This window comes from Thalassophryne amazonica, chromosome 23 (assembly GCF_902500255.1).
Source record: "Thalassophryne amazonica chromosome 23, fThaAma1.1, whole genome shotgun sequence".
Taxonomy (NCBI): domain Eukaryota; kingdom Metazoa; phylum Chordata; class Actinopteri; order Batrachoidiformes; family Batrachoididae; genus Thalassophryne; species Thalassophryne amazonica.
In genome coordinates, this window is record NC_047125.1 from 31751805 (window position 1) to 31895983 (window position 144179).

General features: G+C 41.7%; 3 protein-coding genes and 2 long non-coding RNA genes across 7 annotated transcripts in view; 1 reads left to right on the forward strand and 4 right to left on the reverse strand.

Moving 5' to 3' along the window:
• Positions 1-11991: 11991 nt before the first annotated feature.
• LOC117504735 lies at positions 11992-13388 on the forward strand. Its single transcript, XR_004558892.1, has 2 exons — positions 11992-12191; positions 12254-13388. It is a non-coding gene; the product is annotated as an uncharacterized LOC117504735 (long non-coding RNA).
• On the reverse strand, positions 13168-28759 carry LOC117504736. The gene is made up of 3 exons (XR_004558893.1): positions 28746-28759; positions 20558-20563; positions 13168-13574 (listed from the first exon to the last, which is right to left on the reverse strand). It is a non-coding gene; the product is annotated as an uncharacterized LOC117504736 (long non-coding RNA).
• znf219 (zinc finger protein 219) lies at positions 23210-48078 on the reverse strand. Of its 3 annotated transcripts, none has more exons than XM_034164231.1 (5): positions 47730-48078; positions 29403-29469; positions 26398-28720; positions 26117-26263; positions 23210-24847 (listed from the first exon to the last, which is right to left on the reverse strand). In XM_034164231.1, exons 3-5 carry the CDS (start codon positions 28715-28717, stop codon positions 23652-23654), a joined length of 3663 nt encoding a protein of 1220 aa, XP_034020122.1. In that variant the 5' UTR covers positions 28718-28720; positions 29403-29469; positions 47730-48078; the 3' UTR covers positions 23210-23651. The 3 variants fall into 3 exon arrangements, with proteins under 3 accessions (XP_034020122.1, XP_034020123.1, XP_034020121.1); XM_034164232.1 differs by having other exon boundaries at positions 23210-24808; positions 29403-29472; XM_034164230.1 differs by having other exon boundaries at positions 29403-29472; positions 47730-48077.
• A 10684-nt stretch (positions 48079-58762) lies between these two features.
• On the reverse strand, positions 58763-114711 carry arhgef40 (Rho guanine nucleotide exchange factor (GEF) 40). Its single transcript, XM_034164194.1, has 27 exons — positions 114355-114711; positions 104695-104784; positions 99326-99433; positions 95276-95561; positions 92516-93740; positions 91665-91903; positions 91232-91420; positions 90953-91067; positions 90566-90659; positions 90381-90467; positions 89264-89380; positions 88115-88213; positions 87658-87809; positions 85820-85958; positions 85469-85588; positions 84087-84278; positions 83323-83835; positions 82870-83243; positions 81907-82156; positions 78750-78839; positions 75945-76151; positions 67833-68012; positions 66924-67104; positions 66157-66267; positions 63774-63883; positions 63002-63046; positions 58763-61752 (listed from the first exon to the last, which is right to left on the reverse strand). The coding sequence occupies exons 1-26, from the start codon at positions 114355-114357 to the stop codon at positions 63020-63022; spliced, it is 5298 nt and encodes a 1765-aa protein (XP_034020085.1). The 5' UTR covers positions 114358-114711; the 3' UTR covers positions 58763-61752; positions 63002-63019.
• A 19583-nt stretch (positions 114712-134294) lies between these two features.
• Positions 134295-144179, reverse strand: part of LOC117504810 (uncharacterized protein YBL113C-like) — a 14304-nt gene continuing 4419 nt past the window's right edge. Inside the window, exons 2-6 of the mRNA XM_034164331.1 lie at positions 136467-137377; positions 135049-135237; positions 134828-134926; positions 134551-134683; positions 134295-134434 (exon numbers count right to left, since the gene is read on the reverse strand). Coding sequence (XP_034020222.1) covers positions 134621-134683; positions 134828-134926; positions 135049-135237; positions 136467-137375 — 1260 coding nt within the window. The 5' untranslated portion in view covers positions 137376-137377 and the 3' untranslated portion in view covers positions 134295-134434; positions 134551-134620. The remainder of the gene's footprint in view (positions 134435-134550; positions 134684-134827; positions 134927-135048; positions 135238-136466; positions 137378-144179) is intronic.

Genomic DNA, 144179 nt, shown 5'->3' on the forward strand with positions numbered 1-144179 from the left:
AAATGACATATTTATTCAAATAATCTAAAATAAATAAAAATATGAGGTGACCACAGTCCAACTGTGGCCACTCATCATTCAGGATTATTTGATGATCAAATCTTATTTTAAAGTTATAATTCACAGTAGCCAAAGTGTTGGATATGCAGTGTCCACTAGAGTGCGCCATTGTGTCATATTCATATTCATTGTCTCACAATGTTTTCTTGGTTTTGTTCGTTCTGTAAGATATGTAGGGAATACAGCAAGGCTCTGGGTTTTGGAGGGTTCCGCATACAGGATCATCCCAGAAAATTAGAATAGCATGAAAAGTTTAATGTTTTATGTGAATTATTTCAAAAAATTCTACATATTTTAGACTCATTACAAACAAACTCAAATGTTTCAATGTATCTGTAATGTCATGTATGCCACCGATGCAGTCACACAAAAGGAGTTCCAACCAAGTATTGAGTGCATAAAACTTTTCAGAATTTTTACATTTCTGTGTTCTCAATCCTGTTTTTGGATTCATTTTATGCAATATTAGAATATTTTGAGATACTTTTTTTTGTTGTTGGCTGTAATTATCAAATTAAAAAAAGTTTGAGACGTTTTAGTTTATATGTAATGAGTCCAGAATATATAACATTTTCAGTTTCTTGGAAAACAAACAACAAAAAAAAACTTATTCACAATATATATATATATTTTTTTTAGATGCACCTGTATGGGACCACTGTCATTACAGAGAAGTCAAATATTCAAAAGCTTTTTGTCTTTGGTTCAGGTCTGAAGATATGGACCCATATTGTAGTGTTAGCAGTTTGCTAACTGCTGCTAAAGCCTTCTCAAGTGTCTTTGACAACAACAGATTCTGATTGATTAATCTAAAGTTCACTAGTCAAGTTTGACACCATTTGAAGTGATCCTCAAAGCTGTTTGAAATGTTCATCGCTTCCTGCAATTCTACTGAAAATCAGACGAGGGTTCCCCTTTCTAATTCTTAAAACATTTCCCACCTTAAACATGCTACAACTCCAATTCCAGTGAAGTTGGGATGTTGTGTGAAATGTAAATAAACAGAATACAATAAATCCTCTTCAACCTATATTCAATTTAATACACCACAAAGACAAGATATTTAATGTTCAAACTGTTCAACATTTTTTTGTTTTTGTGCAAATATTTGCACATTTTGAAATGGATGCCTGCAACATGTTTAAAAAAGCTGGGACAGGGTCAACAAAAGAACTGGGAAAGTTGATGAATCTCAAGAACACCTGTTTGGAACATTCCACAGGTGAACAAGTTAATTGGAAACAGTGAGTGTCATGATTGGGTATAAAAGGAACATCCCCTAAAGGCTCAGCTGTTCACAAGCAAAGATGGGGTGAGGATCACCACTTTGTGAACCAATGTTTCTCAATGTCAGTTGCAAGGAATTTAGGGGATTCCATCATCTACAGTCCGTAATATAATCAGAAAATTCAGAGAATCTGGAGAACTTTCTAAATGTATGCGGCAAGGCTGAAAACCAACGTGAATGCCCGTGACCTTCGATCCCTCAGGCGGCACTGCATTAAAAACCAACATCATTGTGTAAAGGATCTTACCGCGTGTGCTCAGGAACATTTCATAAAACCATTGTCAGTTAACACAGTTTGTCGCTACATCTGCAAGTGTAAGTTAAAACTCTACCATGCAAAGTGAAAGCCAAGCATCAACAACATCCAGAAATGCCGCCACCTTCTCTGGGCTCGAGCTCATTTGAAATGGACAGACGCAAGTGGAAAAGGTGCTGTGGTCTGATGAGTCCACATTGCAAATTGTTTTTGGAATTCATGGACATCATGTCCTCTGGACAAAAGAGGAAAAAGGCCATCCAAATTGTTACCAGCGCAAAGTTCAAAAGCCAGCATCTGTGACGGTATGGGGGTGTGTTAGTGCCCATGACATGGGTAACTTACACATCTATGATGGCACCATCATGCTGAAAGGTACATCCAAATTTGGCACAGCACATGCCGCCATCCAAGCAACGTCTTTTTCAGGGACGTCCCTGCTTATTTCAGCAAGACAATGCCAAGCCACATTCTGCATGTGTTACAACAGCGTGGCTTCATAGTAAAAGAGTGCGGGTACTAGACTGGCCTGCCTGCAGTCCAGACCTGTCGCCCATTGAAAATGTGTGGCGCATTATGAAGCACAAAATAGGACAGTGGAGACTCTGGACTGTTGAACAACTGAAGTCATACATCAAGCAAGAATGGAAAGAATTCCACCTACAAAGCTTCAACAATTAGTTTCCTCAGTTCCCATACGCTTATTGAGTGTTGTTAGAAGGAAGGGTGATGTAACACAGCGGTAAACATACCACTGTCCCAGCTTTTTTGAAACATGTTGCAGGCACCCATTTCAAAATAAGCAAATATTTGCACAAAAACAATAAAGTTTATCAGTTTGAACATTAAATATCTTGTCTTTATGGTGTAGTCAATTGAATATAGGTTGAAGAGGATTCGCAAATCATTGAATTCTGTTTTTATTTACATTTTACGCAATGTCCCAACTTCATTGGAATTGGGGTTGTCGATGAGAAATAGAGATCAAGGCTGTCAAGGAGTCAGAGCTGCGTGTCGTCAGAGCGAGCTGCAAAAGTTTGTACCTGAGTTTTCAGAGGTGGTGTTTGTAGTTGCCATCTGCCACGCCGGTGTTTGCCAATCCGGACAGTGGGAATACCACCTCAACCGGCAACTTAGCCCCGCGACTGGACAGCAACAACGTCCGAGGCCCGCCCAACGTGGTGAATTCACTGAGGCCGCGCGCTGCGTCATTAAAGCCGCGCGTCATGAGTGCCGCTTCCCCGAGGCCTCGTGCAGCCACCGCGGATCCATCAGCGCGGAAACACCGAGGCCGCGCGGCACCAGCGCAGTGCAGATCCATCCCGGCGACACACAACGCAGGCTGTTAACATCGGCGATCGACAAGCTGCTCATAAGCCGACCATGGGGCCTAAGAAGGTTCTGACAGCGGAGGAAGGTGACGATATTAAAAAATCTCTGGACTTTCTATCAGAGGAGATTTCTGTTGTGAAGCAGCAACAGAAATCAATCATGGATCTGGTGGAGGAGGTAAAGGCATTACGGCTCCAGAATGCCGAGAAAGACCGGCATCTGGTGCAGCTGGAAAATAGAGTGGCTGAATTGGAGCAGTACACCAGAATTAACGACGTCATCATCACAGGTCTTCATATCAAACCACGGTCCTACGCACGGGCGGTAACAGATGAGAGCGGAGGGGAGCCCAGTGAACAGGAGGTAAGCTCGGTGGAAAAACAGGTTGCTGATTTCCTCCTATCTAAAGGTATAGAAATGGATTTAAATAACATTGAAGCGTGCCACCCTCTGCCCCGGAGAAATGACGGTGATAAACGAACCGTCATCATGAGATTCATCAACAGAAAACACAAAACAGCACTGTTAAAACAAGGAAGAAAACTGAAAGGGACAAACGTATTCATCAATGAACATCTCACCAAACGGAATGCCGACATCGCCAGGAAAGCACGCTTCTTGAAGAAACAGGGAAAAATCCAGCACACATGGACTTCAAACTGTAAAATATTCATCAAACTGAACGGATCACCAGAACAAGCAAAAGTCATGGCAATAAGGAACAGCGAGGATCTGGACAAATATGACCAATAAGGTATGAGGACACAAACACATCACAACACCATGACACAGACCAGAGGAACCTATTCATCTACTACCTATTCATCTACATCTGGAGACAAGAAGGATATAACTCAAAGGATTGCTGATCCTTTGGCTGTTCCGCTTCCTGTGATTGGATTTGGAGGGCTCTCTGTTGGGACTGTGTACACAGAGACTGCTATCTGCTGCTTTGGACTTGAACTAACAGTCTTTTTCAAGACTTTTTTTACTTTTTTACTTTTTAATTTTTTTTTAACTTTTTGCTGTGCTCCAACGCCTAAGGAAGACCTCTAACGGTCGAAACATCGCGACGGAGCACTTTTATCAGCTAACTTTCATTAGCGTTGGCAGGCTAACTAGCTTGCTAATGCTTTCATTTTTATTTATTTTTTTTTTTTATTTATTTTAGCACCGTTGTCGTGCGTTGCCTGTGCTGCTTCATGGCCTGTTTGGTGCCTTGATTGGGGCACTCCTTCTGCTGAATCACCTCTGGATTATTTGCACATTATTCACTTTGTGTGTTTTTGGGAATCCGCTAGCTTAGCGTAGCTACTAGCTCTTAGCCGATTTAGCATGGCGGCTTCTCCTGTCTCTCCCGCACTTTTCTGCTCTGGGTGTGAAATGTTTAGTTATTCCTCGGCCTCCTTTAGCAGTAAAGGTACTTGTAATAAGTGCAGCTTATTCGTAGCTTTGGAGGCCAGGCTGGGCGAAGTGGAGGCTCGGCTCCGCACCGTGGAAAATTCTACAGCTAGCCAGGCCCCTGTAGTCGGTGCGGACCAAGGTAGCTTAGCCGCCGTTAGTTCCCCCCTGGCAGATCCCGTGCAGTCGGGAAAGCAGGCTGACTGGGTGACTGTGAGGAGGAAGCGTAGCCCTAAACAGAAGCCCCGTGTACACCGTCAACCCGTTCACATCTCTAACCGTTTTTCCCCACTCGACGACACACCCGCCGAGGATCAAACTCTGGTTATTGGCGACTCTGTTTTGAGAAATGTGAAGTTAGCGACACAGCAACCATTGTCAATTGTCTTCCGGGGGCCAGAGCAGGCGACATCGAAGGACATTTGAAATTGCTGGCTAAGGCTAAGCGTAAATTTGGTAAGATTGTAATTCACGTCGGCAGTAATGACACTTGGTTACGCCAATCGGAGGTCACTAAAATTAACATTGAATCGGTGTGCAACTTTGCAAAAACAATGTCGGACTCTGTTGTTTTCTCTGGGCCCCTCCCCAATCAGACCGGGAGTGACATGTTTAGCCGCATGTTCTCCTTGAATTGCTGGCTGTCTGAGTGGTGTCCAAAAAATGAGGTGGGCTTCATTGATCATTGGCAAAGCTTCTGGGGAAAACCTGGTCTTGTTAGGAGAGACGGCATCCATCCCACTTTAGAGGGAGCAGCTCTCATTTCTAGAAATCTGGCCAATTTTTTTGGATCCTCCAAACTGTGACTGTCTAGCGTTGGGACCAGGAGGCAGAGCTGTGGTCTTATACACCTCTCTGCAGCTTCTCTCCCCCTGCCATCCCCTTATTACCCCATCCCCGTAGAGACGGTGCCTGCTTCCAGACCACCAATAACTAGCAAAAATCTATTTAAGCATAAAAATTCAAAAAGAAAAAATAATATAGCACCTTCAATTGCACCACAGACTAAAACAGTTAAATGTGGTCTATTAAACATTAGGTCTCTTTCTTCTAAGTCCCTGTTGGTAAATGATATAATAATTGATCAACGTATTGATTTATTCTGCCTAACAGAAACTTGGTTACAGCAGGATGAATATGTTAGTTTAAATGAGTCAACACCCCCGAGTCACACTAACTGTCAGAATGCTCGTAGCACGGGCCGGGGCGGAGGATTAGCAGCAATCTTCCATTCCAGCTTATTAATTAATCAAAAACCTAGACAGAGCTTTAATTCATTTGAAAGCTTGTCTCTTAGTCTTGTCCATCCAAATTGGAAGTCCCAAAAACCAGTTTTATTTGTTATTATCTATCGTCCACCTGGTCGTTACTGTGAGTTTCTCTGTGAATTTTCAGACCTTTTATCTGACTTAGTGCTTAGCTCAGATAAGATAATTATAGTGGGCGATTTTAACATCCACACAGATGCTGAGAATGACAGCCTCAACACTGCGTTTAATCTATTATTAGACTCTATCGGCTTTGCTCAAAAAGTAAATGAGTCCACCCACCACTTTAATCATATTTTAGATCCTGTTCTGACTTATGGTATGGAAATAGAAGACTTAACAGTATTCCCTGAAAACTCCCTTCTGTCTGATCATTTTTTAATAACATTTACATTTACCCTGATGGACTACCCTGCAGTGGGGAATAAGTTTCATTACACTAGAAGTCTTTCAGAAAGCGCTGTAACTAGGTTTAAGGATATGATTCCTTCTTTATGTTCTCTAATGTCATATACCAACACAGAGCAGAGTAGCTACCTAAACTCTGTAAGGGAGCTAGAGTATCTCGTCAATAGTTTTACATCCTCATTGAAGACAACTTTGGATGCTGTAGCTCCTCTGAAAAAGAGAGCTTTAAATCAGAAGTGTCTGACTCCGTGGTATAACTCACAAACTCGTAGATTAAAGCAGATAACCCGTAAGTTGGAGAGGAAATGGCGTCTCACTAATTTAGAAGATCTTCACTTAGCCTGGAAAAAGAGTTTGTTGCTCTATAAGAAAGCCCTCCGTGAAGCTAGGACATCTTTCTACTCATCACTAATTGAAGAAAATAAGAACAACCCCAGGTTTCTTTTCAGCACTGTAGCCAGGCTGACAGAGTCAGAGCTCTATTGAGCTGAGTATTCCATTAACTTTAACTAGTGATGACTTTATGACTTTCTTTGCTAACAAAATTTTGACTATTAGAGAAAAAATTACTCATAACCATCCCAAAGATGTATCGTTATCTTTGGCTGCTTTCAGTGATGCCGGTATTTGGTTAGACTCTTTCTCTCCGATTGTTCTGTCTGAGTTATTTTCATTAGTTACTTCATCCAAACCATCAACATGTTTATTAGACCCCATTCCTGCCAGGCTGCTCAAGGAAGTCCTACCATTATTTAATGCTTCAATCTTAAATATGATCAATCTATCTTTGTTAGTTGGTTATGTACCACAGGCCTTTAAGGTGGCAGTAATTAAACCATTACTTAAAAAGCCATCACTTGACCCAGCTATCTTAGCTAATTATAGGCCAATCTCAACCTTCCTTTTCTCTCAAAGATTCTTGAGAGGGTAGTTGTAAAACAGCTAACTGATCACCTGCAGAGGAATGGTCTATTTGAAGAGTTTCAGTCAGGTTTTAGAATTCATCATAGTACAGAAACAGCATTAGTGAAGGTTACAAATGATCTTCTTATGGCTTCGGACAGTGGACTTATCTCTGTGCTTGTTCTGTTGGACCTCAGTGCTGCTTTTGATACTGTTGACCATAAAATTTTATTACAGAGATTAGAGCATGTCATAGGTATTAAAGGCACTGCGCTGCGGTGGTTTGAATCATATTTGTCTAATAGATTACAGTTTGTTCATGTAAATGGGGAATCTTCTTCACAGACTAAAGTTAATTATGGAGTTCCACAAGGTTCTGTGCTAGGACCAATTTTATTCACTTTATACATGCTTCCCTTGGGCAGTATTATTAGACGGTATTGCTTAAATTTTCATTGCTACGCAGATGATACCCAGCTTTATCTATCCATGAAGCCAGAGGATACACACCAATTAGCTAAACTGCAGGATTGTCTTACAGACATAAAGACATGGATGACCTCTAATTTCCTGCTTTTAAACTCAGATGAAACTGAAGTTATTGTACTTGGCCCCACAAATCTTAGAAGCATGGTGTCTTACCAGATCGTTACTCTGGATGGCATTTCCCTGATCTCTAGTAATACTGTGAGAAATCTTGGAGTTATTTTTGATCAGGATATGTCATTCAAAGTGCATATTAAACAAATATGTAGGACTGCCTTTTTGCATTTACGCAATATCTCTAAAATCAGAAAGGTCTTGTCTCAGAGTGATGCTGAAAAACTAATTCATGCATTTATTTCCTCTAGGCTGGACTATTGTAATTCATTATTATCAGGTTGTCCTAAAAGTTCCCTAAAAAGCCTTCAGTTGGTTCAGAATGCTGCAGCTAGAGTACTGACGGGGACTAGCAGGAGAGAGCATATCTCACCTGTGTTGGCCTCTCTTCATTGGCTTCCTGTTAATTCTAGAATAGAATTTAAAATTCTTCTTCTTACTTATAAGGTTTTGAATAATCAGGTCCCATCTTATCTTAGGGACCTCGTAGTACCATATTACCCCATTAGAGCGCTTCGCTCTCATACTGCGGGCTTACTTGTAGTTCCTAGGGTTTGTAAGAGTAGAATGGGAGGCAGAGCCTTCAGCTTTCAGGCTCCTCTCCTGTGGAACCAGCTCCCAATTCAGATCAGGGAGACAGATACCCTCTCTACTTTTAAGATTAGGCTTAAAACTTTCCTTTTCGCTAAGGCTTATAGTTAGGGCTGGATCGGGTGACCCTGGACCATCCCTTGGTTATGTTGCTTTAGACGTAGACTGTGGGGGGGTTCCCATGATGCACTGTTTCTTTCTTTTTTTGCTCCGTGTGCATCACTCTGCATTTAATCATTAGTGATCGATCTCTGCCCCCCTTCTCGGCATGTCTTTCTCCTGGTTCTTTCCCTCAGCCCCAACCAGTCTCAGCAGAAGACTGCCCCTCCCTGAGCCTGGTTCTGCTGGAGGTTTCTTCCTGTTAAAAGGGAGTTTTTCCTTCCCACTGTGGCCAGGTGCTTGCTCATAGGGGGTCGTTTTGACCGTTGGGGTTTTTCATGGTTATTGTATGGCCTTGCCTTGCAATATGGAGCGCCTTGGGGCAACTTTTTGTTGTGATTTGGCGCTATATAAGAAAAAAGTTGATTGATTGATTGATTGATCATGGAAAAGTAGAACTGAGAACATTTAAATACACAGACCACAATGTACTGGACTTGGAGCACGATATAGACCCGGACAATAATTTCTTCTCAAATATCAATGACAGTTGTTGCTATTATACAGATGAACAGTTTAATCGGATCATTAAAACGGATAACAAATTATCAATAATCCATTTCAACAGCAGAAGTCTATATGCAAACTTTAACAACATTAAAGAATATTTAAGTCAGTTTTAAAAAATATTTAACATAATTGCTATATCAGAAACATGGATCAATGAAGATAAAGGAATGGATTTTGAACTGGATGGATATGAATTTAATTGTGTAAACAGAAAAAATAAGAGTGGAGGAGTGGCTGTGTATGTGGATAAGAACATGGATTATAAAATAGTAGACAATATGACAACTGTGATTGATAACTTATTAGAATGTATAACTATTGAAATATGTGAAGAAAAAAGCAAAAATGTATTAGTCAGCTGTATATATAGAGCTCCAGGATCTAGTATTGAAACATTCACTGATTGTATGGGAAAAATGTTCTCAAAAACTAATCAAAAAACTGTGTTCATTTGTGGTGACTTAAATATTGATCTGCTCAATCCAAATAAGCATAAAATAACAGATGAATTTATCAGTATAATGTACATTATGAGTTTATATCCAAAAATCACCAGGCCAAGCAGAATTACATCCCATAGTGCCACCTTAATTGATAATATATTCAGCAATGATATTGAGAATAACACTGTGAGTGGATTATTAATCAATGACATTAGTGATCATCTACCAGTTTTCATCGTTTATAATAGAAACCATCGGCGGAATCAGCCAGAGGAGAAAATAAAATACAGGCGAGTGCGGACAGAGGAAAACATGAACACACTAAAGAAGGATTTACAGGAGCAAAACTGGGAAAAGGTATACAGTGAAAGTGATGTTGATAGTGCATATGAAACTTTTTTACAAATATTTACATCATTATATGATAAAAATTGTCCAATTAAACAAGACTACAGAAAACAAAAAATCCAAGCTCGACCATGGATGACGAAAGGGTTCCGAAATGCATGTAATAAGAAAAATACACTGTATAGAGAATTCATAAAACTAAAGACTAAAGAGGCAGAAAATAGATATAAGAAATACAAAAATAGATTAACTAATATTATACGGGTATGTAGGAAGGAATATTATAGTAACATATAATAACAAAAACAATATTAAAGGAATATGGGATATATTAAATAGCATTATCAAAAATGGTAATAAAAAACAGTTACCCTCAGTATTTCATTGATAATAATGTCAAGAAGGAAAATAAGGATGAGGTAGTCAACGGTTTTAATAATTTTTTTGTAAATATTGGACCAAGCTTGGCAGAAAAAATTCCCGATTCCCAACCTGAGGATTGGGATAATAATCTCATAGAAAGAAATCCCTGTTCAATGTTCCTCACAGCAGTGGATGGAAATGAAATTATAGACATTGTGAATAATTGTAAATATAAAACATCTACCGATTTAAATGAAATTGATATGGTGGTGGTAAAACAGGTCATTGAATGGATTGTAGAACCATTAACATACATCTGTAACTTATCATTTCAAACCGGTAAATTTCCCAATCAAATGAAAATAGCTAAGGTTGTGCCGCTGTATAAGACTGGGGATAGACACCACTTCACAAATTATAGACCTGTTTCTTTGCTTCCACAATTTTCCAAATTATTAGAAAAGTTATTCAATAATAGATTAGACAAATTCATAAATAAACATAAATTACTTACTGATAGTCAATATGGATTCAGAGCACATAGTTCAACATCACTTGCATTAATAGAATCAGTTGAGGAGATTACAAACGCCATAGACCACAAATTACATTCAGTTGGAATATTTATAGACCTTAAAAAGGCTTTTGATACAATTAATCATGACATATTAATCAATAAACTTGAACAGTATGGGATTAGGGGGTTGGTGTTGCACTGGGTGAGAAGCTACTTAAGTAACAGAAAACAGTTTGTGAAGTTGGGGGAATATACATCATCATGTTTGGATAATGCTTGTGGCGTCCCACAGGGGTCAGTATTGGGTCCAAAACTGTTTCTAATTTATATAAATGATATTGTCAATGTTTCCAAAATATTAAAATTAGTATTATTTGCAGATGACACAAGCATTTTTTGTTCAGGGGGGGATTTGCAGGAGTTACTGAGGAGAATCAGTATAGAAATGGGAAAATTGAAAATATGGTTTGACAGAAACAAATTATCATTAAACTTAAGTAAAACAAAATACATGTTATTTGGCTATTGTAATACAGACATACAGGTTCAGTTACAAGTCGAGGGGGTAGATATTGAAAGGGTACATGAAAATAAGTTTCTGGGGGTGATAATAGATGATAAGATAAACTGGAAGACTCATATAAAACATATACAAAGTAAACTGTCAAGAAGCATTTCAGTTCTAAACAAAGCGAAACATATTCTGGACCACAACTCACTCCGCATTCTTTACTGCTCACTGGTTTTACCATATTTACAGTACTGTGCAGAGGTATGGGGTAATACTTATAAAGGTACAACACAATCACTATCAGTAATGCAGAAAAGAGCTATAAGAATTATTCATAATACTGGCTATAGAGATCATACAAATCCACTATTTTACAATCCAAATTCTTAAAATTCACAGACTTGGTTCATTTTCAAACAGTACAAATTGTGTATAAAGCAATAAACAATTTACGTCCAGCAAATATTAAAAATATGTTTTTTAACAAATCAGGGGAATACAGTCTGAGGGGGAAATTTAATTGAAAGCATCAGTGGGCACGAACAACATTAAAAGGTTTCTGTATTTCTGTCTGTGGGGTGAGGATGTGGAACAGATTGGGAGTGGGGCTCAAGCAATGTCCAAGCATGAACCAGTTCAAACAGCGGTACAAAAATATGTTTTTTTCTGGGTATAGGGAGGAGGAAGGGTAATGAGGGTTAGGGTGTTTTTGTTTTTTGCTTCGGCTTGTAAATATATAGTATTTTGTATGTAAGTAGGTATGTGTAGGTGTATATTTATGTTTGTGTATATATATGTGTATATATGTATATGTGTATGTATGTTGATGTGTGTATGTATATATTTATGTGTATATATATATATATATATATATATATATATATTCACCCTACCCCTTTTCGGACATGTTGGGTACACAGTAGGAACTTTTTGTTGTTGTCTTTACTGATCTATCTTGTAATTGTTGTATCAAATGTTCGAAATAAACAGTTTTCATTCATTCATTCAGTCACAAGATAAAATGTCTACAAAAGGAAATTCATCTATATATAAAATATAACACAAAGACAAAGTTGATTTGTTTGCATTTATTTTGAATGTATTTTATTTTTTTAATCTGTCCACAAAGTCATATTAGTCACTACTATGTTAGATCAGTTTTCCCTCACTGCAATGGCAGTCAACTACACAAGAGCCCAAACCCAGCGTGGCCCCCTCAGCTCTTACAGATTTGTCATTTTATAGAATTAGACATCTTATTGACAGATGTAAATGTAGGATGTGCTCACCTGCAGTTACTTTATTACCAGAGATATTTCTACATGTGTTTTTAAACATAAAAAGGAGCCAAATCATGTTTGAAAAGATGGTTTTAATCTGGAAGGGGGCTAAGTAACCCTGACAGCTGACTTTGTGAAAAATTTTCAAGTCAGTTGGAAGCATTTTACTGGTGAGTCAACATGTCGGAAACAAGTCTAACATCTTGTAGTGTTTTCTTAAAAAAGAAATAAAGTCTGATTCAAGTCTAGACTCATAGCTGGCTGATCTTGAAGAATGTCCCCACAGTAACTTCCTACTTTTTGTGAAAAATTCTAATTAATTAGAAATGTCTGGCCTGAAATGGCTGCCAATATGACAAAAATGGGCATATGTCTCAGTAAAAAAACAATTGACATTTTTTTCCCAATAATCCAAAATCACCATTCAGATCTCTACAGCTACAATTACACAAGAATCACAAAAATCCACATACAATTATGATAATTATTGAAGAATATGCAAGTCCCTTCGACTGTTCTCTTGTTTGTGCTCGGGGTTGCCAAAGGAAATCCAAGGTGGATCTGCATGTTGATTTGGCACAGCTTTTATGCCGGATGTCCTTTCTGACACAACTCCACATTACAACAAGAAATGTGGCAGGGGTGGGGTTTGAACTGGGGACCTTTTGCACTGAAACCAAGCACACTAACCACTTGGGCACCACCAGAAGAATATGAACCTTAGTTAAATTGTGTTTCTTTAAAAAATAAACCAGCCATTCCATTAAGAAAGGAAGTATTTTGGCTCAGTTGTAAACACGTAGTTTCAGGCAGGATTTGATATTTTAAATAAATAAATAAATAAATACAATTAAGGATGGAGTCACAGCTACACTGTAAAGTATTCTTTAAATGAGCATGCTGCTTCACAGCAAAAGGGTCTGTTTTTAAAATCTGTCATCAACAAAGTAATTTGTCATTGGACGACAAAAATGATTGGCATTTTGCTTTATTCCCATCTGCTAGAGGGAGGAGTAGAAAGGACCATCGCTCGGGTTTGTGCTCTCATTAAAAACAAAAGACCACAACATTTCTAGTGCTATCTGTACAACATTCAACAACACGTTTCTCTTTTTTTTTTTACCATAATGCCAAAGCAATAATAATAATATTATTATGAGACGAGCATTTTTCCATCTCAGTAGCATTGAACAAACACCACACAAACTGAAATAAATGTCTAATAAAGGCCTCAATACCAGATAGTACACGTCACCTTCAAGTGGTGCTAGAGATTGACAGTTAGCGGACGAAAGAGGAAGAGAGATGGAGAAAGATAAAGTGTGACAGAGAAAGACTGTGTTGAAAGAATGAGAAAGATGAGACAAAGGAACACGTGGAAAAAAATGTCAATTGTTGATTTATACTTTAGTGTCACCACAGACATGTTTTGGCACCTCAGGGCATTAAATATAATTTGTCTTAGGGGTTGGTCACACTAGCATTTTGGCACAGGATTTCTGGGTGTATTTTATTGTAATTTGGCATGATCTATGAACAGTGGTGGGCACAGTTTCGCTAACTGCTAATTAGTGAAGCTAACTTTTTTTTGCGGATTAGCTTTTCAGCTAACTGTGAAAACCATTAGTGGACCATTTAGCTTCCGCTAAATTTGGTTCTGCTAACTTTCAGTCCGCTAACATTTTTTTTTTTTTTTTGCTGGCATAGTGAATAAAGCTTAACAGTCAGAAACATCTGTAAAACCTAAAATCCTACATGTTAATTCCTGTCATATGTTTTGCAATAAACAGACCGCTGTGAGAAACTCAGTCCTCTCCCAGTAGAAGGGGGCAGACCGGCTGCCAGCTGCTATTGCAAAGAAAAAAAAAGTCATTTACTTTCAACATGATACTCAGAATGGGCAGGAGACATGTTGCTCAAAGCACCTTTCAATCAAGGTTTTATTTAAAACCAACTAATTCTGGACAATTTATTAAAATTAACGGCAACTCTATCATTTTTACAAAGTGAAAATATGACATTACACATTTTTTAAAATAATGCACTAATTCCTGAAGGTTTGAGCCTTAAACAGACATGTGCCAAAAGACATTATGGGACAATTCAAATGATCTGCTCTCATCACCCCCCCAAATGCAGAGAACACTGCCATCTACTGGATGGGAGTGTGAATAGACCAGTTGTAATTTGTGTGGTACTGAAGTTTCACGTCTTGAAAATTTCAGAGAGTTCGCATTGAGACTGTCTGATGATCAGGTTGCAATTTAACCGCTGCACTGCACACGAATAACAGCATTAACATCCCAACATAAAACTCTTTGTATATTGTGCCTAAAACTCTCATCTTGATAAACTGTCCAGAATTAGTTGGTTTTAAATGAAACCATGAGTGAAAGGTGCTTTGCGCTTCATGTCTCCTGCCCACTGTCTGAGTCGGTGCATGTTGAAAGTAATGATACTTCTTTTTTTTCATAGCAGCGGGCCAGGTGCACAAAGACAGAAGCTCTGTTTTTTTGTTTGTTTTTGGTTTTATGATCGCCTTTGAATTTACCCAACAGCATTTGCAGTGCTTATCTCGAAACTGGCTTAGCTGACTGCGTAGAGTCAATACTAAAAGTTAGCGGTTAGTGTTTAGCTGTAACTTCTGCTATTTTATTATTTTTTTTAATCAGTTTAGCGTTATGAAAGTTAAGGTTTCACTTACCGGATTAGCAGTTATCGAAGCTAACTTTTTTCTTAGCTGTGCCGACCACTGTCTATGAATTTGAACAGATCCACCAAATAAATATTTGCTAAGCTAAATATTTGTGAATTTGCTTTCAGCTTTTCCAGTTCTATTGGAGTATGAACATCCAAAAACAGCTCGCTTGTTTGTAATTGAACTGTAAAGTAAGAATAAATATTTCTTATTTATCCAGTTTGCAACAGTACTAGCTAGCTAGCTACCTTACTGCAGTCTGCACTGGCCTGCCAATCCTACAGGCAGTTAGTTTGCATGTAGGAGGATCAAACACCAGCTTATTTGTGAGTAGTTGATTATAATGTGTACATTGTGGAAACATGAACTGACTCTACCCGTTTAGTGAGTTTAATCATTTGTTGTATGAATGCAACAAGATGATCCAGGCTGATTCCACAATGGCTCAGTCAGGAGACTACGCTGCCAATCGTGTAGTCATGCCCATTCTGCAAGACTGTGCAGATAAATATTTTCTTGGCCAATCAATAGTGTGATCACCCACTTAGACTTAGCTTTGGTTTAATAAGTTAGTTTTAAGACCAAAAGTAGTCTAACCCTGCATTTTCATTTTTTTTTCTTTTAACTTTTGGAAGGGTTACTAGTCCCTTTTTTCACAGCCTCTAGCTATGCTAGAGCTTAACATTAAAGTCTAGTGACCTTGTTTAAGGCCAAATGGGCCTGAACAGTAGGAGCGAATTTTAGTGTGAGAAATGTCTCTCAGGAAAGCTTAGGAAAATTAGCTGAGATGATAAGGATTTTTTCTTTTTCTTTTTTTTTTTTTTTTTGGAGGAGTCAAAGATGGAAAATGAACATGGAAGTGGAAAGACTGAGAAGAAAGAGTGTAAATTTCAGCTAAGTGCTTTTGGTGAGTTTTACAAAGTACACCAGGAAGTGCTTGAAACAGAAGGCACAGTGGCTTTGACAGTAGTTGTTAAGGAGACACCACTAAGAGACTTTCACTACAAAACTCATAAGGTGCTCAAAAAACAACAAAAACAAACAAAAAAACAAACAAAAACCAAACACATTAATGCACATTAAGGTGTGGTTCCAGTCAGTGGATACCCCAACACAATGTAGGCAGTATGTGTTAACAGCAGTGTTAACTGTTCTTTAAACTTTTAAACATGAAAAGGATATGTACGTCTCAAAATTTAACAGTATGCAAAAATGAGCAGCGAAAGTTAAAGTCACACAGAGATGGAAAATTGTTCCTTATGTGGTATTTCCAAAACAAATAAGATTGAGACTGATTCTCTTTGAAAGTGGGTAGGCTTAGCAAACATGGAGCAAATTCCTTCAAAGCAGTTTTTAACTGTGGAAAATGAATGTTGTCCTCCCCCAACTTCTTATGACTCAAGCAACTCTCACACCTGGCCAGGTGTGGCGTTATAACATGCCAAGTTACAACTCAGTGCACCTCTGCCAATTTCTTCAAGTAGTTCTCATTTGGTCATGTTCAGCACTGATTGGCCAGACCCCTTGACCCGGCTGAGAACAAGTCCAAAAAGTCTTCTTGTTTTTGTCCACAACTTGGTCAAGCTCCCTACCACCACAGCCCAACCCATCCTCAACTTGGGACAGTCAAGGGTAAGCCTCCCTGACCCATTGATGAGCCGTGCTAAGTCGGCACTTGAGAAAACTCAACACCATAATGCAGCAGGTGTGAGAGCTGCTTAAATTTCAACAGGTAGGGCAAAAAGGAACACACATCTCCAACCTCAGTCTAACCTATTTAATATCCCCTAACACTTTGAAAGTAGATTTATGTTAATTCATTCACAAAATAAAACGTTGACTCCTGAATGGATGAGAAAACCATAGTGTAAAACACAATATTAAAAAAAATAAAAATACTTGAATCAACCAAAAAACGTGTTTAACAAACATGTAGATAAATGAGGGGAGCATAAATGAGATGTCTCACTATGGGATATGCCCCATTATCAACCAGCTTTTGAGTGCCCTTTTACTTCTAGTAGTGAAGTGTTCCAAGTTTAATACAGTTGAATTTTTTTCTTTCCACTAATACTGTTGAAATTTACGCTTCACTGCCATCATGGTCAAAGGAATTTTAAAAATTACTTTATAAACATGCATTTAATGCACAGGATGTGTTGAGCATTGATAGGAAACAAAAATTTGAACAAGACATTTTTCATGTCAGTGTGACTTTAACAACCACATCAATGACAAGATACAGGATTGATTTTTTTTTTTTTCTTTCTTTCTTTCCTCAAACTGATTAGGGGTAAATATATTGAAACCACAGCTTCACACTCAACACAACAGAAATATCGATTTCCATTGAAAAATGTTTGGTCTATTCATAAAGTCAAAATAAAAACAACTACTTTGGGAACTCAAACTTTGCACAGTGCTCTGTATAGACATTCCAACTAGTCTTAGTTCACAAACATTATAATCAGTATTACCTATATTAATAACCTTTTTCTGTAACCATCTTGAAATGAAAATAAACAAACAATTGTCTGCTTTTTTCCCCTTGTCTTTACAAAAGCTACACATATTCTACTGGGAAGTCTATGCATTTGTTAGTGTTTTAATTACTCCTACCATTGTCTTTTCTTTATATATATATATAAAAACAAAAACAAAGAGGGAATCTACTCATCTAAAAGACACCATTCCCCACGAGTACAGTTTGTTTCTCTTGGGCAGGGATACTGTTTTCGTTTTCTGCTCTCGTAAACAGACAAAATGTTCTTTTTTGTCACAGCTAAGTCTCAAGTCTCTGCAGTGTGTCACATGATTGTGTTCAAAGCTCAAGCGGTGTCCTTAAAACCTTCAGCCAGACTTTCATTCTGTCTTTTGTTCATTTATTCACATCTCGGACATTGAGTTGCCTCGGTAACTAATCCGATAATCAGCACCATTGTAAACACCGAATTTTGACCTCTGACCTTACATTGACCTCTTTCAGCACATTATATAGTTTTTACAGCTGATAATTTTTGTTTGTTTGTTTGTTCTACAGTTCTTTATTCAAGCCACACGTGGCTGCCGTCTTTTTCAAGGACGTCAGGCTACAATTTATTCACAAGACTTAAGAACCATTTTGAACAAATACACCTTGAATTGCTTAAAACTGTATATTCAGATAAAATGAGTGACCCACCAGAGCCTCAATGTTCAGACTCCCTTCACAACATACATGAACTGGCACTTTAAAAAGAAAGAGTTCATTTTTCTTTCTGCCTCTCTATGACTACCCTCTACAAACAGATGAACAAGGCAGTGACGTACAGTCATTAAAAGCTACCACATGCCTTAATGGGCCATCAAATAACTTAGCTGAGGTTCACAGTTTGCAAATTTTCTGCATCTTTCTGCAGAGTTGAAGAGGAACTGGATTTGAGGTTTCAGATCAGTCCAGACTGCCTCTTCATAGCTGGTCGGTACAATCATTGTGGATATACACTATTAGTCTGGAATAAGGAGTGCGTGACTCTGGAATGATACCTGCCCAAGAGCATTTTCTTTCTTTATTTAAATATATTAAAAACTCGGCATCAAAATTGATGTGAAGAAAGCTTGAAAACCCTGAAAGATGCATCCGCATGCTCAATAAATGTTTCTGGTGGAGGACGACATTGTCAGAGCTATCTCAAGAAGATGAATATCAGAGGGAACCCAATACCAACTTTTATTATTACAACCCAACATCAGAAAAATTTAGGACAATATAAAGAGTGCAAATCCCCCCCCCCCCCCCCGACACACACACACACACACACACACGATTCTTACATATATTTTAACTTTTGATTCATTGCAGACAATGTAAGACCAATATTTCATGTTGTGTGTTTATATGTTAATTTAATCTAATATACATCTATTCCTGCATTTCAGGCCTACCAAACATGCCACAAAAGTTGGGTTGGGGGCAGTTTGATGTAAAAAAAACAAAAAAAACAAAAAAAGAATTGGGGGGGGGGGGGGGATGAAGTGATTTCAAACAGGCAATGTCAACAGTAAATTGTAATCATGATTTGGTACAAAAGCAGTATCCACTAAAAACTGAGTCTTGGAGGGGCAAAGATGGGTATAATTTCTTCAGCTTGTCAACAAATGCGTGAAAAAATTTAAATGTTTAAATACGATGTTCCTAAAATAAAAATTTAAAATTCCTCCAGATTCCTTAAATCATTGATTGACATGCACTGTAGAGGGAGAAATGTTCAGTGCGTAAAGTGAAAGCTGAACACCTGTGATCTGTGTTCCCCTCAGACAGCACTGCACCAGGAACCATCATTCATCAATAGCTGATACAACCCCTGGCAAAAATTATGGAATCACCGGCCTCGGAGGATGTTCATTCAGTTGTTTAATTTTGTAGAAAAAAAAGCAGATCACAGACATAACACAAAACTAAAGTCATTTCAAATGGCAACTTTCTGGCTTTAAGAAACACTATAAGAAATCAGTAAAAATAATTGTGGCAGTCAATAAAGGTTACTTTTTAGACCAAGCAGAGGGAAAAAAATATGGACTCACTCAATTCTGAGGAATAAATTATGGAATCACCCTGTAAATTTTCATCCCCAAAACTAACACCTGCATCAAATCAGATCTGCTCGTTAGTCTGCATCTAAAAAGGAGTGATCACACCTTGGAGAGCTGTTGCACCAAGTGGACTGACATGAATCATGGCTCCAACACGAGAGATGTCAATTGAAGCAAAGGAGAGGATTATCAAACTCTTAAAAGAGGGTAAATCATCACGCAATGTTGCAAAAGATGTTGGTTGTTCAGTCAGCTGTGTCTAAACTCTGGACCAAATACAAACAACATGGGAAGGTTGTTAAAGGCAAACATAAATGCACAACAAAACAAATGAGGAACGAATGGGAGGAAACTGGAGTCAACGTCTGTGACCGAACTGTAAGAAACCGCCTAAAGGAAATGGGATTTACATACAGAAAAGCTAAAGGAAATCCATCATTAACATCTAAACAGAAAAAAACAAAGTTACAATGGGCTAAGGAAAAGCAATCGTGGACTGTGGATGACTGGATGAAAGTCATATTCAGTGATGAATCTCGAATCTGCATTGGGCAAGGTGATGATGCTGGAACTTTTGTTTGGTGCCATTCCAATGAAATTTATAAAGATGACTGCCTGAAGAGAACATGTAAATTTCCACAGTCATTGATGATATGGGGCTGCATGTCAGGTAAAGGCACTGGGGAGATGGCTGTCATTACATCATCAATAAATGCACAAGTTTACGTTGATATTTTGGACACTTTTCTTATCCGATCAATTGAAAGGATGTTTGGGGATGATGAAATCATTTTTCAAGATGATAATGCATCTTGCCATAGAGCAAAAACTGTGAAAACATTCCTTGTAAAAAGACACATAGGGTCAATGTCATGGCCTGCAAATAGTCCGGATCTTAATCCAATTGAAAGTCTTTGGTGGAAGTTGAAGAAAATGGTCCATGACAAGGCTCCAACCTGCAAAGCTGATCTGGCAACAGCAATCAGAGAAAGTTGGAGCCAGATTGATGAAGAGTACTGTTTCACTCATTAAGTCCATGCCTCAAAGACTGCAAGCTGTTATAAAAGCCAGAGGTGGTGCAACAAAATACTAGTGATGTGTTGGAGCGTTTTTTCATGATTCCATAATTCTTTCCTCAGAATTGAGTGATTCCATATTTTTTTCCCTCTGCTTGGTCTAAAAAAGTAACCGTTACTGACTGCCACAATTTTTTTCCCTGATTTCTTATAGTGTTAAAGCCAGAAAGTTGCCATTTGAAATGACTTTAGTTTTGTGTCATGTCTGTGATCTGCTTTTTTTCTACAAAATTAAACAACTGAATGAACATCCTCCGAGGCCGGTGATTCCATAATTTTTGCCAGGGGTTGTACAACCACATTACTTTATAAAATCTTTGTCACTAACTGCAATAAGGAGTTACATTCACAAATGACACTTAAAACTTCCCATATGACTAGTCCGCCTTACTGCCACCAACAGCAGGAGACAGCATGACCAAGTTAACAGCAAAGGTTGTTTTAAAGTAGACCTGCATTAAAATAAATGTGGTCAGATCTCAGAAAGAAATAGTTGATATGTATTTATAAGACCCTTATGAATGCAGTAAAGTAAATCTGCAAGCCCAAATTTGTAATTCAGCAGAGAAGTCTTCATTTAAAAATGACAAATTTGCAGCTAAAATTTGGCCCTCAGCGAAAACTGTCTGTACATCCGGGTCATTGCAGTGACGTCCGGCAGAAGACAGAGCGCTCCCGCCTTCAGTCCGATCCCGCATTGAAATTGATTTTATCTGTTAGTAATGTTACTGTTATACACATCCTGGTTTCAACATCCAAAAGTAAGCAGCAATGAATGTGAGATACAGCTCTGCATGCTCAGATCAGCGGCGACATCGACAGCGGGCGACGTTCTTCCCCGACGCCTCGCTCTCTCTGCCTCCGCTGCGCTTACTGAGTGTTCGTGCTCGGTAAACGCCGAAGCGGGCCACTCACATCACCCCCGTGTCTGCTGTGCAGTCGGCACCACCTCCCTGTCTACTGAATGGAGGTGCAGCCAACTTGGCAAAAGTCCAGAGAATACGCTCACTGTTTTGATGCGGAGCGGCCAGTGACACTTGTTGCTGCAAGGACAGACTTTCCGCAGCGCCGCACGTCTCGGTAATCGGAGCCGCAGAGCTCCGTGGCCGCTGAGAGAGGTTTATATCTTTTTAATGACTTGGATTCTTTGCGGGTCCCGCCTCCGTAACCCGTGACGGTAACACCGGAGGCGAAAGACAGTAGATTTTCAATGCGACACCACTCAATCAAACGGGCATATGAAAAAGTCCCCCAAAATAATTTTCAAGCACAAATAAAAAAAATGTGTACTCACTAAACGTGCCGCAAGACAATATGAAGTTTTAAAAAAAAGTAGATCCTTCCGTATAAGACAAGAAAAAGGTGCAGATGCAAACTGACGTAAATCCACAAATTACAGTTGGCGCGCGCAATGCATGCTGGGATAGGGTCTTCTCTCTGATGTCTCGGCAGCGTCCCGGATGTGCTGACAGTTTTGCGGAGGGCTAAATTTTAGCTGTAAAGTTGTCATTTTTAAATGAAGATTTCTCTGTTGAATGACAGATCTGGGCTTGCAGATTTACTTGACTACATTCAGAAGGATCTTATGTGTAAATATGTCATTTTTTGGTCCAAAGATCTGACTGCATTTATTTCAATGCAGGTCTACTTTAAATCAATTAGTACAATTTTATGGATGGGATATTTACCCAATAGTGATGCTGCCGATAATGATTTAAAATTTGTACAGTGATGTTTTAAGACTGCCATCATTTGCTTGAAATTAAACAAACTTAATGTTGATAAAATATTGAAGGCGGTCTGGCATGTGCGATGTGTGTGCACCACCATTAAAATGCAGACGTTTTTGGTCCTCCATTGGCTGTTGTGGACTTTGATTTATGTTTAGTGAATAATGCTGGTCGTATAACTACAGAGAGTTTTGCCTTAAAAAAAAAAAAAAAAATTCATGGCTCAGGAAGGGCCGCAGCTTTGTTTTAAAATTTTTTCTCTTCTCATTCACTCTTCTGCTTTCTAAGTCACACACCTGCTTTTCAACTTTTCTCAAGGACACACATTACTTTAACATTATTTTCGTGTGGAGACCAGAGATAAATGTGATTTGAAATAAATTCTAAACCGTGATTTTGTTTGAACCACAGAATTTAGTGCTAAAACTGCAAACAGCTCAGGCATGAAAGATTGTTGAATGATCACTAGTCACTTATTTGTTAACACATGTAAACCTGCAGATAAAACTATGTTTTATGGATATATTTTGGAACAGATATTATATATGGAGCAGATTTGAAAAGTAAATGGTAAATAAATGGACTGCATTTATATAGCGCTTTTCCATCTGCATCAGATGCTCAAGGTGCTTCACAAATAATGCCTCACATTCACCCCAATGTGAGGGTGCTGCCATACAAGGCGCTTGCTACACACCGGGAACAATAGGGGATTAAAGACCTTGCCCAAGGGCCCTTAGTGATTTTCCAGTCAGGGATTTGAACCGAGGATCTTCTGGATCAACCCCAATGCCTTAACCACTAGACCATCACCTCCCCTAAAAGTAAAGTATTCCTGATTTCAGTCTTGATCACAATAAGTATTAAAGTGGTCAAATCATGGAATACGTTTTTAAATCTGCCTTTTACATATTCATGTTTGAAATTTAACATTTAAATATTTCCAAAATCCAACAATTCTGAGTGTTTTCACAGAAATTATCCTGCTATAAACGTCATTTGGGATTAACACAGCTTGTTTAATATATTTGTGACATATGTCACAAAAATACCACCAAAATACTTTTGATTAAAGACCACCCCATTAAACGACCATACTTAACTCCCATGCACCTGAAACATAGATTAAAAAAAATTATAGATCTTAAATTTGCATTTTCCATATCATCCCAACCTTTTCTGATTTGAGGTTGTATTATTATTATTATTATTATTTTGCTGTCCATTTCATGAATTTGAAAAACTAGAAACTGCCATCTAACTTTGAAACCCACTGTCTCACTCCTCTCCATTTTGTTACTTTTGTAGCTGAATCACAAACTTTCTTCGGAATGTTTTTAGTTAGTTAAGACTGGTTCCTCCTCTGTTACCATGTGGTTGGAGTTTAGGACTGGTAAAAGAGCAAGAGACATTCTCAGATCCTGCTCCACCCCTGGTGAATCCCCCAGACTACTGTTGTCCTCTGGTGCCACCAAATTCTCCTCTGCCTCTTGCTCTTGGTTTTCATCATCCATCACCATGTTTCCCTTGAACACTGGACTGTCAGTTAGACTGGATACTGAGATGAGGTTAGAGTGTGAGTGATCAAGAATCCCACCCAGCTGTTCTGCTGCATCAACAGAGAATCCATTGTGGATCTGAGCCTGGGCTAAAGACCATTCCTCCTGTGAAGTATGTGACTTGGCCTCACTAATGTGCTTCCATAATGCCATGGAGTCAAAATTGGAGTGGTTGATGCGGGGTTTGGTGATTTTTATGGTTTCGCCATCTTCCAAGATGGTAGAAGAACCCCTTTTGCGCCTGGACTTACTGGTATGGTTGACCTGGAGATGCATGGCCATTAGCTCTCCTGAAGAAGTGCGGAATGGGCAAAACAAACACTGACTCAATTTGACCCCAGTTGCACCATCCCCTCTGCCTTCACCACCATCAACACTGACTGCTTCACCTCCACTTGTGACTCCATCCTCCTCCATCCCTCCAAATCCAGGTGATGGACGACGGGATAAATCTAGAGGTTCAAATCCACCATCTTGATTTAAAGATACAGATCCTTCTTTGTTGCTTTCATTTGACTGCTGAACCATTCGGCTAGTGGTGAGAGGTTTACGACGAGACACTTTAGGCGCTTTAGGCGGGGGCGACTCCCTGATCCAGGCTCCTTCCATCCCACCTTGGTAAAGGGCCCCCATCACCCCCGAAAGATACCTGTACTGAGTCTCCAAGTCAACATCCCTCAGAGATGCCAAGGCTTTTCGATGCTCCCTCTGGTCAGGAAGACCCATAAGCCACGGCTGCTGGCCTGCTGCAGAGTTGGGGGTGTCTGCTGGACCTCTATTGCCCAGGCAGTGATTGAGTTGGGCTCGACGGTGCATGGCCAGTTCAGAGGTTGAGGTGATATTGGTGGAGGAGGTATTGGAGGAAGCTGACAGAGAGTTGCGCTGTTCTCTGTGGTGCCGCTGGAGGTGGTACTTCAGTGAGCCAGACTGAGTACCCGCATAGTCACAGTGCGGACATTTATAGGGTCTCTCACCTGATGAAAATGAGATCAAGAAAATATGTTCAATTTGTGATTGAGACGTGTAGTTCCACATCTTCAAGGCAGATGGCAGTATTCCATCACTGTTTGAAAACTCACATTGCTGGCGTACACAAAAAGCAAACAAGGGAGACATTGATGCTTGAGGCATATCATCAAACTGCAAATGTAGTGCATGTGAAAAGTGTAAATGTTATTCACTAAATATATATAAATTCAAAAATGGTGGAAAAAGGAGTGTTGAGGGGCAATCTTAATCTTTCTTGAAGCCAAGAAGGATTCCAAAAGCAAATGCTGCAAGTATTTTGCCAGACATGTTCCAGTTAATAGACAGTCCTGGTGGCATCGGGGAAAATGAGCTGTATTAATTAATTCTGATCAAGTATATTGAGCAATGATCATTTTAAAAGTGGCAATGATTCATGCTGACAATCTTATAAATATGGATTATCATTAATTAAGATTGGAGAGAGCCTTGGGCATTCCTAATGCTTACCTATCACCACAAATGGGATTAAGGAGAAAAAAGTTTGACATGCCTGATCAGAATAAAGGTGAAGGTTTGGAATTGAAATTCAGCATAATTATAGGTTGGTTGGTTTGAAAGACCCAGAATAACGGCAAGAATTACCCAAACTTATTCTGGAAAAATCTTTTGAGTATGTAATTTCACATCATGTTCCTTATGGAGACACAGTAATACTAAAAAAACCTCTCTTTTTAAGTCCTCTGAATCTTAGACATCTAAATTTAAGTAGAGGCTTGTGCCACAAGTGAGCCTTGTACTAAAAAAACTGAGATGAGCAGGGGAGGCTCAAATGGTAAAATGGTAAATGTACTGCATTTATACAGCGCTTTTCCATGTGCATCAGACGCTCAAAACGCTTTACAATAATGCCTCACATTCATCCCGATGTCAGGGTGCTGCCATACAAGGCGCTCACTACACACTGGGAGCAACAGGGGATTAAAGGCCTTGCCCAAGGGCCCTTAGTGATTTTCCAGTCAGGTGGGGATTTGAACCCATGATCTTCTGGACTCAAGCCCAACACCTTAACCACTAGACCATCACCTCCCCTCACCATCACCTCGCTCAACCTTTCCTTTCCTTACATACTCATCAGCAAGGCATGCAACAAAATATGAGCTCCTAAATCAGCAATGATGATTTAGTACAAACACAGCAGTTCTCATTAAAATTCTCCCAGGAATGTGTTTATGTTTGAGTGACTGTGGTTTGTTGAACTGGCATCGGTTTCTCACCTGTGTGAACTCTCAGGTGTACTTTAAGGTGGTGTGAAGAACGGAAGGCTTTTCCACAGTAGGGGCAGTCTTTTATCCCATGACCACGCACTCGCTCCCTGCTGGCAACTGAAGGTACGGAGGAGACTGCTGTCAAGCCATTCTGTCCTGAAAGGGGTAGAATGGCAGGTCAGGTTTATATTTCGTGTGAAGAGTCCCAAGGCAATCTCAAATTTGGTAACACACAACAAATCGCATGGCCTTAATTAGAAAAAAAGGTAAAAAAGGTAAAGTGATTCTACCTTTGAAGCCTGACATGCTGGAGTGAAACCCTGTAGCTTCTCCTTCTCCACTGTTGTGGATTTTAGATTCCTGCCTGACATCTCCCACTTGTGATCCACCACCGTGTAGTTGAGATTCCTGTCTCACTTTTCCAGTGCTGCTTCTGCTTACGTCTGCACCTCTATGACCACCGCTCCCTTCCTCTTCAGCACTCCCTCCTTTGTGGGGCCTCTGAGTGTGAACACGAGCATGAACCACTACTTGTTGTAGGCTTCTGAACAACTTTCCACAGTCCGGGCATTCCCAAGGCCCACTTGCACTTCCAGCACCTGCAGCCTCTTCTCTTGGAGCAATGCCGCCCAGGTAAGATCTGACTTGATCAGTCTCTGTGATGACAGAGCTCCGACTTATGCCTCGTTGGCCTTGCTGACTTTGCTGCTGGGGTCTATGCTGCTGCTGCTGAGCTACTGTCAAGCTGCGAGCAACTAGCTGCCACCAGGTAGTCTGGTCCCCTCCATCAGACACCAGTGCTGTATTTTCACCTGTGCCAGCTCTTGTGCCTCTTACTGAGTCTGTTCCTGAGGGACTTCCAATACTACCACTACCATTTCCCATTTCTGCCACCTGAGCCACTGCTTGAAGTCTCTCCATGCAGCTGGCACTACCGCCATCACTAGGCAACCCCAGGTAACCCAGTATTGCTGATTTACTAGCACTCATCCCTCTCTCTGCTTTTCCTTGTCTACCTCTCCCACCTCCTCCTCCACGCTGAGCCAGAAGAAGGCTGGAATAGAGGGTGTTGAGAGACTGACTGCCTGAAGACCCTTTGGCCAGCTGCTCAGCACATGCTGGTCCTCCAAGACTGCCCAATCCTGCCTTCAACCCAAGCTTGTTGAGATGCACTTTCATGTGGTTCTTGAGAAACCAAGGCTCCTTAAAACCACGGCCACAAACCTGACACTTGTGGTCCAAGGAGTCCTTGTGCTTTCGCATGTGGCCCTTGAGGAACCAAGACTGCGTGAATCTCTGTCCACAGGTATCACAGCGAAATGCTGGCAGTGGGGAAGACGCTGTTTTTGTTACTGCTGACTGTGGAGTACTGGGTGTTGAGGCTGGCGTGTGGGTCGGGGTTGGAACAGGAGTGTCAGGGGTTGCAATAACGGACCTAGAACTGAGGACAGGTGTCAAGGTTGGAACCTCAGGGGAAGGGTGGCATTCCTGTAGGTGAGATGCGAGGCTTTCCTCTTGGCTGGCAGAGAATGGGCAAAGAATGCACTTATATGGATTATGGAGAATGCGGACGTGGCGTGCCAACTCTGACGCTGTGCGGAATTTTCCTTTGCATGCATGGCAGCGAAATGTAGATGCTATAGGTGTGGAGGCAGCCTCCACAATTGTAGAAGGATTAGAAAATAAAGGAGAGGTTATAGGCACAGGATCCTCAGTGAGTGGAGGTGTTAATGGAGTGCTTTCATCCAGCAGAAAACTTGGATTCTGGGCTGTTTTTACACCATCACCTAGAGCTTTCACCTCATCATCTGCTACTTCTCCTTCTGTGAGATGCTGGATTAGAGGCCCTGTTAGTAAACACTGGTTCATGTGACTCCTGTGGTTCTGGATTATGTCCTTGTGGTTCTGTTGGACCTTGAGAGGCTGCTTTAAAGACGCTGAGGCAGGTCCAGTTCGGTACAGAGCAGAAGCTCGGCGGTCACGGTCCAGAGTGTGCGCTCGTGCATGAAGAGACAAAATACTTTGGAACCGAAATCTTTTCCCACACACATGACAGGGAAACCTGAGTGCAGGCCCTGAAGAGGTCCCTCCCACTCCAGGTACTGCCCTGGTAACTGTATCCTTCTGGAATAATTGGAGGTCCAGCTCATCATTGCAGTTTCCACTCTGCCCTGATGACAGAGCTAGCTCCAGGGCTCCAAACCCGAGGAGCGGCGCTGACGGTGTGGCGGGAGGATAGCTGTCCAAACATCCAGCATCTTGTCCCCCTCCTCCTGGGAACAGAGCTACAGCTGGAGTTGGGGAAGGGGGGACTCCATCCAGCCCATCACCATCATCATCGTCATCTTCATCATCATCTTCTTCATCACGTTGATTGTTGCTGCTATCGTGGTGCAGGGGGAAGGGAGAAAGGTCAAAGTAAGGTGTGGAATCTGGACTGTTTGGTGAAGGTTCAGGACTATGAATGGGCAGGACAACTGGACTGTCAGGTAGGGACAGCCGGGTATGTGGAGAGGAGGCCTGAGGGCTGTAGTCCAGGGATGGCAACGTCGGTGAAGACTGCAGCTGCTCACATGAAAGAGACAACACGCATTCTGGTGGAGAATCCATTCTCTATGAAAGCAAAGAATAAAGACACAACGAGTGAGAAAATAGACTTACAACTTAAAAAAAAAAGTACTTTTGTAGCACAGGCAAGGTTCATGCATGCATTTGCATGCGTTCTCAATTATCTTCAATGATTTTAATGCTGTGTAAATAACTTCAAGATGAGCTAAAAGTCATTTCAGTGCAGACTGAATGATAGACTTATTTTTGACAAAAATTACTGTATTTTCTGTGATGAAAAACATCATTATCGTTTGTACCCGTTAGTGGTTATCCCATTATCTCTAATGGGACAAGTGGTTGCAGATGGAACGTTAAAAATCCGATGTGTCTGCATTTATCCAAACAGATCCATCAGGTTTTTTTTGTTGTTGTTTTTTTATTTTTCTCGGTTTCATAGTTTTTCGTGGCCATTTTGGAACATCCTCCAAGTTAACGTGAATGAAGGTTTTGTATGTAAATCATGCTAGGATCTGCTGTGGCATTGTAGAGGCACTCAGCTTTTATTGCACTTTCTTGGCAGGTCTGTCCTTCGAAGAAATCCATTTTTATGCCCCAGGAGTGGAGAGGTCATTGGCTAAAACAGTCCGACAATAGAGTGGGGGGAAGTTGTGCATGTGACTTAACGTGACCTTAACTAAATCTGGAGAAAGCCCAGCAGGTTTGTGTGTGTGTTTGTGAGATTTACCAGCAGTGTGTGTGAGGCTATGCCATTCTTTAGTGTCTTTGCTTTTGTGACAGCTTCTTCCTTTAACCTTCTGGAGACAAATAAACAAACAAACAAAAAAGGTTAGTAATTGCATGCTGCAAATGTCAGGCTGTGAGATATTCACAATCAACAATATCACTGTACTGTGCCATCATAACATTCCCTAAATCCCAACATTTCTGTGGGTACATAGTGGAAAAGTGTAGCTTAATTCTAATATACATTCCTGATTTGACTGTTAGACTGCAGCCGTGCATGCGCTCACGTCTGTGTGTAACAGGTGTGCACCTGTTCTGTCTCCTGCATGTGTTCACAACGTGAGCATACTGTTCGCACATATGGGGCGATTAAGAGCAGTCCGAATGTGCGTCTTTGTGGGATTACGAGGTTTAAGGGCACCGCCACAGGACATGGACTGTCCCAAACAGGATGGGCGCGTGATGTTTTGACTTCCCTACACACCCTTCCTGTACAGTAGTACTTTTAGTTTAAAGCTGGTCTCCATATACACATATAGTACATGCACAAGCATTGTCTATTTGCATGCATGTGATAATGGACAATAGCATGTTTGTTACATTACCCATCGGGGTGTTTCACTGCTCACTCACTGCTTCTTTTATGCAGAAACGTGAGATTATTTACGTTTTGTGCTGCAACTGTCGCTTGTGATAAAATAGCAGTCAGCTAAAACAGCATATGTGCTTATGCACACACAACTGCTCGCAAATATTTGTCTGTACACAGCAGTTACACTGCGTTTATGCACATCGGCCGTTTTTGTTCCAGAGTTGAGGAGCAGCAGCGGCAGAGGCGCCCACAACTAAACAAAAGGTCATCAATCATTGTTGCAAAACAATGGAGCATCTGTGTTCACAGGTGTGTCGCCCATATTTGTGAGACAGTATAGCCACATATGTGTTAGTGCGATGGCAGCATTTGAGAGGATCACAAAGAGATTCTCGTGTAGCCAGTTGACATTTTAGCTCAGCTGTGACTCATGGGGATATCTCACCATATCAATCACAAACTCAGTCCTTTCCTCATCCACCATTATTGTTCTTCTTCTCCCCATCTTTCTTTTTCTTTCTCTCACTGATTCATACTCCTCCCATCCCCCTCTTATTCTGTCGCTCCCTCCCTCTGTCTATTATTCACTAATTTTCTTTCATTCCCCCTCTCCCTGTCTTTCTCTCCTGCAGTGTTGCCAGTTGGCAGAGTGCCAGGGAATGCTGATATCAGCTGGTAGATTGGGCCCTGCCAACATGGCGAAGAACAAAAATGAGAAAGGAGGCAGACAAAAAGAAAGAAAGAGAGAGAGAAACATACAGTGCAGTCACAAACTGGGCAGCGTATAAAAACACATTGTCAGAAGCTGTGTGAATGAAAGGGATTTGTGATTGAGGGGAAAACGGGGAGGAAAAATAAAGAGGCAGACATGCTAGAACACAGCGGAAGAGGTGGAGTGGAAGGCTCGGGCACAACGAGACAAAAAACAACAAAAAAATTTACATCAACACCACCATTTGAACTCAGGTGAGGGAAAAAAAAACAAATGTATATGCAGTAAAAGTGATGGCATTATCATATGAATATCACCATCCACAGTGCATTGCCCTACCATGACGGTGGACGTCGCCAACCACCAGCCTTGTCACGGCAATAAAGAGAATTTAGATGGATGAGAAGCGAGAGATAAGGTGCGTCAGAGGGTGGAGGGAAGGAGGCTCAGAGCGACAGAAATCAGATTGCCGTAGAAAAGCAGAACATAAAATCCAGGTGTAAATGAACTACTTAAAATGTCTCCAGTCCCCACACAGTAAAAACATAGTTATAACGCATCAATGCCTTAACTGCCCATTTAAAAGGATGTGAAATGATACCTGCAGCAGTTCCGCAAAGAAAATCAAAACCTTATTTTTAAAAATGCACAGTTGAAATGCACATTCCGTGTCACCTGCAGATGTAAACCAATTAACCCCCAACTGGATGTGAACTGGGTGTTGTTATAAAAATCATCCTTAAAACACAGTTTATTGTGATGCATACACTTTAAGTGATGCTGTTTTTAGAAAAATGTCAATTTTATTTTTACCTCTCATTGTAAATCGTAAATGCAGATTAAATTATATTAAGGCTGCGTAACACATGCTCATGATACTGTAGCTCATTATGGAAGCTGCACTTCACGTTTGTGTGCACATAATTGATGTAAATAGATACTGAATTACCTTTTCTGCTGAAAATGACTATCATAGAGGTTACAGTGTCACGATAAACAGCAAATGGAAAGTACTGCACATCAGGAGTTGCAGACAGCAGAGGATGCACTATATGTATAAAAATAAATGATTTCAAGTTGTGTTGGAAAATTATCCTTAAATCCCGTGGTACCGCAACATTTTAAGGTTATATATTTATCAAGTTCTAAACATTCCTAGGTTGTTTAACCATGTCATAAGGTGTCCTTTTGCATTCTTAAAATTCTTATTCTTTTCGTATGACATCACAAAGATCTGATGCCTTGTATGAGTTAGTGGTAGTACTTACACAGGAATACATGCTGCATGTGACCTTCAATTTACTCAATTTTTAATATATATTTGTGTGTGTGTGTGTGTGTCGATAGATATACACAGTGCATCCAGAAATTATTCAGTGTTTCATTTTTTCCACAGTTTGTTACAGCCTTATTCCAAAATGGTTGAAATTCATTTTTGTCCTTAAATTTCTACACACAATACCCCATAATAATAATGTGAAAAATGTTTTTTTTATTTTGCAAATTTATAAAAAAAAAAAAAAAACATAATAAGGGAGAAATCACATATACATAAGTATTAACAGCCTTTGCCATGAAGCTCAAAATTGAAATTATGTGCATTCTGTTTCCACTGATCATCCTTGAGCTGTTTCTACAACTTAATTGGAATCCACCTGGGGTAAATTCAGTTGATTGGACATGATTTGGAAAGGCACACACCTGTCTACATATAAGGTCCCACAGTTGACAGTCAGAGCACAAACCAAGCATGAAGTCAAAGGAATTGTCTGTAGACCTCTGAGAAAGGATTGTCTCAATGCACAAATCTGGGGAAGGGTACAGAAACATTTCTGCTGCTTTGAAGGTCCCAATGAGCACAGTGGCCTCCATCATCCTTAAATGGAAGAAGTTCAGATCCACCAGGACTCCTAGTACTGGCTGCTCATCTAAACTGAGTGATCGGGGGGGAGCCTTATTCACAGAGGTGATCAAGAACCTGATGGTCACTCTGTCAGAGCTTCAGCATTCCTCTGTGGAGAGGAGAACCTTCTAGAAGAACAGCCATCTCTTCAGCAATTCACCAATCAGGCTGTATGGTAGAGTGGCCAGATGGAAGCCACTCCTGAGTAAAAGGCACATGGCAGCCCACCTGGAGTTTGCCAAAAGACACCTGAAGGACTCTCAGACCATGAGAAAGAAAATTCTCTGTTGTGATGAGACAAAGATTGAACTCTTTGGCATGAATGCCAGGCGTCATGTTTGGTGAAAAAAACAGGCCCCATCCCTACAGTGAAGCATGGTGGTGGCAGCTCATGCTGTGGGGATGTTTTTTCACTGGCAGGAACTGGGAGACTAGTCAGGATTGAGGGAAAGATGAATGCAGCAATGTACAGAGACATTCTGGATGAAAACCTCCAGAGCGCTCTTGACCTCAGATTGGGGGGGATGGTTCATCTTTCAGCAGGACAATGACCTAAACACACAGCCAAGATATCAAAGGAGTGGCTTCAGGACAACTCTGTGAATGTTCTTGAGCGGCCCAGCCAGAGCCCAGACCTGAATCTGATTGAACATCTCTGGAGAGATCTGAAAATGGCTGTGCACAGATGTTCCCCATCCAACCTGATGGAGCTTGAGAGGTGCTGCAAAGAGGAATGAACAAAACTGCCCAAAGATAGGTGCACCAAGTTTGTGGCATCATATTCAAGAAGACTGGAGGCTGTAATTGCTGCCAAAGGTGCATCAACAAAGTACTGAACAAAGGCCGTGAATACTTACGTACATGTGATTTCTTAGTTTTTAGTTGTTAATAATAAATTTGCAAAAATTTCCCCCCAAAACGTTTTTCATGTTGTCATTATGGGGTGTTGTGAGTAGAATTTTGATGAGGAAAAAAAAAGTGAAATTACTCCATTTTGGAATAAGACTTTAACATACAACAAACTGTGGGAAAAGTGAAACGCTGTGAATACTTTCTAGATGCAGCGTGAATATCAGAGAGTTTTTAAAACCACAACAATGCAGTTTCAAATGTTATTTCCCTTAAATAAATTGTTTTTATGCACTCTTTTTGCAACATAACACTGAGACATTTGATTTTTTTTAAATGCACGGAGCATGAAAGAAATGTTTCAATAATTTGAGGCTACAAAAAGTTTCAATTTAAGAAAAAAATGTCATGAGTCAAAAAGGTTTAGGAGCATGAAAGTGTGTGTGTGTGTGTGTGTGTGGGGGGGGGGGGGGAATGTTTGCTGATTCATGCGTCACTTCACAGTTAAACCAATGCCAAGTATGAGCACACTATGTTCAGACAAGTTGATTTTGGTGGGTTCAGACCTCATTGTGTAAATATCTACTAAGCAGTACAGTTATATTGTGAAAGCAGAGCTAGTGCAGGTTTGTGCATGTTGCATTTCTACACCATAGTTGTAAATGTGAGGGTGTTTTCAGTGTTTTAATGGTGTATGTGTGCTGGGCTTTACGTTAATCATGTGAGTGTAAGTCTTAGTCTTTTCATTCTGCATCAGTAGCACTTCTTCTTCTTCACATTTTGTGATCCAATCACAGCTAAAAGATGCTGTGCAGGTTGAGGCAAATTGTGATGTTTTTTCCAGACTTTATAGACTGAATATGCAGTTAATTACAAAAGTAACTCACAAATTCAGAAGTAATTACCATAATTGTTAGTTGCAGCTTTAGTCTTTTGTTAGTCCTTTAACTATAGCACTGGCTGGTTGTGAGTTAATCAGTTCCTGCTAGCAACCATTTGTTACTGTTGGTCTATAAGTATGAGCAGTTTAACAACAATATTTATTTTAATATACAGTGCCATTTTTTTAAAACATAAAAAAAAAAAAAAAAAAATGAAATCTTCTGTCTTGTGACCCAGTCAACCACTCCTTAGATTTATCATGCAAGTCATTGGTGGCTTGTGGCCCTGAAGGTGAAATCAGCCACTGACCTGCAGAAACATCAACAGAGGTTATTTGTTGTGGCTGTTATGTTTGCTTGATATACATGGACCACGCAATATCTAAAAATAGTCCAGAGTCTCGGGACATTAATTTAAGTATTTCCAGGTCATGTTCTTGTTCACTATATCGTACTTCCTGCTGTACTGCACTTTCACACTCCTAAATATGCGTGAGATGTGGCGTCCTTTGGGGAAGGCGGCTGCATGAAGGATTGACCATGAAAGAAAAGATTCCTTAGGAGAGAGGGAGTCTACAGTATCATTTGGATGTGGTCACATGGCAAACTTCCCTACAGATGGGATTCATTTCCTTTCCTTCACCTTTCCCTGAACCCCCTTCTTTACTACCTCCTTCGTTTTCGTGTTGTATGGCCGTCACCCACCCCTCCTCTCATCTATAGCTTCAACCACGGACTGTAATGAGGTTTCTGGAGTCTTTTTATCGCAGTTGGATAGATGATTTGCTTACAGTGGGTTATCGATACCGAACATAACCTCATTCAGAACCACTGAAAGCTTTGTAATGTCCTCCTTGGTATGGCTGTGTATTTGTACTAGAAAGGCTGCCTCATCCATGAGTAGATTTATGGTGGACTTGACAGTGATACATCTGGGGAAATATGTGACCGATACCTAAAGATCAGAGATGATGTGTGACATGTGGCAGAGACACAGAGACAAAGGAGCGTGCAGTGATGGCTGTTTTACTTTTTTTTGTGTTGCTTCATGCCTGCTTTCAGGTCAGGTTAGGGAGCATGTGCTGGTGCCACACATCTTCCATACTATGGAACTATTTTGAGTCTTGGATGGCAACTACCCAGACAGACAAACAGTTCATTCCCGCCTCTGGAAAGTAACCTTCTGTCTGCTTCATGCAGGGGAAATGTGGATGTCCCCTTGACGTTTTCCAGTTGCTGGGGTCCTCAACACTGAGTCACCTGCATGCTGAATTATGACCAGAGAAATGGGCATCATGGCCTGTGTTGTATCTAACATTCTGACAAGGCTCATCTGAGTCTCCCAAAGGAGTCTTTCATTTGACAGAGTCATTCAAGCAGTACCCAAGAATCCTGTGGAGACCCTCAAACAAAAAGTTGTTGCCTTAGGTCATAACTTGGTGTCCAAGTCTCATAACCATACAGTAAGACAAGAAGCAACAGCACCCTAAAGGTATCACCAAACCAAACACCTCTGTTCAGTGACCTCATGACCCCAGAAGCTCTTTACAGGCATCCATGGATCACAAAGGTTGAGGTTTCAGCAGTGACATCAATGTCAGTGTTGAGATAAGTTTAGACCAGATGATCAACACCCATTGACTAGAGCTCTGTCCAGGGCCGGATTGATGTAGAAACTGTGTGAGCTTTGCCTTTCTGCCTGGGATTAAAATTATACACAGTGAGAGCTGGACTGCAGGTTCTGAGCACATTCAGCAGAACATAAAATCATACGAGGTCTGTCAATAAAGTGTAGGTCTTTATTTTTTTCAAAAACTATATGGATTTCATTCATATGTTTTTACGTCAGACATGCTTGAACCCTCGTGCGCATGCGTGAGTTTTTCCACGCCTGTCGGTGACGTCATTCGCCTGTGAGCACTCCTTGTGGGAGGAGTCATCCAGCCCCTCGTCGGAATTCCTTTGTCTGAGAAGTTGCTGAGAGACTGGCGCTTTGTTTGATCAAACTTTTTTCTAAACCTGTGAGACACATCGAAGTGGACACGGTTTGAAAAATTAAGCTGGTTTTCGGTGAAAATTTTAACGGCTGATGAGAGATTTTGAGGTGATACTGTCACTTTAAGGACTTCCCACGGAACGGGACATCGCGTAGCGGCCCCAGGCGCCATCGTCAGCCTGTTTCAAGCTGAAAACCTCCACATTTCAGGCTCTATTGATCCAGGACGTCGTGAGAGAACAGAGAAGGTTCAGAAGAAGTCGGTTTCAGCATTTTATCCGGATATTCCACTGTTAAAGGAGATTTTTTTTTAATGAAAGACGTGCGGATGGGTCCGTGCGTCGGGACGCAGCCGGCGCGGTGCGGCGGCACAGGAAAAACACCTCTGTGTTGATAACCATTTGTAAAAGCCAGGCGGCTTTTGATGGCTTTCAGTGGAGTGAGTATATGAGAAATTGTTTAACAGCTGGACATGATCCAACTTGTCCTTAAGGCTTCCAACAGAGGTGTTTTTCCTGTGGCGGAGCGTCGCGGCGGCTGCGAGCCGACGCTGCAATCCGCCCGCACGTCTTTCATTAAAAAAATCTCCTTTAACAGTGGAATATCCGGATAAAATGCTGAAACCGACTTGTTCTGAAACTTCTCTGTTCTCTCACGACGTCCTGGATCAATAGAGCCTGAAATGTGGAGGTTTTCAGCTTGAAACAGGCTGACGACGGCGCCTGGGACCGTTGCGCGACGTCTCGCTCCGTGGGAAGTCCTTAAAGCGACAGTATCACCTCAAAATCTCTCATCAGCCGTTAAAATTTTCACTGAAAACCATCTTAATTTTTCGAAGCGTGTCCACTTCGATGTGTCTCACAGGTTTAGAAAAAATTTTGATCAAACAAAGCGCCAGTCTCTCAGCAACTTCTCAGACAAAGGAATTCCGACGAGGGGCTGGACGACTCCTCCCACAAGGAGTGCTCACAGGCGAATGACGTCACCGACAGGCGTGGAAAAACTCACGCATGCACACGAGAGTTCAAGCATGTCTGACGTAAAAACATATGAATGAAATCCATATAGTTTTTTTGAAAAAAATAAAAAAGACCTATACTTTATTGACAGACCTCGTATTTGAAACTTGGGTGAAAGTGAACACCATCATGAATCTGAGCAGAGCCACAGGTTTACTGCCTGGGATGTGTATTAAGTGCAGTGAAAGTAATCCATACATATGGCTCAGCTTTAGTGAGCCAGTGGAAAAGTGATAATAACACTCAGAGTATGAAGCAGATACTGCTGGATTAACGCCTCTGCCCATTCTCATCATTTCTCAAAATGCATTTCTATACTTTTACAAAAAGCTGCAAGGAATCTGCCTGGTTTCATTCATCTTTAAATCATACCTGCACCAGCAAACTTTTCCTGTTATAAGGACGTGTTTCACCCGCCGCTTCCTGCTGCCATACACCCTTTACACTCCCTCCTGTTTCTTCTATTACTCCTTCTCCATCCTCCGTTTCCTCTCCTCTTTCTGAATGAAATCCTCTTCCAGCGGGGAACGTGAGCTGCATCTTCCTTACAGTTATGGAGCGGCGAACTGGGAGCAAAGTGATGCTGCCGCGTCTTAGCGAGTGAACATAAGTGTTGGAATGATCACAGCATCTTGGCAGAGCCTCTCAGAGAAACGAGACTCGCTAGAAGTAGCACACCCCGCGTGCGCTGTGTCTAAACCAATCAGTGGAAGAGCTGAGAAGCTTGACTGACTTCTGATAGGGGATTACAAAATTAAAGCCTTAAAAGAGAAATTGGTTTGGCGCAAAGAAAAATGTCATAAGCAAATCACTGGATGTATTCTTCCTAAAAGGATTATGAAGATCATCTTTGCAAATTCATCTCTTCCTGTTAGAAATGAAGCCAGGGAAGCATGCATCCTGCCGGTTCAACTCACTGCTCATAAAAACAGACATGTACAGTGAAAACTCAGACATATGAGGAGTGGAATGGAAATGTTTTGTCAATCAACACAATAACAAGGAAATCACATGTACATCAGTATTCACAGCCTCTGCTCAATTCAGTATTCACAGCCTCTGCTCAATACTTTATTGATGCACCTTTGGCAGCAATTACAGCTTCAATTCTTCTTGAATATGATGCCACAAGCTTGGTGCATCTATCTTTGGGCAGTTTTGCCCATTCCTCTTTGCAGCACCTCTGCGCAGCCATTTTCAGATCTCTCCAGAGATGCTCAATCAGAATTAGGTCTGGACTCTGGCTGGACCTCTCACGGACATTCACAGAGTTGTCCTGAAGCCACTCCTTTGATATCTTGGCTACGTGTTTAGGGTCATTGTCTGTACATTGCTGCATTCATCTTTCCCTCAATCCTGACTAGTCTCCCAGTTCCTGCTGCTGAAAACCATCCCCACAGCATTATGCTGCCACCACCATGCTTCACTGTAGGGATGATGTCTGGTTTCTCCAAACATGACACCTGGTGTTCATGCCAAAGAGTTCAATCTTTGTCTTATCAGACCAGAGAATTTTGTTTCTCATGGTCTGAGAGTCCGTCACATGTCTTTTGGCAAACTCCAAGGGGGGGGCTGCCATGTGCCTTTTACTAAGGAGTAGCTTCTGTCTGGCCACTCTACTATACAGTCCTGATTGGTGGATTGCTCCACAGATGGTTATCCTTCTGGAAGGTTCTCCTCTGTCCACAGAGGAATAATGGAGCTCTGACATAGTGACTGTCTGGTTCTTGGCCATCTCCCTGAATATGGACCTTCTTCCCCAATTGCTTCGTTTCGACGAGTCAGCTGTAGGAAGAGTCCTTGTGGATCCAAACTTCTATTTAAGGATTACGGAGGCCACTGTGCTATTTGGAACCTTCAAAGCAGCAGAAATGTTTCTGTACCCTTCCCCAGAATTGTGCCTCTGAAACAGTCCTGTCTCTGAAGTCTTGCAGACAATTTCTTTGTCTTCATGCTTGGTTTGTGCTTTGACATGCACTGTCAACTGTGGGACCTTATATGTAGACAGGTGTGTCTTTCCAAATCATGTCCAATCAACTGAATTTACCCCAGGTGGACTCCAATTAAGCTGTAGAAACATCTCAAGGATGATCACTGGAAACACAATGCACCTGAGCTAAATTTTGAGCTTCATGGCAAAGGCTGTGAATACTTAAGCACACGTGATTTTGCAGTTGTTTATTTTTAATAAATCTGCAAAAATAAAAAATAAAAAATTTCAAATTGTCATTATGGGGTATTGTGTGTAGACGTTTGAGGGAAAAATTGAATTTCCGCCATTATGGAATAAGGCTTTAACATAAAATGTGGCAAAAGTGAAGCGCTGTGAATAATTTTTGGATGCACTGTATTTGTGGAAAATATTGCTGCCAGTTTGCAAAGAAAGGTGTTACTGAGAGAGAACGCATACTCTGCAAATGTCCCCAGGGTGGAATAAAGAATAAACCTGTTAACAGCTACTATTTTTTTCCTGGTGTGAGGCCGTTCTAGGCTCTCAGATGTCTGATATGTAAGATGCACATATTCCGCAAGGAGGTCATGGCACAGGGTCAGCAACAAACCAGCATCCCTGGAGATTGTGAGCACTCACTGCTTTCCTAAGGACACTTTAGCAGAGTGTATGCTGACAAATGTGGAGTTCAATGTAGGGATTAGTTTTTTAACAATTAATCCATTAACCATGTTGTCCATATCATATTAGAAAACAGTACAAAACTCCCATCATAGCATCACATTTTTTTGTCCAAGCCTATCATAAACACTTCCTCAACTTTCACTGGATTAAGTCAAATTTAACATTAATGCTCAGTTCCTTCCTTACTGCCACCATCAAAACATGTGCATTAGCTTTTTTCTGCTTGTACATCTGGCGTTGCGCCAGAAAGGGAATCTGGTGTGAAAATTTTGTGATTTCTTACTCTTTTATTTTTAATAAATTTGCAAAAATTTCAAAAATACTTTTTTCATGTTGTCATAATGGGGTGTTGTGAGTAGAATTTTGAGGAAAAAAATGAATTTACTTCATTTTCAAACAAGACTGTAACACAACAAAATGTGGAAAAAATGATGCGCTGTGAATACTTTCTGGACGCACTGTTTGGTCTTCAACCAACACCTCCTGTAATTTGGAGTGATGACCCTTGCTTAAAGGCATGTTGGCAATAGATATACTAGGATGGAAAGCGGAGAGAGCTTGTAAGTAGTGGATATCAGCCTAATATGTTCAGTATGCTGAACTCTGATGCTTCTGTCCTACTTGCACAGAGAGCAGAGTAACTAAATCTACAACGTAAACTTTTGAAGCTCTGCCATTTGAACAACAATCCAGCCTGCAACGATCTGGCTTTGAGGGAGTTTGATACATTGAAATATGTAAAGTGCTATTTGTACAAGCAGAAGATGAAATTACCTGACCGATCTCTGCTTCAATTCAACACACAATGACATTCCTCGCACTGTGTACGCTACATTTTTTTCTCCCTTCTCTTGTTTAAAGGGACATTTTTCATCTCCTGGTGATGTCAGTAAAAAGGCAGAAGGAGCTCTTTACCAACCACACATTGCTTGTTACCTTGCACATGACTTCTGGAGCAGATTAATACAGAAATCCTTCATGAATAAAACTCATGGGGACAGTCAAAACTCAGATGGGTTGTAGGGTTTGTTTTTAACGAAACCTGTTTGTGTGCCTGTGAGTCCTCCACTCACCTTGATGACTTTGTTTGTGGGAAATTTGTTTTTGGAAAAAATAGCTCAGGAATTTAAGTTATGACAGTCAGTATGACAGTCATCACACTTAGTACAAATGAGCACGAGCCAAGCCGAATCAGGCTGAATGTCAAAAAAAAAAAAAAAAAAAAAAAAAAAGCCATGCGCAAGAGCCTCAGAACACAGTACAAATGAAGGTGGGACACAGTAAGACTACCTGGACAGCTGCCGGAATGCAGTAAGAACAATAAGAATGTACTTACAAGCCGTACAATTGTGGTCCGATTGCGATTCTGCAGAATATATTCCAGCAGCACCCGAGGTGCACTCATGGTGCATTCAGGCACATTCGGGACATTCAACCAAGGTTCGACGTGGCGGAAACTTGCTGAACGTCCTCCCGAACATGAGCAGAATGTCATGAATGTCGTTTTAACGCCATCCGATCGTTCAGAGTGCAGTCAGACGGCACTTCGACTGCCGGTCCATATTTTTTCCCTTCGACTGTGCCCTGACTGTGGGTCAAATTTTCACTCTGCCTGTAGTGTGATGGGGCTATAACTATTCCAGCCTTTACTGCCATCTCAAAATTCAAACTAATGCAACACTAATGTTTGCTTGATGTGTTTCATTAAATCACAGGGGTGTATGACCTGCTTAGATTGTACTTACAGAAAGCTATGATTTGCTGTTAGTCCCTGTGTTCATATAGCTTTTTTTTGACAAAGTGCAAAATGCACTCACCTCACTGCTTTCTTAAAAAAAAGTGAAAAATGCTACTCATCAGATGTTTCTATGACAACAATACATGGCTAACGACTGGTGTATAATCTTATACTGATGAAAAAGCACTCACCCTCAGCAGGAACCAAGTGTCTGTTTAATCTGCTATTACAAATGACTTTATTATTGTTATTATTATTATGGCTCTATTGTGATATATTTTGTGTGACATATCAGCTGACTGTTGACACAGACTGCTAAAGCTTACCTTTCATGGCTACACCCTCCCAGAGTGACAAGTTTTGGTCTGTCTGATTGGTTGCTTGAAAAGGCACTGTGGTGATGTTACAACACTTTTCTGAAACACTGAAACATTTCCAACTTAAAGCACTTGGGGCGCTTCACAAAAAAGCGGAGCACTCTGGGGCAAAAGATGCTGGGTGCGGCACCTTTTTTCTGGGGGCAGCTACATGTGGCCACTTATGCTCTGTTCTCATTTAGAGCAACTGGGGAAAAAACAAAGCAAAACAAAAAAATGCTGCTGCTCATAAAAAAACAAACAAACAAACAAAAAAAAAAAACATGTGGACACTGGGCCTTCATTATGAGATCAATACATTTTTATCTTATGTGCACACAGGTTGAAATCAACTAGCTCACTTTAAAAAAACAAAAAGGTTTCAAATGTATTTCGAGTAGAGTAAGTGTTGTACTGTGCTCGAAATGCGTTTGAAACCTTTTTGTTGGACGCAGTCATCCTGAGCAACAGCAGAACTTTCAACACTCTCAAAATGTCACAATGCAGTAGATTCTACTTAACTGAGGGCAAGCAGGTGCCTCTCCCACAGCGCGCTAATGACCCAATTATATCAATCAGAAGCCTTGATTGGAGCTACACTCCTCTCTCTTTGACTCTACCTTGTTCTCCCTCACACACATGCAGTCTCTTCCCCGAGAGCCACCTGGATGTCGTGCATGTACACCCCCCCCCCGCCCCACATACAGTACAGTACAGTTGGAATAGTAGGTGTTGATAGTGGTGGTGGAGGAGCAGGACAGTACTTGAACAGAGCGAGCAGTGAGAGGCCTGAATGAAGCAAAACCCCTTCAAGGCTTCATGTTGCTACTGTAGCGTCCAAGCAGCTATGTACTTGGACTTAACGTTGAAACATTGTTGAGATAAAAAGTGGACGATGTGTAGGGGTGGATGGAAACATTTTTCTGAGAGGTGCATCAACTTCTGTTCACTGTGAAGACTGCAACAAATTATTTTAATAATTTAATCCATTGGTTATTTTGGTGGTTGACTAATAGTTGCCTGTCTTGGTGTTCTAATACCTAACTATGGTTAACAGGTACTGCAGGGATTAAAGTTCATCGCTACAATGGATTTCTGTCAGTTGGGCTGCCAAAAAGCAGGTTTCACGCGGGCGCTGTCCCAATGAAAAATCAAAGCTGGACACAAGATATAACATTTATCACATTCAGAACATACAAAAATTGATTTTTAGAATAACATCTCTGTTTTTGTTTTGTTTTTTTCCTCTTGGCAGCGAGTCCCTGTCTGTTCCTCTGTGTCTGCACTCTGCTGCAGGGGGGTGGCGGCAGTATGTTTGTCACAGCACGGTGATGACCGACACAGCGAGCAGACTGCAGTTTTACAAACATATTTTAAAACTTTTCTTTCAAAGTCTGCGCTATGTCTTTACTGTGGTTAAACTAAAAACACAGCTGTAGACCTGCGACGTGTAACAACAAACACTAATGCTTTTCCCCCCTAATATACACCAAAAATCTCTTTCTGAAGACATGATGTAAAATGCGCTCTTAAAACTTTCTTACCTCTCAATCAGGCCACGATTTCTGCATAAATACGCAAATTCTTGATTGTTCCTGCTCAGACTGCAAACCAGGGACACATCCAGACAGAAAGAGGGTGTCGTGAGGGGGACATGCCCTCCTCAGCGGCCCTATTAAAAGTCCACTTTTGAAGACATTTTTCATACCACTGCTACTACGACTACTACTAACAATAGTAATGATGATGATGATGATTTTAACAACTAACATGTTTAAATCAGTAATTTAATTTAATTTATTAATTTATATAGCGCCAAATCACGACAGTCGCACCAAGGCGCTTCACATAATTCACAACACAAATTAATCTAAATTAAAAATTAAAAGCAAGAAAAGCACAGTTAAAAGATAAAACACAGTAGAATAAAAAGAAATTACAAAGCAAACACAAACAGATTAAAAAATTAATGATAAGACAGTCTAAAAAAGTGGGTCCAGTATTACTCTGGGCCTAAGTTGTACTACAGTTCTGGACTGTTTAATTGATGAGCCATAGAAAATAGGTTTAATTAACTTAACTTTTCTGCATAACTAAAGTGGGATGTGAAGCAATAGCTTTTTGTAATATAATGTCTAATTTCAAGCATTATTGGGTCTGTTTGGGGTTCTGGCTTTACAATCAGGTCAGCCAGGATGAAGGAAGCCAAAAATTTGAAAATGAGTACAGTTCTTGTCGTCAGTAATCTTATCAAACATACATGGTGGTTGTGATAACAATTTGTTTGTTAAAGGCAAAGAAAAGGTGAAAATGTGCAAAATAAAACACAAAACATATCAAGTCGTACAACTAAACTGAGGGGGGTCGGGGTGAGAAAATAGTCTTAAAAAATAACCTTCAGAATGCATTCCCTGGACAAAAAAAAAAAAAAAAAACCCACCAAAATTTAAATCATGTGTAGGTTAAAGTCTTTCTAGAATATAATATTACATTAGCAAAGAACAGCAGTGGTTAGTGAGTGAATAATCTTGTTCAGCAGGAGAACAATTTGCTGTTTTTTTTTTTTTTTTTTTTTTTTTTAAAGCTGTCTCCACCTTGTTTTACCTTAAACGCTAGGACACAATCACTAAAGGGTTTCTATAAAAAAAAAGTAGGTGGTAAACCACTTATGATCTGGCAGTCAAAAAAAATTTCAGTCTGAAGATTTTTATTTTTTGCTTTAATCCCTGGTACTGCAACCATACTGACCCCAACCCGTATCCCAAACTGACAAACCTGAAACATGCATTCACAGGCATGCATGAGTTCTAAAGTCCAGCAGGATGGTTTTGTCTCAGGTCTGTTGGCTGGTCGGGTTGTTGGTTGGTTGGTCAGTCTGTATGGAAACTTGTTTAAGGCTTTGTTTGGGCCTGTGCCAAGAAAGAACCCAAGAATCCTACATAAGGTCTAAGAGCTGGCGTTAATGCTGCTGAAGAGCCTGTTGCACCTTGGTGGATGTATGTGCTCAACTGAGTGTTGCTGTAGTTTTTCAAGAGTAGAATATGTGTAGAATTATTATTTTAACGAAATCCTGCTGTTTATCAGAGGGTAATGTGTATTCCCCCAATATTTAACTGTGCAACCATTCAACATAAATGAGTTTAAGGCAGCAGCAGACAAACGGGTTGTGATGACGAAGCTGCCATAATTCTCCTCTCATATCATCACGTAATTTTCCGTTTACCATTAGGGACACCTGCTTTGCCCCATCCCCGACTGCAGTCTGTGAAAAGACGTTAACATTACCAAGAAGGCTTTTTTGATGTTGTGGGACGAGGTTTCACCTGAACTTGACTGACATTAAATGTTCCTTTCAAAGCTAAAAAAGAGGTTTGACCTGGAGCACCGTGGGGCAGCAAAAAGTCCAGTGTCTTTTGACCAAACATGTAGGTGTCCTCACAGACATATTTGGCAGTATTTTTTTTTTCTTCAGTTCATTAATGTGACAGCTGCTTGTCTTATCTGCAAATGATGCAAATTATGTTACAGTCTGAATAACTAAAAAAAGAACAAAAAACCTATTGGTCTAGCTTAGCATTCTTGTGACTTCATCTTGAAATGATGAAAAATGTCCATCAGAATTTCCCAGACCACAAAGTGACACTTTTACATATATTTTGGGAGGTGACCAACCATGCAAAACACACAACAAAGATCAAACTTAAACTGATATAAAAAAAAAGATAACTGAAAAATACATTTGAGATGCTGCAACTCAAGAATGATCGACAGATTGATTGATGAGGTGACAAATGATTGTCAACACTTTTATTAATTTTCTTATTAATAATGGAGTTTAGAATCTTAAACTATCACCCAAGCAGCGCAGAGTTTAATGACTTTTCTCACTTTTTTTTTTTACTTGATTACAGTTTTAAACACCATAAGTAAATATTCTAAGTTCTAGAATGTGAGTATGAAGTCTCCAGTGTATGTGATTATAGGACACGCAGCGCTCAACCCACTTCCACTGTGCTGTCAGAAGTGTCACATTTGAGCTCCTTTTAAAAAAAATAGGACATTTCAGGATCTCTAAACATATCCCAGTGGCTGCAGAAAAAGCTACGGGAGTGTCTTTTGGTCAAACCAGATGACACGTCTGCGCCTTATCTCAAGAGGAATTTCCTCCTCGCCCCTGTGATGATGTGCGTCAATAACGTGCAACCATTTTCAGTCGCTCTTTTCCCCTCTCCTCTGGCGCGGCCATCTCAATTAGAGGCACATTAATGAAATAAATAAGCAGCAACAAACAAACACCGCCGCGCATAAAAAGGACATTAACCCCGACCCGCACGCGTCTCCCCAAAACCGTTTCAGACGGACTTTGGAGAAGTGGAAGGTGTCCGTGGCATGTCAACCCATCTCTGCCTTCTCCATTTTGTTCCTAAATTTTCTATACAAAAGATTAAGGGAGGGGAAAAGACGAGTGAGCGAGTGGGGAGGGGAAAAAAGTGCCCTCATGGTTTTCATCTCCGATCCTCTGCCGGCCAGCCTTCCCGAACCGACACCAGAACCCCCCTCAGTAAAGGGAAAAAAAAAAAAAAACGCACGTTAATAATAGTAATAATAACAAAAAGCGCAGTTTGAAACCTGGTAACTTATTTCTGGACATATCTGGCAACACGGTTCCACGGAGGCTCCCACACTTGCTACTTCGCGAGCTTGTTGTTGGAGAAAGTGGGGCGTTTGGGCTCAAAAGGTGCAAAAACTACAACGGTTTTGGATTTGATGTGTGAGAAGCGCTATTTAAAACCCCGCGCGTGCGTTTTTGCGCACACGAGAGGAAAAGTGGCCGGCGCTGATGTGGAAAACAATGCGCTACACGATGCGCATCCAACAAAAGAATATACGCGTCAACTTACTGACACACGCAAATCCACTTTTACAGTTTACAATAAGAAATAAATAAGAGCCGTGTTGTCATATGCGCCGAGAATGTGCGTCTGTTTTGCACTTTTTTGGTGTTTGGACTAAAAGAAGCGCAAATCCGGACTCCATATGAGTCGCAACTTGGTTAAAGTTGCACTCTATATTTTAAAAAATGCGTCTTTAATCGCTCTGAGTCACTTTTCGTGCACGTGCGACCCTTTTTTAAAGTCGCTTCGCTGTCACATAATCGACTTATTTACGCTTCAGACGGTTGTTTGGACAAATTGTACATTTCTCGCTGTATGTTTTGTCGTGTCACGTCTCTGCGAGGCTCGCGCGCGCACACATGCACATGTACACCGGCTTTTACATACATGACATCCGCGTAAAGTGGCCCGGCGAGCGCGCGCTCTACATGCAACATACATGCATAAACATTCATGCGCCATGCCAATGCGTCGCGCGCGTGCACACATCCAAACTGCACCCTCTCCAAAAAATAAGCTTTAAAAAATAAAACAGTAACAACAACAACAACAATATTAATGGCCATTACAGTATCCCGCGTGCTCCACCGGAGGAGGAAAAAGGGCAACAACAGTCACAGCAAATTCCACAAATTCACAAACGTCTATTCAGCGGCGCATAAAAGTGACAATATCAACATCTGGTGAAAAAGTGCACTCGATAAAGGAAGATATAGGATAATATGTTGAAAGTAAAGACTCAGTGTACTTACGGGAGAGGCGGCGAGGAGATTAATGACACGACACGTCATGATTACGTTTCACTTGAATTAAATACATTACGAGTTGGAAAAAAAATGGAAATCAGGGTTGTATACAAGCATACGCTGTTTCCCCCTCCCTCCTCCCTCCCTCACCCTCTTCTCTCTCCTCCTCCTCCTCCATCTCCCTTTCTTTTCTTCTCCCTTTCTTTCGTGCATTTCCCCGTTTATTGTACAGGGGTGAGTGAATGGGGGGAGGTAAAGGAGAAAGTGGGAGGGAGAGTGATGTAGGTTGGAAATGTTAATTATAATCTCAGCACGGGCTCCATTTTACAGCGCTGTCATCTCTTCACATTCAAATCCTAAATATGGCATCTGGGCTGCCGAGGAGCTGACAGCCACAAAGACGGTTTTATGGTCAGCAAGAAGAAAGTTTCACGCACACTGAAGTGTTGAAAGTGATGAGAAGCACCCTGGAAGCACATGGCTTCATAGAGGAACTGAGTTCAATTTCATCTTAAATCTGGGGTGTTTCACAGCTAAGCCGCCAAATGTGTAACCACAATTTTCTAAGGTTTTCAAATCTGTGTTCGATGCAAGTGAGGTAGTCTGTCTGATGAACAACTCAAAAACCACACACAGTCATTTTTCAGGCAACATAGAAAACAACCTGATAAGGTTTTTCTAAGCAAAATTGTAACCCAATGTATGTTTTTAAAAGTACATTATAAATTCCATTGCTCACAATGGAGGCACTCAGCTCATGCTAACGCAAACCTCTTTAACATCACTTTATGTGGCGCCTGTCAACATTGCATTATGTAATGCTAGCAAGTTTCATGCTAATGTTAGCTATTAGCATCATGTTGCATGACAACCATAAGTGTCATGTTATGTTATGTGACTTTAGCAAGTTTTCATGCTCACATTCACCCATTAGCATTGCTTTATGCGGTGTCCGTCGGAATTGTGTTATGTGATTCTAGCAAGTTTTTATACTAATATTTGCCTGTTAGCATCATGGTATTAGTGTGTTCAGTTACACTCAGAATTTGGAATAAAATGCGCTACAACTCAGAAAAGTGCTTTAGAACAGCTATTCACGTCAGAATTCCGAATTGGAAATCAGGCAGGATATGTGAAGATTGTGGTCGTTGAAGTGATGTCACAGAAATGTGCAGTCATGCACAGTGAGCAGTAAACGGAGAACCTTTTTGTAAATTTTTTTTTTATCCGGATGTGGTGTTTGATGGCGAGGTTATGTAATAAACAAGTCTGATGGTTCTGACTTCAGTTGCGGACCTTGGTTTTGCTCTCAGTATGGTGGTGGGTCGCAAAATCATGACACTCCTCCTTCCAAGTAAAGATGGAGAATGAAAATGTTGCAGAAAGGAGCTCAGTGTCCTTTCCTAAGTAGATGCACTCGAATGCATTTTGATCGGACATTGGAAATACCAACACTGAATTAATGACTTCCGATGTGCAATTGAAGGCAGCATATGTGACACTCAAGATTTTTCATGTTAAAGTCAGTCCATTAACATTGTGTTATGTGATGCCTGTTGGCATCATGTTATGTGTTGTGAATTTTCAAGACACTTGAACAGTTGAATCCATCGTGAATCTGTCTAACAGCAGGCAGCATGTGAAGCTGGGAGAGCACGTCTCGGACACAGTCCATCAGCACCGGATCCTCCCAAGGCTGCGCTCTTTCTCCTGTACACCAACAGCTGCACCTCCAGTCACTGGTCTGTGAAGCTCCTGAAGTTCGCGGACGATACAACTCTCATTGGACTTATCTCTAATGTGGATGAGTCTGCCTACCAACGGAAGGTTGATCACCTGGTATCCTGGAGCAGACAGAACAGTCTGGAGCTCAATGCCCTCAAGACAGTGGAGATGACTGTTGACTTCAGAAAGAACCCAGTCCTGATGCCCCCATCACCATGTGTGACTCCCAAGTTGCCATTGTGGAGTCCTTCTGGTACCGGGGATCACCATCATCTAGGACCTCAAGTGGGAGCTGAACGTCAGCTCGCTCATCAAGCGAGCACAACAGAGGGTGTACTTTCTGCAGCATCAGAGGAAGTTCAACCTGCCAAAAAACAATGATGATGAACTTCTACTCTGTGATCACTGAGTCCATCATCTCCTCTTCCATCACCATCTGGTAAGCTGCTGCCACTGCTAAGGAGCAGACTGCAGCATATCATCCACGCAACAGAGAAGGTGATTGACTACAGTCTGCCATCCCTACAGGACCTGTATGCCTCCAGGGGCCTGAGGCAAGCAAAGAAGTTTGGATGATCCCTCCCACCCAGGTCACAAAAGTTTTGTCACCCTCTCCTCTGGCAGAAGGCTGAGGTTCATCAGGACCAAAACCTCAAGACACAAAAACAGCTTTTTTCCATCCGCAGCTCAGTTCATAAACAATACGAGACTCCAGTTACTCTGCCTCCCTGCCCCACTACCATAAAGCACAGATTGGTCTTCTCAGCACTAAAAGGTACTATACATCTGTACTTCATTCACCTGCTTTTGCACAGTCCCATTCCATTAAGTTTTATTTATTTAACAGTGAATATAGTTTGAATCTTTTTACTTCTTATAGAATTGTTATCTTTTCTTGTTGTTTATGCACCAATAACTCCCAATCAAATTCCTTGTATGTGCAAACCTAGTTGGCAGTAAGTTCTGAGTCACTGAGTTAAGGTACTCCACTCGGTCATGTTCTCAGCTACCACTGTGGTAAATAGTGATATTTATGACCATGTTCCCATGGGAACAGTGTGAGAAGTCACAGCAAGACACAGGAGATGTTTGACTTTCTTTTGGCTTCTTTCTGGACCTGATATGAATCCGCATGTTGAATTAGCAGAAGTTGTAAACCAGATGCCCTTCCTCACACAGCTGCAGGTATTCATGGAGAATGGGGCAGGCGATGTTGAACTGAGAACGCTGTGATTTGGGCATTTTTTGATTGTCAATCAAGCATAAATAGGCTCAAAATTGCCACTAGTTGATATTCTTGGTATTTAACCTGGAAAGCAAACACACTGGTTGGCAAAGAGGTCACGACATGCATGTGAAAGTAAAGTATTATATCTTAACTTCACTTTTAATTTTTACTTTCCTTTTGTTTAGTAGCAGAGAGTGTGACTGTTTTCCAAAGCATGTGGCTACGCTCAACAAAGGTTTGCATTAACAAAATATACATTATTCTCTTTATCCTGTTAAGGATATTTGTGATGATACAGTATGTAGCCCTGCTTTGTTTCTCATTGAAACTGCTTTGAGGCAGAAAAACTCACACAGACTTAACCTAATGATGCCTACAAACTGTTTGTTACAAATGTGTTTGTGGACAGCTTACCAAGTGCCACGTTCAAGAGAAATATAGCAGCTTTTGAAGTAAACTTTTGAATGTAAACCCAACAATCAATGGACTATTAGGTCTTTAGTCCACCACCTTATGAGCAGCAGATAGTTGCGAATTAGTTTGTGTTGGACAGGTAACAGACTGCGTTCTAATCAGTTTTCTTGGCTGCTAGATAATTTCAAGACTGAACCTGTCATTAATTGTGTTTAGAAACCACAACAATGTTTATATAGCAGATACAGTGCATCTGGAATGTATTCACAGCACTTCACGTTTTCCACATTTTAAGTTACAGCCTTATTCCAAAATGGATAAAATTAATTCTTTCCTCAAAATTCTACACACAATACCCCATAATGACAATGTGGAAAAAAGTTTTTAGATTTTTGTAAATTTATTAAATAAAAAACTATGAAATCACATATACATAAGTGTTCACAGTCTTTGCTATGAAGCTCCAAATTGGGCTCAGATGTGTCCTGTTTCCACTGGTCATCCTTGAGATGTTTCTACAGCTTAATTGGAGTCCAACTGGGGTATATTCAGTTGATTGGACATGATTTGGAAAGGCACGCACCCTGTCTACATATTAGGTCCCACAGTTGACAGTCAGAGCACAAACCAAGCATGAAGTCAAAGGAATTGTCTGTAGACCTCAGAGACAGGATTGTCTCGAGGCACAAATCTGGGGAAGGGAACAGAAACATTTCTGCTGCTTTGACAGTCCCATTGAGCACAGTGGCCTCCATCATCTGTAAATAGTAGAAGTTTGGATCCACCAGGACTCTTCCTAGAGCTGGCCACCTGTCTAAACTGAGCAATCAGGGGAGAAGGGCCTTAGTCAGGGAGGTGACCAAGAACCTGATGGTAACTCTATCAGAGCTCCAGCTTTCCTCTGTGGAGAGAGGAGAACCTTCCAGAAGGACAACCATCTCTGCAGCAATCCACCAATCAGGCCTGTATGGTAGAGTGGCCAGACGGAAGCCACTCCTTAGTAAAAGGCACATGGCAGCCCACCTGGAGTATGACAAAAGGCACCTGAAGGACTCTCAGACCATAAGAAACAAAACTCTCTTGTTTGACGAGACAAAGATTGAACCCTTTGGCGTGAATGCCAGGCGTCATGTTTGGAGGAAACCAGGCACCATACCTACAGTGAAGCATGGTGGTGGCAGCATCATGCTGTGGGGATGTTTTTCAGCAGCAGGAACTGGGAGACTAGTCAGGATTGAAGGAAAGTTTAATGCAGCAATGTACAGAGACATCCCAGATGAAAACCTGCTCCAGAGCGCTCTTGACCTCAGACTCGGGGATGGTTCATCTTTCAGCAGGACAGTGACCCTAAGCACACAGCCAAGATATCAAAGGAGTGGATTCAGAACAACTCTGTGAATGTCCTTGGGTGGCCCAGCCAGAGCCCAGAATTCACCTACACACTTCATGCAGCAGATTCCATATCATTAATAAGGCTCAATTCAAATTTTTGGCTCTACCAGACAGTGTTAATACCACCTATCAATTGGTCAACAGAGTCCAAATGCGGCCTACAAAAAGGATGTCTTCTCATGCTCTCCTTTTTAACTCTGGGAAAACAGATGGTTGTCATTCGTACTACCAGATATCTTTATGATCAGGTTACATGGTCATGAGATGGCGGTATGAAAACAATTCAGAATCATGGTGTGTCCGTTGGAAGCTGTATTGTTTGCGGAACTGCATTTTTGAGAAGTGGATCAGACTGACCATTTTCATTTGTGTGGCCAGTGCAAACTGTTCTGTATGTGGCGGATACTGAAACATTGATTCAAGTTTTTATATCCTCAAGAATTGACAACTGTAAATTTCTGCTTTACCTCATAAGAGTGCGAGATGTCTTCAAATGACTCGGTAAATGCGGACTCAGGTTTAAAATAGAACCCAGAGCTTTGCATCACACTTGTCTTGGTGTCTGTTCATGGGATTCTTGTGGATGTGAGATCAGATTTTAAGGCCTTTTTTGTGGACTTATAAACTCCTGAATGGTTGTGCACCCTCTTATAGAACTTGTTGAGCCTTATGTGCCTTCTCATGCCCTGCAGACTTTACTCTGTGTTCTCATTATTAAGAAGAGGTAGAATGTTGAGGTTTTGCCGGTCTTGCTCCTCTTTTTTGGAACAGTCTGCTACCTGATATTAGAAAGTCAAGTGTTGTTCAATCTTTAAATTTATAACCCCAAATCAGAAAAAGTTGGGACAAAAAGAAAAGGAAAAAAAAAACTACAGTGATTCTTACATTTAGTTTGACTTCTGTTTCATTGCAGATGCTATGAACTCAAGATATTTCATTTTGTGTCTGGTCAACTTTATTTCATTTGTTAATAAAAATTGTTGAGTTTAAGGCCTACAACACATTCCAAAAAAGTTTGTATTCTAAACCATTTACTACTCTGTAATGTTGCCATTTCTTCTCACATCACTTAAGACATTCTGGCATTGAAGATATAAGCAATGAATTGTTTTTGTCCCAGTGTTCCTGCAAGCATGTCTTAAGGTGTGCAACAGTATTGGGTCATTGTTCTTGCATGACAGACCCTGGCTTTTGGACTTGTTACTGAAAACAGTCTGGATGGTCCTTTTTGTCTTTTATCTGGATAATATGGCACCCATTCCTTCCAAAGGGGGGAATAAAGATCTGGAATATGGATTTATCTAGATACAGTGAATGTTTTCACTGTGTGATGGTCTAATCCAGATCCCTCAGAGCCCAGAAAAGTCAACGCCACTTTTGGTCGAGGTTAATGTAAGGCTTGCTCTTCTTCTACTACTTTTTTGGAAAGGGAAGTTTTTAGCAGCATTTGTGAATGTAAGTCCATAGTGTAGTGCTTGATCATTGTTTCCAGAAGTAATCTGCTGCATGTGTTATATCAGCTATTGATGAATGATTGCTCTTGACACATTGCCGTCTGAGCGATCAGAAATCACGAGTGATCAGAATCACAAGCTTATGCTTGTGCCCTTGTCCTGTACATGTTGAAATTCTGCCAAATTTCTTAAGTTGTTTGATGACATTATGCACTGTAGAGGGAGAAATATGCAAATCCTTTCCAGTCTTTCTTTAAGGAGCATTGTTTTAAAAAATTTCAATAGTTTTATCACACACATGTTGACAAACTGGAGATCCTTTGCACATCAATGCTCATAAGGCTCAGCCTTTGCAGATACTGCTTTTGTCCCAAGTTATTAGAATAATCAGTTTGAAATAACGTAATTAATTAATTAATTAATTTACTTATTCACCTACCTCATTACTTGCCCTAAATTTTCCTCCTCCTAACTTTTTTTTTTTAAGTGCTGCAGGCCTTACATGCAGGAATAGGTTATCTAATGAAATTAAGTTGACCATATAAAACATGAAATGTCTTAGATTTATTCTGTCTGCAGTGAAATGGAAGTCAAAGTAAATGTAACAATCACTTCAGTTTGATTTTGCATTTTCCATATTGACCCATCTTTTTCTGATTTTCAGGTTATAGAATAAGCTTTAAATGATTTATAATTTTTTGTGGATTTTTGGATGTTTGGACTTTTGTTCTGATATTTTCTTATTTTCTGATTATTTTCTGAACTTTGTGTTTTCATAACTTTAAAATTTTGTGACCTGAAAGTGATTATAAAATTGTATCATTATTTCTTAAGGAATTCACCATGTTTAAATGCTCAAAACAGTCAAACAAGCAATGATCCCTTTTTTATGTCAAAATGTGACCGGTCCTTTTACCACTGCCAGTGTGTTTCTGTAGTGTGGTGGATGTAGTGACATGCAATACCACTGCATGCTCCCAGACCTGACCTGAGCTTTTGTACATTGAGTCTCCTTCAGTGGACCTCAGCTCATGTGGCTTCAACACAACTAGTCACTTGGTATTATGCTCCAGTTGGTTGTACCGTAACAGGATGTGATCTTTGGGGTACCAAGGTTTTCAGCTGTCCACATTATATTGGACTTAGTAGGAGTTTTAAGTACGTAGAAAGTTGGTTTCAATTTGCTTTTGCAGTAATTTGTCATGATAGCTTATTTCAACAAGTTGGTTCTTGATTCTCTGCTAATGTTTTCTTGAGACTTTTGCCATCGGGTGTATGTACTGCATGTGCATCAGGAACTGAAAGTCCAAAGTACAGATGGAACACATTTCAAAGGTACATTGTTTTTCTTGTGAATCATTTTTGAAATAAATTTTCCAAGTAAAGAACATTTTTTTGGCATGAGTGTAGGAGGGCAAATGACAACAAGAGGAAACACAGATCACATGCATGTGGTACATGTGGAGCTCTTGTGCAGATTTGCAAAATATATTGTAACCAGAGTGTTCAGTCAAGTGTTTTTCTCTCTACTTGTTCTTTAAAGGTCATTTTCTCATTACCACCATTGTGTGTGTGAAGGCCACTATGAGAGGTATTGGAATCATTCAGTGTGTGTGTTTGATCATTCATCCAGCAAGCTGGTAGCTTTGGTACTTGGCTTAAAAATAGACATTTATCCTTTAATATTTAATTTTTTTTAATACACTTTTTTGGAGATCAGTTGTTCTGCCTTTACTTTGAACTGCAACACCTAAAGAAGTGAGCATTCAGCATCATGCCGTTTAAAACTCTTTTATAGTGTTGCATTTCCTCTCAATCACATTAGAGTAAAACTGTTATACATAAAACAACTTCATATATAACACAGATGCAAAAAAAAAAAAAAAAAAAAATATCTTTGCTCAGTTCCTTGGTATGAAAATTCAGTGTGCATTTGACCTTGACAAAAAAGATTTTGGAACGTTTTAATTGGAGTTGTTTGTACATCCACCATCATATGTCAATAACTGTCAATAATAGAGACACGGACCAGAAGCACACAGCACCTCCAATCCCTGAAAAGAAAGTATATGTTTGACCTTTGACCCTCACATTAAAAAAAAAAAAAAAAGAAAAAGATTCAGCATATTTTAAGGCCATATATTGACACCTGTCCATTTCCAAATAACCAGTCTCAAAGCACCAAAACACTGATAGCTTATAGTGGTGTCACTCCCTGGCATGAAAATACACATTTGACCTTTTTAAAAATTGCCAGTACCCTGCCCAGACCCACCTCTAATTGAGCTACAATGCCAAACTAAAACCCCTGACAATTTAAGGTCAAAGTCTCGCTCAAATTTGTTGAAAAACCTCCTAAAATGCAGTTTGGGACTCAGCTAATTGGGCTATATCACTCACAAAAGCTTGTTTTGAAAGAGCGTAAAGAATATATACTGTCATAAATTGCTGGTTTACCAATCACAGATGCTTTCAGCTTCTGGACTCTCGTTTTTATTTCCTTTGATGCCATTCTTCTCAATAATGGGGCTTCCGTCTACACATCGTTTCGATAATGGCTTTCTGCCCAGTATGAAGATGAAATATCAGAGTCTGAATGCCCCCCACTTAAAGGCCTTGGTTTAAACAATAACATTTGATGCACTTGAACACTGTTCAGTGGTAAATGTTGGGAGGAAAAATTCAAATGTCTTTGCTCACGCAGAACGTATCTCCTGGATCAGCCTTTGTACGCCTGCCATTGTGTATCTGAGAGTGACTAAGTCAGTGGCATATGTGCGCTGCAGGCCTGTGTACATAGTAAATCAATGTGTGCGTGCGTGTACACATCACGCTTATCCACGTGCACACCGGTGCATATATATGCATGTATGATACTGTGTGCCAGTTTGTGTATATTTGTGTGTTTGTGTCTGCGGCTGCCACAATGGCATCATCACCCGCCCCTGACGCTTTGATTGTTTTCTCCGCCGCAGCAGAAATGCACCAATTAATATGCAGAGAGTGACTGAGACAGACACTCACATACATATACAACCCCCCCCTCCCCAAAAAAAAAAACACACACGCACACACAAGGGAGGGAGGTGTGATGGAGTGAGAGGGGCATTGGGATGGCACAGAGAGAGAGAGAGAGAGAGGATAAGAATAGGGGAGATGAAATGAAAGATGAGGGAGAGAGATGGAGGGAGATAAGGGGTGAGGATGGAAGAGGCACAGAGATGGAGTGGATGAAATCTGATAGATGTTTGAGTAAAAAGAAGGGAAGAAGAGGAAAAAAAGGGATGAGGCTAAGGAAGACGAGATCAATATGTACATATTGCCAGATATGGTGGGCAATCAATCGTGGGGGGCAGGGGGATTGATTGGGGGGGCAGAAGGAGTGCAGAGGTAGAGTGATATGTCGCTACGGCTGCTGTCCTTTTTGTCGCAGTGTCAGGGTATTGATACTGTAATACGCCCCCACCGCCACCTCCACCCACCACCCCGCTCCCCCCATCACAATGCTGCCGTGACAACGGCTGTCGCGGCGACGCCTACTGGCACAATGCAGCCACAATACTGAGGGCACTGAAGCATCGCAGAGAGGGAGAGAGAGAGCAGCGGAGGCCAAAGAAAAGGAGGAAGGGAGGGGAAAGGCAAGGAGGGAGAGGTAGAGATTAAGAGGGAGATGGATGGGTGGATAGAAGGGGGTATAGAACGAAAGAGAGAAGGATGAAAGGGAGGGGAAAGGGCTGAGGCATGGATTGATGGAGAGACGGGAGCAAGGAAGGTGAAGAGATAATATTACACATGTATGCCCACAGAAACATGTTTAACTGCTTTTATGATGGCAGGAGCAAAGTGGTGCACGTCTGTGCTCCCTGTGAACATACATGCAGCTGAGCTCAACAAACAAACACACACCTGAAATTCCTCTTCAAGTTTTGTGGATAAAATCCACATCACCTGCCCTGGCCTCCCTTCAGCAAAAAATGTCTGCTCTGTTTTTTTTTTTTACCGTCTTTCCCCAAACACACACTCTCATTTCCAAAAAGGAGACGCTTGGCTGGCTGCCTATAAGTCAGTTTATCCACAAGAGATGACCAACGTCGCTTTTTCCTCTCTCACTATCTCATACAGTGTGATCTATAGTTCTGTGCCTTCCCCCCTCCCTCACCCTAACCCTTCTTAATATGATGTAAAAAGCTAATCGCATGCAAATGTCTGTTGTCCCGGTAACCAGGCCTGAAAAATCCCTTTGATGTTTCCCCCGACTCATTCTCTTCACGTTCTCTTTGTTCGCCACAGTCTCGCTGCTTTGTCAACATCCCCCATTTTTACCCCGTGCTCGCTCCCTCCCTCCCTCCTTCATCCACCTCTCTTAGAAAGAAGTTCCAACTCTCTCGCTCTACAAGCCCCTCTCTCCATTCTTACTTTTTCCCCTTGACTGTGCCTCTCTGTCTCGTCTGCCCCTTTGCCCTCACTCATTTCCCATCATTCCCACCTACTGTCCCCTGTCCTTCTCCTCTCCTGCTCCCTTTCTCTTTCTCCCAGTTCTGCCCTTTCCTGTTGCACCACTCCTTCCCTCCCCTCCCCCATGTGCCCACCCTTTATCTCTCATTCCTCACTCTCTCTGTCCTCATACACTATATAGCACAGATGGACATGCTCTCAAACTGCCCTCCCCCTTCGGTCTCTTTTGAGAATTTGATCCCTGGAACTATTTGATATGGCGCTGCACTGTAGTTATCTAATCATTCTGGTTTTTGGTGAAGAGGCGCCACTGAATACGGAGTGTTTCTTGTTTTGAGGCCTCATTTCAGGTCCAATCACAACTTGAACCCTGTTGTAAAAATCCAGTTTTAATCCAACATACACACAGTTAAAAAAAGGTACAAATATCACCAAGTATAATAAGCATACCACACATGCATAACATTCCTTCAAAAAAAAAAATGTAAACATCTGGCACAAAGGCTCACGTAAGAAAAGTTTCTGTACATTAAAACTGATTTGCACTCTCGTACAAAGATTGTGAATATGATAATCTATACTGCGGTAAGAATGAAAGATGGTGTTCATTACAATGCTTCCAATATAACTCATTGTACCAAACAGCTAAAGGCTACGAAGTGTACAGTCTTCTCTATGCCGACAAATTACATATTGATTCAGAGCAGCTCAATAGCCATTTACAATTTTTGAATGCAAATATGAAATGTGCTAAATCTGCTGCTGCTTTCTGCACACGAGCTCGCCCCCACCCATCCCATTGCTGTCATATTGTACCTGATCCGTGATATCAGTTGTATTTTTCTGATTTGTTTTACTGATGTGTGCTTGCTGCTGTGAAACATGCATTATTATGTCAAAGGAATTCTTAAAATCAAAGAAAATACCTATTTTTTTGCCTGCACCGTACCACCAGCTGTCAAGGTTTAGATATCATGTGCATCATTTAACTTCTGTGTTTTTGTGAGTTTGACCTGAAACTGTCTCTCGATTCATATCAGACTGCATCAGTCACATAATTTACACTGTCCAATTTGTATTAATAAATGTGTATTCAATATGTATTATGGCTCTTTCAGATGTAGGATCTTGTTGCCTGAGATTTAGGGAATACATTGCCAGTAAAACTCCTAAATTTGCGACAGTATAACCAACATGAATGCCTGTAAATCATCAGACACAGGGGGGTTATTCCCATTCTAATCCAATTCCATTGTTTGCACGGTTTATTTTTCTGTAGGTAATTTGGTCGGCGAGGCTTTCTGTGAGGCAGCGTCGCTCCAACAGCAGTCGGCGCGGAGTAATCCATTAAATATGAAAATCCATCAATTGTGATAGGATAATTCTGTATCAGAATTCACATCAATACTTTCGTATGGTAGCTTAAATTCACCCATTTCAGCAGTGGTACATGACTTTCTATCGCTCTTGGCTAATAGCTAGCAGCACGCGGCCCTGTGTTTTGTCGAATTGTGTGTCTTGTCACATAAATCAGCAGTTCCGTGTGCAGACAATATTGTGCATGCTTGCGCAGTTGCGCGGAGGGCTGGCCTGTCGATAGGAATATAGCACAGTTTCTGAGATCTAGGTCTGGTCAGATAAAGGGGCCAGTGGATGTAGACTGTAACAGAATCTGAAAAATGTTTTCAAGAAACTTTGGGAAATTTGTAGCAGAACACTTTTGGACCAAATACTGGTAAATAAGTAATTGGTAATTTTTTTTTTTTTTTTTTTTTTTAAATAATCAAATATTGTTCATCTCTTTTAGCTGTATTCACACAATCGGTAAAACTGGAGCTAAAGCTTATTTTATTCCCCTTGGAAACATTGTATTGAAATAAAGATCAAATGTAAAGATACCATCTTTGCATTGGACAGTCACTTTTTGTATACCTTTTGTATATAGAATATAGCATCATGCAGCTACATTATTAAATTCTCACCATGACTTGCCTTATAAAGGGACAGTCTCTCTGGCATTTTCAGTGCCTTACTATTTTGTTGTAATGTGAAGCACAAAATTTGTGGCTATCCTCAGATTTTTGGTGAGGTAACACGTGTAAAGTGTTTCCAAAATTTATAACCCTAGCATCCTGGTTTGTCATATCACACATTCTATGATATACTCAACCACTCTGGTAGAGAAGGAACAGTCTAAGTAAAAATTTCCTATAGTGCATGTGTTCATTGAGAAACCTTGATGCATGACCCAGGATCTTATTTTACTAAACAGTTCAGTCCTCGCAGCTCTGACTGTAAATACCTACTATTGTGTAGTTCTACACTGACATCATAGCTGTTGCAGGAGTCTATGTCATCAGGTTTCCGGTTTTTCCCATTGCAAATAAAATTTGCCAGTGCCTGGAGTGACTGCCCCCGAGGCAGGATAATCATTGTAAGACACCAAGAAGCTCATACTGCTGGCATAACTTAGAGTTCAGAAAACTAAATAGCAGTTTGATCCTTGGCACTGTTAGTACAAACAATTAGCTTTATCATACACAGTAACAAAATGTTTAACAGTCTTTTATCATATTCTTGTTCTTTACATCAAGGCAGTGCTTTTTTAAATTAAGATGCAGGCATGCCTGTCGTTGATTTATTCACTGTACGGGGCCCTAACATGGCCTGAACAGTGCTTCACTGTCTTACCACAATAAGAATGACTGGATATGGTGAGAGACACTGTGTGCAGGCACTCACACCACCCTGCTTCATTTACATAGATGCAGTCACACCTAGATTACACCATGTGTTTTTGCACAGGCAAGCAGGAGCAGAAAGGTTCTAAAAGTGTATGAAAATCATCAATCCCACGGTGAATTCATGCCTTGCATATTTCTTCTTAAGTATCAGACACTGGAGCATGTGATCCATACAGTCAGTCAGCCAGGCAGTCAGTGGTTCAGACCGAGTGGTTTGGCCTAGTGGGGAGCCGCGAGGCAGACAATGACTGCACTGTGTGGCTGAAGTGCCTTTGGTGTCAGTGACTCTGCCAGCAACGGAGACTGGCAGATCCAAAATGGCGGAGTGCAGAGAGCCTTGCTGGTGCTTGTCATGGTTGAACAGGGCAGTTTTGATCCGCTTTGGATGCAGCTTTTCTTCAGGAGTCATATCAGAAATGAGAGGTTTAGAAGTTGTGGAGGCACTGCAGCGCTGGATTCAGTAATCTGTTGGTATTTCATTGGTGACGAGGAGGAAGGGACACAAGGAGAAGGAGAAGTTGAAAAGCATTTTTTCTGATTGAGCTTCTCAGTTCAGTTTAACTGTACCAGAGGTGGAATGTTTAAATCTCAGTAAAGTCCAGGGTCCATTTTCTCACCTAGAGACAAAAGGAAAGACCAAAGAAGTAGATTTAGTTTGGGATTTGTAGACACAGTCTTTAGTATATCTTTAATTTTTTGAGTGGAAAAGAGAATAAATGTGTAAAACAGAGGCCTTAAATAATCAGTCCGCAGGTGTTTTGGCTTTGTTGACTTGGAAAGCTTTTCTTCCCCCTATTTTTAATTTAAACCAGGGCATTATTTTATAAGAATCTTTTGATTTTTTTTTTTCATTAAAAAGTACACAGTTGAAGATTGTTATAAAGTCAGCATCCCCTGCATTCGAGTGCAGAAAGCATAAGGATACAGTTGACGGTATTGAAAACTTTCTAACTGGGAGGCATGCCGCTCATGTTCCCAGTGTTTTTAGTGAGTATTACTGACATTCCAGTGATTCCTGTGTTTTGACCATTGCTACACATCTAGACCTCTGAGTTTACCTCGCGTCTTTTGAACACTGTTGCGATTACTGGACTGCTTCTGTGTTATTGACCTGCTGTTTGCTTCCTGGTAATCCCTCCTCCAGTACCCATGTCTTATTGACCTTGTTGCCCTCAATGTTATTTATCCATTTATTGTGTCTTTGGACAGATTTTTGCTAAATATCTTGTTTTATTACCGAATTTTGCTGTTTAACACTTGTTGCCTTGACCATGTAGCCTTTTGTTGTAAACTGCCTTGCTAATCTGCAGTAAATTCTGTTTAACACCACTTTATTTTGTTTTTCACCATGAGGAGGTTCACAGCATGGTTTGTGACAACAACTCTTCCCTGACCCAAGGACATCTATATTAAATCTCATCAAAATGCAGCCACTGCTTTTTTTAAAAAAACATATTGCATACAAATAGGCAGGGGCTCACATCCAGAATTAACAGCTAGGTGGTAAAAGTGATCCTAGTCCATACTAGACTAAGTATGTGCCTCTGTACCAACTTTAATTGAATTCTCTAAATATTTTTTGAGATATCATGTAGACAAATAAACAGACTTTGCTGGGGGAAAATCCTGTTTGGCTGTGGTAAAAATTGCGGAAAAAAATCCTGACAATTTCCTACATCTCAGATTTTATCCAGCAAGCACTTTAAACCCTGAGATTCCATTTGCATTACTATAAATCAGAGAAAACGAGCAACTGCTTAAAACCTGGGCAGTGGCCTCCAGGTAATTTAAGTTTAAGATCGCCGGTGTGCAGTGTGCAGCAGAGTACCAAGAAAGAGGGGAAAAGAAGAAACATATTACACATACTTATCTTTAGGATGGCACTTAGACGGCTGTTGAAGGAGACTGACTCTGCAGAGAAATAAAAACAGAAACGCTCATGTTTTCCATCCTGGGCTAAAGTGAACATGCATATATATACAAAAACATGGGAATGCATGTACATAGAGAAATGCACCCTCAGTTGTTAAATATGTGCCTATCGCCGTCTGTGTGTTTGCCCTATCTGTTTGATCTGTCTGTCCGTCTGTCTGTCAATCTGTTCCCAGAGCAGACTGTTTGCCAGTCTGTCATATTCTGTTTGCCTGATAAGGAGATTGAGGGATGTGTTTGTGTACACACAGCAGATTTATTTAAATTCTGCCGTCGAGATGGCAAGCAGGTCCTCACTTTGCTCGCATATGCACTGAACTGCTTTTGCTGTTTGAAAGACATTTTTCTCTTAATCATGTGAAATTTTAGCGGTTGCAACACAAAAAGTCTGCAGTTGTGTCAAAAACAGGGCCGGGTCAGGTTAAGGGGTGTGGCAGTGAATGTGATGATGGCACAGTTAACGTGGAGAAGTAACAGTCATTGTTTGGAATTGTGCAAAACGTTTTAGCAGTCTTTTGGCTTGTGTTTGAGCTGTCAGTCACCACAAAGTTCTTTATCTGTACTTCTCTTAAGACATTTATATTTCTGAATGATTTTCCAGTGGAAATGGCCCCTGTAGGACCAAAGCGACTGTTTCATGGTCTGACATCACATTTCCCACATTTGAAATTAGTGTGAATCCAAAAAGGAAGTGGCTGAGAACCACCTGTGTGGTACTTGTTGATCCGGAGCTTCTCTTAGGGTCTCTCCCAGACGCCGGGGAACCCCCCTCCTTCTGACTGCCGACGGAGGAGGAGTCTGAGCAGCTACTGTGAACTAAGAGAAAAAGACTACGTGCATTAACACACAGCTTCGACTTAAACCCGGCAGCTGTGCAACACTCAGAATATGTTGTTTGCTGTGACAGCAGAGCACCTCAACGAAGTCCAAATTCTAGCTTAATTTAAGTATGTGGCTTGTTTCAATAAATAAAGATTGTTTCATCATGCTTTCAAGACACAGAGCGAGGGCATTTTTCTCCTCCTGTTTAAGGAATTTCTGACAGTGTTGTGTCCCAGAGGACAATTCAGTCATTATAGCCGTGAGCTGCTTCACTCCATGAGACACCTGGTGAGCAGTTTGTGCGTTACACCCGGCAGGGAGTGGGGAATAACTTTTGCCCCAGGGCAGCAGTGGCCTTTGGAGCCTGGTTGGTGGGCCTGGCATCTCAGGAATTATATTTCAGATGGGCTGTTTTTAGTTTGAATTTAATGTACAAAGTGGATCTCTGTCTTTGAACTCCATCCCCAGGTGTTGCTGTACAGATGCACACTTGTCAGTTAGCAGATTCCAATATTACTCACTTAAAACTGCAACAGCACTCAATAGAGTGAATTCTGCTGATGAAACCACAAACACCCCATTCTTTAATATTCTAATAAAAAAATGTAAATTGAACATGTTACTTCAAAATTGAAATAATTACAAGAGTTTCCTGTGATTTAAACATGCTTATAGTGATGTTTAAGATTCACAAATGTTTTTGTCATCTAAACTACATAGCAGCTTCACTGGGAAAACAATACTCAAAGTTCAAACTCTCACATAATGAGAGCTGTGGATCAGTAAAACATACTTTCATACAGCAGATGTTATGATAACATGGGTTAGAAAGCAGGAAGAAGTCACAGGCCAAAGAAGGTGTGTGGTGAATGCTGTGATGGGATTTAATCATAGCAGAGGAAAAGTGTGTCTTTCAGACACTTTGTGACTGTTGAATATTCTCTGCAGGCGTGCCACAGCTCTTCAGAATGTGTATGTCAGCATATCAAAAATTCATAGTCTCGCCCAGGGGAGCAAGATTGAAAAAGAACGAGGAGGGGAAAAATATGTATGGCACATTGACATATGGGGAGATACACACAGGATCTGGTTTTGTTTCTCGTCTGTGTTCTCAGGGCCACATCGAATCACAGTCTTGTCATCAGACCTGGTAACTTGATGCTAAGCAGATTTCTGCAGCAGCAGTGGAAAATGAAATATTACTTATTGATTCAACATCTGTAAACAGATGGAAGTGTGTAGTCTGAGACCAAAATGTTTTTGTTGTTTTTGTTTTGAATGTGGTTATGTACATGTTGGAAGATGGTCATCCTTACTGAGAGAAAGAATGTTCCAGGTGCTGACCTGCATGAGCGTGTCAGGATTGGACGTGTGTGACACTGTGCAGTTGCTAACCCTTCAGCACAGTTTTCTTTGTGACTTGATTTTACAGTGGCTGAATCCTTAATCCTGCCACCAACCCCTCCAAAAAAAAAAAGGGTAAAAAAAAAAAAAGAGGGGCGGGGGCTGGAGGTCTGCCAACAGCTGCCAGATGCAGAAGCCCTGCCCGGGGTGTACAGCGTCACATGGGTACCAATTTAAGAAAAAATAAAATTAAGTACATATGACATTTATAACATAAAAGGGTCAGGTTGTGGAAAATGGTTTTCTTTGCAAGGAAAGGTTTACTGACCTTGACTTTGTTGACGATGCTGTGATCTTTGTGGAGTGAGTGAATACTCGTGATTTCAGCAATTAAGAAGCTGCGTGAGGAATCTGAGTGTCTGGGTTTGTGATTGTCCTCGATCAAGACTAAGATCCAGACTTTTAATGGCATTCTGGACTCAGCCATCAGAAATGTATCTATGTGGTGACAGTGTTGACACTGACATTGGCAGGGACATTCATGTTTCTGGATCCTCTGCCTCTGCGACTTGGAGATGCCTGGGAACAACTTTTGGGACCATGAGGTTGCTGGATATAGGTGTTTGGTGATGCTGATATCTGCAGGAGAATGAAGGTCCAAGTCTTTAGGGTTGTGGTGCTTCCTGTCTTACTGTATGGTTGAGAGAGTTGGACACTAACTTGTGAGCTAAGGCAATGACTGGATGTCTTTGGTACCAGGCCTCTGTGGAGGATCCTTGGGAACTGCTGGAATGACTTTGTGTCAAACGAGGGGTTACGTAGTGTTTGAGTCATCATTCAACAACCTAATTAACCAAACAACAAACATGGGTGATGACATCACAGGTGTCTGTTTGGACAGAAGTGTTCTTCTGTTAGCTCACCTCTCTCATTTAGACTGTAGATGGAGTCCAGCTCTGAGGCTGCTGTTCCTGTGGCATCCAGCAGCAGCTTACTGGAAACTCCCATGCAGAGTGACTCCTTCAGACACAACTCTGGGCAAGGAGAGATATATAAACACAGGTTTAATGTAGAAACTACGTCAAGTAAGCGACTGATATTCTGATGGCAGGTGTCAGCTGGGAGATGAGAATGTCCTGCATTCTTCTCTTATTGTTTGAAAATTCACAGAGTACAGTGTAATTTGAACTGGCCCGTTTTGAAAGCAGTTCACCCAGCGTCAGGCCTTAACCTGAAAGAACTGCAGGAAGTAATGAGAAGATGTGTTTCATGAGTCCACACAGACAGTCCACACAGGCATCAAATGGCAGTCTGTCTGGAGGAAACTAATTGTTTTAAGATACGAGAAGAGAACAACAAACATGTGAGACCATGTGACTTTTATTGACATCAGAAGTATGCACTGAATTCCTTTCTCTAGGTTTAACCCCTCCACAATGTTCTCATCTCCACTCCATATTACAAACGTGCACACACACACACAAACAACTGGATTCTTGCCACACGTGCTTTTTCCTTTTTATCCCTGTTCAGGCTTGGATGTCGGCACAAACTAAATAATCCCTCTGTTTTATATCTGCTTTGCTAAAGCTCACTTGATGACATGTAAACTTCATTGAAAACTAGTTCTCTATGAAAGTGATTGAGACAGAGATGCAAATTGAGGCTCTTGGGGTTAAAGGTACCATACCTGTGTTGTTGATGGCATGTGTCCACAGAAGATGAGCAATATCATGAGTCCACACCTCCTTGTCTTCTTTGTCCCGGGCTTGCAGCGTGATGCAGTCTCTTGTTCGAGGAGCCTGTCGGACCCAAACTTCAAACTTGAGGCCGTCGTCTCCCACACTCTGTGTCAGACCCATCTCCCCCGTCTGTAGTAAGACCAGGATAGAGACATCAATTTCAATAGGACTGAGGCCAAACTGTAGCTACTTGGGATCCCTTGACAAAGGAGTGATGTGCGGGGTAACGTGGTGGTGGCGTGGTTGTGGTTTGAACCTGATGGTGAATATTTCTTGCATCCAACAATGCTCAAGCCCTTAGAGCTCTGGTGCTTCCTGTTTCAGTGTATGGTTGTGAGACCTGGATACAAATCAGGAACCTAAGGTGATGATCGATGTCTTTGGTACTAGCTCTCTCCCGAGGATCCCTGGGTATGAAGGAACATCAGCTAAGACCTTTTGGCCATGTGACAGACGTATCTGGAAATGATCCATTTTGCAGTTGTCTCAGCAATGCCTAGGCGATGCCCATATTCCACCACACTGGAGCAGACAATTGGCTACTTTTGAGAAATTGGAATGTACTGGTTGTCTGCCTGGTTAGGTGCTATCCAGATCCCGGGGTGTTTTCATTGATGCATGCTCCCAGACCTGACTGACTCGACGTATTTTTGGCAAATTGATGAAAACATTGAACTCTTACAGAGAAAGATGGTGACAAAAGCAAAGATCATAATTGTAAAATGCTCACCTTTTGTTTCTACTTCATACACATACACATTTTGGGGATTGTAGTAAAAGTCTTTACAGTGAGAGAACTGAAGGGGCTGGAGGCAGCCGACACAGGGAAATACAGAGAGGGGAAACACATACTGTACCTTAATACTGTGTTTGTAGCTGTAGGCAGTGCGTCCTGGACCCGAGCTCTTCTGTTTGGTGAAGATGATAATATGCTGGTACAGGAAAACATTTCTCATGCCGGTCCGCTTCCTCCTCGCTCCTCCGCATAGTATCAACTCACCCTGCCGCACCAAGTCGCCGCGCTCCGCCACGGGGACCTACGATTACACTCACATTACAGGGTGGCCTCAGGACACCCCCTATGTTTGCAACAGAAATCTGCTTTTGTTTTTTGTTTTGTTTTGTTTTTTTGTTTTTTTTGTATTTCGGTTCTGAATTTTATTTTAAAATCATGTTTTATATATTGAAACTGTATATTCTTAATGGTAGCTCATTCTACTGGAGAAAACTGAAAAATCTCAGGCTCTTTACAGATTAAAAAAATAAAGAAATCATGAGAAAAATTTAAAGCATCTATAAAGTACTAGTTTTCAAGCATTAGAGAGAACACTGTGCTAAGGTTAAAACACCTTATCTTGCAATAAAATGTGATTTTCATTCAAAAGTTTATTAGTTAAAACAAGTTTCTTACTTGCTATCCTGCAATTTTAACATCCTCTTCCCGTTATTGGGCTCCACCTTAAAATTTTGGCAGAATCTGACTTCTGATAGGTCCATCCATTTCACCACATTTTATGATCATTCATGCCTTGTCTCAAAATTAATAATAATTTTACATTTCATGGCTCCTCCCCTTTTTGCAGATTTTGCCACTAAATGGTTTCTTTTCCAGCTCAGATCAAACCTCGTCTGCTTCACTCATTTGAGTAATTTTGCTGACAATCCATAATTCATTTGACTAATTAACAGAAAATAAAATTTCAAATTAAACTGCAAATTTTGTGAATTTTTAGTGAAACCCTGCCAGAAACTCCAAAATTGGATGATCGAAATTTGTAGAATAATAAGTGATAAGTTCAAATCATCATTTTGTTTCCAGTGAAAGTCAAAGCAGGATAATTTTGAATTATTGTCTGAGTTTGTTGAACCAAAAACTTTTACCCGAGACCATCAAATTATGACCATCAGGCATTGCGTAGACTTTGCGTCCGTCCGTCCATCAGTGTGCCCATCCATCTGTCTGTCTGTCTGTCTGTGCTCAGCATAAGTCCAGTCCTGTTACTGCCATGGTCTTCAAATTCACAGGGAACATTCTTGGGACACAGACCTTGGACAAGTTCAAAAAAGGCTAACCTTGACCTATTTTAAGAGGTCAAAAGGTCACATTCTGTTTCCTATTTTTATGCTATGAATCATGCAAATCTGTTTTTAGGGGTGGGTGTCGGGGTGGGGTGGGGGTGGGGGGTGACAGCCAATCGGAGTAGAGAGGCACTGTGACGTCAGTGGCTGGTCTCTTTCTGGCTGCTAACTCAACATGGTAAAATCTGCTCCCAAACCGCTGTGTTTCTGTGTTAATCTAACATGTTTCTCATATATTATGTAAAAGCTAGCAAGAAATAAACACTTGTAAAACTGAAAAGGCTATTTTTGTAACCGGATAACATCTCTGGAGTGAGTTACAAGACTTCTCATGAATGTCAGTGTGCACGCACATCACAGTCTGTCAGAGGTATCTTCCGCTCTTTTCAAAAGCTCATGTATGCGCACACACTCCCTCCTGCAGACACCTTTAATTTAAAAGGTAAATAAAATGTTGCTTATGATTGATTGATTGATTGAGTTTATTTTGCAACATCAGTATAAACATACAGAGGTGAATATTTCAATGTTACACACATACCACAATAAAGCATAAACGCTTATTTCCATTGTGGTCCTTGTGAAATTATCATGTCACAAAATATTAGGGCTTGACTAAATGTACAAATTGTACATAAGACAGTAGGAGTTTAATAATGAATGTAATACATGAATAGCAATACATGTATAATTTTATACACACACACGCATATATTTTTCACTGGGATACCAATTAAACAACTACAAATTATTAAGAAGACAATGTTCCTATGGCTGAGGGTATTTTATTTAGCATTGCATTATACAACCCCAATTCCAATGAAGTTGGGACGTTGTGTGAAATGTAAATAAAAACAGAATACAATGATTTGCAAGTCTTCTTCAACCTATATTCTATTTTGTCTTGTTCTGTATCTTTGTATGGGTCATGATTTTTGAGAAGTCCAAGACAAATTTCCCCATGGGGACATTAAAAGTATCTATCTATCTATCTATCTATCTATCTATCTATCTATCTATCTATCTATCTATCTATCTATCTATCTATCTATCTATCTATCTATCTATCTATCTATCTATCTATCTATCTATCTATCTATCTATCTATCTATCTATCTATCTATCTATCTATCTATCTATCTATCTATCTATCTATCTATCTATCTATCTATCTATCTATCTATCTATCTATCTATCTATCTATCTATCTATCTATCTATCTATCTATCTATCTATCTATCTATCTATCTATCTATCTATCTATCTATCTATCTATCTATCTATCTATCTATCTATCTATCTATCTATCTATCTATCTATCTATCTATCTATCTATCTATCTATCTATCTATCTATCTATCTATCTATCTATCTATCTATCTATCTATCTATCTATCTATCTATCTATCTATCTATCTATCTATCTATCTATCTATCTATCTATCTATCTATCTATCTATCTATCTATCTATCTATCTATCTATCTATCTATCTATCTATCTATCTATCTATCTATCTATCTATCTATCTATCTATCTATCTATCTATCTATCTATCTATCTATCTATCTATCTATCTATCTATCTATCTATCTATCTATCTATCTATCTATCTATCTATCTATCTATCTATCTATCTATCTATCTATCTATCTATCTATCTATCTATCTATCTATCTATCTATCTATCTATCTATCTATCTATCTATCTATCTATCTATCTATCTATCTATCTATCTATCTATCTATCTATCTATCTATCTATCTATCTATCTATCTAACAAAGACAAGATATTTAATGTTCAGACTGATAAACTTTATTGTATTTGTGCAAATATTTGCTCATTTTGAAATGGATGCCTGCAACACATTTTAAAAAAAGTTGGGACAGTGACAACAAAAGACTGGGAAAGTTGATGAATGCTCAAAGAACACCTGTTTGGAACATTCAACAGGTGAACAGGTTAATTGGGAACAGGTGAGTGTCATGATTGGGTATAATAGGAGCATCCCCAAAAGGCTCAGCCGTTCAAAGCAAAGATGGGGCGAGGATCACCACTTTCTGAACAACTGTCTGGAAAAATAGTCCAGTTGCATTGAATTTAGGGATCCCATCATCTACAGTCCATAATATAATCAGATGATTCAGAAAATCTGGAGAACTTTCTACACGCAAGCGGCAAGGCCGAAAACCAACATTGAATGCCCATGACCTTCGATCCCTCAGGCGGCACGGCATTAAAAACCAACATCATTGTGTAAAGGCTCTTACCCCCTGGGCTCAGGAACATTTCATAAAACCATTGTCAGTTTACACAGTTTCTCGCTACATCTACAAGTGCAAGTTAAAACTCTACCATGCAAAGCGAAAGCCATACATCAACAACATCCAGAAATGCCACCGCCTTCTCTGGACCCGAGCTCATTTGAAATTGACAGACGCAAAGTGGAAAAGTGTGCTGTGGCCTGACTCCACATTTCAAATTGTTTTTGGAAATCATGGACGTCCTGTCCTCTGGATAAAAGAGGAAAAAGACCATCCAGGATTGTTACCAGCGCAAACTTCAAAAGCCAGCATCTGTGATGGTATGGGGGTGTGTTAGTGCCCATGACATGGGTAACTTACACATCTGTGATGGCACCATCAATGCTGAAAGGTACATCCAGGTTTTGGAGCAACACATGCTGCCATCCAAGCAATGTCTTTTTCAGGGACGTCCCTGCTTGTTTCAGCAAGACAATGCCGAGCCACATTCTGCACGTGTTACAACAGCGTGGCTTTGTAGTAAAAGAGTGCGGGTACTAGACTGGCCTGCTTGCGGGCCAGACCTGTCACCCATTGAAAATGTGTGGCGCATTATGAAGCGCAAAATATGACAACGGAGACCCCGGACTGTTGAACAACTGAAGTCGTACATCAAGTAAGAATGGGAAAGAATTCCACCTACAAATCTTCAACAGTTAATGTCCTCAGTTCTCAAAAGCTTATTGAGTGTTGTTAGAAGGAAAGGTGTTGTAACACAGTGGTAAACATACCACTGTCCCAGCTTTTTTTAAATGTGTTGGAGGCATCCATTTCAAAATAAGCAAATATTTGCACAAAAACAATGAAGTTTATCAGTGTGAACATTAAATATCTTGTCTTTGTGGTGTATTCAATTGAACATAGGTTGAAGAGGATTTGCAAATCGTATTTTGTTTTTATTTACATTTTTGGGGTGAGTGTGAAATTTTTGGACTGCGGTGAGTTACATATGGCCAGGGTAGGGTTAGCATTGATCCTGCTGCTGGTAATATTATAACCCAGTACAACCTGCTATATGGACGTATAGTCAGCGTCTAAACCGGCTCCCCCACTGTCACTTTCGCTTGTGAGGAGGGCGGCATGACACCCAGCAGAACGGAAAAAAACAAACAAACCCCAACCTATCAAGGTACGGATGAACTAGTGACTCAACAGCCATCATGGTTTTATTTATTTATTTATTCATTTGTTTGTTTTGTTTTTTATGCTTTTAAAACTCAATCTGCCTGCTGCCTTGCAAGTTCTTCAGGCAAAGGCGAGGAGACTGTTGGTTTATCACAATGTGTCACCTTTTGGCAAATCTACTGCTCTGCATTCTTCTCGATTACAACAGTGGGGGGGAAACTTACCGTTTGGGCTGCCCAAGACATACAATTTTTTATTTATTTTTTGCCCAGGTCTTTGCGCCCAGAGAGGGCACGCCGAAGCTACTGCATAGTAGCTGAACCAGCATGAGAGGTAGCAGTTACTGATTCTAAGTCCAGCATGATTGGCATAATATGTGACCACTGCGTGTTTGGAGAGATCATTATTTCTCATTGGACAGCCACCGCCCGCTTCAAACGGGGTATCCCCTAGTCAATAAGGTGCTGGCCCACCAACATCCACCTTCTTCATTGGGTGTGTGGAGATTAAAGATCTTCCACTTGACAAGCAGACTGTAAATACTGCGCCAGTCATCCGGCTGCGAATTGGAATATGACGATCATGCGTCCTGGCCTCACTGATGACCTATGACAGATTGACTGCAAGAAAACAGCCACCACTGACTCAGAGCAGAATCCTGCTGTAAGACTTTTGACAGGTAGGAGAAAATTTGCCCACATTACACCCATTTTGGCATCTCTTCACTGGCTTTCTGTCCTTGTGAGATCAGATTTTAAGCTTCTATTACTAACCTGTATGATTGTTCATAGACTAACACCTCCCTACCTAGCTGATCTACTTAAGCCCTACGTACCGGCCCGGGCTCTGCGTTCTCAGGGTGCAGGACTACTTTGTGTCCCTAGTGTAAATAAAAAGTCTGCGGGTCACAGAGCTTTCTCTTATCATGCACCTGCTTTGTGGAATGATCTCCCTGCGTCAATAAAACAAATTAGATCCTGTAGAGACTTTCAAGTCCAGACTTCAGATGCACTTATTTTCCCTTTCGTATGGGTAGCATACTGGCATAGTATGGTACTATGCTGTCTACCCTTTTAAATGATCTTTTTTTAGTAAACAGAGCGGGCTGCAGCCTCAACTTTATCTAAAGTTTGGGTCTTTTAGTGAAGCTTAGGGCTAGTGGCTGGCGATTACCTTAGTGTTTCTTCTGTTTTTCTTGTTGCTCAATTGCTGATCAATTCTACTGTATTTGTTGTCTTTCTGCCACCTGATTCTGTTTTTTCTCTATGTTTGAGGTGTGGCTCCATCCAGAGATGGGAGCGAATGTCTTCTTCTGCAAGCCTCCTGTCCTGTGCACCGGCATGGACTCCCAAAATTTTCTATCAAGTGTGTCAGTAGCATGGTCTAAGCAGAAGGTCACCCCTTTGAGTCTGGTCTGCTTGAGGTTTCTTCCTCAGTATCATCAGAGGTAGTTATTCCTTACCAGTGTCACCTGTGTTCTTGCTCAGGGGGTTGGTAAGGTTAGACCTTGTGTGAAGCACCTTGAGGGAATTTTGTTGTAATTTGGAGCTATATAAATGAAAATGAAAAAAAAAAAATAACTGAAATGAGCTTGGGAAACTAAATGTGGATATTGCAGCACTGCAGGGGAAAGGCTTGCTCGAGATGGCATATGACAGGAGAATGATTACACCTTTTCTGGCAGGACAGACCCACTGAAGAAACACACACAGTGTCGGTCTGGCAGTTAAGAATCATCTGCTTCTCATGATAGAACACCCCTCCACCCCCCATAAATAGATCCGAATGTATTTTTCTTATTGGGCTATGTACATCATATGGGGAATTGAACATTCTAGATGTGTACACCCCAACACTATGCTCTTCTCCAGAAACAAATGATCAGTTTTTTCAGGACCTTGGCATTGTTATCAGCAGTATACCAGAGTCTAAGCAAATCCTGCTGGGCAATTTCAGTGCCAGAATTGGTAATGACTACAGCACATGGTCAACCTGTCTCAGACACTTTGGCTTGTGCGACAGTGACTGTTAGAGCTCTGCTCGAGCCAAAAAAGATCTATTGTCTCAAACGTGGGTTGCCCTCACACAAACTCTTCTAAGCCAGTCATTCTTGAAGTATGGACATAGATGGACAACTTGATGCAACAGGCTTTTGCTCATCATCCAACGGCTGCAAGCATAGAGGAGAATGTCACCTCATCTGGGACACTATCTACAACATAGCCATGTCAACACTGGGCACAAAGGAAAGGAAAAACCAAGACTGGTTTGGAACACACCATCCATAGATGGAACCTGTGATTAGGGTAGAGACCTAAGCACTAATTACCTATAAAGCAGATCCCTCAGGCAAGAACCCTGCTGCATTTCAAACGGCAAGAAGAACTGTCCAGAGATCAGCAAGACACTGTGCTAATGACCACTGGCAGAACATGTGCCAGGATCATGCACATCGTCAACATCTCCTAGATGTGACAAACAAAGATGTAATGAATGAGGCTGGCCTACCAAGTACGGTTGCTTCCCCAAAGATGTCCTCTACAGGAGATTTGCTGAGGAGTCTCAGTCTGTTGGATGACCAGCACTGCAATATACAGATGTCTGCAAACACGATATGACCTTTTTTTTGACATCAACATAAACACCTGGGAAAGTCCAACACCTGATCAAAGTGCTTGTTGTCATAGTGTAATATGAGGATTTACCACTGCAGAGGGGAAGAAGAATCAAATGTGGTCAGAGAAGAGAGAGAGAGAGCGAGAGAGTGGCGGAGTAGTGTACAGCTAGCTGAAGCCATCAGGCTTTGTGTGCAACAACTGCATCTGGGACCTCCACACCACAATCGGCTTATACAGCCATGTTGCCCCACACAAACCTGAGATGGAGCGTGACCTACTGGGCACAAAACTTGTCTTTCAAGACAGAAGGAACCAATGATAATGATAGTGAATTACAATAAAGTAATCAGCCCATTTATATAGATATAAAGCAGTGATTATTCTACAACCAGATCATTTTTTACCATGCAGCTTCTCAACTGAAGATTACGGTGATCTGTGTTCTGATGTTTGCAGTCCATAAACTCCTCATGCAACATTGAAGCCTCACAAAATCTTCCATGAAGTGATGCAAAAATAGTGAATAAATGCTCATGAGTTGTTGGTTCTACATTAGAGATCCTCTGGTTAAAACAAAGAAGCTTGCATTGCAAGCTGTGTTTTTAAAATTAGATTGTCACCAGGGATGTTTTGCTTTGCCATGTTTATCGAATGTGTATCTCTTTTTTAATATTGCAAATAAACACCATTAAATTCCATGCATGCAGAGAATGTGATAGTAAGCCCTAGATAAAGATGAATTTGTATTTCCATCTCGCCTGACCTCATCAAGAGGAGCATCAAGAAAAGAAAGTAGGACTTGTTTCACAGATGTGCAGTCTTATCTGGGACAGGCATTCTCACCGGACAACCAATGATGAGGTCACTGGTCCTGAGGTCCTCACCATGCCGCTGGGCATGCTTCAGGATGGAGAGGGCGGAGTCAGAGGCAGGATTTATCCCTCCAAGCTCCTCAAGGGCCTCACAGTACTGCTGCAGCCTCTGAGGGGGGGCCTGGAGGCAGTGAGGGAAGGACAGGGGAGAGAGGGGGGACGCTGAGGAGAGCTTTGACTGGTGGACAGGGAACAAGAAGGAGGGAGACGGAGGAAGATGATGTGAAGATGTCAGTCAGTTGAAACCAACAGGTGGAGCACGTGCATATTTCACTTATGAACTTGGAAAACTTCCCATTTTAAATAATGTAACACAGCGTTGCGTAGCTTAGCATCATGGCAATTAAACATGTCAATATCTATTAATTGCTTTTATTGAAAAAGTATTTTGTGACCATTTATTTCCACTTTTCTTCTTCAGTTCTAGAGACAGGTGGTTGAATTCTTGAGGAAACTAGATAGACAGTCAGAAAGGACATACTTCTGCTCCCCCGGCAGACCTTGTATACATCAGAAGCCAGGATTGTTCATAAATAAATAAACAAACAAAGCAAAGTATTATGGATCTGGATCACCAGAATTCATATAAAGACAAGTGAAGCAATGATGGTATCTTTCACCTTTGACCTTTTTTATAAGTTAAACATCTTTCTGGGTTTTTCACTGATCACTGAAATAAAGGCCCTGCTGGCACGTGTTCTTTTACCCTATGACAACTGAGCTTCCATCACAGTAATCATAATGCCCCTCATTGCCAAAAGACAATCTTTCTGCAGAATGTGATGCTGCCTCCCTGTGGTGGATTTGTAGACTTGCTCCTGTATGTCAGTTTTCATGACTTATTTTCAATCACATCATCCACTGAGGCTTTACTTTTGTTCATGCTTAACTCAAATGATTATTTCTACAACCCCTGGCAAAAATTATGGAATCACCGGCCTCGGAGGATGTTCATTCAGTTGTTTAATTTTGTAGAAAAAAAAGCAGATCACAGACATGACACAAAACTAAAGTAATTTCAAATGGCAACTTTCTGGCTTTAAGAAACACTATAAGAAATCAGGAAAAAAAATTGTGGCAGTCAGTAATGGTTACTTTTTTAGACCAAGCAGAGGGAAAAAATATGGAATCACTCAATTCTGAGGAAAAATTATGGAATCATGAAAAACAAAAGAATGCTCCAACACATCACTAGTATTTTGTTGCACCACCTCTGGCTTTTATAACAGCTTGCAATATCTGAGGCATGAGTGACAAACAGTACTCTTCATCAGTCTGGCTCCAACTTTCTCTGATTGCTGTTGCGAGATCAGCTTTGCAGGTTGGAGCCTTGTCATGGACCATTTTCTTCAACTTCCACCAAAGATTTTCAATTGGATTAAGATCCGGACTATTTGCAGGCCATGACATTGACCCTATGTGTCTTTTTGCAAGGAATGTTTTCACAGTTTTTGCTCTATGGCAAGATACATTATCATCTTGAAAAATGATTTCATCATCCCCAAACATCCTTTCAATTGATGGGATAAGAAAAGTGTCCAAAATATCAACGTAAACTTGTGCATTTATTGATGATGTAATGACAGCCATCTCCCCAGTGCCTTTACCTGACATGCAGCCCCATATCAACAATGACTGTGGAAATTTACATGTTCTCTTCAGGCAGTCATATTTATAAATCTCATTGTAATGGCACCAAACAAAAGTTCCAGCATCATCACCTTGCCCAATGCAGATTCGAGATTCATCACTGAATATGACTTTCATCCAGTCATCCACAGTCCACGATTGCTTTTCCTTAGCCCATTGTAACCTTGTTTTTTTCTGTTTAGATGTTAATGATGGCTTTCATTTAGCTTTTCTGTATGTAAATCTCATTTCCTTTAGGCGGTTTCTTACAGTTCGGTCACAGACGTTGACTACAGTTTCCTCCCATTCGTTCCTCATTTGTTTTGTTGTGCATTTTCGATTTTTGAGACATATTGCTTTAAGTTTTCTGTCTTGACGCTTTGATGTCTTCCTTGGTCTACCAGTATGTTTGCCTTTAACAACCTTCCCATGTTTGTATTTGGTCCAGAGTTTAGACACAGCTGACTGTGAACAACCAACATCTTTTGCAACATTGCGTGATTTACCCTCTTTTAAGAGTTTGATAATCCTCTCCTTTGTTTCAATTGACATCTCTCGTGTTGGAGCCATGATTCATGTCAGTCCACTTGGTGCAACAGCTCTCCAAGGTGTGATCACTCCTTTTTAGATGCAGACTAACGAGCAGATCTGATTTGATGTAGGTGTTAGTTTTGGGGATGAAAATTTACAGGGTGATTCCATAATTCTTTCCTCAGAATTGAGTGAGTCCATATTTTTTTCCCTCTGCTTGGTCTAAAAAAGTAGCCGTTACTGACTGCCACAATTTTTTTTCTTGATTTCTTATAGTGTTTCTTAAAGCCAGAAAGTTGCCATTTGAAATTACTTTAGTTTTGTGTCATGTCTGTGATCTGCTTTTTTTCTACAAAATTAAACAGCTGAATGAACATCCTCCGAGGCCGGTGATTCCATAATTTTTGTATAATCTGCCTTGAATGGACTTTAATGGACATATAATTAGCTTTATTGATTTTGGCTCATTTTTAATCGACACGACCATAAAACAAAGCAACTTCAGTTGTTTTTATCTTATAATCAGACTGTGTAAAATGACAAAGTTTTAGTAATCCTAATACAGTTGGTGTAAAGGGTCACTTGTCTCTTTTGGTTGTTAAATCAGGTCATTTACCTTAAAAAAGTCTGCAGCCTGTGTGACCAGGGGAGAGTCCAGTTCTGGTTTAGTCCTAATGTACTGGGAATACTGCAGAAACTCCTCCCGCTGCAGGGTTAGGGACGACAAAACATAGACAGAGTTGAAGTGTTGTGTTTGCAACATTGTTTAGTCAGTTCTGCCTCATACTGGGCGAAGAAACAGTTGCTTCACCTTCCTTCTGGGACCTGTTAAAAGCTTAAAAATCTGTGGGCTGACTTTTGTAAAACTGGTGCAAAGTTGGAACTGGACATCACCACATTCTCCACACTGTGGAACGACCTTTGGTCCTGGATGGCAGCCGTCCATCCACGCCTCTCCAAAGTAACATCTTCCTGCTGCAGCCAGGTGAAAGGTGTCCTCAGCCTACTTCAGTTGCTGAGGTCGTCAACACTGGGACACCAACGTGCTGGATCATGACTGGAGGAACGCACCACATGGCCAAAATTGTTGTTTCCGTTTTCTTCACAGTGCAAATGATAGTCCTCAACTGAGTCTCCCCAAGTAACTGTTGTTTTAACACATTCATTCCAGTGGTACCTAAGGACTGTTGAAAAGAGACCTGGTACCTAAGACATCCAGTCATCACCTTTGATCACTGGTTAGCATCCAATTCTCACAACTATACATCCCCTGTTTACAATGGGGTACTCAGGTCAAAGCAGTTTCAGTCTTTTGTTCATGGTAATGAGTCATTCACATCATCAGCAGAGTCGTCACGGGAGCCATCAGGAGAGGGACAGCTGCCCTGTCATTAGGAGGGTGATAACTAGAGGACAATAGGTGCTAATTAGAGCTATTGTTTAGTCACTAGCCTATAGCAGTCTGCCTCTCGGTAGGAGGGGTCTGGTTAGGTTTAAAACTCCAGTTTTTGTGACTTCTTGATTATTCTTCTCTACAAGAGTCAAGACAGAAGTCAGTCCACCAGAGCAAGAATTTTAGCTGAGGAAGCTTCTGCGATTTGAAGCGAAACGTCCTCGCGTCAAGCAACCCAGTCCAGTCGAAGATTCAAGCTTCTCTACTATGGAAACCACCTGGACAACTGAGAGCCTACACAGAAACATTGCGACCAACTGTGGGCATGAGGCCCTGGCACTAGGACGTAAGCTGGAAAAGACTGCTAAAAAGATAGCTAACTTTAGAAACCACTTAAGATTTAACCTGAGATGCAAACAAAACAATGTTATTCCCAAATGCATGAAGCAAAAGGCACTAGAAGCAGGTCACACAGCAGAAAAGATCCAGCACAGTTACCTTAGGAGGATTTTGGGTCTTAGAATTAGGTGGTTTCATTTTAAAATATTAGACCTCCAAAATAATCTTGATAGTCTGCACAAAATGTTAGAAACTTTAGTGGAGGAAGAGGCCCATAATAAGATCACAAAGTTCATAGTTAAAATTCAAATGGCTGAGCATTTAAAAAATAAGGAGCGGCAAATCAGGAAGTTTCACAACCTTTTAGTGCAGAAAAGGCGTACTTTCAGTGGGAGTATTTTTAAAGATACACCCAGACATGCTAGAAACAACCATTTAGCCTTCTTGGACTGTGATGTTACGATTGGAGAGAACAGACAGCTGCAGACAGGGGTTTACAGAAAACCAGCTCACACTGACCAATATCTGCTCTTTGGCTCAAACCTCCCCCTTGAACACAAGCTCGGGGTGATCAGGACGCTTCAACACAAAGCCCTACAGGTGCCCGCAACTGCAGAGGGAAGGGCTAAAGAACAACAACTTGTCCGGAAAGCCCTCACAGTATGTGGGTACCCACGATGGTCCCTGGACAAAGTGCAGAAGTCCCAGAGAACAAAGAGACCAGATAGACAGGAGACGGAGACAAGAAGAGTGTCTCTCCCTTATTTAGCAGGAGTAGGGGAAAAACTACAGAGGATCTTCAGACAGCACAAAATCCCAGTTTACTTTAAACCGGTTAATACATTGAGACAGAAATTAGTTCACCCTAAGGACAGGATCCATAGTTACAAACAGAGCAGTGTAGTGCATTCTATCAGATGTCAGGAAAACTGTAATGAACACTACATAGGTGAGACTAAGCAACCTTTACACAAAAGGCTATACCAGCACCGCAGAGAGGGTGCCAGTTGACGTCAGTCTGCAGTTCATCTCCACCTTAAAGACACTAACCACACTTTTGAGGACAAGGAAGTTAAAATCTTAGCCAGAGAGAAGAAATGGTTTGAGAGAGGGGTCAAGGAGGCATTCTTTGTGAAATGTTTGAAACCCAGCCTTAACCGGGGAGGGGGTCTGAGACGCGCTTTATTCTCTGTTTACAATGGGGTACTCAGGTCAAAGCAGTTTCAGTCTTTTGTTCATGGTAATGAGTCATTCACGTCATCAGCATAGTCGTCAAGGGAGCCATCAGGAGAGGGACAGCTGCCCTGTCATTAGGAGGGTGCTAACTAGAGCGCAATAGGTGCTAATTAGAGCTATTGTTTAGTCACCAGCCTATAGCAGTCTGCCTCTCGGTAGGAGGGGTCTGGTTAGGTTTAAAACTCCAGCTTTTGTGACTTCTTGATTATTCTTCTCTACAAGAGTCAAGACAGAAGTCAGACCACCAGAGCAAGAATTTTAGCTGAGGAAGCTTCTGCAATTTGAAGCGAAACGTCCTCGCGTCAAGCAACCCAGTCCAGTCGAAGATTCAAGCTTCTCTACAACTATACAAGAGGACAGGATGAACTCTAAAGACTTGAATCATCATTCTCATGCAATGATATCTGTATCATCAAGCACATCTGTCCGGCAACATCATGAATCCATAACCTCCTCCCAGGTGTCTCTGGATCTTAACGGCCGAGGGCCCAGTCATGAATGTAACTGTCGAGAAAAGTGAATGTCTTTAAACATTAGTTGAGTTGGTACTGTTATATTTTGGAAGAAGACTGAAGTGAAGCAGATTCAGGGTTCTTTGTTCCCTGCACATCATGAGGTGGTGTGTTTTAGTCTTGGTGGAGGCACATGCTCAGACTGTTTTCTGATTTCCACACATAGGCATCCTGACTTTTAATCCATTTTCAAAAATTATGTCAACATGCACCAAAAAACATGATGTGCTTCTTGCTGCAAATGTAGAAGAAGAACTTTAGCTCTACCATTCACCTCAGGAGGATCAACTTACATATTTGCTGAAGCAGTCCTGCTGCAACAGGCTCTGCACAAGAGCACCCTCCATGGCTGGGAGGAGGCTTTGTGAATGGAAGCTGCTGAGGCTGGACCAATTGGGGAAGAGGGAGTCTGCTTTCCCCCTGATAGAGGATGGAGTGTCCGAGAGTTCCAGTAAGGGAAGGTAGGTCTCCTCCACCCCTTTCAGGACAGCTACATACTGCCTCTCTGAACTCAGCATCCTACACCAGAGCAGGTAGAGCTTACTGCAGAGAGACGGAGCAAGCGTCGGGAGAAGACATTTAGAAAATTGTCTGAAGACCTGAAAACAACATTAGAACTCAAACCGTTAGAAGTAATAAGAGACTGACGATACTGACTGATAAAGTCACTGACTCCACAAAGGAACAGCCAGCCATCCTTTTCATCTACATCTCACTTAATCTTAAATTAAATTACCATGCCCCCCCCCACAAGACTCGTCGTTGCTTCTGTATCAGTTTGGAACCAGATCAAGAGAAATCCGTTTCATGTGGAATAGTCATTTTAACTGAGATTATTTTTCTTCTCTGTTTCTCTGTGTATCAGTTATGATTGAAGAAATGTTTAAAAATCATGCATTGTCAAAATGATAAAAAAAAATCGTAGAAAACTCCAAAATCCAGATCTAGACCTGGATCTGACTGATTGTGAAGGATGGAAAAAAAAAAAAACTCTCAGCATCTTCTCTCATCCTGGGTCCAATCCTGGATCTGCCTGATCTTTGATGACAGAGGGTCCATCATTTTAAATATTTCATGAATACATTTCTGACTCATCTTGAAAAGGACTGAATTATTGCCTCGTCTTGTCTTGTTTGACAGTCAGTGGAGGACACATCGTTAAAAATGGGCCTCATGATGGTAAAGACTCGTCAGTGGAGTCAGCTGAGAGCAGAACTATAATAACACGTGTGTTAAATTTGGACTAAAACACAAACCTCTGCACTGTGGAACCCGCTCTCTCCGTTCCTGTCTCCCTCTCAGTCCTGCCCAGCAACACGTGTTGCCTTGGCGACCCTGTATGATCCACCACCTCCTTGCTACTGACCTCCACCCCACGGATCAACACCCCACCTCCTCGTCCTCCACTGCTCCATCCTGGGACAGCTGCTGTCATGCTAGCTGTGATGACTGGGTCAGCTAAGGCCCGTCGCCCCAGCCAGGACATCGGGGAGTTACGGCTTGCTGGACCAAGTGGGGAATCCACGGGTTTTGGGGAGGTTGTGCCTCTTCGGGGGGCCAGGAGTGCCTGGAGGTCGAAGCTGGGATGGCGCTTCCTGGGGGGCTTTGGAGGGAGCGGAGCTTCTGTGGGCTGCAAGAAAAAAGGAGATGGTTGTTGTAAAAGGTTCGGCTCGGTGTAAATTCAGCCTTAAACACAGAAGGAAACTCACGCTTTTCTTTGCAGGATTGAGAAGGTTCTGCAGGAACTTTCCTCCTCCAACTCCGCCTGCTCCTCCCCCTGCTCCCTCTTTCTTATTCCCTTTCTCCTCTCCTATCTTCAGTGTGGAACAGGTTTGTGGTCTGAACAGGGATGCCAAGGATCCCCACGACTGCAGTCCCCCTTCACCTCCTCCGGCTCCCAGACCCCAGTCTCCTTCTCCCTCAGGACCCATCAGGTCCCAAACACTGCTAGCTGATGGTGTCTTGGGCTTCCCCTGGCCCTGGTTCTGTGACCGTTCTGCCTGGAGGAAGCGGGGTTTGACCTGTGCCACAGTACGCTGGTAACGCTCCACTGTCTGGGTCCAAAGATCCAGGAGTGCCCCCCCACCTAGCTCGATGGCTAAAGACCGAGCATCTTGGAATCGAGATGGGGGGATTGGAGGGAGGGAGGCGAGAGAAGAGGTGGATGATGAGGAAGATTGGGAGGAAGAGGGCGAAGAGACTGCATCGCACCACTGAGTGGCCTGGAAAAGAGACGAGAAGGTAGGATTACAGAAGAGTTCATCTCTCCTTCTTATCACCAGCAAGCATGTTTCCTTAAAGAGTCCTTTGGTCTTCTGGGTACTTTGTACAGTACTTTGACCAGACCACACTCCCGCATGCAGTTTAACTCATTAAACTGGTCATTAGTGGACTGTTTGACTTTGGTGGAGGTATGAACCCCGAGTTCCTTCTAGTAGTTCTTATGTGATGAATGGTTTGTGTGTTTTGGTACCTCAGTCAGTGTGGACAGCAGTCTCTGAGTGTTGTCCAGCGTGGTCCAGCAGTCTGAGAGGCAGTGGGTCATGTCTCGAAGTTTCTCCCTCACTGGTGGAAGTCTGATCTGGACGTCACTCAGGCCTTCCCAGTCCAGCTCACACCAGCCCTCCAAATCGCTGAGCACTGAGAGAGTCTCACTGTGGAGGTCCTAAAAGATTCAGGAGGATCCACTTTAAAGGCCCGGAAAGACCCTGACATGTTTACTGGAGTGGTTTGAAAAGATACACTTGGGAAAAGATTGCTGGAATAAATTCCTCTCCTGGAGACATGCCAGCATGGCTCCCACGCTGTGCTGTTATCGGCAGGAATGAGACACAAACGCACCACTGTCCAAAAATGTAACAGTTTAGTAACAGTTTTGGTTTTGACTACTTGTGTTTTTTTTGTTTTGTTTTTGTTTTTTCCGTTGTTTTTTGGGGGGGGTGTTTGTAAGAAATGTCCCTTTAGGGTCTTGCTATGTTGACCACAAAAGTGGTCGTGAAGTGCACAACACAGGGTTAACAAAACATGGCATTTCTGAAAAATCATAAACAAAATGAAAACCGTTCCAGCATGCTGTTGTGCTTTTCAAGAGCTGCTGTGCTGCACTCCTGCAAGAGCAATTTATCTACTGAAAACTGAAAATTTCAGGTTGCGCCAACCATATGTACACCTTAGAGGAGGGTAAACAGGAGATGAGATTCACTGTCAACCATTCTACACTGTGTAGACGTAACTTCCAGTGAGCTCCAGGATCCACAGAGAGGAAGAGGGTGATCTGTGTCAGACGATACCTGGTATCGGGGAATGTCAAGGTTGTGGGTGTATCGCAAGGCAAAGCCTTTTCACACACGCAACTCCAGAGTCAGGCAAGAAACTTAAGTGTTGATGTTTACAGTTTTGTCATTTGAAAATTGAAAGGCTGCTATTCAGAAAACAGTAGTTATGCAAGTAATATAAGACTCTTCTTTCTAAAATGTGTTTTTTCTATCCTTTAATTTCTTTATCTGTGTCCTCCAGTGTTGCAGTGTATTTGTACTTCAGGGCTGTGAAGAAGACTGTGGGGTATCCCATGATCATATCGGAGGGACTATATTTATCCCAGCTTGCCTGAGAATGCTTTGGGGTCTCTGAGCGGGAGGAGGAGCATATTGCTGGGTGGGGACATCTGGATTTCCACCACAATCCAGCCCCATGCTAGCAGTTGAACACAATCGTATAGATGAGCAGATGTATTTGAAAGCGATGACACTTAGACTATTTAATTATTTAACTCAAGGATTGAATTGAAATCATGTGAAAACAGCCGAGTTCTTAGACAACATATAAACACAATGTGCACCAAATGTCTGGACTCACATCAGCCATCTCTCTGAATGTCTTGAACTTCTGCTGTTTGAGAGACAATCTGCTGAGAGAGAGAGGAGGGTCTTTGTAGTCTTCCAGATGAGACTGGACTTGCTCAATCTCCTTATCACACTGGTGATTAAAAGAAAAACAGTAAGAAAACAGAAGTTCAAGCATATTTTGCTGAGCATGTGGGAGGATGGATGGATAAAAGGAGCGGGAATGATGGAGGGAACTCTGCCCCCAGAGATGAGATGAGTGAGATGACTCAAACTCTCAAAAACAGGAAAACAAATTCACATCCATAGTTAGGGTGGTATGAAAACAGAACTGAAAACTAATTCTGCTTTCTGCCTTAGTTACCTTTTCCAGTTTGTCCACCAACCCAGCTAGTCGGCCGAGAGCTTCCAGGTCACGTCCTCTCTGGTTGGATACTCTGACAAGCCGATGGAGAGCGTCATCCACACTGTCGTAGAGTTTGGATGTTGTTGCTAGAGCCGCCCTGAAAGGACAAATGCCAGATTACCCATCAGTGTCTGAGAGCTAACACCGAGAAGACTTTTCTTTTTTTGTGTAAGTAAACACATAAAGTGATGCTCCAGACTGCACACTTCTGCAGTGAAAGTTAGGTATGTGACTTTAAACTGGAACTGAGCTTGTCACTTTTTCATTTTAAAAGTCAACAGCTGCTTGTAGATATTTTGAGTGCAAACAGGTTGTTGTTTTTTTTTTAAAGTGTGATTCCATTTAACCACCACTTGATGGTGCCACCACCGTGAGGTTGGAAGAGGCAGAAAGCCTCAGACTACAGTACAGCACAACTATGTGGTGACATCACAGTGACCAATTGTAAACAAATAAAACCCACTGTGGGTTCACAGAGAATGTTTTAAGATTTGATTAATCCCACTTTTGCCTTTCTACAATGGGGAATCAGGCTAAAGAATCAGGGCACCTTTAAACCAACCAAGGGACATTCTCTAAGCTAATTCCATGTCAATAAAAGAAAATGCTTAAAAAAAAACAAAACAAAAAAAAAAACCTTAAAGGTATTATCTTTGGCTTTGTAATAAGTGCTTGATTTTTAAACAAGTAATAATCTGTAAGCTTTTAAAATGACAGAAACATGAAAAATGACTCTGGACACATCAAAAATGAATCTTTTGAATCGTTTACCTTCAGTGGCCAATGACCGAAATCACACTTTTCTAATTATTTTATTTTATTTTATTTTATTTATTTTTTAATTCTGATCCACTCCCCACAGATGTGGGACTGGGGTTTCATTTTTGACAACCCATGTGTGGTTGATTGAGCATTCCCTGATTGAGTGGATCACAACAATACCATATGCTTGGCTTGACACAAAAGGCAGTGGCACTTTTAGACGGCAGCAAATCATTTTTTTGAACATAGCCTGAAAGTAGCTGGTGCACATAGGATCTAGAAGATGGAAATCCTGCTTGCATTGTTTGAAAGTCATGCCCTGTGCAGGCCTAACACCACTGGAGTCACCCTGTTTTTCAGCCAGTTGTTGGAGGAGCATATCCCTGTTTTTTGCCACGGTAACAAGCCCACTGACGACATGATGGAGGAACCCAGGTCCTGTTCCCCAGGGCGCTGGATGAAACCCTGACTGTTGCATAAATGCTTTTATGGTCATCTCAACAGTTGCACTTTGTTTTTGATGTTGGTTTGATTTCCTGTTTTCTGTTTCTTCTGCTTTGTAAAACTTTGTAAAAACCTTGTAACTGTTAGAATGACCTAAGCAGCGGGTCACTCCTCTGAGTCTTGTCTGCTTGAGGTTTCTTCCTAAAATCATCAGAGGGAGTTTTTCCTTACCACTGTCGCCTGTGTGCTTGCTCTTGGGGTTGGCAAGGTTAGACCTTACTCATGTGAGGCAGGTTTGTTATGATTTGTTGCTCTATAAATGAAATAAATGGAATCTTCCAAAAGTGGCAAATTAGCTAGCGCACTTGGTTTTTGTGTGGAAGGTTCCCGGTTCAAACCCCACCCCTGCCACATTTCTCCATATAATGTGGAGTTGCATCAGAAAGGGCATCCAGCGTAAAACTTGTGCCAATTCAACATGCAGATCCACTTTGGATTTGTTGTGGCGACTCCAAGTGCAAACAAGGGAGCAGCCGAAGGGACTTAATTTTTGTCCCAACCAAATAAGACATGACCATCGCCTCCGTTACCTGCAGTCTGGTGACTTCTGTGCCAATCCACACGTGCTGTTACTCAGCCCTGCCAGCCAGGCCCCACCTCTCTGCTGCAGCTCAGTCAAGCGTTGGTCAGCCAGGACGCTCTCCATGAGTTGTCTGTGCTTTTGAATGCTGATAGGAACAACCTGACGGGAAACAAGATGTAAAACTTTTAAGAGATCTCTCTCAATCTTTAAAAAAAATAGGTATATGTCTTGAGAGTCCTAGTAGCTCCAGGCCTAACTGTCCATTTGTGTGGCATTAGGTCTCTCTGTTACTCATTTGCTCTCTCAGTTACTGAAGGAGTGCTGCTGCAACACTACAGTTAAAATCTTACAGCAGCAGATAAATTGTTACATTCTGAGTGTAATGATGGAATGCAGGTCTGCCACAGTGGTCCGAAAATCATTATTCAATTATCGTTTCACCTGTTCAAGTACACTTACTGTACCTTGATGGTGTCTGGCATTGGCTCACTGTCCATAGACTGCAGTGCTTCTCCTAACAGTGAGAGAGCAGTCTCACACCGCTCTGTCAAGGTCTCCAGGCTCTGACAAGAGTTAAAAAAAAAAAAGTGAGACAAAAGTTAAAGGTATGAAAGAAAATCCTACATTTCTTCCGCTCAAGGAATTTTTTTTCACAAAGTCAGATAAAGGTCAAACCGGTTTGTTCACAACATAAACTGTCACGGATGAAGCCAATAAGAGTCCTTAGTGGGCCAGTCACACGGCACTTAACGAAGTGCAACAAAGCCCTGACGAAACAAGAAATCTGGACTTTTGTTGACTTTCGTTGGCATTGTTTAACCTTCACGCAGCTTTGTTCCTGCAGCTGGCACTTCGTCAGGATTTTTTGTTGTTGTCCATTCGACTGCTCCTGTTTTGTGTTTGGGGTCGCCACAGCGGATACAACCAGATCCGTATTGATATTTGGCACAAGTTTTACTCCGGATGCCCTTCCTGACTCAACTCCAGTGTTACCTGGAGAAACACACACAGCCATTGGTGTTCCAAAGAGGTCTCCCATCCAAGTACTAACCAGGTCCCGCACTGCTTAGCTTCGGGATCAGGCTTACACAGATTTTTAAACTGTTGAAAAATTTGAATGGATTCTGACTGTTCCACACTTGATTTATGTGTCACACCCCGTTCACCGATGATCCTTGGGATAACACCCAGATGAACAAAAATGTTTAATAAGCCTTAATTTTAACTCTCACTTTGAAGGTTTAATCACACAACACTCCTCATACCTAATTCCAGTGATTTTATTCTATTAATCATTTTTGCATCTGACAAGATAACATCTAAATCCTGGCCGCTATTAGACCTCAAATATTCAGTCTTCTGTCTCCCCAAGCTTTCTGTATTGTTTTAGCTTCCTCCCTACTTCCTTCTGCTGCTGCACAACACAATGTCATCTGCATAAAGCAAGATCCAGGGAATCCACGCTTTTGTGTAAAAAGTCACCGAAAGAATAAAAGTGCAGATTAATGAAGAAGCAAAGGCAACTCTCCTCAGTTATATAACATGATGGAATTAAGTTATTGTGAACATTCCACAGAGTTTAATCTTCTGTCCTCTAACCCTCCTCCTCTCACCAGCCTGAAGGCCAGCCAGTCCGAATGGCAGTGACTGAAGTCTCCGTCCATCTCTTTGGGCAGCTGCTGCTTGTCAACATATTGCTGGAGGATCCCTGTTCCTCGCACCACATGGATCTGAATGAGAGTGAAGGATTGGAAGGAAAAAAGGGATTGTGTTGGAAGATTTAATATTGCTTGTACTATAGCCAAGTATACCTCAGTCACCTTTAGTGTTTAGTCTTCCCTATTTCTAGTGCATCTTCAAATATAGAGACCCTGACCATGCAATGTCATATATACATAAAGTTTATCAATTATTCCAAAAAGTTACAGGTAAGCAATCCAGCAAAGCTAAATCTTGTTCTAATCTGTGATTTCCAGTGACTTTGTTTGATGACATTGGAAATTACGGCAGTTTATAGCAAATTGTTATCAAAAAGCTGTATGGACACAGAGAACAGGAGTGGGCCCAGAAATGACTCATGAGGTACACCTTGTTTTGAAGGGGCTGATGGCCAGTCATTTATCATTTGTCTGTTAGACAAATACAAGTTAAGCCCTTTAGGTGCATTTCCAGATAGTCCAAATAAATAATACTAAATAAAAAAAAGTCCATCAAACAGTAAAGTTTCAGAGGCACCAGCAGTTTTTTTTTTTTTTTTTACTAAAGTGTTAACATGCTTTTTGTGGGATTTCCCACATGGAAATATTTACGAATGCCAGATATAAATTCAAGCCACGTGGTAGGAGAAAGTTTCTCATGCAATGGGGATTTTGTTGGAGGGGAGGGGTGCTGATCAATGCACAAAAATCAGGTGAATTTCTGGAAAATCTTTTATAGGCAAACTTTGTAGCTACTAAATGCATGGAAATTAGGTTTATTAAGATTAAGTGCATACTCCACAGAATCTGTTTCATGGTTTGTTTCATATATTTTGCATTTATTCCATAACACTTATAATTACATCTTCAGGAAGTATCATTATGCTGCTGTGTTTCACTTCTGCATCCCTGTGGTTGTTTTTAACATTTGGGTTTGTACATAGACAAATATGTATATGCAAGCATCAAGTAAAGCAAAAGGAAATGAGCAAAGTCACGTATTTTTGTGCCAGTGTTGTTTGGCCAAGTTTACCTCTGCTCCGTCCAGACCGTAAGAAAGGGACTCCTGCTGTTCTTCCACCAAAATCAAAGCAGATCCAAGACCTCCAGGAACAAACATCTGGTACACAGACAAACACAAATGCTTGAGCTATGTGGTCATATCTGCACATAAAGCACAAAATCAAGCTTTAATTTTTACAGTTTCTTCTGACTGACCTGGAACAACTTGAGCGCGGAGAAGCACAGGGCGGAGGGCGCAGACCGTCTGCTGTCTATTAACACCGTCAGACCTTTTTCTTTGGCTGGAGGCCTGATGAGGACAGAAGGAGAAAAGTAAATGTATTAAGTTAGAAACAAGTAACGTGATTCTGAAATGAGACACATTTTAAAACTAGAGCTGAACCATCCTTTCTCTGTTATGTTACAGAGAGAACAAATGTGAGATAAAACATGTTTGTTTGTTTAGCTGTGAATAAGTGATTCTGTAAATGTGGGTGTCTTTGTGAGCTTTTCTCACAGGCCATTTGTTGCCCCCTGTTCAGCATCTTTGGACTCCTGATGTCATGTGTGTTATACAGACTGCAGGTGCAGCCTGGTCCTCACCGAGTGATCCTGTGGTAGCAGGCCAGGACCAGAGCCAAGTCCTCCCCACAGAAGCCTTCCTCGGGTGCATCTGTTTCCGTGACAACCAGAGCACGTCCCAGCCTGTCAACTGTACCTGCAGATTGGAAGAGTGACCAGTGGAAAGTGCACAGAGGGGTAAGACACAAGGTTTTGAAATGTTTATCCAGATGTGCTCGTGATAATGTGTCCAGTCACGTCACACATGTTTTATTTGGCTGTATTTTAAATTCTGCTACTATTAGCACTGAAGGAACTTGCCCATCAGCTTCAGTTTCCCCGACTGGAGAAGATCTGGCTCCAGTTCCTTTAGTAGAGGAGGTTCTTTGAATGTAAAGCCATTCAGGGGGTCTGGGCATTTCTCCACCGATGTGGCTTCCTTGTCTGAATGGTTAAATGAGGTGGTGTCCACCTGACCATTACACGCATGCAAAGATTCTGCTTTTGTGTCTGGTGAAAGATGAAAATACAATAATAATAATAAGGAGAACTTTTCCCAGAGCCACCCCAGAATGTTTTGACATCATCCCCGTGTTAAACCCATCATGGTCACCCCAGTTTCCTGGAAATGTATTAATTGGTTTTTCATTAATCCTGCTAATAATCTCAAAAAGCAGCATGTAAACACAAGCAAAAGTTCAAAATTGTGAATTTAATTTTGCACCAAACAAGAATCTTTTATTTTATGCCAGACCTGTGCTGTTTTTCCTCAGCTCATTGTCCTCTGTGTCCGTAGTTGACGTGCGCTCCCCAGCAGGAATATTTGCCTTATCTGTTTGTTCCAATTGGTTTTTGTTTGCGATTGGCAGTTTTGTTGAGGTGGAACAGGTGGAGCTTGGTTGAGGAGTTTTACCCTGAGGTTTTGAGCTCTTCTGGTGTGCACGACCGCCAGACTTAGCCCTCCCTTTGGCTCCCTTTCCCTTCCTTTTCCTCCTAAAAACAGGGATGAGGAAGGTTAGTGAACAGCTGTTGACTACCAACTATGAACTACCAGTGCTTAATTTAAAACGTCAGACTGCTGCTGACACTTGGATAACAGCTGAGAAACCGATCACCAGGCATCTTCTCAAAGTTACACATCTTGTTTTTTTGTTGTTCTTTCAGATTTTGGACTGAAGTTTTGTGTAGCTGTCAGAAATGACTTCAAACATGCTTCATCCAAAAGAACAGGAAGACCAGGATTCATCCAACTGAGTATGTGGAAGAGTGGACATGGGAAACTTTGCAAAGTGGGACTGTGGTGTTCTGGTGAGTGAAACTGCATATTTTATCCACGAAGCAAAGTGATCTCACCACACAGTGGACGGGTTTGTGATACAATTCACTTTACTTCCACTTGGGGCTAGAACGTAACATTGTGTGTATATTCTGTGCCACTATCCCCTGTTGTAGTTGGTCATTTCTGCAACTCCTTATCATCTGGTGTGGGTAAAAATATGTGTTTTTGCACACTTTCTCCTTCACACTCATGAATGTACAAACTGCACATTCTTATAAGTGTAGAAACAGTCATGAAATTGCAATAGATTTTGGGAGTTACTGTACCTTGGCGCTCTGAATCCTGCTGTTTTAACTTCTTTTCCGCTGGGGCAGACTCTGTCTTCCGTTTTTCCATCCTGTATTTCTTCTGTTGCCTTTTGCTGTGATGAACCGGCACTGAGTTCAGAGTCTTTAGCAGAATTTCTAGTTATACTTGTGTTTTCCCGCTGAGAACTTGTCATTTCAGGTCCACTGTTAGTAATCTGTGGACCTGTTGAAGCTGCATTAATGGAGCTCTGTGGTGTGTCTGATGTTGGGGTGGTGGACTCACTGTCTCCACCCAGTGGTTTGTCTGTGTCCTCAAAAACAGAGTCTGAATGAAGTCCATGGTCTGAGTGGCCTTCAGTAACATGCGCAAGTTTGTGATTTGTCAAGTTGTGGATTTCACTCATGAGCAAACTGCCACTGCTTTCAGAGTCTTTATTTCTGTGGTCATGGCTGCATGGCTGGGCCGGGCTGTTACTCTCTCTCTCCCCTCCCACCCCAGGCCTCCTCTCGTTGAAGGGACCATCAAAATAAAGCCTAGGGTTTTCCAGATATTCGGAGTCTCTGCTGTTTTTTTCACCTTCATCAGAGTCATGGACAGAAGAGGAGTAAGACCGCCTCCCTCTAATGGGTTGAGTGACTGCAGGTGGTTCTTGAGGAGGTAGCGTATTACTCTTGGATGCCACCAAGTCTCTTTTGGCACCAAGGACAGTGCGAAAGCTTCCTGAGCCATCTAATCTTCCATAACCCCAGGCTTTCCCCTTCCGGAGTTTAATGGCTTTACCTCTCCTACACAGAGGCAGAGTTTTGGTCTTACAGATACCATGCATCTCCAAGTATCTCTGCTTTGTGTCAACACCTCCATCAGGACCTCCTCTAGGCTCCAGCAGCTCCACATATTCACCATCTATCTGAGGGTACCTTGCTGTTCGTCCCAGCCCGTCTTCACTGCGCCTTCGTCGTGGTAGAGCAGGCTGAGTGTCCAAGCCATCAGGAGGTAACTCCTCCTCTTTCTCCTCATCCCAAGACCAGGAGTCCAGTTCCCCAGAGGATGAGCCACCCCAGCCTCCAACGCTGTTGCCCCCTTCACTGGGCAGGCGACTGGATATGGGGCCTTCATGGTGCGACATCAGGCCCAACACTTCCGAAGGGTCGTGGATGAATTTTGGGTAGACAACCTCCTTCCACGGTAGCCGTACCACGCCGTCACACGTACTGACCAGGCAAGTGTCGAGACCTCCTCCAACTGCGTAAAACACAAAAGAAGTCACGATTAAAAGAATATCTTCGAATGACCCTTTAAGGTAAATGCCATCGTACTTGTTCAAGCACAGAACAATGGCCCCAAATCCAGGTTGTCATCCCCGTGGCATCATATTTATGTTGGTTCAGTGTTTTGTGGACACGCTTGTCTTCAAAACAGAAAGTGTGACATGACTGTGAAAACTGTAAAATGGCATTTGACCAGTTTTGAATGATTGTCCCTGAAGTCCACTTTTGTCCTGATGACTGTAGTGTCATCGTGTGAAGAATAGTCCACTGGTTACCATTTTTGTGTGTGTGCTGAATTTGCTTATTAGTGTGTCACATTTCAGAACATTTCATTTTCTGTGCACAAGGTGTTGCATTTAGTTCTGATAGATGGTATAATTCAAGCAAACATGATTTTTAAAAATCTTTATAACTTGTATGTGAGACGTGTGTGCATATGTGTTGGTGGTTTTGGGTGCTTGATGTTAAGACAAAGGATGTAAAAAGAAAACTATTTATTGGTTGGGTTGGTTTTGGAGTCTGGCTGAGCTGTGAGTTTGATAAGTAATTATTTTTTCCCAGACTTTGTGATGGCGGTGCAGTCTAAATATACATAGACCATCATGCGTCACAATGCAGCCCTGTTTTCAATATGATATGCAGCAGGTGATGAAATTCCTTTGTTTTCCACAAAGTCAGATGCAGAATGTAAAGTTCTGTCTGTGTAGCAGCATTTTGAATCAGCTGCACTCTGTGATTTTTGTCAGAAAGACAACTTATGGAAGTTAACCTGGTGCCCATGAAGTCATGGAGTATTTTCACAGAAACCTCTTATTTTAAAAGTCATGCTGCACATGACACAATCCTGATCTGTCGTTGTCATCAAAGTGAAAATCAGCATCGCAGTGGAAGATAATTTCGTCAGGAGTCCGCAGTCTTTCAGAAGTCTTTTACTTATTGTTGAGTTGTGTTTAATACGGTGCAGTATGTCGCCTGTATACCTCATCCCAACAGAATCATCTGTGATTTGCTATTATGCAGCCGAAATATGGAGTCTCCGGGAATTCAACCCACATCAATGCCACCGCAAACACAATCAGCTGTGCAGATTGGCTTGAAAGCAGCAGTCAAACCCAATGTCACCATCTGTCGACAATAATGCTGTGATCACAGGTTTAAAGGGCTTTTTGGAGATTTCAAAGTGCAAAAATAGAACTTTTACAACACACATAGCATGTTTTATAACTCTTTAAATGTTCACTTTCCCTTTAGTCACTTTATTTAGCTGCATCAGGACTGTGAAGTCTGAAGGTTATTTTAGTCTCCACCGTATATCACTGCCTTCCACTCATAAATTTGTCACTTTAATTTCACTATTGCAGTAATGGCCCCTGTTGAGACTCCAACTTTAACTTGCACCAAATACAGTCAAAATAATTTTGTAGCTTGAAGTGAAAAAACCTGTCCTGTCAGGATAATCCGTTTTTTTAAACATTGAAATGCATCGAGTAAAGAATATCCTTTCATTACCTTCTCGTTTGTGGCCTCGTTCTTTGTTGATGCTGTGTAGCCACTCAGTGGTGAACACAAGGGGGTGCTGTGACTCCAGTACTAAGATTTCCTGGACAGTGCGCCCCCCAGAGGCCAGACATTTTAGGGCCAGTCGAGGACAGCGTGTTGAGAAGGGCACCACCTGCAGGTAGAAGTCATTACTGCGCAGGAGTCGCCAGTCGAGGGTAGACAGCTGGACGACGACTTTCTCCCCCAGGCACAGGGGCCAGCCAGAGTGAAGGAACAGACAGCCCAGGTACTGAGACTGAGGTGCAAACAACAAAGACGACAACACAAGCAGAAATGAGCTTACACTGACAACACTTGGCTGCTCGAACTATTCCTACTTCACATAAATAAACATAGTCGCGCTCTCACATCCAGTATGCCATGCCTGCACTTTTATGCTGAGAGTTCTGCTCGTCAGCTGAGCAGAGTTTCTAGAAGTGATGCCACACCGGTGTTCCAGCAGTTCAGCTTGAGGTTAAACTGCTATAAAGGCCACACTGCATTCATGGCACACACGTGGTCCCACAAAGGGTTATCTAAAAGCGTAAACTCGCTTAGCTAGTGTGACACAACAAGAACATTCTAGATGGCTGCAGAGTGCACTCAGGGTGAATCAGCCAGCGAACAAGCAGGAGACTGAATCGACACAACAGCCAGCCAGTGTTGAAGCAGAGGGGTTCTAACCTCAACAAAAACAGTCACCAAGTATTTGTGTCAGACCGAGAGAGGCTGAATCATGCTTAAAATCTCTCAAGGAATAGTCGAACCATGAGCAAAGCCCTCCCATATATCTTAATTCATGCAGTGGACTTGGAATCCAAGGCGCAGTTCAGTTCTGTGCCAGAGTTTTGTCCCAGTCTCACAGTCTGATGTATAATCCTGTCCAGAACATTGACTTCCTCTTCTGTACCCTCCAAACCCGAGGGATGTGATCTAATTATATTCCCTGCTCAGCCTACCCTTTCTACATATCTGGCTTTCTATTACTTCTTCCCTTTGTGCTTCTCTCTGTTTTTGTTGATTCTGTTTTTGTTTCTTGCAGAAAGAAAAAATTTGTCTGTCAGTAAACATGAAATTTAGGCTGCACTTTTCCGAGTCCCTCTGATGAAACTGAAGCCTCGATTTGATGTGAGTGGTGAAGCATGTTGTCTGTGATCACAGCCACTGAAACGTGTCACTCCTTTGGTGTTGTTGTGGGTGTCTTGGTGGCTCCCCTCATGAGAAGGCCTGTTTGAACCTTGTTTATTTATCTGGACTCTGAAAGATATGTGACAAGATATGTGACACTTGAAATTAAAGCTGGACACACACACAACCGTACTGAGCTCTTTAGAGCGTTGCATTAAAGGTCTTCATGATCAGACCCCTCCATTCTCTAATCCTCTGTCTCTCCTCTGATGCCCCTCCCACTTGTCCCCCCATATAAGCCTGTCTGCACTCCTTTTTTTCCCCCACCTCCTATTTCTCAGTCGCTCCACTATAGTCTGCGACTTCCAGCGTCTTACACCTCCCTTCTTTTTTTTTTTTCCTCAGACGTATGCATGCAGGAATGATGAATGGAAGCCATATTCATTCTCTCCTTTGCTCTCCCACACCCACAGCTTCTCTGTTTTTCTCCCAGTGCACTTACAGCAGCAACACACATGTGGAAAGAATTATTGTTGTGACTCACAGTCTAACTCCTGTCCCAGGCTACTCCACTTGGTGACAATGAAAACACAGTTTGCACAAAATGCAAGTGCATGAGCCTGTGAGCTTGAGCGAAACAGCGTGTTTATCATTGCGTGGCTCTTGGAAAGAGACGTATCATAATATCCATGCAGACTGAGCCTTGGTGCAGTTTTTTCCCTCACTTTTTTTTTTAGCTGCGCTTAAGGTTGGCCATGCACATTTGCTCAGATTTGTTCCAATCATTTCCATGCATAGTTCTGTGTAAACAAACACATATCTTTTAAATATGCAAGTGAAAATTAAAACCAGTTGTCTTTCATTTATATTTCATGTGAGTCTTTGTAAGCCAGGAAAGTTTTTTTTTTTCTTTTCCCCTGCAGTTGTCTACTTTGTAAATCTCAAATTTCAGCTGCCATTCTGACTAATTTTACAAGCAAGAATGTTTAAGAAGACGTCCAACATTCCACAGTGTGGTTAATAACTGCTACATGCTTGTGTTTTCGGTCAGCTTTCCATTAGCAGTGGAAGAGTCGTAGTTAAGGCACGCTGATTGGCGCCTCAGCTCCCACCTCCCATCTCAAAGAAACACTCAGGCAAACACTGGATTTGCACTTTAGCTAAAAATTCAGTGAACCCTATCCTGAGGATCTATGTTGCATGGCCGAAAACGCAAAGCACAAAACCACTTAAGATGGCCTTATAAACTGAGTGCCAAGGTGGTCACAGAGGGTGGGTTTTATCCACTTCATTGTTCATGGGCGCCTCATGAAATCAGCCAGTCATTTTACCCTGTAAAACTGGAGTGCAAACCTGCCCATCTGGAGTATTGAATTTATGCAAGTGAAAAGAGAGAAGGTTTGAGCGAGAATCAGTGGGCAAAACAGACATAATGTTGGACGTTGCTGTGGCAGTTGGACGAACTCTGATTTGACTGTTGTGTCCTTTAACACTTGCTGCATCTGCTGTGTGTGAAGAATATTCACTGATCACTGTGCAGCACTCACCTAAGATGCAGCTGTTTCAGATGAGTTTTGAGACGCACCTCGCACAGCCGTCACCTGCACTACTTTTTAATGCAAGAGTTGTTTGTCTTCAAGTGTCTTGCTATCACACAGTTGGAATGAGCTTTTTTCTCTGGTACAAAGTCAGATTGTGTGATGAGTATGACTGTTCCCAAATATTCGACGACTAGGATATTCGTTCTGAAGATGGTAGTTGGTTTTATTTTTTTAAATACTAAACATAGGCTGTCAGTAAAGGCCAAATACAAAATGCACTTTGTCAGCACATTCATGTAGGACTACGTCATCCCAATAAAAATTTAAATGAAATAAAAGAAAAGATAAAATAAAAGCTGTTATTTTTATCTTGGCTGCATGATGTCCATCAATCACAGCAGCCAAGGTGGCGTCACAATTCAGTTCACTGTGGCAAAAGAAAAACAAATTGCCGGAGGCCTCATTTTTTTAGAATTTCTTCAACATAAGCAAAACAAAGACGGTGTGGCTGACAGATATGTGATTAGGTGACACTTAAGTGTGAAGTCACCTGAATAATATAAGTAGTTTGTTTTGAGTTGCATTGTGCACAGGCTTGAAGATATGATTCAAGATTATTTGACCTTTTCGTTCTGAGAAAATAATTTGTGATCAGACCCTTATGGATAAGAGTCATAGTTTAATTGCCATTCTGTAGGCTTAATTTTTCATTTGGAGTGCTACATTCATGTCTTCACCAATAGTTTCACCATTGAGTCTGCAACCAAAAGCTAAACATAGGCGTTAGAAGCTCAAACACATGCACAGTTTGATGTTTAAAACAAGTCTGGAATCCAACGTTCTTGGTGGAATTGAAATTAAAAAGTGAAGATAGGTTCAGTTGATTTGGAAGTTTGTAACCTTTCTGAAGATCAGAGTGTCAGCTTAATTTGTCCTTGTGTCCTCACTCACGCTGGAGTAACAATTAAATTTGATGTTGTTCATCTTTGCTCAGATGGATCCCGTTCACTAAAATCCCGGCTTTACCCCTCAAGTAAAACTCATTAAATTCACAATGTGGCTGCACTGGTGTTTGAAGTACAGTCTCTCAACATTCACAGACACAGGAATCGAATCCCTGAGGTACAGACAGAGGACAAATACTTTCCACCTGACACATTTCTTAGGTCTTGACTTCTGACTGCTGACAGCTTATTGAGCTTCTGATTAAACATTTGTGTGTGTGTGTGTGTGTGTGTGTGTGTGTGTGTGTGTGTGTGTGTGTGTGTGTGTGTGTGTGTGTGTGTGTGTGTGTGTGTGTGTGTGTGTGTGTGTGTGTGTGTTCGTTCTTTCCACAGTGTCTGGAACTCACACATGCATGCTGCTGGAGTTTGTGCAGAAGATGCTTAGCAGGGACAAAGTAGTCCAGGAGGTAGCGGAGACTGTCGTGTTGATAAGTGGACTCCAGGACTGAGAATACCTGGACAAATAGTAAAACACAGAATGTGGGTAGATTTGACTGCAGGATAGTGAACTCAACATCATTATCTTCAAAATCTCATGACTTGTGACTTTTGGGAAAGTGGGTTAAAATGGAAACATATTTCTAGATCAGGTATTGTGAGACAAATATGGAGTTTCCTGCTTGCGTCACAAGGTAGCAAATACTTTTGTTTCTGTTATCTTTTAAAGTTTTTGAAATACAGTGTCATGGAAAAAGGTTGAACCAGGGGAGTGGGGAGGAATCCACACAGGCCCAGTTGGGTGGTAACCACAAAGGCTGCTCTGCTGAATCCACATTAAGTTGCAACAAAGATATTTGGAAGGGAGTTGTACATGGTTTCATAGTTACATCTTTATAGCCAAAGGAGTCCTATGATATTCTCATGGCAACTTGAACAAAACAAATAACATGAAAACATTAAGTTGCTGAGCGATCAGTTTTGCTGATTCTTTGCTGAATATGTACACCCTCAGCGCATCACTTGCAGAACGGCTCCATCGCGGCTCTCATGGAGATGCTTTTAAATGTTAAGTGGTCTATATCTATATTATAGTAGCCATGTGGCCTGTGTGTGCATGCATGTGTCTGTATGGCTTTGATCACAGAGAAACTGGGGAGAGCTGCCGTTTGTCATTTGGTAGGATTTATATTTTTGGAGAGATTAATGATATTAGGTAACAACAGTGGACATTGTACTGCAATGCACCATGGGAGTTCAGGGTTTGGAGGTTTTAAATGTTACTGTGGTTCATATTAGTTTAACAGTGTTGTTAGTGTTATTGATTTATTGTGTTTTTGTAGTTCAATTGGTTTATTTAGTTAAGTGTCATGTTGCTGTTACCATGAGTGGGAAGTGTAGTGCATTTGCTATCTTACGCCACTGTCTCTGTTTGTGAGTGTGTAAAAATAAAAGCACCTGCTTGGGGCAGAGTGCAGAAAAGACAAAAAATCCTGACTTGATTTTAGTTTTTTTGCACAGCTCTCCACAATATATTTAAAGCGAAATGATGTCTGTGTACATGTATGCATGATTGCCTGAGTATAACTTCAGTCATGGAGAAAGTGTGGAGAGCTGACATTTGCTGTTTGGTATGCTTATGTATTTTGGTTCAATGATGAACGTCGCCAAAACAGAACATTGATAGGACTAATATTTTTGGAGAAACTATGGATATTAGCTAACAGAGGTGGGACGAAGTCACCATCAGGTCCCTTTTAAGTCATGAATCAACAAGTCTAGTCATAATGACCACCAATTGTTTGCAAGCTGACATAAGACTTGACATGGGAATTGCAGATTAATAACTTGACAATGACTTCGTCCCACCTCTGTTAGCTAACAACACTGAACAGTGGACGTTGATAATTACATGCTGGACTCACACTCCATTCCAGCAGAGGGCAGTAAATCATCTGTATATTAATAGCGCAATGGCATCTGCACGTGTATGCGTGCATGCAGGCGTGATTTTATTTAGTAAGCTCAATGTAAGTACATAATATACAAGGTCTGTTAGAAAAGTATAGGACCTTTTTATTCTTTGCAAAAACCATATGGATTTGAATCACATGTGATTGCATCAGCCAAGCTTGAACCTTTGTGCGCATGCGTGAGTTTTTTTCACACCTGTCGGTTGCGTCATTCGTCTGTGAGCAGGCTTTGTGTGAGCAGTGGTCCACCCCTCTCGTCAGATTTTTATTGCGAATAAAATGTCTGAACGATTTGGAGCTTTGCTGCATCAAATTTTTCCAGAAACTGTGAGAGACCTCCAGGTGGACACCATTCTGAAAATTCAGATGGCTTTCAGGGACGATTTTATGGGGATTACACAGATTAAGGAGTGCTCCAGCCGGTTTAAAGACCGCCCACAGTGGCTGAGAGCGCTGCGCACTCCGAGCGCCGATCGACAGGCTGGAACCCCGCTGAAACAACCAGATGATCATTTCCAACGTGAAGGGTTTGTTGATCCGGGACGTCGTCTGGCTTCCACAAAAAAAGGCAGAAGGCGTGGACATCAGCACTTTTTCGGCACATTCCACTGTTACAGGAGTTTATTTCATGGAAAGAGAAGCGAAGGAATGTGCCACGGAGCCGCTCATGGCGCGGGACAAAACCACCTCCGTGTTGGTTTCACAGGACGGCTTTCAGATGGCTTTCAGACGGCTTTCGTTGGCTTTTCAGTCGTGTGACTATCCGAGAAATTGTGCATGAGCTGGACATGCCACAACATATCCTGTGAGGCTTCATCACGGCGTTGCTTTGCGCCTTGCGACTCTGCCGCGACGCGCGGAATTCCTCCGCTCCTCTTTCCATGACAAAGACTCCTGTAACAGTGGAATATGCCGTTCATTTCCAAACTGGACGCTGTGTTGATCCGGGACGTCGTCTGACTACCACAGGAATTGCAGAAGACGTGGACATCAGCACTTTTTCGGCACATTGAGACAGACGTGCGGAGGAATTCCGCTCGTCGTGGCGGAGCCGCATGGCGCAAAGCAACGCCATGATGAAGCCTCACAGGACATGTTGTGGCATGTCCAGCTCATGCACAATTTCTCGGATAGTCACACAACTGAAAAGCCAACGAAAGCCATCTGAAAGCCGGCCTGTGAGACCAACACGGAGGTGGTTTTGTCCCGCGCCATGAGCGGCTCCATGGCGCATTCCTCCGCTTCTCTTTCCATGGAAAAAAAACTCCTGTAACAGTGGAATGTTCCAAAAAAGTACTGATGTCCACGCCTTCTGCCTTTTTTGTGGAAGTCAGACGACGTCCTGGATCAACAAAGCTTCACGTTGGAAATGATCTGGTTGTTTCAGCGGGGTTTCAGCCTGTCGATCGGCGCTTGGAGTGCACCGCGCTCTCAGCCGCTGTGGGCGGTCTTTAAACCGGCTGGAGCACTCCTTAATCTGTGTAATCCCCATAAAATCGTCCCTGAAAGCCATCTGAATTTTCCGAATGGTGTCCACCTGGAGGTCTTTCACAGTTTCTGGAAAAACTTGATGCAGCAAAGCTCCAAATCGCTCAGACATTTTATTCGCAATAAAAATCCGATGAGAGGGGTGGACCACTGCTCACACAGCCTGCTCACAGGTGAATGACGCAACCGACAGGTGTGAAAAAAACTCACGCATGTGCACGAAGGTTCAAGCTTGGCTGATGGAATCACATGTGATTCAAATCCATATGGTTTTTTGCAAAAAATAAAAAGGTCTGATACTTTTCTAACAGACCTCGTAACTGTAAATATGTTAAATATACATGGATGACACGAAGTGAAAACACTTATTTCCATTGTGGTCCATTTGAAAATCAAATGACAAAATATAAGTAACAATAAAATAATAATAGTAATAATAGTGTGTGTATATAACAAGAGCCTAACCAATTTATAAATACATTAAGACAGTAAATTAACATTAAAAATTACATAATTAAAAGGAAATAAAAGGGTTAAGTTCTTCTTCTAAAAACTGTTGGTCTGAGGTTCTAAAAACATTCCAACTTATTATAGAAACTTTACGTAATTTATTATGGCCCTTGAAAACTGTCAGCTACCTATTTTATAAACACGACCCAATCTAGAGCCCATGGATCCCCAGAGGCAAGTGTAAGTTTAATTGTTGTAATGTAGTCCGTATTCATCATGTTGTTCCACACTCAGCAAACATTATCTTCTTCTTTTGGACGCTCCTGTTAGGGGATGTCGCAACAGGTCATCCGTCTTCACCTCACCGTGTTGTCAGCATCTTCTTCTGTCACACAAAACACCTGCCACTTCCATAAACCTGGCCATGGCCTTCTGTTTCTCCTCTTATCTGATGGCTCCATCCTTAGACTCTTTCTCTTGATAGCTTGAACTCCCAGCAGCCTTCAGGCCTTTAACTCTTACAGATGTCCTTCTATCACTAATATCTCCTGTTACCTGTCTCCACCCACTCCACCATGCCTACACTCTCATCTTCTCCTCTTTATCAGGTTGTCCTAAACGTTCCCTGAAAAGCCTTCAGTTAATTCAAAATGCTGCAGCTAGAGTACTGACAGGGACTGGAAGGAGAGAGCATATCTCACCCATATTGGCCTCTCTTCATTGGCTTCCTGTTAATTCTAGAATAGAATTTAAAATTCTTCTTCTTACTTATAAGGTTTTGAATAATCAGGTCCCATCTTATCTTAGGGACCTCATAGTACCATATCACCCCAATAGAGCGCTTCGCTCTCAGACTGCAGGCTTACTTGTAGTTCCTAGGGTTTGTAAGAGTAGAATGGGAGGCAGAGCCTTCAGCTTTCAGGCTCCTCTCCTGTGGAACCAGCTCCCAATTCAGATCAGGGAGACAGACACCCTCTCTAGTTTTAAGATTAGGCTTAAAACTTTCCTTTTTGCTAAAGCTTATAGTTAGGGCTGGATCAGGTGACCCTGAACCATCCCTTAGTTATGCTGCTATAGACGTAGACTGCTGGGGGGTTCCCATGATGCACTGAGTGTTTCTTTCTCTTTTTGCTCTGTATGCACCACTCTGCATTTAATCATTAGTGATTGATCTCTGCTCCCCTCCACAGCATGTCTTTTTCCTGGTTCTCTCCCTCAGCCCCAACCAGTCCCAGCAGAAGACTGCCCCTCCCTGAGCCTGGTTCTGCTGGAGGTTTCTTACTGTTAAAAGGGAGTTTTTCCTTCCCACTGTTGCCAAGTGCTTGCTCACAGGGGGTTGTTTTGACCGTTGGGGTTTTTCCGTAATTATTGTATGGCCTTGCCTTACAATATAAAGCTCCTTGGGGCAACTGTTTGTTGTGATTTGGAGCTATATAAATAAAATTGATTTGATTTGATTTACCACACTCTCTGTTAACCTTTGAAGAGTTTACCCAAAGAATTTAAACTAATCTCTCTTCATCCATAATCCTTGCAACCTCACCATTCCTTCATGCTCCCCCCGCCCCATTCATACACATGTACTTCATCTTGTTCCTGCTGACTTCCATTCCTCTTCTCTCCAGAGCATACTTCCATCTCTTCGAGCTTATTCCAACCTGGAAAACCTGCTACATGGGTTTTTTTTTTCTTTTTGAACTTATTGAATTGTTGCAATACCCTTTTCTGAAGTTGTCAACAATTAAACAAGTGCAGTACCTTCAGAATATGATATATAAATAAATTTGCCTTTCTTTAGGTTGAACAGCAGGATGCTTCGACTTCTACTTTATAAGTTGTTGACAAAAAAGCGTGCTCATAAGTTCTACCTGGGAGAGGAGAGGAGGCGCTGTGCTCTCAAATGGAGGATAAAGAGATGAGAGCGCCCCCTGCACACAGTCCTCCATTGCCTCTGAAGCCTGAGAGAGAGGGAGAGAGGGAAGGGTTGATCAGTAATATTGAAATAGTGATGACACTAGATTAGTGTGGCCTTTACTGTGATTTCCGTGTTATGTCTATACTTCACCACATGCATGCAAGTCACCTCATTTGTCACGACTCCCTGACACAACAATCTGTTTTTCAGTTCATTCAATTCACTTCTTTATGTTACATAACTGTTTCTTTTTCCTTAATTTAGTTCATTGTTCACTGCATTTTCCTGTTCTATGGAGCTGTCCATTTAGTTTGTCATTCACTGCTACTTCCTGCTACTTGTTTGAATTCGTAGAGTCCACCATTCATTCTGAATTACTGCTGCTCGGTGTGGTTCACTTTGTTTATTGCTCATTGTTACTGCTTCTCCTCAGAGCAGTTCCTTTAGTTCACTGTTCATTACAAATTCCTGTTGCCCGGTGCAGTTCCTCTAATTCATTGTCAAATGCAAATTCCTGCTACCCGGTACAGTTGATTGTTTGTTACAGCTTCCTTTTATTTGGGACTGTTCATTTCATTTATCAATCACTGCAACTTCCTGCTGCTCAGGACTGTTCTTTTAATTCATCATTCAATGCAACTTTCTGCTGCTTGGGACTGTTCCTTTAATTCATCATTTACTTCAACTTCCTGCTGCTTGGGACTGTTCCTTTCATTCATCATTTACTGCAACTTCCTGCTGCTTGGGACTGTTTCTTTAGTTCATTGTTCACTGCAACTTCCTGCTACTCTGGACTGTTCTTTTAATTCATCAGTCACTGCAACTTTTTGCTGCTTGGGACTGTTCCTTTAATTCATCATTTACTTCAACTTCCTGCTGCTTGGGACTGTTCCCTTCATTCATCATGTACTGCAACTTCCTGCTGCTTGGGACTGTTCCTTTAGTTCATTGTTCACTGCAACTTCCTGCTACTCAATGCTTTAGTTCATTATTTGTTATCGTGCCTCAGTGCTGTCTGCTCCCTGCATAAAAAGCCAGCTTAGCTCTGTGTGACTGTAAATGAACAAGGAGTCAAATCGGTTGTTTCAGCCTGATTCTGAATTAAATGAAGGCGTGACTCAAGATCAGTCAAAACAAAGAGGGAGACAATTGGAGACTCTAATCTAGAAAACTGATCTTTTGATTCATTCAAACAATTAATTTGTAAAGAGTCGTTCCATCGCAACTGGCAGATTCCTGCACAGGATTAACTGCAGTGTCTTTTTGCATTCGTCAAATGACTTCTCGCGCCCAGGTGGCACTGACGCACACGTGCACGCTCTCCTTCCAACTTCCTGTCTGGGGTGTGTCGAACATTTTCCTCCAAGGTCCAGTAAATGTAAGAACCTCCTGAACAAAAGATTTTGAACCACTGCAGCTTTCTCACACTCGCATTACATGAATGTGCATGCACATACACAATATAACACAAAGCCTGCCTGTGAGGTGGAGGGTGACGGAGCAAAGCGCACAGCACACTGTTTATTTTTCGACATGGCCTGTTGGCATGGAAACCTGTGATTTTTTTTTTCCCCTTTTTTCCAGCCTTTTTCTCTCCCTCCCTCTACATTTCCTCTTCAACCTCCCATCTGTTTCTCTCTCTCCCTCTCTCTCTTTTCCCGAGTTTCATCTCCTCCTGACTGTTTCCCCCAACATTTTTCACCTCAGTCCGACTTTTGAAATGTCATCTGACAACAATTATGTTGGGATTCTCTTCAACAAAAAGCATATTGTTTTGAAAAGCTACAAGAACCCAAATGATGGTAGGAAACCTCAGAATGAGAGAGCAGACTGTACGGAAAAAGAGAAGAGTGGCTAATGAGCGGAGGCCAGGGGGGAATGAGCTCCTGGTTCATGGAAGACGACAGATAATCTGTAGTGTTTGAAAATAATTTTGTGTACAGAGTAAAGTTTGTTGTTGCCACAAAGGAGGATTGAATGACTACATCAAACAGGAAAGTATGGATAAAGGGATTTCACAAGTGACTAAAGTTATCCAAAAAGCTTTAAAATGCAACCAAACAGTCAAAGGAAGACCAAAACAATCAGTAAACAAGTTTGAGATCAGATGTAATTGGCCAATTAATTCAGATGAGCTAGATTATGGCTGAAATTCCTCTTGATGCTCCACTAAGTGCTAAAAGATGGAACTTGGATAAGAGTGTCTGATGTATATATGTGTTCCAACTCTATTATGAGTGAAGACACTGAGTCTACTTAAAAGCCCACCAGGAGGGTTCTTCTCTGGCTAAGGCCCTCTAAAAGCCACCCCAGCAGACTTGAGACACTCTAATAATACATGCCTGCATCATGGCCATACAGTTCTTGAATTTGACATGGACATAAATGTCATCATTTCATCTCTGTGCCTGTGTTTGTTACATCAACTTGACACCACCCCTGTTTGAATCCACATTTCACAGCAGGCGATCAGAATCCTCATCCAGATCTGCAGTATTTCACTTGTTCATTTGACTCTCGCTACATAATTCATTCAGTGTTGACATTATTCCAGATTAGAAGTATACATTTATGTGGTGTAACTTTGATGCACTGACTGGACTATAAATTTCACTTCTTTTTAAAACTTGCTTCACTGGTCTGTACAGAGTGATGATTATTACAAATGCATTTTTTTGGAACAGAGACATCATCCTTGCTTGCTCTGTAAATTACTAAATAATCTTGTGGATTGTCAGAAAAATCCTTCAAATATTATTTAACTGAAATGACAGACTGACAGCACATTTTCATCTCAGGACAGTCATAATAAAACAATTGACATTTGATCACTCTTGATATTGTTCCATGTCTTTATAGAGATCTGCAGGTATTAATTTTATGCATCGGCAGAAGTGCATCTGATAATCCTTCCCATCTCTCGCCATAACCATAACCATAACCGTAGCCAACAGAGCAGTTAATGAAAAGGAAATCATTGCTTCAGGCTGTTATAAGAAAGTAAAATTCTTGAGCCCGTCTATGTAGACTTGTAAGAATATCATCACCTTCAAATGTGGTAAAATGTCTAAAAGTATCGCTCCGCGGATGCCTTGGGATGAGAATGTGTTCCGACTTCAAGTTTTGGGTTTAACCAAACAAGTGTCATGGCTAATTGTATTAGAGTACAAACAGTGCTTGTCTAATTAATGGAGATGTCTCATCATAACGTGTTAATGGAGATTTGCCTGTCAAAGTTGATATTAGCATAAGATATTTTTTCAGAGTACTCAAGCAAATATTTTGAAGCCTTTGTTGCCTCAGTGCATCATGGCAAATTATGCTGAAGTGAGTTTAAAATCGCTTTGAAATGTTGCAGACAAAATGCTCACATGAAGCATTCCTCGGGGTGATGTCAGGGTCGAGGTCAAGTATGTCAGGCAGGCTGTACACTGAGTGAAGCAGAAAAGCAGCAGTGTCTTCCAGACGCTTACTCGCTTAGCGTGTGAAAATATAAGGCAAGAAAGAGCGAACTGACTTTCAGCAGCTGGCAGTATGTGCTTTACTCACAAGAGTGAATAAATTAAGAATGACAGTGGAGAGTGTGAGCAAAAGGTACTCTCAGAGAAGCCCTGAAAGAGACACAAGAGTGAAAGTTGGCTAGAGAAAAGGAGAAGAAAATGGAGGAGGAGGGAGAGGAGGCTGACCAGTGAGAGAGATCGATGGGAAACGAACAGCAGCAACCATGATAAAAACCAGATGTAGATCCCCACAGAACTGGGACTGTGAGAGAGAAGGAAAGGGAAAGGAAGAAAAAGAAGTTGTGGTGGGTGATGAAGATGATATGGCTACAAGGAAAAGTAAAATAAAAGCAGACAGAAGAATGGAAGAGAGAAGACATCAAGAACCAGACAAGGAAAAGAGGGAACTTCAAATTTTTTTGGCAGGGGGAGGGGGACAATGAATTCCATGTCTTCAAAGTAGAGCCTGGCCAATAAGGATTTTTGGGGGGAGCTGATATGATACTGAAGTAAAAAAGTTATAATGGTGATATATCTGCTGAAATATACATAAAAAATGACAGTGATGAATTTTGTTGTAACTGACTACAAATACAACCAGAAATCAACCTACGTCACACTCCCGTCATGTGGCCGTCGCTTGTCTTGGCAGTTGCCAGTTGGGTTCTGTCTTGGCATGGGTTTGTGTCAGTGGCCTTGCTAAAAGTAATTTACACTTTTGTGATGGCAGCATTAATGTCAATCAATCAATCAATCAATTTTTTATATAGCGCCAAATCACAACAAACAGTTGCCCCAAGGCGCTTTATATTGTAAGGCAAGGCCATACAATAATTATGTAAAACCCCAACGGTCAAAACGACCCCCTGTGAGCAAGCACTTGGCTACAGTGGGACGGAAAAACTCCCTTTTAACAGGAAGAAACCTCCAGCAGAACCAGGCTCAGGGAGGGGCAGTCTTCTGCTGGGACTGGTTGGGGCTGAGGGAGAGAACCAGGAAAAAGACATGCTGTGGAGGGGAGCAGAGATCGATCACTAATGATTAAATGCAGAGTGGTGCATACAGAGCAAAAAGAGAAAGAAACAGTGCATCATGGGAACCCCCCAGCAGTCTACGTCTATAGCAGCATAACTAAGGGATGGTTCAGGGTCACCTGATCCAGCCCTAACTATAAGCTTTAGCAAAAAGGAAAGTTTTAAGCCTAATCTTAAAAGTAGAGAGGGTGTCTGTCTCCCTGATCTGAATTGGGAGCTGGTTCCACAGGAGAGGAGCCTGAAAGCTGAAGGCTCTGCCTCCCATTCTACTCTTACAAACCCTAGGAACTACAAGTAAGCCTGCAGTCTGAGAGCGAAGCGCTCTATTGGGGTGATATGGTACTACGAGGTCCCTAAGATAAGATGGGACCTGATTATTCAAAACCTTATAAGTAAGAAGAAGAATTTTAAATTCTATTCTAGAATTAACAGGAAGCCAATGAAGAGAGGTCAATATGGGTGAGATATGCTCTCTCCTTCTAGTCCCCGTTAGTACTCTAGCTGCAGCATTTTGAATTAACTGAAGGCTTTTCAGGGAACTTTTAGGACAACCTGATAATAATGAATTACAATAGTCCAGCCTAGAGGAAATAAATGCATGAATTAGTTTTTCAGCATCACTCTGAGACAAGACCTTTCTGATTTTAGAGATATTGCGTAAATGCAAAAAAGCAGTCCTACATATTTGTTTAATATGCGCTTTGAATGACATATCCTGATCAAAAATGACTCCAAGATTTCTCACAGTATTACTAGAGGTCAGGGTAATGCCATCCAGAGTAAGGATCTGGTTAGACACCATGTTTCTAAGATTTGTGGGGCCAAGTACAATAACTTCAGTTTTATCTGAGTTTAAAAGCAGGAAATTAGAGGTCATCCATGTCTTTATGTCTGTAAGACAATCCTGCAGTTTAGCTAATTGGTGTGTGTCCTCTGGCTTCATGGATAGATAAAGCTGGGTATCATCTGCGTAACAATGAAAATTTAAGCAATACCGTCTAATAATACTGCCTAAGGGAAGCATGTATAAAGTGAATAAAATTGGTCCTAGCACAGAACCTTGTGGAACTCCATAATTAACTTTAGTCTGTGAAGAAGATTCCCCATTTACATGAACAAATTGTAATCTATTAGACAAATATGATTCAAACCACCGCAGCGCAGTGCCTTTAATACCCATGGCATGCTCTAATCTCTGTAATAAAATTTTATGGTCAACAGTATCAAAAGCAGCACTGAGGTCTAACAGAACAAGCACAGAGATGAGTCCACTGTCCGAGGCCATAAGAAGATCATTTGTAACCTTCACTAATGCTGTTTCTGTACTATGATGAATTCTAAAACCTGACTGAAACTCTTCAAATAGACCATTCCTCTGCAGATGATCAGTTAGCTGTTTTACAACTACCCTTTCAAGAATTTTTGAGAGAAAAGGAAGGTTGGAGATTGGCCTATAATTAGCTAAGATAGCTGGGTCAAGTGATGGCTTTTTAAGTAATGGTTTAATTACTGCCACCTTAAAAGCCTGTGGTACATAGCCTACTAACAAAGATAGATTCATCATATTTAAGATCGAAGCATTAAATAATGGTAGGGCTTCCTTGAGCAGCCTGGTAGGAATGGGGTCTAATAAACATGTTGATGGTTTGGATGAAGTAACTAAAGAAAATAACTCAGACAGAACAATCGGAGAGAAAGAGTCTAACCAAATACCGGCATCACTGAAAGCAGCCAAAGATAACGATACGTCTTTGGGATGGTTATGAGTAATTTTTTCTCTAATAGTTAAAGTGTGAGTTAGTGATGTATGTTGCTTTAAAGACTACATCTTTTCCAGGGATGCCCATGTGTTTTTCAGCAACAGTGCAAAACCACATTCTGCATACAAAGACATGGCTGTGAGAGAAGATGGTACAGATACTGAACTGGCCTGCCTGTATTCACAAATAAAATAAGGTTGAGCACACAAAACATGAAGTATTTTGGGTTTAGACTATCTACAATGAAAGAATCACTGCATTTTATTTTTTTTAATTTTATTTATTTATTTATTTATTTTTTTTTAGGGATTTATTTATTTTCCTTACCTTCTGAACCTTTTCCTGTTTTGGGGTAGTACAATTTAAAGTTGATGCCAGGCTACATCATAGATTTGTTCAAGTTTGTCATGTAACTACAACATTATAGTTTGATTACAGGACACAGAACGGTCAGGATGGTTGTGATTTGGCGCTATATAAATAAAATTGATTTGATTTGATGTAATTTCAAGGTCTCTCTTTCATGCTGGATGATATTTGGCTAATATAATATGCAGAAAATGGTGAAATGCACAGAAAAACGTGAGTCAAGGTCAGTGTTGATAAGCTGCCATCCCTGTGTCCACGTACTGTATGTGTCATTCTGTCATGACAATCATAGGAAGCTCATCTTCTTCTTTTTTGTCTTTCGTCTGTTCCCGTTAGGGGTCGCCACAGCAGATCAATCGTTTCCATCTCACCCTGTCCTCTGTATCTTCCTCTGTAACACCAACCACCTGCATGTCCTCCCTCAGCACATCCATGAACCTCCTCTTTGGTCTCCCTCTTCTCCTCCTGCCTGGTGGCTCCATCCTCAGAATCCTTCTCCCTATATACCCTGGGTTCCTCCTCTGCACATGTCCAAACCATCTTAATCTCACCTCTCTGACTTTGTCTCCAAACCGTCCCACCTGAGCTGTCCCTCTGATATGTTCATTCCTAATCTTGTCCATTCTTGTCACTCCCAAAGAGAATCTCAACATCTTCAGCTCTGCCACCTCCAGCTCTGCCTCCTGTCTTTTTGTTAGTGCCGCTGTCTCTAAACCATACAACATAGCTGGTCTCACTACTGTTTTGTAAACTTTCCCCTTCACTCTTGCTAATATTCTTCGGTCACAAATCACTCCTGCCACCTTTCTCCACCCACTCCACCCTGCCTGTACTCTCTTCTTCACCTCTCTACCACACTCTACATTACTTTGAACAGTTGACCCCAAATATTTAAACTCATCTACTTTCACCACTTCTAATCACAGGAAGCTCATATTAGGACAAATTCCTGTAATTGGCAATACAGCTGACTGTCGGGTTTGTTCTGATGCTGTTATCTCCACCTGTTTGTGATGTCTCATGGGTTAAAACCAATACAGTGTGTTGCTTTTGTGGGTTATAACCGATACAGTGTGCTGCTATGTGCCGTCAGAGACTTTGGGATTGATTTGGTCTCCTGCCAGGTTGGAGGACTGGGATAATTTAAAAATAAGAATGTACCAGAGCGAAAAAGTGGCAATACAGTCCACCAGATTTTCAGGACAAAGGACATCTGTTACATAAGTGCATCTGTGTCGAGGGTTCCCTCAGAGCCTTAAAAAGTCTTAAAAGGCATTGAATTTGTTGATCTAAAAATAAGCCCTTTATTGGTCTTGAAATGACTTAAATCAGTCTTTCAAAAGTCTTGAAAATGCCAACACATGGAAAGTACAAATTTTTTCATACTTTCTTCTGACATTGCAATGAAAAATTTCAAAATAAATGGCAATATGTATTGTTTTTATTTTGAAATATAATTCACTGAAAGCCCGTCGTAACGCCACCCAAAGTGAAATAGCGGAACCAACAAATCTCTTATGTGTTGCAGGAACTCTCAGCGACATGTTCAGCGGTGAGACATAACTTACGTGATGACAGAAGTGTAAATTGAATGAAAATTGCCTTTTGTCTCGAACCCTCAGCCATTTATATATTTAATGTCTACATTTTTGATTGTTGTAATGTTGTTCTTAAGTTTCTTTCTGTCTGACATTATAAAATTCAAATCAGTCGTTGCTGAGGCAGTAGGAACCCTAGTGTCTGTGAGAAAATATATGGATCTGCATTTAATGTATTTTTAAATTCAAGGTTATTGGTAAAGGACACAGTATGCACATCTCTCTCTCTTTTTTTTTTTTTCTTTTTTTTTTTTTTTTTTTTTTCTGCGAACATGATGCGAGAAACTGTTTCCTCTCCAGAAGGCACCTCCATACCTGGTTTGAAGGGAATGACTGGGGGCTCTCTGATTGGTTGATTTAATGATATGCCTCCAAAACACCCATAAATAATGTGGTGTAATAATCCCGCCCCTTTCTGCCCTGGTTTGTGGTGATAGTTTCAGTTGCTGAAATAGCAGCGTGTGCTCAGGTGCACACTTGGCAAATAGATGTGCACCATCTGTTTTAGAGACTGGGGCATAGATCCTCATGATGGAGCGCTGGTTTACCTGTTCATACTCTGATGCGTTTCTGTGAATTTGTTCTTTGTGTGCGCGATTTCCCATCACTCTGTGCGCCTTTGTGGGTATTATGAAAGTTGAAACTCTACAGCAGAACATGTTCTCCCTTCTTGAAAGTCCATACCATACCTTGTTTGCATCTTGCCCTCCTTTTTCCCCTCCCTCACTTCCCTTTTCTTCCACATTCAATGTGGAAAATGCGGCATCACCGAAACCACCATCGCCACTGTCCAAGTCTCCTAAAATAAAAAAAGTAAACCCACTCTCCTCTTTTATTCCACTCTTTTTTTTCACTCCAGCTCACCCTTTCTCTGCCAGACTACGCCACCCGATCCACCGTAAAGAATGCTCTCATTACCCAACATTTTATTTTATTTATTTCTAGAATGTGCCAGCTTGCTTTGTCAGCGTGTCTGACATTGATCAGGTCCTGCATGGGTGGCGATGGTGAACAAAACCATGGAGCTCCCGAATCTTTCTCCAGGTCAACCACAAGAATCAGCATCACCCAACATAAGCTGACATGTAGAAAACATAAACACAGCAAATTTGAATCATTACAGAATCTGGATGCAAATGCGAAGAAATATACTAATCCTTGAGGGAACAAACTGACCATAATATCATGTTGGTCAACAGAAAAAGGTTATGATTCTGCCAAGAAATGAACTCAGTAGTAGTTTGACTTTTCGTCCTCTTTATCAGAGTGCAATCTGTATATTCAACAAGAAAAGTAGCCGTTGTGGATTTTCCACACACTGCTTTCAAATGGTCCCAAAACAGGGGACTTACCATGACTTCAGTCAGGAATTCCTACCTAGTCCCGCTCCTTTCCTGCATTTGCTTCCTCTTTGCATTCTCTGTACAGAATTTCTCCGCTCATGTGGAGTTGCTGCACACTTCCTGACACTTTAATGTCATTACTTCCTCCTTCAAGCGTTCTTCTTGTCCTTCTTTCAGCCCGTCTTTCTCTCCTCTGCTCCACGCTCACTGCTGTTTCCCAGCCTGGGAATGTCCAAGCTGCATTCCCCCCTTACTCACTCCTACCACCCTCCCTCCTCTACTCCTCTCACCTAACAAGAGCCCCACAGTCCCTCACTGCGCTCAAACTTTCCGTTTTTAACCTCCAGACATAAATGAATAGACAATGAAAAGCCGTTACCCCACCCATGCCTGAGTAAAAACGGTCTATTTTTATTAATGAAATTACATGTTGTCTTCTCTCAGTGGAAGAAAATTGTAGATTTACAGTTGATCTTAAAGTAGTCAGTCATACAGGACAAAGTGCATTTTTGTTGACCATTTACTGTTAAATGTAGTTCAGATGTAGATTTAGTTCATTTGGGGGTGGGGGTGGGGGGTGGGTGTGCGTTGTGACTTAGATAAGGCTATCTAAAAAACTGCACTGCAGTAAGTAGTGTTCATTAATCAGCCTTTTGTTTATGCCAAACCTTAACCATATCTTATGTCACCTTTGGGACTCCTCGTCTTTAGCTCTGCCACTTTTGTTTGGACTTTCATAATAAACATCTTCAAACTTCTAGATTTCGATGTCTGTGCAAACACTCCCTGCTGTCAGCAAGACATTGGCTTGAAATGGCTTATTTTAGACTTCTGTAGCATATGTCACGGAAGTGCATCTCTGTTTGCTCAGTAAGACACACCCACTGTGCTGGGGTGTGCACTGTGTCACCTGCCCACATAGCCTGTGTGAGGATGACCAGTCATTCAGCCCAGGGCCCAAAATGCTGGACACCAAGCTGAGAGTGAGATGTGGGTGTAGTGTAAATGCTCAGTGGCTGTATTATATCTGTTTAAACTTGTGTTTAAAAAAAATCTTTTCAACACGCCCATTTAAAGTCATAAAAATGTCCAGTCTTTCCCAAGAATTGTTGTGGAGGTTTACTGCCAACTAGTAGTTGTATGAAGGCTGCAGCATTTAGCATCAACAACCACTGGTGGGTTGAGGTGTACAGTTGGACAGGAATCAGATTTGTTTCTTGTTTTTGTTGTAGGATTTGTAAAGAAAGTCATTTTAAAACTTCAGAGCAGTCTTTCCATAATTAACAGCTGTTATGTATTTTTGTGCTACCCCACCTACACTGCTGCTGAAGGCCAACTCCATGCTCTCGTATAAAATACTCTGATTTTAAACTGTTGTATTTCTGACATCTCAGGTTAGAGCCACGATATTTGATTTAAGTAAGTAATTAATTAATGTATTTATTTTGCAGCTCTTGGCTGCCTTCTGCTAAAACTGACAGAGGTGTAAAATGTACATTGGCTTTGTGTCCGTTCATCCCTGTAACAATGTGACAACATCGCCCCCTTGTGGTTATTTTCCATCATTGCATTAATAGAGAATGGAGTAATATTGGTGAACAACAGGATATCATTTCAAACAAATTCATAAATATCAGCAAAACATCTGAAAACTCTTTGATGGGTAAGTGTTTTAAATTTAAAATTTCATACTTGGTAATGGATGCATATTTTATTATTAATCAAACTTAAAGCACAAGATTAATTGCAAAGCATGCAAGAAACAAAACAGCTCTGACCATGTGTGTTAACATAGTTTAAATACTGCAAACAGTATTGCAGTTTTGTTTTGTTTTTTTTTTAATCTTTTTTTCCAACACCAGAAAATGAACTTGTTGCATCCATTAAGTTCTGTTTTTGTTTATGTACACAGAATGATTGTTGGTGTACTTTAGGTATGTAACAACATAACTTTGCAATGTAATGCAAAATATTGCACGTGTCATTTAATTAAAAAAAATCTTTTTACTAGAAATTATGACGGGGAAATGTTCATTATTTTGCCAAAAAAAAAGCAAACAAAAAAGAAAACCTGCGCTTTCCACATGAATACACAGGTTTGTCTCCTCATACTGTGTCATCAGTGGTTTCGTACTACGACTGGGCAATGTACAGGGATGTAGTTGCGAAGGAGGCTTGACAGACAACCTATGAAATGTTTACATATATACCCATAATGAAAATCGAATGCAAACTGTCCCCCACAAAAAAATAAAATAAAGACAAGGAATAAAAACAACACAGGACAAAACTCCACAATGCCACACCTGCCTGGGTAGAAAGCAAGCCAGGGGGTGGGGGGCGTGGCAGGCAGTGGTTCCCACTGAATATCGGACCGTTACAGCGCCCACACCCCTAGCTTGTGTTACACTCCCACCCAGTCCCACAACGGGCCAGTCGAGTTCCGCCTTCACCCGTGACACTCTGAGAATTTATGCGCGTATAATTTTATTTAATTATTTATTTACATATTTTCATACTTAATTTATTTTATTTAATAAAAATGTTATTTTTATTCACTTTATACATGCTTCCCTTAGGCAGTATTATTAGACAGCATTGCTTAAATTTTCATTGTTACGCAGATGATACCCAGCTTTATCTATCCATGAAGCCAGAGGACACACACCATTTAGCTAAACTGCAGGATTGTCTTACAGACATAAAGACATGGATGACCTCTAATTTCCTGCTTTTAAACTCAGATAAAACTGAAGTTATTGTACTTGGCCCCACAAATCTTAGAAACATAGTGTCTAACCAGATCCTTACTCTGGATGGCATTACCCTGACCTCTAGTAATACTGTGAGAAATCTTGGAGTCATTTTTGATCAGGATATGTCATTCAATGCGCATATTAAACAAATATGTAGGACTGCTTTTTTGCATTTGCGCAATATCTCTAAAATTAGAAAGGTCTTGTCTCAGAGTGATGCTGAAAAACTAATTCATGCATTTATTTCCTCTAGGCTGGACTATTGTAATTCATTATTATCAGGTTGTCCTAAAAGTTCCCTGAAAAGCCTTCAGTTAATTCAAAATGCTGCAATTAGAGTACTGACAGGGACTAGAAGGAGAGAGCATATTTCACCCATATTGGCTTCTCTTCATTGGCTTCCTGTTAATTCTAGAATAGAATTTAAAATTCTTCTTCTTACTTATAAGGTTTTGAATAATCAGGTCCCATCTTATCTTAGGAACCTCATAGTACCATATCACCCCAATAGAGCGCTTCGCTCTCAGACTGCAGGCTTACTTGTAGTTCCTAGGGTTTGTAAGAGTAGAATGGGAGGCAGAGCCTTCAGCTTTCAGGCTCCTCTCCTGTGGAACCAGCTCCCAATTCAGATCAGGGAGACAGACACTCTCTCTACTTTTAAGATTAGGCTTAAAACTTTCCTTTTTGCTAAAGCTTATAGTTAGGGCTGGATCAGGTGACCCTGAACCATCCCTTAGTTATGCTGCTATAGACTTAGACTGCTGGGGGTTCCCATGATGCACTGTGTGTTTCTTTCTCTTTTTGCTCTGTATGCACCACTCTGCATTTAATCATTAGTGATTGATCTCTGCTCCCCTCCACAGCATGTCTTTTTCCTGATTCTCTCCCTCAGCCCCAACCAGTCCCAGCAGAAGACTGCCCCTCCCTGAGCCTGGTTCTGCTGGAGGTTTCTTCCTGTTAAAAGGGAGGTTTTCCTTCCCTCTGTTGCCAAGTGCTTGTTCACAGGGGGTCGTTTTGACCGTTGGGGTTTTTCCGTAATTATTGTATGGCTTTGCCTTGCAGTATAAAGCACCTTGGGGCAACTGTTTGTTGTGATTTGGCGCTATATAAATAAAATTGATTTGATTTATAATAGAGCTGCATTCATTCTGTCTCTCCTCCAGTCTGTCAGGGGAAAACACTTCATTTAGGCCATTAATAAGGCTGTTTATGTGGTTGAGTGTTTTGATTTTCTGGCCTGTTTGTGTTTTGGTGCACTGGTCAGGAATAGCACAACTATTTGGATGTTTACATTTTGTTTGAAGACAGTCTCGTGACAGGAGAACAGTGACTGACATGAGACTGTGAATGCAGCACCTCACTTCCATTTGCAGTGAGGTGCCTTTTACAGTGCAGTACAACTGCAGGTTGACGTGCATGAATGATGTTCGACTGTCCATTCCTAAGCAGTACGAATGCAGTACGACTGACTCCACCACCCTTTGTATGTTTTCCAGCATGAGCCACACACAAATGTGCTGACTGCTGTAGGAATGCTGTACGAGGCATTCGAGTGCAGTTTGAATGCAGCACGAATTGCACAAATGTCATTTGAATGTCAATTCGTACAGCATTCGTGCAATTAGTGCTCTAGTTTGACGGGTGTATTACAGAGCTGTTCACATGTGAAGCTGACACACTGGATTGACTTTGCTGTGCTTGCCATGTGTCAAACAAACGTTTCCTAAAAACTATACAACAAGAACTGAAAAACCATAACCAAATACTCACAACTGGAAGGAACAACTGGCGACACAGGAGACAGGTAACAAACATTGAGCCCGCAAGGTAAGGAGGACAAGGGTGTGGTTTAAATTCACAAACTCATTAACGCACAGGTGTGGTAATCACAGGTAGTTGGAACAATATGTGATAATTACAGTTGGCTGCAATAAGTAATAAAAGAGCAAATCACGAGAGGACTGTAGAGAAGAACTAACATAAGCAAAGGTGACTGAACCATGTGAGTAATTAACCAAAACACAAGGGGGTGACAGAATAAGATAAAGCATAAACTGCACAAACGACTGGTGAATTTACAACATAAAAACTCATTCTGAAGACCTAAACAGGAAGGTGAACAAACTGAGACACATAAGAAATAACCACAAACAACCAGACAACACAGAGACAACACAGACCATTATAAACCAAAAATTCAAATACATGATCACAGAAAAGAGGGTGTGAAATAAACACTTCAAAACCAGAAAACAGGATGTTATATCATAGACGGAGACAGACAAAAGAGACATCACGTACAACAGACTGGGGAGAACATAGATGACACCTGACAGGACAGACCTAATGGCAATTTAACACACCAGATATGGGTAAGGGCGAAGACAACGTGCACAGCACACATACATACAAGCTGAGTGCACATGAACACACACAACACAGCAGGGAAGTGAATGCACACAAGGGAACATACCTGACAGAGCTGAGACATGAAAAACAACAAACAAAGACAAAATAATATATAAATAAGATTCAAATCTATACTGAACTCAAAAACCCCAGAACGGACAGGAGAGTAACAGTACCCCCCTTCTAAGAGCTGACTCCTGACAGCTCAAAAACAAACACCCGTCCAATGTCCCCGGTAAAACCGCGGACACGGGACGAAATCCGGAACACCAACGCAGATACCAGGGGGAGGCGGGGGTCGGACCCCAGGAGGTTATGCCACAAAGCAGGGGCGAAGAACTCAAAAAACCATGAGACAAAAACATATTAAACATAGACTGAAAAGTCCGGCCACCGTGGAAAGCAGGGGCAAACTGAATGCCAGGCACCTGGCTGAAGCTCAACACAGAAGTCAAAGGCTTACCCAGGCGCTAAATGTCAGAATCGGCGAAGATGGGCGTGGGGATGCTTGTTCGGGGGCGAAACAGAAGGAATTAGGTTTCGCCTCTTTGGCTGGTAGGAGTTCATAGAAGAAGAGACTGAGCGACTCGTTGGCCGACTGAAAATACGGTAGGAAGCAGATAGGTGAATGCGGCATCTGGGAGTCCTCTGCTGTGCTTAGGATGCGGACGTCCAGCCATGCTCCACTGCTGCGTACTGAAGAGGGGACATCCAGCCCCGCCCCAGCGGCGTCCTTGGAAGTGGAGAACAAACGCTCTGGGATGACAGCAGAAGTAGTGAGAAATGACAGCTCCTCAGAGACATCGGACACGGTGGATACTGAAACCACTTTGCTGGCTGCCTCCGCCATGTCATCCCCTGAAGCTAGAGCTGACTGTTCCCTGGTGACTTCATCAAATGCAACGGCTGACAGCACCTTGTCGACGTCCTCCTCTGCGTTGTCTTCAGAAGCAAGCATGTCCGTTCTGACCATGGTTGCCGTGGGGGGCTTAGCGCTGTTGTGCTGCTCCCTGCTGTGGTAACAAACGTGCAGTGGTGGACTTAGCTTACCAAAAGGTTAGCTTCGATAACCACTAATCAGCTAACTGAAAAGTTATCTTTTATCACACTAAACTGATAAACTGCCAAAAAATTTATTGGAAGCTACAGCTAACTGCTAACTGATAACTTTCAGTATTGCCTCTGGTACAGTCTTGGCTACTAACAAGCCGATTTTGAGTTTAAACACTCTGTGATATAAAAGGGCACCAGTAGATGGCAGTGTTCTATGCATTTTGACCCCGGTTATATCACACGGTTGTCGACCTGAATCACAACTTAACAGACTTTTCTGTTTTGCAAATGCCTTTTTTTTTCTCAAATGAAAAAAATGACATAGCACATACGTTACATTCACCTGTGTTGGTTTTTACATCGACTGAATTAGTCGACCAATTAGTATGATCGGAGGCTAAGCTTACCCGTAATCCCTTTGGGCATCTTTGTGTTAATGTTAAAATCTTCAGAATTAGTGCATTATTTTAAAATGAACAGATGTGTTATATATTCACTTTGTACATTTCAAGACTTGACATTAATGTAGTTATTCTGTCTGGATTAATTAGATTTATGAATCAAAACCATAAGTCAAACCTGCTTTCCTTTTGAAGACATCTGCCTCGTGGCTGGACAAATGTATGCTGTAAGGGTAATGAGTTGGTTTTGTGTGGCAGTCTGGTGGCCAGATCCCTTCTGCTGGGATAGAGTTGAGCTCAGCTCCTCTTAGCTGCCTCACTGCTGCAAAATACATAGCAGACAGGAGCCAACAGGGTTTATAAATGTTTTTAACGTTACTATGTAGAAAAACATTAGCGGTCAAAAAGTTATCAAACTAAATTTATCAAATCAATTTTATTTATATAGCGCCAAATCACATCAAACAGTTGCCCCAGGGCGCTTTATATTGTAAGGCAAAGCCATACATTAATTACGGAAAAACCCCAACTGTGAAAACGAGCCCCTGTGAGCAAGCACTTGGGATGGAAAAACTCCCTTTTAACAGGAAGAAACCTCCAGCAGAACCAGGCTCAGGGAGTGGCAGTCTTCTGCTGGGACTGGTTGGGGCTGAGGGAGAGAATCAGGAAAAAGACATGCTATGGAGGGGAGCAGAGATCAATCACTAATGATTAAATGCAGAGTGGTGCATACAGAGCAAAAAGAGAAAAACACTCAGTGCATCATGGGAACCCCCCCAGCAGTCTACGTCTATAGCAGCATAACTAAGGGATGGTTCAGGGTCACCTGATCCAGCCCTAACTATAAGCTTTAGCAAAAAGGAAAGTTTTAAGCCTAATCTTAAAAGTAGAGAGGGTGTCTGTCTCCCTGATCCGAATTGGGAGCTGGTTCCAGAGGAGAGGAGCCTGAAAGCTGAAGGCTCTGCCTCCCATTCTACTCTTACAAACCCTAGGAACTACAAGTAAGCCTGCAGTCTGAGAGTGAAGCGCTCTATTGGGGTGATATGGTACTATGAGGTCCCGAAGATAAGATGGGACCTAATTATTCAAAACCTTATAAGAAAGAAGAATTTTAAATACTATTCTAGAATTAATAGGAAGCCAATGAAGAGAGACCAATATGGGTGAGATATGCTCTCTCCTTCTAGTCCCTGTCAAGGATCAAGGAGGATCAAGGATCAAGGAAATTTTATTGTCATATGCACAGAACAGAAGAACTTTCCTGCACAATGAAATGTGGCTACTGCATTTAACCCATCCTATTTGCCAGTAGGAGCAGAGGTCGCCATTAGGCGCCCGGGGACCAGCTCCAGATGTACATCCCTGCCTCGGTCAACAGCAGGGCTGAGCAAACCAGCACCGACCCATAACAAACAACACACATAACACACAACACATAGGCCGTTCCGGTACATAAAACATATATATGAAGCAAAACACGAGGGAAAAGGAGAAGAAAAAAAACCCTCATAGCCGCTGCATTACACAGCGGCAATGAGGAAAAAAAAAATCCCATCAGCACAAAAAACAATAATCACAGAGACAAAACAAGGACACAGGACGACAACCGAGATTTGAAAGGACCAGTTTATCAGAACACTCCGGAAGGCAGCCAGTTTCGGCGCTGTCGACGGCCTTATTCGACAGTCTGGGGGGGAAGGGAACAGCCCTGCGCAGGCTGAGAAAGTCCTGGACAGTCCACAGTTCACGTCAGAGCTGGAGAAGCTGAGGGGAGGGGGGAAGACCAGGGAGCGAGGCTTAAGTGTTGTTCTTCTGAGGAGGTATATCTTATCACAGCGACCTTGAAGTGCAGCTGTATTTGGGGAAGCCAAATGAATAGCCAGATTAACAGACGCCTGAAAGATTCCACAGTTCTGAGAACAGAGTGGCTCTCAGTGCATCTGAAATGTAGAATGTGGTCTTCACAGATGGTCATAGCGGGTTTCCAGGGCTGCAATCTTCCTAGAAATGTCATCCAATGCGCGGTTAACCCCCGCCGACTGCGCAGCCATTGCCTTCCCAATCGAATCAATCATATAGAGCAGCTTGGAACGACCAATCAAAGCTGCTTCCACTTTCTTGATTTTCCGGTAAACCAGCAAGTGCCCCGCTCCACACATCAGAAAGCCGGTCACCACCAAGCCGAATATGTACACATCTTCAACGTCCTCCACAGAAAGCATGTAAAGGCACATCACCTGCCATCTCCTCCACGAGTCCATCACGTATCCCATCACATGCCTCCCAGCAGGACAGGTCGGGTCCTCCGCTCCCGAAGATCTTGTAGAAAAAATAGTGTCAATTGCGTTCAGAGACCACTTTAACAGATCCATTTTTGTCGTTTCCAGAAGAGCAAAGCTGCAGCCTCACAGACAACATGCCACAAAAGCAGGAAAGATAAGAAGGGAGGGAGAAGAGAAAAGTGCGTCCGTCTCGGTCGAGTGCAAGCTGGCAAAAGTACTCTAGCTGCAGCATTTTGAATTAACTGAAGGCTTTTCAGGGAACTTTTAGGACAACCTGATAATAATGAATTACAATAGTCCAGCCTAGAGGAAATAAATGCATGAATTAGTTTTTCAGCATCACTCTGAGACAAGACCTTTCTAATTTTAGAGATATTGCGCAAATGCAAAAAAGCAGTCCTACATATTTGTTTAATATGCGCATTGAATGACATATCCTGATCAAAAATGACTCCAAGATTTCTCACAGTATTACTAGAGGTCAGGGTAATGCCATCCAGAGTAAGGATCTGGTTAGACACCATGTTTCTAAGATTTGTGGGACCAAGTACAGTAACTTCAGTTTTATCTGAGTTTAAAAGCAGGAAATTAGAGGTCATCCATGTCTTTGTCTGTAAGACATTCTTGCAGTTTAACTAATTGGTGTGTGTTCTCTGGCTTCATGGATAGATAAAGCTGGGTATCATCTGCGTAACTATGAAAATGTAAGCAATGCTTTCTAGTAATACTGCCTAAGGGAAGCATGTATAAAGTGAATAAAATTGGTCCTAGCACAGAACCTTGTGGAACTCCATAATTAACCTTACCCTGTGAAGAAGATTCCCCATTTACATCAACAAATTGTAATCTATTAGATAAATATGATTAAAACCACCGCAGTGCAGTGCCTTTAATACCTATGGCATGCTCCAATCTCTGTAATAGAATTTTATTGTCAACAGTATCAAAAGCAGCACTGAGGTCTAACAGAACAAGCACAGAGATGAGTCCACTGTCTGAGGCCATAAGAAGATCATTTGAAACCTTCATTAATGCTGTTTCTGTACTATGATGAATTCTAAAACCTGACTGAAACTCTTCAAATAGACCATTCCTCTGCAGATGGTCAGTTAGCTGTTTTACAACTACCCTTTCAAGAATTTTTGAGAGAAAAGGAAGGTTGGAGATTGGCCTATAATTAGCTAAGATAGCTGGGTCAAGTGATGGCTTTTTAAGTAATGGTTTAATTACTGCCACCTTAAAAGCCTGTGGTACATAGCCAACTAATAAAGATATGTTGATCGTATTTAAGAAGCTTCCTTGAGCAGCCTGGTAGGAATGGGGTCTAATAGACATGTTGATGGTTTGGAGGAAGTAACTAATGAAAATAACTCAGACAGAACAATCGGAGAGAAAGAGTCTAACCAAATACCGGCATCACTGAAAGCAGCCAAAGATAACGATATGTCTTTGGGATGGTTATGAGTAATTTTTTTCTCTAATAGTTAAAATTTTATTAGCAAAGAAAGTCATGAAGTCATTACTAGTTAAAGTTAAAGGAATACTCGGCTCAATAGAGCTCTTACTCTTTGTCAGCCTGGCTACAGTGCTGAAAAGAAACCTGGGGTTGTTCTTATTTTCTTCAATTAGTGATGAGTAGTAAGATGTCCTCACGAGTTTGTGAGTTATAACACGGAGTCAGGCACTTCTGATTTAAGGCTCTCTTTTTCAGAGGAGCTACAGCATCCAAAGTTGTCCTCAGTGAGAATGTAAAACTATTGACGAGATAATGTATCTCACTCACAGAGTTTAGGTAGCTACTCTGCCCTGTGTTGGTATATGGCATTGGGGAACATAAAGAAGGAATCATATCCTTAAACCTAGTTACAGCGCTTTCTGAAAGACTTCTACTGTAATGAAACTTATTCCCCACTGCTGGGTAGTCCATCAAAGTAAATGTAAATGTTATTAAGAAATGATCAGACAGAAGGGGGTTTTCAGGGAATACTGTTAAGTCTTCAATTTCCATACCATAAGCCAGAACAAGATCTAAGGTATGATTAAAGTGGTGGGTGGACTCATTTACATTTTGAGTGAAGCCAATCGAGTCTAACAGTAGATTAAATGCAGTGTTAAGACTGTCATTCTCAGCATCTGTGTGGATGTTAAAATCGCCCACTATAATTATCTTATCTGAGCTAAGCACCAAGTCAGACAAAAGGTCCGAAAATTCACAGAGAAACTCACAGTAACGACCAGGTGGACAATAAATAACAACAAATAAAACTGGTTTTTGGGACTTGCAATTTGGATGGAGAAGACTAAGAGTCAAGCTTTCAAATGAATTAAAGCTCTGTCTGGGTTTTTGATTAATTAATAAGCTGGAGTGGAAGAATGCTGCTAATCCTCCCCCTCGGCCCGTGCTACGGGCATTCTAGCAGTTAGTGTGACTCGGGGGTGTTGACTCATTTAAACTAACATATTCATCCTGCTGTAACCAGGTTTCTGTAAGGCAGAATAAATCAATATGTTGATCAATTATTATATCATTTACTAACAGGGACTTAGAAGAGAGAGATCTAATGTTTAATAGACCACATTTAACTGTTTTAGTCTGTGGTGCAGTCGAAGGTGCTATATTACTTTTTCTTTTGAATTTTTATGCTTAAATAGATTTTTGCTGGTTATTGGTGATCTGGGAGCAATTATCTTCTGAGCATTATCAGAAGATAATTGGTTCACTGATGCTTTTTGAAGTTAGCTGAAAAGCTAATCTACTAACAATAAAGTTAGTTTTGCTAATTATTGGTTAGCGGATTAGCGTAACTGTGCCCATCACTGCAAATGTGTTTATGGTGCCATTCTCAGGCATGGAGGTACATTAGTGTTCACAGTAATAGTAGCGCTATGTGACTAAAAAGATTAATCCAGGTTTTGAGTATATTTCTTAATGTTACATGGGAAACAAGGTACCAGTAGATTCAGTAGATTCTCACAAATCCAACAAGACCAAGCATTCATGATATGCACACTCTTAAGGCTATGAAATTGGGCTATTAGTAAAAAAAAAGTAGAAAAGGGGCTGTTCACAATAATAGTAGCATCTGCTATTGACACTACAAACTCAAAACTATTATGTTCAAACTGCTTTTTTAGCAATCCTGTGAATCACTAACTAGTATTTAGTTGTATAACCCCGGTTTTTCATAATTTCTTCACATCTGCGAGGCATTAATTTTGTTGGTTTGGAACGAAGATTTTGCTCATTTACTAGTGTGCTTGGGGTCATTGTCTTGTTGAAATACCCATTTCAAGGGCATGTCCTCTTCAGCATAAGGCAACATGACCTATTCCAAGTATTTTGACATATTTAAACTGATCCATGATACCTGGTATGCGATATATAGGCCCAACACCATAGTAGGAGAAACATGCCCATATCATGATGCTTGCACCACCATGCTTTACTCTTCACTGTGAACTGTGGCTTGAATTCAGAGTTTGGGGGTCGTCTCACAAACTGTCTGTGGCCTTTGGACCCAAAAAGAACAATTTTACTCTCATCAGTCCACAAAATATTCCTCCATTTCTCTTTAGGCCAGTTGATGTGTTCTTTGGCAAATTGTAACCTCTTCTGCTCATGTCTTTTATTTAACAGAGGGACTTTGCGGGGTATTCTTGTAAATAAATTAGCTTCACACAGGCGTCTTCTAACTGTCACAGCACTTACAGGTAACTCCAGACTGTCTTTGATCATCCTGGAGCTGATCAATGGGTGAGCCTTTGCCATTCTGGTTATTCTTCTATCCATTTTGATGGTTGTTTTCCATTTTCTTCCACACGTGTTTTTTTTTTGTCCATTTTAAAGCATTGGAGATCATTGTAGATGAACAGCCTATAGTTTTTTGCACCTGCGTATAAGTTTTCCCCTCTCCAATCAACCTTTTAATCAAACTACACTGTTCTTCTGAACAATGTCTTGAACGTCCCATTTTCCTCAGGCTTTCAAAGAGAAAAGCATGTTCAACAGGTGCTGGCTTCATCCTTATATAGGGGACACCTGTTTGTTCCACAAAATTGATGAACTCACTGACTGAATGGCACACTATTATTATTGTGAACACCCCCTTTTCTACTTTTTTTTTACTAATAGCCCAATTTCATAGCCTTGAGAGTGTGCATATCATGAATGCTTGGTCTTGTTGGATTTGTGAGAATCTACTGAATCTACTGGTACCTTGTTTCCCATGTAACAATAAGAAATATACTCAACCTGGATTAATCTTTTTAGTCACATAGCACTACTATTATTCTGAACACTACAGTACACAGCTCCTCTGTGATGTCCTCAGGCACTGGAACAAGAAGCTCCTCAGTGATGTGATTGGGAACGTGGCTGTCAGGGCCTGCAGTGTTACTCCCATTCATGGAGGTGGACATCTCCTCTGTGACATCATCAGGGTCCGGAGCGAGTTGCTCCTCAGCGATGCCATTGAGAAGGAGACTGGTCCTGTTCGCCGACTCCTGGGCACAGCCAGACCCACATTCCAGCCTGTAACATATGGCACAGTGATTAACATGGCCCCCCTCCCACCTGGAGCCAAGAGGCGGCCCAGTACAGGTACACAGAGTCTCCACCGGGATTGGTCCCGCTGACCGTGCTGACGGGCGAATGGTGGCCTCTGCACCATCCTCCAGTTCGTGAGACAGCTCCGGTGCTGGAACCAGCAGTTTCATGGAGACATCCGCTGGAACTGCACAAACTGCCTCCGTCGCCACTGTCAGTATAAGGCTGGAACAGCTCTCTGAACTGCAACAAAAAATAAAGACATTACTGTCCCCCACACCCACCCCAGAGTCCCAAGACTGCTCAGTTGGGGAGCTGGAACTCCCTTCCAGTTTCGGCCCAGTGATTGGCATTGATGGGGGGGTCTGAAACCTCTGGAGCTCGCTGATGTGCCGACGTTTCCTCCTCTTTTTCCCGGCTCCATTCATGCCATCGGTCGTTACCAGTGACGGTGGTGACAGTGGAGTTCTAGCTGGTTCCTCAGGTTGTGATTGAATGGGAGACCTTGTTGACAGTGACAGGATTAAACTTTCAGAACTCAGATCAGGGGCTGGAATACTGGAACAAGGACTGTCTGGAGGAAGGGTAATGATTGGATTGGATGGTGTGCAGACTATCAATGGCATGTCTGAGTCCTGAGATGTCAATAGTTCTGGAGACCACGTCATGAAAAACGGCTGGTGACTGTAATTTTATCAGTAGTTTATTGATAGTGATAGAGAGGGAATGCAGAGCCGAGTTGGATTCTGCTAAACTCTGAAAAGAAAAAGGAAATCCTGAGTGGATTTAATGAAGCTGTGCAGACCCGCTATATCAAGAACACAGGGTGAGTCTATAAGATGCGTAGCCGTGGCCAGGATGGAAGGCTGGACAAAGGTGGTATGGAGGTCTACACTGCACAGGTGGATTAAAGGGGTGTGTCTATCCACCTGCACTTAGTCAGGAGTTAAACAGTATTGGGGTATTGTCCTGATCCAAAAGTTCTTCTAAGGAATAAAGTTCTGGAAAACAAATCAAAAGCCCAGTTATTGGCATCCAACAAATCCCAGGTCTGACCCAAAAAAAAACCAAAAAAAAAAAAAAATCTCTTTCTTGGGTTGGAACCACAGTGAAAAGAATTGAAACAAAGATGAAATTGTTCACCAAATCTTTTAAAGGTCAGGCAGGCTTATTTCTGTTATAGTTTGTGCAAATCTGTCTGAATAGAACCCCAAAGAATGCAGGTCAGTGAGGACTCAAAAGTGAAGTTAAAAAAACATTTATTCTTCCAAAAATGTGGTTGAAACACAAAAGACAGGAAGGTGCAACAAAAATAGAATTCAAACCTCTCAAGTTGAAGGGAATTAGGAAGGTGATATGAAGAGGACCAGGATAACGCAAAATACTATACAACAAGGACTGAGAAACCATAACCAAATACTCACAACTGTAAGGAACAACTGGCGACACAGGAGACAGTTAACAAATAACTATGAGCCCGCAAGGTAAGGCTGTGGTTTAAATTCACAAACACATTAGGCACAGGTGTGGTAATCACAGGTAGTTGGAACAATGTGTGATAATTACAGTTGGCTGCAATAAGTAATAAAAGAACAAATCACAAGAGGTGTGGTAGAGAAGAACATAAGCAAAGGTGACTGAACCATGTGAGTAATTAACCAAAACACAAGGGGGCGACAGACTAAGATAAAGCATATGACTGTGCACATATGACTGTGGTGAATTTACAACATAAGTCATTTCGAACTGAAGACCTACACAGTAAGGTGAACAAACTGAGAGACATAAATAACCACAAACAACCAGACAACACACAGACCAAAAAAACATAAAACAAAAAAATAAAATACATGATCACAGAAAAGAGGGTGTGAAATAAACACTGCAAAACCAAAAAACAGGATGTTATATCACAGATGAAGGAAACAGACAAAGGAGACATCACGTACAACAGACTGGGGAGAACATATGTGACAACTGACAGGACAGACCTAACGACAACTTAACACACCAGATATGGGTAAGGGCGAAGACGACGTGCACAGCACACATACACACAAGCTGAGTGCACATGAACACACACACACAACACAGCAGGGAAGTGAATACACACAAAGGAACATACCTGACAGACACTACCAGCTGAGACATGAAAAACAACAAACAAAGACAAAATAATATATAAATAAGATTCAAATCTATACTGAACTCAAAAACCCCAGAACGGACAGGAGAATAACAGCTACTTTCAAGAGGGACAGTTGGACCAGTTGTCTGGGTAGTGGTTGTCCAGGAACTGGGGTTGTTCTGTGGATGTCTAGCAATTTCTTACTCTTAAATTACCACAAGACTGAGATGATAATTGCGAAGATTTGAACTGTTCTGTCTATGGCTGACAGAGGGGCACTGATTCATGATTTTGTCTCATCTAAATGTATGACTGTAATGTCCTATTGTCTGGCATACCACAGTCCAGTATAAGAGATCTCCAAATTGTTCAAAATACCACTGCTGGAGTTCTGACAAGGAGGAAAAAAGTTTGATCATATTACCCCAATTTTGGATCGTCTCCACTGAATTCCTGCCTGTGCAAGGTCAATTTTTTAGATTTTATTATTAACATACAAAATACTTAATGGACTAGCACCTCTCTGTCTAGCTGGTCTAATTAAACTTGATGTACTGGCCTGTAGTCTGCATTCTTGGGCTGCAGGACTGGTAAATAAAGTATTTCAAATAATAAAGCAAGCAAAGAGTGTGAGTAAATATTTATTTCAAAAATATAACAAATGCAACAGATGCAATGTGCAAAATCAGTTTCACCAGTACAATAATGAGTGTTTATGGGTACAATGGTAAGAAGATTTTCATGAGTTGAAATAGGGAATATTCCACTTTTCAAATCATTGGAATGTTCTTTCCATTGTGGGAATAGCAAACATTCATTATCTGTTTTATATGACACCTAAATAGATCCCAATAGCCTCATTGGATCATGGATGCGTTTATACGAAAAGGTGGTAGAGCAAAATAGATGCAACTATAATGAATGGAAAATGGAACCAAATTGCATGAAAAAATGATGAACTCAAACAATTTGTCTTGACAATGGGAGAAATAATGTCATGTGACATAGAATCCACCAATTGAATGAGAAGAATCTTACTTTGGTGTTAGATTGTCTTCAATACAAGTGGCAGTTCGCAAAACTCTCACCTTTATTCTGATGCACACTCAACACAGATGCATTCAAAAATCAGCCAATGAAGGCATCATGTTTTTAGAACAATGAATCAATGAAGTTATTCACTCAGTCAGGATTACAAAAACAGATAGATAAAAAACACATTTGTCATTTCTTGGTGACATCATGAGTACGAGTAATGAGAAAGAAGGAAACTGTTCATAATTCATTTGACTTGTGTTTTGGATTTTTGTCTTCATAATCTTTAAATCATATTCACGAAGTGACAGTGTGAGATGAAAATCTTAAAGGTGCGTTTACACATAAGCAAGACGCGTTACGAATGTCATTTTTCTCTAATTCGTGACACATTCCGGACATTCTTAATGTGACTTAACGCATCTGAATAGGTTTCTTAATAGTGCGTATTGGTGCGTGATATTCTTGATATTCGTGGAGCATGTTTTTGCCTGTCAAAAAATCAACTCGGCTCCAAATGACGGTCCACAGTTCCTGCTGAAGCTCCTCAGTAACCGATGAGCGGGAGAATGATTCTGAGCCAGAGGAACCAGAGGAGCGAGAGGAGACTCACGTGCAGCCAGACATCTCTGCACCTTCTCCAGTCCGGTGTCCCGTCGAGATGAGGTGCGTCGCAAACCACGTTTTTAAAAAATATACATATATAAAAACACACTGCTTCACTTTAAATGCACAAGTCCGTTTCAGACGATCAGCACAGACCCTTTCTTTTAAAAGGCTTTATTTTACTCAGCATGTGGCTTTGTAAACTTGTAGCATCGCCTGCTACCTTGATTAGCGCTTACATTAGTTATGGACATGCTCTACGGTCTTCTTCTCGGATTTTTATACATTTACTTGCCCATCAAAATAAGCGAACTTAAAGTAATTTTTTCAGTGCACGCATGTGCAGTTACGCGAGGCACCTCATCTTGACGGCGCACCTCATATCGACAGAACACCGGCGGAGGAAGCAGCGCGCGCACAATTAAACCCTGCTGTACCGCATTCAGTTTGATTGCTGACACCAAGTCGGTTAAAAGTCAAATTTCAGTGCTCTTCAGCGCGCTCCTGCAGGTGTTCCACCTGCTGCATGCGCCTGATGTTTGGGAAAATGGGCGAGACGACAGCCGCATGAAGCCTCACATCTGGCGCTGTCCTCCTCCTCCTCTCTGCGCCACTCCATGGCACAGAGTCTAACTACGCATGCAGTCACAAAGTTCTTCTGAAAAACTGGAGCGATCTGAATTCGGTTGGATGAATATGGGTGTGTGTGTGTGTGTGGAGACAATTCACCTCGTTCACAACGTGACAGAACTTAACGTTGCGCTGTTACGCGCAGTAGCGCGCGATAGCGTGTAACAACGCGGAACAGTATTCTTGACCGTGCGTAATGGTTCCTGATAATTCTCCGGCAACGTGTGCCATTAATCGTAACGTGGTAACAGGTTGCAGCAGTTCCTGAGGACACCTGGCGCCTCTGCCCCGAATCATCACATTTGTGATCAGCGGCCAAGAATGTGCACTTCGTGGCATTCGTGACTTGGCGCCGTTATGTGTAAACGTAGCATAAGTTGTATTTAATAAATACTTCATATTTGGTAGCTTCAGCATTTAGTTTGAAGTTGCTCCTCTGCTGGGTTGTCTGACAGTAATTTAAAATATAACTGAATCTGCCAGGTACTGTGGTCCATGTGCGATAGACCGGTAATGGTTTGGTCGACTCAGAGCTTGGCTTCACTCTAAGTTGAGTTTTTTCTCCTCATGGTTCTGATTGTGTGTTCATGATGTGTTCCATTAATAATGTTGATGACAAGATGTTTATGGAGAAGAATCAGATGTGGTGACCCCCTACCAAGACATGGTGAAATAAAATGATGTGGCAGATGGTACTGCTGTCTTCACTCATGGATCCCAGTGTTCTTATAGCATGGTGACACCCATCACACCTGCTGTAATCAGCACAACTAAAGAGAATGAAAATCATCATTGATTTGTGATCATCCAAACCAAATGAAATTGTTTTCAGACTGCTCTATAAGACATCATCGTGGTTTTGCCTGACATACAACCAAAACTAGTATCATAAGCCGACCCACAAAACACATATTGTTGCTGGTGCTTACCGTGCAACAGGGTTTGCTGTAGCTTGTTGGTGTTAGAGGTGGTTGCAGGGTTGGTGGTGGATGTTGTGGAAGTAGTTATAGAAGTGGTGGTGGAGGTTGTGGTGGGAGTCGTGGTAGAAGTGTTGGTGGTGGGAGTGGTAATATTTGCTGCCGCAGTGGTGGCATTGGTAGCTGCTGTGGTAGACACGGGAGGGGAGGTAACATTGGCTGCTGCAGTGGTGGCATTGGTAGCTGCTGTGGTAGACATGGGAGGGAAGGTAACATTGGCTGCCACAGTGGTGGCATTGGTAGCTGCTGTGGTAGCCACGGTAGGGGAGGTAACATTGGCTGCTGCAGTGATGGCATTGGTTACTGCTGTGGTAGACATGGTAGTGGAGGTAACATTGGCTGCCGCAGTGGTGGCATTGGTAGCTGCTGTGGTAGCCACGGTAGCGGAGGAAACATTGGCTGCTGCAGTGGTGGCATTGGTCGCTGCTGTGGTAGCCACGGTAGCGGAGGTAACATTGGGTGCCGCAGTGGTGGCATTGGTAGCTGCTGTGGTAGACACGGGAGGGGAGGTAACATTGGCTGCCGCAGTGGTGGCATTGGTAGCTGCTGTGGTAGACACGGGAGGGGAGGTAACATTGGCTGCCGCAGTGGTGGCATTGGTAGCTGCTGTGGTAGCCACGGTAGCGGAGGTAACATTGGCTGCCGCAGTGGTGGCATTGGTCGCTGCTGTGGTAGCCACGGTAGCGGAGGTAACATTGGCTGCCGCAGTGGTGGCATTGGTCGCTGCTGTGGTAGCCACGGTAGCGGAGGTAACATTGGCTGCCGCAGTGGTGGCATTGGTAGCTGCTGTGGTAGCCACGGTAGCGGAGGTAACATTGGCTGCTGCAGTGGTGGCATTGGTCGCTGCTGTGGTAGCCACGGTAGCGGAGGTAACATTGGCTGCTGCAGTGGTGGCATTGGTAGCTGCTGTGGTAGCCACGGTTTAGCGGAGGTAACATTGGCTGCTGCAGTGGTGGCATTGGTCCCTGCTGTGGTAGCCACGGTAGCGGAGGTAACATTGGCTGCCGCAGTGGTGGCATTGGTCGCTGTTGTGGTAGCCACGGTAGCGGAGGTAACATTGGCTGCCGCAGTGGTGGCATTGGTAGCTGCTGTGGTAGCCACGGTAGGGGAGGTAGCGTTTGTCACTATGGTAGTCACAGTTGTTGCTACAGTTGTCGGGCTTGTGGTTGAAGAAATTAAATTCATGGGGACAGTGGAGTTTGGAGTGTTAAAATCAACTCCCATCCCTTGGTATGTGAGTTCTGGGAGGTTTTGCAGTTCCATTTTCTGAGGGACAAACAAATAGTTTGATTTACATTAATAAAATATGACTTGATAATGCATAAATCAGTGATAGTTGTGTTACTGAGTTTGCTGTTTCTATCGTGTTAGGAGTAACTGACCACTCAGAATTCCAGTGCCCATCGACAATAAGTTACTTAGGCTCGTCCCATTGGGATAAATAACGGTGCCTCAACTACACACTGGATCCTTGTTCCTGTGATGCTGCCCGTCACTGAGGTTCACACTTTGTGGCTGCAGAGTGAAAACCATTTAAAACATGACGAATACGCCAATAACTTAAAGAGAACATGATTACAATGAATATTATGATGATTCATGGTTTGTTTCAATCATAATAAATATGTGCACAGTTGCACTGAGGCAGGTGGAACTCACCGACACAAAGGTCACTGTGCCCTGGTCAAACAGAGCACTGAAAAATTTTACCGATGTATTCTTATTATCGTTACAGATGTACATGGTGTCATTTCCTCCCTGTGGACAAACAGTTGGTTCTCTTTAGAGGTGACTTTGACACAAAGCTGTTGTTTCTGTCAGAGTTACACTTAAAGTCCATTTGTTAATTAACTGTAAATGAGAGTGTTGATTTTCTGTACCGGTGTCGTATCAGGTGAGATGATGATAGCAATGTAGCCACTTGAGAATCCTGAAAACTTAAATCTGAACCGATCAACGCCGACTGAGCGAACAGCCAAGAAGATACAAGGGCTTTGTGATGGATCACAATTCGGGGCCTCAGATATGCACAAATCAGTGATGCCACACCCGGTACGATCAATCGGAGTCTGCAAACAAAAAACAACAAAAAAGGGGGCAGTTAAGATGACATCACGATGTTCAGGGCAGTGAAAAGGTTTGTTCCCCCTTCAAGTTTTACACATTTTAATACTTTTTATTTGATAAGGGAGAAAAAGAAAGAATTCAAGTGTCTTTCTTTATTCCTGCAGTTGTGCTTTTTCATCTCACAATCAAAATGAACAACATGATATAAATTAAATGAACATATTAAAGTCAATATAATATGTACATGTATGCTACCCCATTAGTTTGCAGTAACATGGTTAACACAACTAGTGAGGCTAAAGTGTAGAACCACAGACTTGTGACGATGCTTGGTTCGTTTCAGCCACCTTGACGCTGTGATTTATGCTACAAGAGACATCATAAATCGCAGTTTATTATATGATTTAACTGTTTAAAGGATGTTATGGGTCTCTTGGTGGCTACCCTCACTTGTCTTCTTCTTATACCATCACTAAGTTTTTGCAAACCTCCGGACAGATTCACCCCCCATACTTTCTGTATTTCTTAATGATAGATGGAATTGAAGTCTAACACATATTCAATGACTTGGAAATGTATAGGCATTCAACCCCTGGGTTATCTAAAGAAAACTGGTTATAAAAGTGATTACTAACTTGTATTTTACTAATTGGGGCACACAAATGTTTGCATTTCATTGTTTTAACTTAAATATTTTTTGTTTTTCATGTTCAAGAGAGGTTTTCACTGGCAGTTTAAAGGGCATTATTTAAGACATTTTAAAATAAAGAAGTCTGAATTGTTTCATTAATATTTAATGTCATGAAAAAAATTAAATGTACAACAGCCCAACAGGCACAAACATTTTTGACAGCACTGTATTACACCAGTTCAACGCAGTGCCTCAGTGGTTAGCACTGTTGCCTCATAGCAAAAAGGTGGCGTTTGCATGTTCTCCCTGTGTTTGTGTGGGTTCCCTCTGGGTGCTCCCACATCCAAAGACATGCAGGTTACGTGGTTTGGAAACTTTAAATTGTCCGTAGGTGTGTGTTCCGGTGTGAATGTGTTCATTTTTTGACAAACTGGCATCCTGTCCAGGTTGTACCCCGCCTCACACCCTATGGCCCCCGTGACCCTTAATTGGAGTAAACAATTGAAGATGAATGAGTGAGTGAGTGAGTGTATTATACCATAAATTTGGTTATATGAATATATTCTTTTCAGCTGGTATCTTTTTTCCGCTGTCACTCACAGTGAGAGGTGATGCTATGATGAAAAGCTCAGGAGCTGGAGTTGACACTGTTGTTGTCACTTGTGATGTTGTTGTTGTGGTGGTGGTAGCGACGGCAGCTGCGGTGGTGATGTTGTTAGCTGCTGTGGTAGCTGCGGTTGTTGATGTTGCATTGTTGTTTACAGTTGCAGCTGCGGTGGTGATGTTGGTAGCTGTTGTGGCAGCTGCGGTAGATGCTGTTGCATTGTTTACGGTAGCAGCTGCAGTGGTGATGTTGGTAGCTGCAGTGGCAGCTGCGGTAGTTGCTGTTGCATTGTTTACGGTAGCAGCTGCAGTGGTGATGTTGGTAGCTGCAGTGGCACCTGCGGTTATTGCTATTGCATTGTTGTTTACAGTAGCAGCTGCAGTGGTAATGTTGGTAGCTACAGTAGCAGCTGCAGTGGTTATGTTGGTAGCGGCAGTGGCACCTGCAGTTATTGCTGTTGCATTGTTGTTTACAGTAGCAGCTGCGGTGATGTTGGTAGCTGCAGTTGCAGCTGCGATAGTTGCTGTTGCATTGTTGTTTACAGTAGCGGCTACGGTTGTGATGTTGGTAGCTGCAGTGGCACCTGCGGTTGTTGCTGTTGCATTGTTGTTTTTAGTAGCAGCTGTGGTGGTGATGTTGGTAGCTGCGGTGGCAGCTGCGATAGTTGCTGTTGCATTGTTGTTTACAGTAGCGGCTGCGGTGGTGATGTTGGTAGCTGCGGTTGTTGCTGTTGCATTGTTGTTTACAGTAGCTGCTGTGGAAGTGGTAGCATTGGGAGCTGAAGCCTCCGTGCTGGTCGGTGCTGTGGCAGTCACGGTAGTGGCGGTAGTATTTTCAGCGTTCGTGCTCACCAACATCCAGGAGAGTGTCACCAACAGGACACTGAGGACCAGTCTGTGGTTCATGCCTGCAGTAGATTAAGAGCATTTTCATTATGTGACAGTTCAGTAAACAGTTGTGCCAGATTTTAAGAAAGAAAATGATTCCCCCCCAAAATGCAGCTTGACTTTATGAAACTTAGAGTCCAATCAATCAACATTTATTTCTGTCATCCTTTACAGCATCCAGATCGTGTCCAAAGTGCTTTACAGTAAAATAAATGATCAAGAATTCACAAAAATGAAACAAACATAAAATGGAAGTTAAAATGGCACATAAAAATAAAACGTGTTGCAGCACCAGTAGGTATTTCAAACCAATTCAAATAAATAAGTCTTCAGCTTTGATTTAAAAAGTGCTAGGTCAGAAATACTCGTAGTTCATCAATCAGGAGGTATGTTGTTCCACAGTCTGGGGCCAGCTACCACAAAAGCAAGATCACCGCAGAGTTTGTATTTTAACCTTGGAACATCTAAGTAAAGTTGACCAGACGACCCTAAAGTCCTAATATAAGTGCGGAGTTAAAATTTCATGTTGGTGTCCATCGAGCAGGAACAGTGCGAGGTGCACCACATGGCTTCGCTTATGTGTAAGAAATAAAAACCAGTTGGTACGTGTGGAACCACATCACAGCGTTTACGTGGAATAAAAAAAAAAAACATAGCACCCAGGACGCGAACTCGCACCTTCCAAAACCTCTAATCACCTGTCAGCAACTTTACCACTGAGCTACGGAGCTGTTCTTTGAAAGCTGCGGAAATCTGTCTCATATCAGGAAAGACATGGAAGTATTACAAAAAAAAATTTAAATCACACACCATATAAAAACATTACATTTATCAAGCGAGCAATACAAATATGATCCGTCTGTTACTCTTGTTATGACCCATGGTCAAAGACGTACAGTCATGAAATGACATGAATGAGAAGCAGTGTGCTCTGATCATGTCCACATGTACTGGTCAGGTGGGTCCATCCGGCTGCGCGTGTTCTGCCCACCACAGCACAGACACCGCGTCATGTGGAACAGAGCTCACTTGGGTGATGCAACGGTCAGATCACCTGTTGCATGTTCTGATCTGACAGTCTGCTTCAACCTGGGGGGCTGTCAGTGTCTGCTTCGTGCGCGCACTCGCTGACTGCAGCTTGTCCCCACCACGGCGATATATGTTTATATTTATGTCCATGTAAATACAGCAATCAGACACACGCGCCTCACAGTGAACAGTTGTTAGTCCATGACTGTCCAAACACAGTAGGTGTTGTGTAGCTGGAATGTCCAGAATGATAGGTCACCACAGCTGCTTCTGTCGGAAGCCACACCTCCCGTGAGTGGAGCGCACACACCCACGTGTCAGTGTGTGCGTTTGCAAAGTCACACTCGTGGTGAACTTAGACATATTTCACAGCAGTGCGACAATGGTTGCCTGCAGTTTGTTGTCATGCTAAGAGTGCGACTGGCCACACATTTTCTAAGTGCCATGCAAGCGGTGTTAGATGTTTGTGCATGTCACCTGGAATTTGGCCAGCACCTGCTGCGAGAAGGTGCAATGGGTTAGCATAGAGCACATACTGTCTTTCAGGCGCTTGTGTGTCAAATAGTTGTAGCAACAGGTGTACGAGGCATTGGAGGCAGAGGTGGCATTACACGGTTTGCACACAATCCTGCGTCTTGCGCACTAAGTGTGCACTTCATTCAAACTTCGACTATGCTTGAAGGGATCCTAAAAGATGCAGCATCATTTTGCACAAGTTGGAGCCTGAATGACCGTCTCAAGATCACATCTACTGAGAAATGACTTTACTTTAGCTAGAAGACAAAGCTGGAAAAAACTTGCTTTGACAACAGAAATTGATTTGTTGATCAACCTCATACAGCTGTCAATATCACTCACAAATTCTTGACAGCTGGTTTTAAATAATTAGCCAGAATACCAAAGTTTGATGGTACATCATTTGGCATGCCAGAACATCCAAACACAATAGTCTCTGTTTTACCATCATTCCAGTAAAGGAAGTGTTGGACAGCCACTGCTTTACATCAGGAACACAATTAAATAATGACGACAAGGCAACACTTCCATTAGTCCTCATAGGCAGATAGATTTGCAGATCATCTGTATAACAATGAAATGACAGATTGTGCTCGGATATAATTGACCCAATGGCAAAACGTACAAAGAAAATAGAATAGGGCAAAAAAAAAAAAAAAAAAAACCCTGTGGCACTCCACAACAAAGCCAATTGAGGTCACCAATCATAATGGAAAAGCTCCTCTCAGCCAAATACAATCTGAAGCACTTAAGTACAGTACCAAGAATACCAATAAGATGTTCTAACCAGGAAACAAGTACTGTATGATCCACAGTCTCAAAGGCTGCTGTGAGGTCCAACAGGACCAGCACAGCAAGATTCTCTGCATCCACAGACAGTGATGTCATTATGTATTTTCAGTACTGACTCAGTGCTTTGTTTTGAATCTAACGCCATATTTAAATTTTCAAAGATGTGATTTTTTTCTAAAAATGACGGTAACTGTATAAAGACAACCTTTTCTAAAACCTTAGACAGAAATGGCAGATGTGACACAGGTCTAAAATGGGATAAAACTGATGAGTCAAGGTGAGGTTTTTTAAGAAGGGGGTTGAACCACAGCATGTTTAAAAGCAGCTGGAACAGACCCTGAGCTAAGACAAGTGTGGTAAAAGTTAGGAGACCTGACCTGACAGTATTAAAAACCTCCTTCAGCACCTTAGCTGGAACAACAGTTAAACGACAACCTGTAGGTTTTGTGTGTTTCACTACCTCATTGAAGAATGAAAGAGAGAGAGGCTCAAACTGCTCGAGCACAGTAGACAGTTCAACATTGCATTTATGATCAGCATTCTGTCTGACTGATGAGACTTTTTCATGAAATACTGAAGAAACTGATCACAGGTCTGCGCTTACAAATCGGCTGATTTTCGGGAATTCTCACGCTTGTCTTTACTGAGGGATTGGAAGCAATGAAATTGCATAAAAATGTTTTCTTCGTGGATGTACATTATATGGTTCTGAGCAATGCAGTGCTCAATGTGGAACCTTTCCTGAACTCATAATTACGAGATCTTTTCTCATAATTCCGATGTAAATTTTATTTTCCCAGTGAATGCTGTGCGCTTCCGTAAGTAGTCATCACTCTACAGATATCATTTCTGTGTTACGTTTCCATTTTACCTAGATCATTTCATGAAGCAATTGAATTATTCACAATTATTTTAGTGAAAATCAGATAAAGAACAGTATCAGTGTTATTATGGCTCATCAACATTGGAAATTTGTACAAATGGATTTTAATTAATGGTAGCCTGTGATTATTTATTTATTTTTTGTGGTAGGCAGGTGACTGATAGGCTCGTGCATCCATGACGCCAGGACTGGGTCTAGTGGTTAAGCATTGGACTTTAGTCCAGAGGATTCTCGGTTCAAAACCCAGCCAGACCACTAATGGCTAAATCACTAAGGCCCCTTGGGCAAGGTCCTTAATCCCCTATTTGCTCCCGGCATGTAGTGAGGGCCTTGCATGGCAGCACCCCTGACATTGGTAGCTCTATGGCTTAGTGGTTAACACTGTTACCTCACAGCAAGGAGGTCATGGGTTTGATTCCCACCTGTGGCTCTTCTGTGTGAAGTTTGCATATTCTCCCCGTGTTTGCGTGGGCTTCCTCCGGGTGCTCCAGTTTCCTCCCACATTTAAAAGACATGCAGGTTAGGTGAAATGGACACTTTATAATTGTCCAGGTCTCCCTTGCATCTCGATCTCAATCGGACTAACCTGGTTAAATAAAGGTTAAATTAAATTTAAATCGATGTATGTGTGTGTCTGTGTGAATGGGTGAATGTGAGGCATCATTGTAAAGAGCTATGAGCATCTGATGCAAATGGAAAACTGCTAAATAAATGCAGACCATTTACCATTTATATAACCATTTTCTGAACTGTCAGTGGAGAAAATAAATGGGATTTTTACTTCTGGACCTGGAGCCCTTAAAAAAGTGGGTGCACCCTGTTGAGCTCACTAACAAACGTACTGTCAAAATAAAAGTCTAAATAATAAAATCATCATTATTATCAAATAAACCTTTTATCCATGCTTGTGTAATTATTTTTTGACTTTCTTTTGAAGCAAAGCTTTCTTGGGGGAAGGTGGTGTCCTGGATGTTTGATAGAGGGGCTTATGATCAAAGGATCCTTGGTTCAATTCCAGACTGGAAAAATCATTCAGGTGACCTTTACCATGGTCATTAATCTTTAGTTGAGCCCATGTAGTTGGGCACAGATTAGGGCAGCACTCCACACATTGGCTGGAGTTTTAGACCCTTTTCCACTACACAGATCCAGCACTACTCGGCCCAACTCAACTCAACTGTACTCGGTTTGGTTCCAGGGGTGTCTTTCTCTACTACTAGAACCTTCCCAACCTGGGTGGGGTTGAGTGTGCGAAACCACTGTGATGTCACTTGTACGCGTCACAAAACACATTAACAGTGGAGGACAGCGAGTTGGTTGTGTGTTTATTAGTTCTGTGGATTCTTTAAAAGAAGGCTGCAGGCTTCAAGACTTGAATCGTGTTTACCTGGAATAAAAACATTATTTTTTTAAACAAATTGGAAATGGTCAGTCTGAAATGATTTGAGGTGGATTTAGCTTTGACAAATCACCCACAAAACATTCTCCAACCCAACCCACAAAAAAGCTCACATTTAGTAGTCATTACACTGTGTGGGGTCTTTGTAAATCAGACCCACAGTGTGATGGAAAATATGCTGATGTCTGCTCTGTGACATTTTCAGGGAAACTTTAGTCAGACATTTTTATTTTCGTATGACACTGGCTGATGTCCAGAATTATAAATAGTGAATATTGAGTTTACTGTTGTGTGGGCCGCTGAAGAGGAGGTACTGCTGGCCCACCACCACCAGATGGCGCCCTGCTTGGAGTGCGGGCTCCAAGCACGAGAGGGCGTAGGAGCCGTTGGAGGTGACATCTGTCATCCATCAACACCAGCTGTCACCCATCACCACCACTATAAAGACCGGACTGCAACTCCACCTCCTCGCCGAGAAATCTTCTACCATACAGGTAATTTTCTCTGCTGACTTAAAATTTGAGTATTAGTCTGATCTCTTTTTGCAGCAGTTTTCCTGGGACGGATACCCTGTCTGCGGAGTTGGCGTTTGGTGTGGACTGTGACGGCTTCGCCTCACACCCCACCCAGATAAGTGGTTATCTCAGGAGCTGCACGAGTGTGTGATTGGAGGTGGAGGTTCTCCCTCCTTAACTGAACACAGACTGTGGGCTTACTGAGTGTGCGGACTCACACTCATCCAGAACTGTTTCTGTTTTCTACCAGCAGTACCGGGTCTGACTGCTGAAGACAGTGGCCACCTGGGGCGCAGGGCTTGGCGGCTCCGGTGTTCTTCAGGTCCGTTGGTGGTGAGGCTTGTGTGGGTTCCGGCTTTTCTCTCACCGGACGTCTCCTATCTTCGAGCCTGCCACACGTCACCTTTTGTCGGATTGATATAACACATATTTGTATCTGTCTGTATTACGTTGTGCACCTTCACAACATTAAATTGTTACTTTTGGCTTATCCATTGTCCGTTCATTAACGCCCCCTGTTGTGGGTCCGTGTCACGACACTTCCCCAACAGGATTTCTCGGCCAGCGTCATGGATCCCGAGGGGCGTCAACCATCGCTTGAACAGCCAATGGAAGAGCGAGGTGCACAGGCGCCAGCAGGAGGCGTGTTGGGTGAGCTGCAGCACATCTTAACTGCCTTTACCGCTCGGTTGGACTTGGTTACCGAGCAGAGCAGTATTCTCAATCGTAGGATGGAGGCTCTCACCGCCCAGGTGGAAGCACATGCTCAGCGCGCTGCTGCAGCACCTCCTCCTGCTGACCGTGTGCCAGAAACAGACATTCCGCTGGTCGTTCAACGAACCCCCCCACCTTCCCCTGAAGCATACATAAGCCCTCCGGAGCCGTACGGAGGCTGTGTGGAGACGTGCGCGGACTTCTTGATGCAGTGCTCGCTAGTCTTTTCACAGCGTCCCGTCATGTACGCAGCAGACACCAGCCGGGTGGCTTATGTGATCAATTTGCTTCGAGGAGAGGCACGCGCCTGGGCTACGGCGCTTTGGGAGCAGAATTCACAGCTCCTAACGGTTTATACGGAGTTTGTGAGGGAGTTCTGACAGGTGTTCGACCACCCTCATAGAGGTGAGACCGCTTCAAGTGTGCTGCTGTCGATACGGCAGGGGCGTCGGAGCGCAGCGAAGTATGCAGTCGACTTCCGCATCGCGGCAACGCAAGCCGGTTGGAATGCTGTTGCGCTCCGCGCCGCCTTTGTAAACAGACTGTCTCTGGTCCTTAAGGAGCACCTGGTGGCGAAGGACGAGCTGCGGGATTTAGATGGGCTTATCGACCTGGTTATACGGTTAGACAACCGATTAACGGAACACCGACGGGAGCGAGACGAGGGGCGTGGTCAGATACAAGCCGTCCCTCTTCCTCCCGGGTCTGAAAGGAAGCTGACTTCCCCATGCTCCACTGCCAGGGCTCTCCACGTGACAACAGCTCCCCCTGCTGACATTGCTATGGAAACGAGCAGGGCCAAAAAACGATCAGATCAGAGACAAAGGAGGCTGATCCGTGGAGAGTGTTTTCTCTGCAGCTCTACCGAGCACACACAGAGAGAATGCCCCAAACGGTCAAAACAGCAGCACTCGTCCTTAGAGACTGGGCTAAGGGTGGGTCACAACACCCACGTGGGGAAACCCCGATAATCT

What these genes read in the sequence shown, in the direction of transcription:
- znf219 (XM_034164231.1), bottom strand. Translation starts at nt 28,717, where the DNA reads ATGGATTCTCCACCAGAATGCGTGTTGTCTCTTTCATGTGAGCAGCTG. An exon ending in CAGCATGTCAGGCTTCAAAG is followed by an intron (nt 26,264 to 26,397) that starts GTAGAATCACTT and finishes TACCCCTTTCAG; the next exon opens with GACAGAATGGCTTGACAGCA. An exon ending in ACACCTGAGAGTTCACACAG is followed by an intron (nt 24,848 to 26,116) that starts GTGAGAAACCGA and finishes CATTTTCATCAG; the next exon opens with GTGAGAGACCCTATAAATGT.
- arhgef40 (XM_034164194.1), bottom strand. An exon ending in TCAATCCTGCAAAGAAAAGC is followed by an intron (nt 83,244 to 83,322) that starts GTGAGTTTCCTT and finishes TTTTTCTTGCAG; the next exon opens with CCCACAGAAGCTCCGCTCCC. An exon ending in CTACAGTCTAAATGAGAGAG is followed by an intron (nt 63,884 to 66,156) that starts GTGAGCTAACAG and finishes TTTTTCTCTTAG; the next exon opens with TTCACAGTAGCTGCTCAGAC.